The 121,896-nt window shown below is 44.0% G+C and overlaps 3 protein-coding genes, 1 long non-coding RNA gene and 1 pseudogene across 4 annotated transcripts; 2 read left to right on the top strand and 3 right to left on the bottom strand.

The window, feature by feature from the left end:
- Positions 1–3,292: 3,292 nt before the first annotated feature.
- On the top strand, positions 3,293–5,932 carry TMCO2 (transmembrane and coiled-coil domains 2). Its single transcript, NM_001077077.2, is given in 2 exon segments — positions 3,293–3,596; positions 5,535–5,932. Coding segments are annotated over 2 exon segments (549 nt in total). The 5' UTR covers positions 3,293–3,362; the 3' UTR covers positions 5,850–5,932.
- Positions 5,933–9,754: 3,822 nt separating this feature from the next.
- LOC782202 (large ribosomal subunit protein eL19-like) lies at positions 9,755–11,023 on the bottom strand (annotated as a pseudogene).
- A 12,472-nt stretch (positions 11,024–23,495) lies between these two features.
- On the top strand, positions 23,496–65,850 carry ZMPSTE24 (zinc metallopeptidase STE24). The gene is made up of 10 exons (NM_001192928.2): positions 23,496–23,618; positions 25,540–25,686; positions 33,880–33,966; positions 39,292–39,408; positions 40,125–40,277; positions 41,604–41,745; positions 46,260–46,444; positions 60,542–60,646; positions 62,251–62,394; positions 65,242–65,850. Exons 1-10 carry the CDS (start codon positions 23,496–23,498, stop codon positions 65,464–65,466), a joined length of 1,428 nt encoding a protein of 475 aa, NP_001179857.1. The 3' UTR covers positions 65,467–65,850.
- Positions 58,349–65,242, bottom strand: LOC132344936 (uncharacterized). The gene is made up of 2 exons (XR_009494025.1): positions 64,102–65,242; positions 58,349–60,978 (listed from the first exon to the last, which is right to left on the bottom strand). It is a non-coding gene; the product is annotated as an uncharacterized lncRNA (long non-coding RNA).
- Positions 65,851–80,413: 14,563 nt separating the features above from the next.
- Positions 80,414–95,642, bottom strand: COL9A2 (collagen type IX alpha 2 chain). The gene is made up of 32 exons (XM_024990221.2): positions 95,443–95,642; positions 94,116–94,190; positions 92,880–92,915; positions 92,734–92,796; positions 91,637–91,690; positions 91,477–91,512; positions 91,361–91,384; positions 90,978–91,031; positions 90,633–90,686; positions 90,465–90,512; positions 90,181–90,237; positions 90,044–90,097; positions 89,657–89,710; positions 89,237–89,290; positions 89,075–89,128; positions 88,901–88,954; positions 87,660–87,713; positions 87,211–87,264; positions 86,923–86,976; positions 85,920–85,964; positions 85,505–85,558; positions 84,712–84,765; positions 84,396–84,449; positions 84,239–84,310; positions 83,979–84,014; positions 83,768–83,812; positions 83,646–83,678; positions 83,293–83,439; positions 82,967–83,021; positions 82,463–82,651; positions 81,635–81,712; positions 80,414–81,189 (listed from the first exon to the last, which is right to left on the bottom strand). Exons 1-32 carry the CDS (start codon positions 95,512–95,514, stop codon positions 80,990–80,992), a joined length of 2,067 nt encoding a protein of 688 aa, XP_024845989.1. The 5' UTR covers positions 95,515–95,642; the 3' UTR covers positions 80,414–80,989.
- Between the last annotated feature and the right edge of the window lie 26,254 nt (positions 95,643–121,896).

Raw genomic sequence — 121,896 nt, 5'->3', positions numbered from 1 at the left:
GAAATGACTGAAAGATGGCTGGATGGATGATACTAAAGCGGGGCTGAGATACACCTTCCATTGTGATCAATTCTTCCTCAGTGTTTAGGCGTCCAAGAGGAGTTAAACAATAAATGGGTTTTTCAGACTAGATTCTCTTTGAGGAGCTCTATATGGTTTTTCCAGTAGTCATGTATGGATGTGAGAGTTGTACTGTGAAGAAAGCTGAGCGCCAAAGAATTGATGCTTTTGAACTGTGGTGCTGGAGAAGACTCTTGGGAGTCCCTTGGACTGCAAGGAGATCCAACCAGTCCATCCTAAAGGAGACCAGTCCTGGGTGTTCATTGGAAGGACTAGTACTGAGCTGAAACTCCAATACTTTGGCCACCTCATGCGAAGAATTGACTCATTGGAAAAGACCCTGATGCTGGGAGGGATTGGGGGCAGGAGGAGAAGGGGACGACAGAGGATGAGATGGCTGGATGGCATCATCGACTCGATGCACATGAGTTTGGGTGAACTCTGGGAGTTGGTGATGGACAGGGAGGCCTGGTGTGCTGCAATTCATGGGGTCGCAAAGAGTTGTACACGACTGAGTGACTGAACTGAACTGATACTATTGAAGTCTACAATACCTAGCATTTGATCATAAACATCACTATAAATGATAGTTGCCTTTACCTTCTACACAAATTACCGAATTCTCATTACAGTAGTCCTATAAGGTGGGAATTACTCTTGCTTTACCAATGAAGATACTGAGCCTCAAGTAACCTGCCCAAGGTAACAAAGTTCGTGAATAGTACAGCCAAAATTTGAAGCCAGATCCAGTAGACTCCCAAGCGCCTATCCTCTTTTAACAGCTACTCTGTAAAACTTCTATAGAAACAAGTACACCAATGGAATAGGCACTTGATGATTAAACAGTTTAGGCTATAAGGATATTTGGAATTCTTCTAGGGGACTTTGTATTTACTTAGAAATACTCAAATGCCTGCTGTGTGCCAAGCAGTGAATACAATGAACATACGGTAGTGAATCAGATGAACATGGTCCCTGTCTTCCTTCAGTTCACAGTAGTCATGGGAGACATATCAAACCCCAAATTGCACAAATAACCTTAATCGTGTCAAGTGTTTTGAAAGTAAAATGTAAGGTGCCATGTAACGGGAATCTAGTGTAGGATATCTTGGGTAATGATTCTGTTGTCACAACTATATTTTTCTCCAAAAAATTTCTGGTTAACATTCTTTAATGGTTTCTGGCCTATGTTTAACTTGTTATGGTAAAACAATTACCTGAGTAATTTTTATTCCTTTCTAGAAAAGATTCTAGTTGTGATCAGTCACAAGCAGACTATAGGTTTAACACCATTAACAGTCACGCCTAAATCAGTATGTCATTTTGACCTGACATGGTTTTAATACTATATATCCAACACTATTCTAGACTCCATGTTCTAGATGTGTCCCTGACACCCTGGTAGCTCAGTCAGTAAAGAGTCTGCCTGCAATGCAGGAGACCCAGGTTCAATTCCTGAGTTGAGAAGATCCCCTGGAGAAGGAAATGGCAACCCACTCCAGTATTCTTGCCTGGAGAATCCCATGGACAGAGAAGCCTGGCAGGCTACAGTGTGTGGGTTTGCAAGAGTCGGACACGACTGAGCAACTAAGCACACAGCACACATTGACACCTTGAGCAACTTGCTGTACCTCCCCTTCCTGTAAGAACAAGACAGTTAGGACTTCCCTGATGGCCTAGTGGTTAAGAATCTGCCTGCCAATGCAAGGGACCCAGGTTCGATCCCTGGTCCGGGAAGATCCCACATGCCACAGGGCAACTAAGCCCATGCATCACAACTGCTGAGCACAGAGCTGCAGCTACCCAGCCCGCACACCTAGAGCCTGTGCTCCTGAACGAGAGAAGCCACCCAGTGAGAAGCCCACACCCTCAACAGAGCAGTCCCCGCTCACCAAAACTAGAGGAAAGCCCAAGAAGCAACAAAGACCTAACACAGCCAAAAATAAACAATTTTTTTAAAAGAACAAAATAGTTATATTTTCCAGGCATCCCTATCTATGTTCTTTCTTTGAGTCAACCAGATGAACAAACCAGAAAAGCATCAGACAATATTTTTCCAGAAGTTTTCATAATTCCCCCTTTCTCTCCCTCCTTACCATGCCCCTCCTCTCCTCTTGGTACAAGCCCTCTGTTGGATTCTTGGTGTCTTCATAACTGATCTCACAATTTATATGATACACTTGTGTGTGAACTACCTTTTTTATGTAAGACTCTTGGGAACAGACCTTGTATTTTATCTTCATACCTCCTTGACAAGTGCATAGGTACTAGTCAGTAAATAATGGATTTGATAACATGGCATGCAGGTTATGGGACAGCATGCTACTCTTTACAAAGTGCTCAGGCAATTATACCATTTGTTCCTATATAAATCTTACGAAGGCGTAAATAGATGAGCACAGTGAGGCTCAAATATGTCAAAAGCTTTCCCAAAGATACAATTTCTAAGCAGTAGTGACATACAAAAAAGGAAATGCTACAAAATGATCCAGTAATAACCTCCCTGCACATTCACCAAGTACACTATTAGCTTGGATGTGTGTGTGTGTGTGTGTGTGTGTGTGTGTGTAGTCGTGTTGGACTCTTAGCAACCCTGTAGACTATAACCTGCCAGGCTCCTCTGCCCATGGGATCTTCCCAGGCAAGAATACTGGAGTGGGTTGCCATTTCCTTCTCCAGGGGATCTTTCCAGCCCAGAGATCAAACTGTGTCTCCTGTATTGGCAGGCAGATTCTTTTCCGCTGAGCTACCAGGGAAACCCAGCTCTTTAGAAAGTCCCTCTTCAAATCCTGTCTCCTCAAATCTCCACTTAACCTCACTTTTCTTATTTGAAATGTGAAAATAACTGCTCTCCATCCCGTGGATTGTTGGAAATGCACTATACACGAAGAAGGTAACCACATGTGTCTACTTTAATTTAATTAAAATTAAATGAAAAGTAAAATTCACTCCCTCAGCCACTCTCTCCACATTTCAAGTGACCGGTGGCTTCCACATTGGAAAGACCTGATACATCATTGCCGAAAGTTCTATTGAACAGTGCTGTGTCAGCGCTGGGACTGGTCAAAGATCAGAGAAAGTGATATGATTGAACTGAAAACTCAGGCCATGGCCTGGCTGGTTTTGAGTGAGAAGGTTCAGTGGGTGGGTGGGAAGCAAGCTGGCCTCCAGAACAGTGACATCACAAAGAACAGCTCACAGTGGCTCCAGAACACCGGGACTCCCAGACCACTCTTCCCAACTCATATCTAGGTTCCTGAAGCCTCTGCACATGTAGTTCCTGGAGCTGCTGGTATATTAAAATGTCATCTTCATCTTCTATCTGGGACATCATCATAGATTATCTCTCTTTGAGCTCGATATGGAATTATCTACAAGCAACTCTTCTGGGAGAGACTAGTGTGCCTCAGCAAACAAATTTGGGGCCACTAGATAACCTTGCTCCGGCTGTGCAAGTTATCCTGGGAATTTCCTTTTTGATTTTGTTGGGAGTGGGAATGTATGCCTTATGGAAACGAAGTGTTCAGTCAATTCAGGTTATACTCTTTTGTTATGGAGAAATTTAAATACTTACGCATTGTGAAATTTGGTCAGTTCTCTCCCATATTGCTGCCACCCAGTTTTAAGACCATGCAGATGAGCGAGAGTGCACCTTTTGTCTCTGTAGTTGGTTGAAATTAGGTTATCCCTAAAATTTTTCCTTCAATTAGCTTTTTGACATAAAAATGCTTTCTCACAATGATCTTTGGCTTGCTTATAATAAACAGATTAAAGAAGCTTATAACATGAGAAGGCAGCCTTATCTCCAGATTTCTTTGATCATGTATTCGTATTCATCTTTGAGTGTCTAACCATGTGCCCGACACCATGTAGAGTACTTCTTATAGAACAGCACCACAAGTATAACTGGCATCTTGGGTTTTGCCTTTCTGTTCCTACTGTGCCTTTGCTTTGTAACTGGTGAGGAAGCATGTATATATATGTCTATTTAGTCACTGCAATGAATGCACAGGGGCTCCTTAAATTACAAGAAACATTTCGGATTTTATATACTTCTGTTTAATTACCAATAATAACAGCTATATTTATAATATAGTTAAAATCTTTTGAGAATTTCAACAATTCCATGAAATGGATAGTTTCTTTTCATGTGACAAACAAGGAAACAGGAGCATTGACGTTCAGCCTAAATTGAAGAAGATGGGGTTTAAAGAGGGCTTTGTTACGGAGTGACTGGTTTACTTGGTAAATGCTGAAAGAAGTTATTATTGGATTATTTTGTAGCATTCACTTATTTTCATGTCACTCCTCTTGAGAAATCACTCACCTGCATTTCTCCCAACCTTTGAAAACTTTGCATGGTAGGCAGGGCAGGGATTATTGACTCCATTTTGTAGGTGAGGGAATTTGGTTATCACCTACCCAAGGTGACATAGATTGTAAATGCTGGCCAAGCTGAGATTCGAACCCAATTTTTAGCATTCCAAATTACATTCTCCAAAATCTCATTTAATATAGTCCAACTGATCGAAATCCCTAACAGGGATTTGTGTATCTACATATGCATATTCTGCATTTCAGTTAACTAGTAGAAGAGAAGGCAAAACACCAAACTCTCATCTGTGTTACTTGGTTCTGCTCTTGTTTGGTTATTGCTTAATTCAATCAGATGGATTCGCAGCCCTCCAGGCACTTCATCCAAGGAAAAGAGGTGTATAACAGAGTGGTAATAAACTCTGGAGTCAGACTGCAGGGGTTTCTGAGTGAGCTGAGAGCAATCCCTTAGGCTCTAAACCCCCGTTTCCTTATCTGTGAAATGGGTTTGATAACAGTGCCCCCTTGGGGTTTTTTGTGAGAATTAAAGGAGGTATTGTATGTATAAAACTTAGCACATTAACAGTGCTCAATAAGCAATGCTAGTTATTATAAGGGAAAAACGTGATTTTTTTTTTCTTTTCCTAGTTAGACTCTGTCCTAGCACCTTTTAAAAAAAATTTCCATGACCAAGAAATCCAGTGTTTCAGACTGCCATGTCCTAAGAGAATATACATGGAAATCAGAATTCCTGGATTCCAGTCGTGGCTTTACCATTTCCAAGTATGTGACCTTGGACAATGACAGGGTCCCAACTGGAAGATATCTAAATAATTATCTGATTCTTTTTTTTTTTCTACATAAATAGGTCCTGCACAGGCAAGGCAACTTCTAGCACAGAGCCTTGCATGAAGCAAACTTTCAGCAAACATTATTTACTAATATAATCTTTATTAATTAGATGCAAATAATAATCCCTGCCCTGCCTACCTCTCTACTTTGTGGTAAGTAAAGATCAAAAGACAAAATAGGTGTGAGGATGTTTTGTTAGGAATGAGGGATTATTATTACTATTAGAGTTTTGTTTTCGCATCTACAGTAGACTGTGGCATTTCATGTGAATAAACAAGTAACATTCAACTTCTGTTGTTTTATTTTAGAAAATACTGTTGTTTGCAATCACACTCTACAAACTTTACAAGAAAGGCTCAGATTTTTTTCAGGCTTTGCTGGTCAACCCAGAAGGGAGTGATCTCACACTTCAAGACAATAATATTTTCCTGTCTTTGGGTCTGCAAGAGAAGATTCTGAAAAAGCTTCAGACAGTGGAAAACAAAGTGAAGGACTTGGAAGGGATGATCATTTCCCAAAAACCTACCACAAAGAGGGAGTACTCCTCTGACCACTACTGCAGCTGCTCTGACTGCCAGAGTCCCTTGCCTACATCAGGGTTTACATCCACATCTGAAATGTGATGGACTCCAACCTTTTCTAGAAAAGCACTGTTTTCCTTGTGTGTGCGGTGGTGTATCAATAAAGATAGAGAACTATATTGAAATTACCTGGCCAGGACTGGTTCTCTATTCAGCAGGGCCGTTTCCACTTGTGTATGTTTGGTGGGGTCATGTGGGGAATCATGGTGGTTAAAAATGTCTGAGTTTGTGGGGCCTGCTTGGCAGGCTGGAGACCATAAGCAGCCATATAGAAAAGGAACCATGGGGAGGGAATAGAAGGGAGAATGGTCAGGGATGTGACCTTGAGTTCCATGCTGAAGAGGTTGGATTAGATGCAATAAAAACAGGAGAGTGCTGTCACGGGCGATGCTGTGGACTGTCCTATAGAGAGGAGGCTGACCTTTTTGTTTGTTTTTGGTCTAAAATACGTGGCCTGGAATCTCCTTGCATTGATTGTTCAGCGGTGGGCAAGGATGGGGCTGGACATAAAGGAGACTGATTTTATCCAACTTTTACTAATTCTTACTCTGTGCTAAGAGTAAGAGCATTATGGTAATTCTTGGGAATCTGTCCTGAATACTTCTGGGGCACTGTTTTGGTGGTTGGATGGGTAATTTCAGAACAAAGAATTACAAAAACAATACAGGGAATTCCCTAGAGGCCCAGTGGTTAGGAGCCTACACTTTCACTGCCAAGGGCATGGATTCAGTTTGATATTGTGCAGGGTCCCATAGGGCTCCTAGGCACAAACTCTTTCTGTATCCCCCATTTCTTTGATTATAGGAAACGGCCTTCATTCAGCCTCCGTGACCTTCCCTGAGTTCCAGTGGGTAGATTCAAGCTGCTGTTAATTAGGGAAGGGTGGTGCGTGCCTGCATTCATGAGTGCTTGGTCTTGTCCAATGACTCTTTGCAACTCCAAGAACCGTAGCCTGCCAGGCTCCTCTGCCCATGGGACTTCCATGGCAATATTACCAGAGTGGGTTGCCATTTCCTACTCCAGGGTATCTTCCTGACCCAGAGATGGAACCCATGTCTCCTGCATTGGCAGGCAGGTTCTTTATCAGCTGGGCCACCAGGGAAGCCCATAATTAAGGATAGAGGAGATAGAAGACTAGGGAGAAACACTCAAGAGCAGCCTTGGGGCAAGGTCCTGTTTCCCCATCAACAGCACAAGATCTTTGAGCTGTTTTGCAGGTATTGAAACCCCTCTCAGTGGGACAAGTTATTGATTAATGATGGTGCGCTGCCCATAGCATGGAGACCCCACACCAGTCGGACCTGAAGGTTGTTGTTGCTGACTCCAACTTACTCACCACCAACCCATCAGAAGAATGTCCAGGAATTGATCATGCCATCTTTGAACAATACTATAAAACTTCTTGCTATCTTCCCCAAGTGGGACACATGATTTTGAGGGCATTAGCCTACTGTGTCCCTCTTCGTCTGGCAAAGCAATAAAGCTATCCTTTTCTGCTTCACCCAAATCTCTGTTTTCCAGATTCAATTAGGCACCAGTGTACAGAGAGGCTGAGGTTTCGGCATCAGATCCCTGGTTGAGGTACTAAGATCCTGCAAGCCGTGTGGTCAAAAAAAAAAAAAAAAAAGATAATACTGAACAAGGTCATATCATGTCGACTTATGTGAATTTTCCACATGTGAATCTTGGCTTAGCAGGGAGGGAAGAAGGGAAGGAGGCACCTACCTGCTGTTCCACTCAATGAGTGTGTCCCCCTGATTAGACAGATAGCTTCCTGGAGAGATGGTGGCAGGTGGTCCTCACAGTGAGTCTCAGATTCCACAAACTTTGTTTTTTGTTCAGTCACTTAGATGTGTCCAACTCTTGGAGACCCCATGTACACTAATCTTTGAGACCCCATGGATCGCAGCATGCCAGGCTTCCCTGTCCTTCACTATCTCCTGGAGTTTGTTCAAACTCATGTCCATTGAATCAATGATGCCATCCAACCATCTCATCCTCTGTCTCCTCCTTCTTATCCTGCCCTCAATCTTTCCCAGCATTAGGATTTTTCACATCAGGCAACCAGAGTATTGGCGCTTCCGCATCAGTCCTTCCAAAGAATATTCAGGCTTGATTTCCTTTAGGATTAACTAGTTTGATCTCCTTGATGTCCAAGGGACTCTCAAGAGTCTTCTCTAGGACCATAATTCAAAAGTATCGATTCTTGGGCACTCAGCCTTCTTTCTGGACCAACTCTCACATCTGTACGCGACTACTGGAAAAACCACAGCTTTGACTGTGTACCTTTGTCGGCAAGGTGATGTCTCTGTCTATGTTTGTCATAGCTTTTGTGTGTGCTTTTTGCCACAAGTGTGATTACAGTCATTGAAACACTTTGACACCTAAATGAAATATTTTATGTGCAAATAAACAGTGATTTGTTGCCATACTCGAGAAAAACTGGCTGCCTTGTTCCACAGGAGACAATATAGCAGTCTCCCAAGTGGCATCTTCCTAAGGAATTTCTGCAGGTAATTCTGATCATAACTTTTGTCTAGTGCACAGGAATTAAAATGTAACTGCTGAATAAAGATGAGACCATGCAAAAGTTGGCTAGTGAATACAGGGTGGGGGCCAGGAAAGGCTTTGCAGAGAAAGCAACATTGAGCTATCCCATAAAGGGTTACATAGGCAGACAATGACATGGAAAGTATTCCTACTGGTGGGGTTATCACACAGCCATAGACGAAAGAGGGTGGCTGACCTGGAGGACAAAGAGAATTTCAGGATGACTGAGAACTGGCTATTTCCAGAGCTACCATGAAGGATTTTGGCTTCAGGCAAGGACACACTAACCTCATCCTCAAATCAGCTTTAATTCGTGAACAGAACAGATGGGGGTTATCAATAACGTACATTATCTGACAGTGTAGGTGGGAAGGTTTTTAATTGTGCTGCTGAAGGAGTGCCAATCAATCTTTTAAAGTCAGTGTCTCAATTTTTGTGCTAATTTTCAGCACCTTACTGCAAAATCCGTTTTCCTGGTTACAGCTCTGGGCTAGATCAAAAGAAGGACCCAGAAGAGCAGAGTGATGTTGAAACAGGGCACAAACTTTAAAAGAATGTCCCGAGGACATGACATAAACTGATTAGACCCAAATAGGTCCAAGATGATAGACAAGTCGACTTGCGCTAGACCTGGTGCCTCAGTATACACTCATTTTAACACATCAGAAAGCTACATGAACACCCACAGGCATCATGAGAGGTCTGAGACTGACCATCAAAGATCACAAAGTGGGTATTGGCCCAATTCCTGGAACTCCCCACCCCTTTCCCCAAATAATTGGAATAATTCTCCCACTCATGAGCCTATGAAATTACCCAGCCCATAAAAAATAACCATGTCATATTTCAGGGTCTCTTGCTTTCTGAGATGGCCCAATCACTGTCTGTGGGGCATGCTTCTCTCTAAACAAATCCATTTCTTACCTATCACTTTGCCTTTCACTGAATTCTTTCTGCTCTGAGACACAAAGAACCTGATCCTCAGTAAGTCCAGACACCAGGTGAGTGATTCTAATGAAAAGACCATGGATTCAAGTTCCAATCAGAGGTGTACCATTTCAATGTCAGGTAATGAAGGGCCTTAAATTTCATACCATTACTCTTGGAAATGGCCCAGTATAGGTTTTTAAACAGGGGAGTAACATACATTTGGTAGTCTGTGCGGGAGACAGAGGATACAATGAGCTAGATGCAAAAGAAACTGATGGGGGTCACCTTGTTCCTGGCTCTCAGTTCCCGAAAAGATAGGTGATTCACACCACAATCATAAGAGATTGATACCAAATACTCATTCCTAGTGGGGGAGGGTCATTCTTTTCTTGAGATCAAATCACTTATGTCAAATACATCAATCAAGACATCTTGGATGCTTGGCAAGCAGAGAATCAAGACAAAAATAGAGAAAAGGTTTGAGAGCTACTTTACCATTCAGGTTAGATGGGGTACATGAACTGCCTTATACTGGTGGCCACCACTCTAAGGAGGAGAATCCTTACTCACCAAATTCAGTCTCTCTTCTTTGGCAAAACCCAGACAACAGCCTGTTTTGAGGCTTCCATGTCAGTCTCCACACAGGCCAGCCCATCTATTTTTTTTTTTGGTAGATGAAGGCTTGTTTTTTATTGATTGAGTGATCTATGCAGTTGCTGAGGCCACTGTACAGAGAAGAAGGGGAGAACTTTATTTCTTGGTCTCTTCCTTCTTGGACAGAGTCTTGATGACCTCCTCCTTTTTGGTCTGGAGATGCTCTTCATGGTGCTTGCGGGCTTCCTTGGTCTTAGACCTGCAGGCCTCAGCCTGGTTCACCAGAAGTTTCTTTTGAGTCTTGTCTGCCTTCAGCTTGTGGATATGTTCCATGGGGATCTGCTTGTTTATGAACACGTTATCCTTCACCTTCAGGTACAGGCTGTGATATATGTGGTGGTTAATCTTCTTGGATTCATGGTATCAGCTGAGCAGCTGGCACAGAATTATCATCCTCCTCATCCAGGTTAGCTTCTCGGGCATTTGAGCATTCTTCCCATTCTGGCGCAGAGGGTAAAGTGTCTGCCTACAATGCGGGAGACCGGGGTTTGATCCCTGGGTCAGGAAGATCCCCGGAGAAGGAAATGACAACCCACTCAAGTACTCTTGCCTGGAAAATCCCATGGATGGAGGAGCCTGGTGGGCTACAGTCCATGGGGTTGCAGAGTTGGATACAACTGAGCGACTTCACTTTCAGCACCCTTTTGCTTACCTATGCCTATATGCCTGCCCTTCCGGCAAGCCAAGGTGTTTTTCCGGCATCAACCCCAGGAATGGACAGTCACAGGCTTCCCCATGATCAGCCCGTCTTTGATCAGCTTCCACATCTGCTGATGGGAGTTGGCATTGGCGATTTCATTAGTCTCACTGGGGTCCAGGCCAGACCTTCTTTTTGCCACAAAAGAGGACTCTGGAGGCAAGCCTCTCCTGAAGTCTAAGCATACTCATGGCTGCAGCTGCAGCGGCCAAAAAAAAAATGTATTTTTTTTCACTGATGAATTGACATTTATGGAGCCCCTTTCTTGTGCCAGGTCAGGGCTAAAGTTACAAAGGATGAATAGGGGCTGCCTCATGGAGCTCTCCAGCCCATCTATCAATACTATTTTTCTGCAAAGAGGAACAAGTTATTACTCACTTTCCATGATTCACTTCTCTAGAGCTACACCCCTACCAACCAAGTCCCAGGCACAAACATTTCTTACCTGGATCTTCTATGCATTGAGCTCCTAACTGGACTCCCTACTTTCATCTTTGTCCCCTTTCAATTTATTCTTTACAGAGTAGCTGAAAACATCATATTACTCCTTTTATCAAAACTTTTTAATGGCTTATTATTTCCTTCTGCGTAAAGGTCAAATTCTTAAGTAAAAGCCTATGCATTATGGCATGACCGCACACTCCCCGCTCCTTCTTACTTTTCCCTTACTTTTCTCTTGCTGTTCACTGTGCATGGCACACTTATCCCAGCCCCACAGTTTTTCTCTTACTTTCTTTGGGTCTGTCTGTACTCAAATGTCAGCTAATCTTGTAAACAGATAACATATGGGGCCCTCAGAGAAAAAGAACCAGGCATGGCTTTCTTGACATAAGAGAATCCATTTTTGGCCTAAGCCATTTTGTGATCTAAGCCTGGCCAAAATGGTTGCCCTTGAACAGGTCTTGGTAATTAATGAGCTTAAATCATGTTCCGATGTCAGATCTGGACCATAAAGAAGGCAAAACGCCAATTAATAATGCTTTTGAACTGTGGAGAGTCCCTTGAATTTGAGAGTCCCTTGGACAGCAAGGAGATGAAACTAGTCTATCCTAAAGCAAATCAACCCTGAATATTCACTGGAAGGACTGATGCTGAAGCTGAAGCTCCAATACTTTGGCCACCTGATGCAAAGAGTCAACTCAGTGGAAAAGACCCTGATGATGGGAAAGATTGAGGGCAAGAGAAGGGGGTGACAGAGGATTAGATGGTTGGGTGGCATCACTGACTCAATGGACATGAGTTTGAACAAACTCTGGGAAATAGTGAAGGACAGGGAAGCCTGACATGCTGCAGTTCATGGGGTCACAAAGAGTGGGACAGGACTTAGCGACTGAACAGCAACAACAAGGGAACAAAAGAAGGCAGGAACAAAGGAAAAGCAGCCAAGAAACAGTGCTGCTGCTGCTGCTGCTAAGTCGCTTCAGTCGTGTCCGACTCTGTGCGATCCCATAAACGGCAGCCCACCCGGCTCCCCCGTCCCTGGGATTCTCCAGGCAAGAACACTGGAGTGGGTTGACATTTCCTTCTCCAGTGCATGAAAGTGAAAAGTGAAAGTGAAGTTGCTCATTCATGTCTGACCCTAGCGACCCCATGGACTACAGCCTACCAGGCTCCTCCGCCCATGGGATTTTCCAGGCAAGAGTACTGGAGTGGGGTGCCATCGCCTTCTCCACAAGAAACAATTGTTGAGTGCTAAAACAGAGCCTTTTAACAATCTGATCTATATCTTTGAGCTGTTCTTCAGGCACTGAGGTCTCCACCTTAGTGGCTTCCCTTGTGGATCAGATGGTAAAGAATCTGCCTGCAATGCAGGAGAGCTGGGTTTGATCCCTGAGCTGATAAGATCCCCTGGACAAGGTTATGGCTACCCACTCCTGTATTCTTGCCTGGAGAAGTTCATGGATAGAGGAGCCTGGTGGGCTATAGTCTATGGGATGGCAAAGAGTTGGACACAATTGAGCAACTCACACACAAGGTTTCCACCCAGGTGGAGGATGGTAACTGTCAATACATGCAAAGATCCCAAACTGGTTGGAAACTAAGGAATGATAATGTTGACCTGTTTTGACCCTCAATCAACTAAAGCTTGGGTTCTGGCAAGCTTTGCCCCAATTCTATGCTGAATTCTCTTTAGCTTGAGCCCCTTCATGAATATTCATGTTCCCACAGTTCAGAACTTCCCCAGTTTTGCTGTTTGGGGAGATACTGCTGTAGGGAAAAATCCATGGTGTCCTCCTTACTTGCTGTAAGAAATAAATCATACTTTCTCCCACTCTTTGGCTTGCTTGTGTCTTTTTTGTTGTTTTTGTTTTTGGCTGCACCATATGGCTTGCAAGATCTTAGTTCTCTGACTAGGGACTGAACCTGGGTCCTCAGCAGTGAAAGCAAAGTGTCCTAACCACTGTGATAGGAATGTGTGTGATAAGTCACTTCAGTCGTGTCTGCCTCTTTTCAAACTTATACAGTGAAGCCCGCTAGGCTCCTCTATCCATTGGATTTTCCAGGCAAGACTCATTTCAGTTCAGTTCAGTCAGTCAGTCATGTCCGACTCTTTGCGACCCCATGATTCACAGCACGCCAGGCCTCCCTGTCCATCACCAACTCCCAGAGTTCACTCAGACTCACGTCCATCGAGTCAGTGATGCCATCCAGCCATCTCATCCTCTGTCATCCCCTTCTCCTCCTGCCCCCAATCCCTCCCAGCATCAGAGTCTTTTCCAATGAGTCAACTCTTCACATGAGGTGGCCAAAGTATTGGAGTTTCAGCTTTAGCATCATTCCTTCCAAAGAAATCCCAGGGCTGATCTCCTTCAGAATGGACTGGTTGGATCTCCTTGCAGTCCAAGGGACTCTCAAGAGTCTTCTCCAACACCACAGTACAAAAGCATCAATTCTTCAGCACTCAGCCTTCTTCACAGTCCAACTCTCACATCCATACATGACCACTGGAAAAACCATAACCTTGACTAGACGAACATTTGTTGGCAATGTAATGTCTCTGCTTTTGAATATGCTATCTAGGTTGGTCATAACTTTTCTTCCAAGGAGTAAGCGTCTTTTAATTTCATGGCTGCAGTCACCATCTGTAGTGATTTTGGAGCCCCCAAAAATCAAGTCTGACACTGTTTCCACTGTTTACTCATCTATTTCCCATGAAGTGATGGGACCAGATGCCATGATCTTCATTTTCTGAATGTTGAGCTTTAAGCCAACTTTTTCACTCCACTTTCACTTTCATCAAGAGGCTTTTGAGTTCCTCTTCACTTTCTGCCATAAGGGTGGTGTCATCTGCATATCTGAGGTTATTGATATTTCTCCCGGCAATCTTGATTCCAGGTTGTGCTTCTTCCAGCCCAGCGTTTCTCATGATATACTCTGCATAGAAGTTAAATAAGTACGGTGACAATATACAGCCTTGACGTACTCCTTTTCCTATTTGGAACCAGTCTGTTGTTCCATGTCCAGTTCTAACTTTTGCTTCCTGACCTGCATATAGGTTTATCAAGAGGCAGGTCAGGAGGTCTGGTATTCCCATCTCTTTCAGAATTTTCCACAGTTTATTGTGATCCACACAGTCAAAGGCTTTGGCATAGTCAATAAAGCAGAAATAGATGTTTTTCTGAAACTCTTTTGCTTTTTCCATGATCCAGCAGATGTTGGCAATTTGATCTCTGGTTCCTCTGCCTTTTCTAAAATCAGCTTGAACATCTGGAAGTTCACGGTTCACGTACTGCTGAAGCCTGGCTTGGAGAATTTTGAGCATTACTTTACTAGCGTGTGAGATGAGTGCAACTGTGCGGTAGTTTGAACATTGCCTTTGGCATTGCCTTTCTTTGGGATTGGAAAGAAAACTGACCTTTTCCAGTCCTGTGGCCACTGCTGAGTTTTCCAAATTTGCTGGCATCTTGAGTGCAGCACTTTCACAGCATCATCTTTCAGGATTTGGAATAGCTCAACTGGAATTCCATCACCTCCACTAGCTTTGTTTGTAGTGATGCTTTCTAAGGCCCACTTGACTTCACATTCCAGGATGTCTGGTAAAAACAAACAAATAAAAGAATACTGGAGTGGGTTGCCATGTCCTCCACTAGGGGATCTTTCTCACCCAGGGATTGAACCTGCGTCTCTTATGGCTCCTGCACTGGCAGATGGATTCTTTACCACTAGTGCCACCTGGGAATAGGAATAGAATAGTTATACAGGTAGCTGTGAAAGTTCCAGTTTCTAAGTCATATCCAACTCTTTGTGACCCCCATGGATTGCAGCACACCAGGCTTCCTTGTCCTTCACTCTCTCCTACAGTTTGCCCAAATTCATGTCCAGTGAGTTGGTGATGCTATCTAACCATCTCATCCTCTGTAACCGCCTTCTCCCTCTGCCTTCAATATTTCCCAGCACTGTTACCCAAAGGTGTGTGTGGGGGGGTCCAGCTGCTCAGTGCTCAAAAGCCAATAAGCAGACCAGGTTGGTGGAAAGTTAAGTTTGCTTTATTTCAGATGCCGGCAACCGTGTGTGGGGGGGGTGGGGGTAGGGTGGCAGACATCTGTCCAAAGGCCAATTCCCCCCAGCTTCCTGCCAATAAGGAAGTGGTGAGAGTTTTTATAAATAGAGTGCGTTGGGGGGCAGTGGGTTACATGCAGAAATAGCACAGTCATCTCTAACAGTCATGTTCAATTGGTCACCAGTGGTCTGACCAGCATCATCTTGGTTGTTTTAGGAATAGTTAAATCTTCAATTTTAGGGTGCATTTGTTCCCATTTCTTTGAGGTCAATTCTCAGAACTGTGGCAGCTCAAGTCCTGGGTACAGTCTGGTCAGCATGTAGTTAACTTCTCCACCTGGTGTTTTGGTATCTGTAAGACAGCTCACAGGATATGGCTCAGAACATTATCTATAGCTCTTGAGAAAGAACTAAAGGTCCTTGACTATGCTTAATGACTACATTATTGTTAGTCTCCTTTGTTTTCCTGTTTCCACATTTCTCACTTCTCTGATTACACTTATTTTTTGACTAAAGTTTTCCACAGGCAAAAGGCAGGCAGAGGACATGGTGTGGGGTCAAGGACCATATGGTCCTGCTCCATTTCAACATCAGGGTCTTTTCCAATGAGTTGGCTCTTTGCATCAAGGGGTCAAAGTATTGAAGCCACGTCCAGTGAATATCCAGGGTTGATTTCCTTTAGGACTTTGGGAGAACACTGTATGTCAGTGATCACTCAAGAAAGCTATCAGAACAAGGTCACGAAACTAAGTAGTCTTGCTTAACTATAAAGCCAATAAGAGCACAAGATATGCCTCCAGGTTATTAGGTAAAAGAAAAATGTCACTACCCTTCTACTGATTTGAGTAAGCACTATGACAACCCTAGTTTGACCTCATAGGGTCAGACGCTGTCTTCCCAATATGAAGGAGGAGCTAATGATGTAAACCTGATGTCTACTCAAACAAGGGGGTCTTTCCTACTCCAAAACTTTCCTTTGATTATGAAATTGTAGCCCACTTAATCCTTGGGGCAGAGCTCCCTCGCCTGCCCACTTTCATCTCTTTCAACCTTCCTATATTAATAAATCTACTTCTTGCCTATCAGTTTGTCTCTCAAGGAATTCTTTCTGTGATGAGACATCAAGAACTTGAGCTTCACTAAGTCCTGAAATCAGGTGTGTGATCTTAGTTGGAAGACCATGGGTTTTGCCAGGGTTCAAGTCTCAATCTGACATGAACAGTTTCAACTGGACTGCCAGGGGATTCCCATTGGTTGTGTTCTTTGGCTCGATACCCACCATAAAGACTGGTGACCCAGTCTTTTACATAAGAACCTGAGAGGTTTTCCTTGACCATCTAATATGAAATAGTGCCCATCCCAACACTGCACCCTTCTTTCCCTACTTTTTATTCATAGAACTTATCACATCCTCAGCTTTTACTGCTGTATACGTGCTTCTTAGCTATCAACTGGTCATCCACTTCAGCCCACTAAGAAAGTTAAGTTTCAGGAGAGGAAGGGGCTTTGTTTGGTTCACTGTAGTATCCTCAGCACCTAGAACACTGTCTAGTACTTAGTAGACATATATTTGTTAAATAAATGATTAAATTCCAGTTTGACTTTTAGAAACCTCATACCAGCTTTCTGATCCTCTGTCTCCTCAGACTAATGGTGACAGATCAACTAAGGTGTGATTCTCCCAAGTATGGTGAGCTAGTAGTTAGTCTTTATTGGGCACTAACTCAGGGCCAGACACATGACTAAAAGCTTTACATGATTTTCTTCATTTAATCCTCACAAAATGAGGGGGTAAATACCATTATTCTCATTTTACTGGTAAGGAAATGATGCACAGAGGTTTACGTTATTAATATGTGGTATAGCTGTGAAGTCCTAGCATGCAAGCAGTGACCCTACGTCTGTACCCTTAGCCACACAGTCTGGGTGGCAGGGGCTTCTGTGAGGCTCTGAACTGAATGCAGCAGGCTGGATGGACCCAGAGAGGAGACAAGATTGAAGAGGACACAGCAATGAAAGTCCAAGAGAGCATTTTGAGAAAAATGTTTATCTCCTTTCATTTTTAAGTTGAGATCTAATTTGTCTTCTAAAAGAAGGCCGACGACCAAACAATTGATGCTTTCCAACTGTGGTGCTGGAGAATACTCTTGAAAGTCCCTTGGACTGAAAGGAGATAAAATCAGTCAATCCTAAAGGAAATCAACCCTGAATATTCATTGGAAGGACTGATGCTGAAGCTGAAGTTCTAACACTTTGGCTACCTAACCTTGAAGAGCAGACTCGTTAGAAAAGACCCTGATGCTGGGAAAGATTGAAGGCAAAAGAGAGCGGCAGAGGATAAGATGGTTAGATAGCATCACTGACTCAGTGGTCATGAATTTGAGCAAGCTATGGGAGATAGTGAAGAACAGGAAAGGACAGCACACCAGGGGGTGCGGTCGATGGGGATGCAAAGAATCAGACACGACTTAGTGACTGAACAACATCTAACAGTTTTCATCATAAATTGAAATAGTTGCAATGTATGTAAATCCTGGAAAACTGTCAGTCAGTTCAGTTGCTCAGTTGTGTCCAACTCTGCAATCCCACGGACTGCAGCACTACAGGCTTCGCTGTCCATCACCAACTACCGGAGCTTACTCAAACTCATGTCCATCGAGTTGGTGATGCCATCCTACCATCTCATCCTCTGTCGTCCCCTTCTCCTCCTGCCTTCAATCTTTCCCACATCAGGGTCTTTTCCAGTGAGTCATTTCTTTGCATCAGGGGGCCAAAGAATTGGAGTTTCAGCTTCAGCATCAGTCCTTCCAATGAATATTCAGGACTGATTTGCTTTAGGATGGACTGGTTGGATCTCCTTGTAGTCCAAGGGACTCTCAAGAGTCTTCTCCAACACCACAGTTCAAAAGCATCAATTCTTTGGCGCTCAGTCTTCTTCATGGTCCAACTTTCACATCCATACGTGACTACTGGAAAAACCATAGCTTTGACTAGATGGACCTTTGTTGGCAAAGTAATGTCTCTGCTTTTTAATATGCTATCTAGGTTGGTCATAATGTTTCTTCCAAGGAACAAGCGTCTTTTAATGGCTGCAGTCACCACCTGCAGTGATTTTGGAGCCCCCCAAAATGAAGTCTGTCACTGTTTCCATTGTTTACCCATCTATTTGCCTTGAAGTGATGGGATCACTGACTTGATGGACATGAGTTTGGGTAAATTCTGGGAGTTGGTGATGGACAGGGAGGCCTGGCGTGCTGCAGTCCATGGGGTCACAGTCAGACACAACTGAGCAACTGAACTGAACTGATGGGACCAGATGTCATGATCTTAGTTTTCTGAATATTGAGTTTTAAGCCAACTTTTTCCACCCTCCTCTCTCACTTTCATCAAGAGGCTTTTAGTTCTATACTTTCTGCCATTAGGGTGCTGTCATCTGCATATCTGAGGTTATTGATATTTCTCCTGGAAATCTTGATTCCGGCTTGTGCTTCATCCAGCCCAGCATTTCTCATGATGTACTCTACATAAAATTTAAATAAGCAGGGTGACAATATACAGCCTTGACGTACTCCTTCCCCGATTTAGAACCAGTCTGTTGTTCCCTGTCCGGTTCCTAACTGTTGCTTCTTGACCTACATACAGATTTCTCAGGAGGCAGCTCAGGTGGTCTGGTATTTCCATCGCTTTAAGAATTTTTCAGTTTGCTGTGATCCACACAGTCAAAGGTTTTGGCATAGTCAATGAAGCAGAAGTAGATGTTTTTTCTGGAACTCTCTTGCTTTTTCGATGTAATTGTAAATTGTAAATAATGACGATTTAAGATAAAATCTAAATCATTAGTCATAATATATCCAACAGGATCTACATAACAACCGAATAACCATCATCCAGTTAAAATTACATAAATGAGGTCTTCAACATTCTGTAATTCTACTGTTTTTACATTCTGTAATTCTACTGTTTTTCTACAACTTATATTTATGTTCTACTTCCCCATAGAATGGTATCCAAATGTAATACGTTTTATGTTTGAAAAACATTTTACTGATCACGTCTTTGCAATAAAAATATGTATATAGGTAAAATTTTAAAATATTCTCTGTAATCGTTTGACTGTATTAGAAAGAATTCTTCTGAACTAATTATTATAGTCATCCTTAACATGTAACTGCTCAAAATGACACGATTACAAATTTGATAATACATAAACATAAAAGGTAAAATTCTACTGGAAATGCAACTCTCGGTGAGATAGATGGGGTTTCTCTATCAATTAATTCATGTATCTAAATGACTACTTCTTACTGTTAGATAAAAGGGTTCCCTTTCAATTTTATTTCTTCTTTTAGTTGATACAGTGCTGAGGAATATTACTCACAAAAATATATGATAATGCTGGTAGTTTTGTTAGAAGAATATTAATCAGTTCTTTGGTTTTATGGACAAAAAATGCTGCCTGCTATTTCAGTAAACAAAGAATGTTACCTATAAGAATTCCCTGCTGCCCCAGTGGTTAGGAATTTGTGCTTTCACTACAGTGGTGCTGGATTCAAATCCTGGTCAGGGAACTAAGATCCTGCAAGCTGCACATGGTCAAAAAACAAGAAAACATCAACAGCAAAAACAGAGAATGTTGCCTGTCATCACATCATCAGCTACTGCAGCTGCCCCAACATTGTGCCCTGAGAGGAATTTAGGATGGAGAAAATGAGCATACTGGCCCTGGATAGTAAAACATACATCAAAAGGAATAATTACAATGAGCCCAGAGTCTTACATATTCCCATTCATGGAGAATTGATGCTTTTGAACTGTGGTGTTGGAGAAGACTCTTGAGAGTCCCTTGGACTGCAAGAAGATCCAACCAGTCCATCCTAAAGGAAATCAGTCCTGAATATTCATTGGAAGGACTGATGCCGAAGCTGAAACTCCAATACTTTGGCCACTTGATGCAAAGAACTGTAGTGCTACAGTCCATGGGGTCGCAGAGCTGGACATGACTGAGTGATTGAACCGAACTGATTCACAGAGAAGCACTGAAACTATTAACTTGAGATGCCTGTTTTTTGTGCTTAGCAGTAATCTTTTCGTGTTTGACTACATGTTGTTTTTTCCCCAGCAAAAACTCACTTATCCTGGTTATCCCTTAGTTCTTTGAAACAGTCCCTCAGAGTTCTGAAAGGCCTTCCCAGGTTATAGTCTTCAGCAATGTCCTCAAAAAAAACATAATTCTCAGCTTTTAGGTTTTGCATTTTTTTTCACCGGACAGTTTCCTTCTGACTTTGTCAAAAATCCAATAGTGTTCCTTCATCAGCTGACAGTTCAATTAGCTCCACCGCTAATTTTGTTGAAACGAAGAACTTATAACCATCTGACTTGCAAAAAAAATTGTTATGCTGTCATTAGATTCCTTAACTTTCTCAAGGGACCTTTAATTATACTGATCACTCTCACTGAGAGGCATTTAGGAAGAGATGAGAAATTCGAGATACTGTTAATTGCAACACATCTTTAGCATTAAAATATCACTTTAAATATATCTTAGCTGCAGCTGCAGCTCAATTTATTGTAAATAAGAATCATGCAAATTAGCAAGGCCAGTCTCTTTGTCAAACTAGCTAAATCAGACTTCATTTAGAAAAATTTTCAAGTCAAATCAATGTGCTAACAGGTGTTATTGTGACCACAAGTCATTTGTAAATTTCAAGACACACATGGCACTGAGTTTTGATAGAAATCTGTTCTTAGATAAGGAGTAAAGCTCTTTCACTTGAGGTATTTTTTTAACTTTTCATTTTATATTGGAGTATAACTGATACAATGTTATTGACACTTCCAGGTGCACAGCAAAGCCACTCAGCTGTATATATGCATATATTCTCCCCCTCCCCTGTAACCAATCATCAGTTTGTTCTCTGTGAGTCTGTTTTGCAAATAAGTTCATTTGTATCATTTCTTTTCAGGTTTTGCATATAAGCAATATCATATTAGGATACTCCTCTTTCTGTGGCTTCACTCAGTATGATCTCTTGTTCATGCATGTTGCTGCAAATGACATTATTCCTAATGGATGTGTAATATTCCATTATATAAATAAATACACACACACACACACACACACACACACCATGTCTTCTTTATCCATTCCTCTGTTGGTTGATATTTAGGTTGCTTCCCTGCACTGGCTATTGTAAACAGTACTCCAGTGAACTTTGGTTGTATGTATCCTTTCAGATCGTGTTTTTCTCTGGATATATGCCCAGGAATGGGACTGCAGGATATGGTAGCTGTTTTTAAAGGAAACTCCATACTGTTCTCCGGAGAAGGCAATGGCACCCCACTCCAGTACTCTTGCCTGGAAAATCCCATGGATGAAGGAGTCTGATAGGCTGCAGTCCATGGGGTTGCTAAGAGTTGGACATGACTGAGCAACTTCACTTTCACTTTTCACTTTCATGCATTGGAGAAGGAAGTGGCAACCCACTCCAGTGTTCTTGCCTGGAGAATCCCAGGGACGGGGGAGCCTGGTAGGCTGCCGTCTCTGGGGTCGCACAGAGTCAGACACAACTGAAGCGACTTAGCAGCAGCAGCAGCACCACACTGTTCTCCATAGTGGCTGTATCAATTTAAATTCCCAATTTAAATTTAAACAGTGTAGGAGAGTTCCCCAGAGAAGGCAATGGCACCCCACTCCAGTACTCTTGCCTGGAAAATCCCATGGACGGAGGAGCCTGGTAGGCTGCAGTCCATGGGGTCGCTAGGAGTCAGACACGACTGAGCGACTTCCCTTTCACTTTTCACTTTCATGCATTGGAGAAGGAAATGGCAACCCACTCCAGTGTTCTTGCCTGGAGAATCTCAGGAACGGGGGAGCCTGCTGTGCTGCCGTCTCTGGGGTCGCACAGAGTCGGACACAACTGAAGCGACTTAGCAGCAGCAGCAGCAGCAGGAGAGCTCCTTCACTTCAGGTATGTCTAACCTAGCTCTTTGCTTTAATCCAGGTCACACTCTCTTTGGCAAAATGCCACCTCTGACTTCACTTGGGATGGGAGCGCTGAGATTTTTAAGTGAAAATTCCCGCATGCTGCAACTACTGAGCCAGCCTGCTGCAACTAGCAAAACCCCCAGTTAGGTCTTAAGACTTTCACTGCTGTTGCCTGGGTTCAATTCCTGGTGAGGAACTAAGAGCCTCTAAGAGGTTGTTGTTTAGTCGCTAAGTGTTGTCCAACTCTTTTGAGACCCCATGGACTGTAGCGCCCGCCCCTACCCGTCCCCCCTCCCCCGCCTCCCCCCCAGACTCCTCGGTCCATGGAATTTCCCTGGTAAGCATACTGGAATGGGTTGCCATTTCCTCCTCCAAAGGGGTCTTCCAGACCCAGCGATTGAGCCTGCAACTCCTGTGTCTCCTATATTGGCAGGTGGATTCTTTACCACTAAGCCACCCGGTAGCCCATACCTTGCCTTACCGCTTCCATTTGGCTGTTCCTCAGTTGTATTCTTACAACAAACCTGTAATGTAAGTGAGGTGTTTTCCTTAGTTCTGTGGGACGTTCTAGAAATTTTTGAACCTAACCGGTACAAAGTGGCAAAAGAAAACAAATTTCTTACTACGGCCCACTCTCTAACATGCCTAAATTCAGAACAGCTCAATAAAGTAAAAATATTACACTTACAATGTCTACTCCCACTCTTAACTATTGCTTTAGTCTTAAAGTTTCCCCGGGATGCACACCATGGTCTGCGAAGCACCAGTTTAGAGGAATGATTTCTAGAGCCTGGGAAGCCGGCTCGTCTTCCGTTTTTCCTCAGGGCTGGAACAGCGGTCCACTCTGTTCGTTCCCACTTAGCCCCAAATACAATGGACTGGTCCTGGCCGCGGAAAGTACAGCAGAGACTGTAGCCCAACCAGGACAAGACCCGGAACAAGAAGTAATTTCCCCTCTGGAGGCTAGAAAGCGGAGATCCCGCCACACTGCCCCGGATAGACAGGAAACGGGAACCCTTAGCAGGCACCCGGCGTGAAGTGGAGGGGGGAAATGTCGGTGCAACGCAGCAACAGGGACGCTGGGGCTGGCGGAGGCCGGAAATCAGCGTCAGAATCTTCCTCAGGCCGGAAGTGAGAAAGGTGGGGCTTGTCTTGCTCCTGCAGACACTAGGCGGCCCTAGGGGGCGTCAGCATGGGGAAGAGTGTCTGTGTAACACTGCGGGCTGAGAGGAGGGAATTGGATGGGCGGGGTGTCGGTATAGGGGCGTTCGGGAGGGACGCGTATTGCTGTGACACTGCGGGGACTCTCTGAGGGGACGGGTGTCGGTGTGGCACCAGTACACGCTGAAGGAGCCGGCGGAACCGGGTGGCCATGGGGATGTGGGCATTGCTGGACGCGATATGGGAGATGCCGGCCGAGAAGCGTATCTTCGGGGCCGTGCTGCTCTTCTCCTGGACAGTGTATCTCTGGGAGACCTTCCTAGCACAGCGGCAGGTGAGCCTAGACAGGGCCCACCTGACCCCGACACCCGGCCTGCCTAGGCCAGCCTCGTTCTCCACTCCAAGTCCCTGGATGATTGCTGCGGCCACAGCAGCAGCCTTGACGTGATGGGTCCCTGTGAGCCTCCTATCTTGGCCCGATGGCGGGGTAGGCCTTGAGGGAATCTGGTGCTTCAGGATGTTTTTCCGCAACGTGGTCATGGGCCCCAGGCTGATTAGGGCCTGGTGAAAGGGGAATCAGGGCTTCCGCCTTGTCAGGCCTGAGCTCTTGTACCTACCCCACAACTTCTTGAAGATTCTCGGACCCAGACTTACCTCCTTTATGTTTGGCAGCAACCCATAAGCCTTCAGAAGGAAGGTGCTAAAAGTTAGAATCACAGCTTCCCCATGACATTTGTGTCTCGCTTAACCATAGGACGAGGAAGCCGTTTTCTGAAAATAAAGATTTCTCAGTCCTTCCAAGACCCTGAACTCTTTTCCCTTAAAAAAAGAAACACATATGTTGGTTTTTGCCCAAAGAACAGTATTTTCTTAAAAGCATATTTATTGTTTTTGTTCAAACAGTAAAGTAGAAAGTTACCTAGTAACAGTTCCCTGGAGATAATCAGAATTAACAGTTTGATGGATTACAGATCAGAACTTTTTTTTTTTTCTGGCAGCACGGTACTATTTGAGGGATCTTAGATTCTCCACTCGCCCTGGCAGTGGAAGGGCAGAAGTCCCAACCACTTAACCATCAGGGAATTCCTGAAATGTGAACTTTTAAATGAGATAGATTTTTAAGTGTAATTGACCAGTCTTTCACTGCTGGTTTTCTTCTATGTTGGCACTGAATTGTCAACTGTGATGGTTAGGAAAACCTTTCCTTTTTTAATTGCTGGAAACTTTTTCTTGAGCATTACATTTTTTTCTCCTCTGCAAATTTTTCCTCTCAGATTGCATTCTGTATGAATCTTTAAATCGAAAATTTTAATTTTTCTATGTCTGTCAATGTTTGGATTCTATCTAGATTTCTTTTTTTTAGTCCATGATATCCAAAGAGGTGTTAAGCTGTATAGCAGTAGGTTCTCTGACTAAGCTCTTAGGATACCTTCATTAGTACAAAATCTTTAGGCCTAGAGGAATACCTTTGCAGAAAGTAAGCACACAGAATGTAGTGTCTAAATTGAAGATGGGTTATTGAACATCTACCTATCTTTAATAATAAGCCTAGTTATAGTAACTACTTTTTGGTAGTCTTCTTTATTCAATTATGCTTTAATGTAACACCAACTACCAAGGGGTTTGTTAAGGTATCCAATAATAAATAGAAAAGCCATTTGTTATAAAACCATTGTAGAAAATGCTGTCCATTATATTATGTGGAATCTGTTCCCTCTATTATGTACCATGGGCTGAAATTACTTTTTAGAGTTTGGTATAATAAGAGTTTCTCTCTTGAGGACCTGATCTGTTTCTGTCATTTTTCAAATTTCCCTTAATTTGGCTTCTAGAATCAAATTTAATGACTAGTCCCTGTAGCTGTTAATACCCATGGTTAGCATATTTACTTTCTTCTATCCAGGAATTTGTTTTCTGTGTGATAGGATATATATTATTCCTGGAATGATTGGTAGCCTTTGTAATGTTACAATTTTGGTTTACCTGTGCAAACTTAAGTGTGATGACAGCTTTGATTTTATTTTCACCTGGTCACCTGGTTTCAGGTTTTCTCCTTTTACTTTCTTCACCAGTTGTTTTTAACGGTCAGTGTATTTGATCAATGCAGTATTTGTGCACGTATAGAGCAAATTCATCAGGCTTAAGTGGCAAGTTAATGTTATAAGCCAGTCAATGTTTGATTGTAAACAACTATTATAATAAGTAACAAGTTGGCTTGACTGTTTCCTTAAGGTGTTTTCTTCAAAATATTTCAGAGACGGGTATATAAAACTACAACTCATGTACCGCTGGAGTTAGGACAGATCATGGATTCAGAAACATTTGAGAAATCTCGACTGTATCAGCTGGATAAAAGTACTTTCAGCTTCTGGTCAGGACTCTATTCAGAGGTTGAAGGCACTGTGAGTACCTTACTTCTTGGAGAGACAATCTCTCAAATTATTTAATACCTTGTAACGTTTATTTTCATTTTTGTGTTCTGTGACACAAAAGAGGGTAGGTACCACACCTACAAGTCCCAGAATACTTTCTTAACCTTTACTGTTGATAGTAATGAGTGGGAGCAAAAGAGGCAGAAACATAACTGTCTATAGACAGTTGAAAATTGTGGAATATGGTAACTGTTACCCTGAGGCCACACAGGAAAAAGGAACCTTACATTGTTAAGTTATTTTTGTAGCAGTTTCAGCTTATCTTCTTGCCTCATTCATGACTCTAACCCATCTTCCACATTGCAGCCCAAGGAATCCTGAAGCACAATTCTGATCATGTTATTCTACGTAAAACCTTTTGCTGGCTCACTGGGGCCACTCACTCATATGTTTCCTTCAGAGTAAAGTCTAAATTTCCTGGCATGATTTAAGGGGTCCTTTTGACTGGGGCATTGCTTACTTGAGCCTCATCTTTTTATTCCTTCCCCCAAATTCTTCCCACTTCTTTATTGTCCATCTCACACCCAGATTGGTTTCTTATGACCTTGAGTCTTTTCACATGCTGGTATCTCTGTCTGGGCTGGCCTTCCTGTCCCCCTTCATCTCCAGTCTTACACTGGGGCCTGATTCCTACTCTTCCACTAGGATCTGAGACATCATATCTTCTAAGAAACTCTTTGAAATTTCCCCATCCCTCAAGTCTGGGTTAGGCAGCATCCCATCATTATTCCCATCAGAGTACTTACTTAGCACATTGTATTGAATTTGCCTGTTTGGATGACAGACTGGTAGTTCCTTAAAGACAGGGTACTTTAAAGTCTTGTTTATCATTTTATACCAAGTATCTGGCATATAATAAGCATATAATTCATATTTACTGAATGAAGTAATGAGTGACAGATAGTTTTTACTTAGTAAAACAGGGCCGGTCTTTCCCCATGCTAAAAGAAGAGAGGCTGTACAGTACCAAGCTGTTTCTCTGTTTTCTTCTTGTGATCTTTCCTGGCCCCTGACCCTGGTACTTTTTTAGCCAATTTTCCTAACTGCCCCTCCACAGATATCTGTATGTCTGTTTCTGTACTGTCTGTGTATATAAAACTGTGCTTTACACATAAAATGAGTAAGATTTCTTCACACCCGCACCCATAAGACTGATTCTTGGTTTTCCACCCCTGAGAACCATGGACCCTGGAGAAGGAAATGGCAGCCCACTCCAGTATTCTTGCCTGGAAAATCCCATGGACAGAGGAGCCTGACAAGCTATGTCCATGGGATCACAAAGAGTTGGACATGACTGAGCAAGTAAACAGCAGGAACAATGGAAAGTGCGTACTGTTGAGGTTTAGAGCTGACTGAACTGCAGTGGCTTGAGTTTGAATTTAAGCTCAATCATACTAGCTTTGTGACCTCAAGCAAGTCATTCAACATTTCTGTGCCTAAAATTTTCCATTAAAATTGTGTGGTAATAATAGTTTCTCATTGATGTGTTGTTGAGAGGATTGAAATTAGTTAATATACATAGGATGCTGAGAACAAGGTCAGATCCACTGTAAATGCTCCGTGAGTGTTGTCTATTGTGTTTTTTATCATCATAGTCATGGTTGTCACTAACCCCCAGAAGTCTTTTATTTATTTACGTTTTTATTATTTTTATTTATTTATTTTTTAAAGACAGATCTGCTACTCTTTATCCATTTATAAAACTTAGTTTAAAACTCAGCACCATTCTGTTATTCTGAAATGTGACTCATTCTATGTATCTATCATATATCTAACTGAGCCAAGACACCATACTCTACTTATTTCATTAGGCACAAAATTAAGTTATATAAGTTAAATTTTGTTGAAGTTTTTAAGAGCTACTATTGATAAATAGTACAATATAGAGTGATATATACATGAATAGAATCCATAAGTTTATATTAATGAAAAATGGGTATATATTCTTTTTTTAAAAAAGACTAGACTGTTTTTTAGAGCAGTTTTAGGTTGACAGCAAAACTGAGTAAAAAGTGCAGACATCCCCGTACACCCTGAGCCCCCACATATGTGCAGAACTCTCCCACTGTCAACATCCTGAGTCACAGTGACACATTCGTTTCAATGGATTAACCTACACTGACACATCGCTATCACTCAGAGTCCATAATTACATTGCCTTGGTGTTTCCCATTCTGTAGGTTTGGACAAAAGTATAATGACAAATATCCGCCATTACTGTACCATACAGAACAGTCTCACTGGCCTGTGCTCTGCCTGTTCGTCCCTGCCTGCCCGCTCATCCTTGGCAACAGCTGATCTTTTTATTATTCCCACAGTTTTGCCTTTTCCAGAATGTCATGTAATTGGAATCTTATAGCTTATAACCTTTTTAGATTGGCTTCTTTCACTTAGTAATAGGCACTCAAGTCTCCTGTGTCTTTTCATGGCTTGATTTTATACTCTTTTTAAGAGAATATTCTGTCGTAATTTCTCCAGAACTCTTTTAGATCCCTCAATATCACTAAGAGAAAGATTCCTAAATTGAAAATAAGGTTTTAGGTACTTTGACTGTAAGCATCTTTGCTGCAAACATTTTCTTCACATAACCAATTGACTGTAAGGCATTTTTGCCATAAAAGATAAAATAATGAAAAATAAAAGAGGGACATTAAAAAAGACATAATGAAGCATGTAAAATTGATACCAAAATTAAGACATTATTGCAAAATGTAGAACTTTGAATGCATTTAAAATGTGTGTGAATTCATGTCAATACTGTGTAATAACTAATATTATTTTGTAAATTGTACATAAGCATTTTTGTCTTCCAAGTCTTTTGTTCATAGTATTGTATACATTTTTTTCTTGTTGATTTGTCTCATTGTTTAGTATTGCACTTTTTCACTAAAACTTATTCCTTTGTTAAGAGAAGTACTGGTTTACAAATTCTAGGATGCATATTTGTAACTGAGCCCTGTATTGCTTTGTTAAAGCCTCTCTACTGTATTTTTTTCTGGTGTATTGTAATATGTCCACTGATAGATGTTCCAAAATTCTATGGGAAATATGGGTTCAACTGTGCACCTTTGAGACCCTCAGTGCCTCTTTCTCCTGTGAAGTAGTGTGTTTCAAAGTAAGAAGCCAATTCAGTAAAGCCATCAATAACATCACTAACTGAAGGTTATGCTAACTAATTTTAGGCAGTTGAAACCAAATTGTCAACCCCCAAACTGTCAACCAGTTGTTTTATCTTTCACAAGAAATTTCTTTACAGCCAGTTGGTTATGCAGTGAAAATGTTTGCAGCAACATATTTAAGGCAAAGAAGCTTATGGCAAAAATACAGACACGTGAAAGTAATTGAGGTTGACTACCATAACTGTTTCATCAGTAAAAGAAACCAGCTGTTTGTAGCTTTGTTAAATGATTATAGAATTGTCTATTAAGTCACAAAATTTGCATTGACAAATATGTATTATTAAGACTAGTGTGGTTAGAACCAAGTTGTTAGGAAGCTCTCTAATTTCCTTAAGATTATGGAAAGTGGCAAAGATTCTGGAAGAGGCATTTTAGAAAAATTAATAAATGGTCTGAAAAATAAAATTATATTGCCTTTTGGGGTACACAGTGATTGCTAGTAATTAGTCTTTTCGGAATTGACTTTTTATTATTTTTACTAGTCCAAGCCAAGTTTATTTACTGCGATATTGAAGATTAATATTAAAACTCAGTGCCTTCCAGCCAAACCAGGAAAAATATACATGTGTGATATATGTGAATTGTATCTGGTTTTGGCCTAATTTATCTGAAGCATTTCTTCTATTAGAGACATGGTCCAAGTAGGAAATCAGCCTTCAGATGCAAGTAGAGGGGTAGAATTAGACACTGTCCTTTCCCCTCATTGATGTCTGATTCTTTGAAATTCATTCACTTAACCCCTACAAGGCCATTATACAATGACAGGGAAAATATTTTCAGTCTCCTTGGCTGTCACATAAACCATTCTAGGAAAGATGGGTGGTAGCTTGTTTATTGTGCTTAGTGTCCATGGGAATGGCTCAGTTTGTTCTAGGAGATGACAGAGGTTAGGAGAATCCGTATATAGAATGAGAGACCTTTGTAATGTGCTATGGCTCAAACTAGAAGCTGTACTGATGGGCTAAAGCTGGAACAGTAACAGTCATCTTCATAATAATTGTGTGAGTTGTGATTTTCACTTCATATATTGCTTTTATATTTATGGTTTTGTTTGATGTTTACAACAATGCTCTGAGGTTCTAGAAGGGCTTCCCAGGTGGCACTAGTAAAGAACTGGCCTGTTATCGCAGCAGATGTAAGAGACACGGGTTCAATCCCTTGGTCAGGAAGATCCTCTGGAGGAGGGCATGGAGCAAGAATACTCCAGTATTCTTGCCTGGAGAATCCCATGGACAGAGGAGCCTGGGAGTACAGTCCATAGGGTCACACAGAGTTGGACATGACTGAAGCGACTTAGCCACACACACACTGAGGTAGAAAGTATATAGGCATTATTATTCTCTTTTTATGGATGAGAAAGCAAAGGCTCAGAGAAATTAAACAGCTTGGCCATATAATGGCCAGGTGACCCTCACTGCCAAATGAGAGAACGGAGTTTCAGACTCTGTTCTTCTGAATCTAAAAAAGAAACCATTCTTGAAACTCTCGGACTGGCAACATGGATATAGTAAATTTATCCTTGGGGAATTAGTAAACTATATTTGCCATTAGATAAGAAGCGTTTTGTGTTACTTTGAAATCCTGTTCTGTTTGAAAGCAAGTTCATTAGTTCCCATTGTGTTGATTAAAATTAATTGGTTTGTAAGCTTTGGTCACAAAGAAAAAGTACAAAAACTAAATTAGACTTTCTTGCTGTGCTACTTTCTACCCAAGGGAACATAAGAGGCCCATGTGACCAATTATAGATGCCACTGTTCACACAAACGTGACAAAGCACCCGGATATAAAATGTCCCCCCTCTCTGAGACGAGCTTTCCCGCTATCTCATAGTGATAGTGAAGTCGCTTAGTCGTGTCCCACTCTTTGCGACCCCATGGACAGTAGCCAACCAAGCTCCTCCATCCATGGGATTTTCCAGGCAAGAATACTGGAGTGGGTTGCCATTTCCTTTTCCAGGGGATCTTCCTGACCCAGGGATTGAACCTGGGTCTCCCGCATTGTAGGCAGACGCTTTACCATCTGAGCCACCAGGGAGGGCCTGCTATCTCATAGTTGTCACTAAAGAGCCCTCTCAAGAAATGGAATGGTTGGGGAGTAGAGTAGGGCAGAGTGGAAAAATTTCAAACTAGCTTCTCTAATTTCTGATCAGTTCTGAGTGAGCAGTTCATCCTCTTTGAGTCTCATTTTTTCTCCTCTTTTAAGATGAGAAGCAGATAGATTAGTATTGTATTTCATATGATTTGTGACAAGGACTGAGTAAGATAATATAAATGAAGCAATTAGTACAGTACTCAACACAAAGCAATGACTTAGTCTTTGGGTTTCTCTGGGCAAGTTACTTTAACATTTCTGAGTGTCAGTCGCCTTATCTATAAGATAGAGATTACTGTGCTCCCTAGCCTGGCTGCTTTTCAAGACTTTAGTGAAATAATATATGTGAAAGCAGGTGACTTGTTTTTCTTGGCATCATTAGTTCTTTTTAAAGGACACCTGTCTATACAGAGAAACTTTATGGTTGGCTGTGTTTTGTTTTTTGTTCCCCAAAGCATGCCAAACAACATTAGCATTAGCTGTTTCCAGATTCATTCAGAGTTCATATTAAAGCTACCCTTGACACTTACTTAAAAGCTGGACTTTTAATCATAGGTGTTCCAGCCTTTTCCCCAAAGCATTATAAATCCTTAATTCTGCATTATTTATTAGTATTGAGAATAGGATGAAGGAAATGCCATTCCAAGTCAATTAGTTCAACAAGTGGAGCATATACCACACAGAGTGGTGCCAAAGCATGTCCTCTGGGAAAATAGTTTATATCCAAGATTGAGTTAGTTAAAATGGAAACGATGGATATAGAGTTAAGGGGGCCTTACTTTTAAAAAGCAGTTTATTAAAATAGTGATTTTCAGACCTTGGTTGTACACCGCATATAACTGGAGACTGACTCTTGGGCCCCTCTCCCAGTTTCTGATTCTGGTTCTAAGGTGGAGCCGGAGACGTATTTCTAGCAGATTCCCAGGCAATGCTGATGCTGTTCCAGAGACCATATTTGAAACCTGTGGTATTATATCAATCCCCTGCATACTGGTAAAACTCCCAAAGATGGGGACTTCTCTCGTGGTCCAGTGGTTAAGAATCTGCCTTGCAGTGCAGGGAATGTGAGTTCGACCCCTGGTTGGGGAACTAAGATCTCACATGCCGCTGGGCAGCTAAGCCCATACAACATAACTACTGAGCCTGCGTGCCGCAACAAAAGATCCCACGTGCTGCAACTAAGACCTGAGGTAGCCAAATAAATATTTTCAAAAATCTGAAAGATGAATAGATCAAGTATGAGTGAGATAGTGGAAAACAGGAATGCTCTAATGGGAGTATAATTTGGTATAAACACTTTAGAGAACAGGCTGATAATGCCAAATAAAGTTAAAACTCACCACATATGGATCTAAAAAGATGTAGAGTGTAAAAAGCAAGTTGTAGAATGATAAATACAATATGATCTCATTTATATATATTCTTAAAAAGCATAGGTAAACCACTATATTAGGCTTCCCTGGTGGCTCCAGTGGTAAAGAATCCTCCTGCCAGGCAGGAGAGGCAGGTTTGATCTCTGGGTTGAGAAGATCCCCTGGCAAAGGAAATGGCAGCCCACCCCAGTATTCTTGCCCAGGAAATCCCATGGACAGAGTAGCCTGGCAGACTACAGTCTATGGGGTCAGACAGAGTCAGACATGACTTAGCAATTAAACAATACCACTAGCACCAAACCACTCTGTTATTTATGGATACATATATAAAAATGGAAAGTGGATTGGAAGGACACCTGTGCAATATATGATAATGCCCCAAATTCTCAAAGCCACAAGGAACCATGTCTGAATGGATGGGAATATTGTGCTTCTGACCAAGGAGTGTGATCATTGTGTTTCCAAGGTTTCATGGTGAAAAAACAAGATATTGACTCCTCTTGGACAAAATGCTTCCACAAACTTGGTATCTGTTGTGAGAAGTCATGTTTTGTAAGCATATATTCTTTTCACATTTTTGAAAACTGCTCCCTCATTCATATGTCTTGTTGGTTTGGTGAATATCTCTGTTCACTTTATCTGCTCAAGACAAAGGGTGGTGCTGAGAAAGGGGCCTACTCCTGTGAAACCCTGATTCCCACCTCAGGATTCTCTTTTTCCTTATCCAGAGATGGCTCTGATAGCCTATTCTGTCCCCCAGTTTGGTAGGTGGACATGTTTAGTTACACCAATACTAATACTTTGTTCTAACCAAGAGAGCTGTTTCCTTTCAAGGAGAAGCCAGTTATGGAGCCATAGAGCCTGGCCTAAATCCCATTTCTGTCACTCGTAGGAGTTTTGATAAGTTGACTCAGTCATTCTAAGCTTAGTTCCTGATTCTTAAGGTCTTTTGTGGTCTTTTGACAAAAGTTTTTTTTTTTTTTTCTCTCTCTCTCTCTCTAAACAGCTTTATTGAGATAAAATAACGTATACAATTCATCCATATAAAATGTATAGGCGAAAAACTTTTGCTTAACAGTCTAACCTTAGTATCTCAGTTGGTTTCTATTTGTCTAAATGTGTGTTTTATCCTAAATAAGATAGGTCTCTCTCTCTCTTTTTTTTTTTAACATACTCTCATATGGTAGTTTCTGCTGCTGCTGCTAAGTCGCTTCAGTCGTGTCTGACTCTGTGCGACCCCATAGACGGCAGCCCACCAGGCTCCCCGGTCCCTGGGATTCTCCAGGCAAGAACACTGGAGTGGGTTGCCATTTCCTTCTCCAGTGCATGAAAGTGAAAAGTGAAAGTGAAGTCGCTCAGTCGTGTCCGACTCTTCGCGACCTCATGGACTGCAGCCTCTACCAGGCTCCTCCGTCCATGGGATTTTCCAGGCAAGAGTACTGGAGTGGGGTGCCATCGCCTTCTCCAATGGTAGTTTCTAGTACTGCTTAAATGTGACCAACATATGCTTTGTTTTACAGCTTATTCTTCTCTTTGGAGGAATTCCGTACCTTTGGAGAGTCTCTGGGCGCTTCTGTGGTTATGCTGGCTTTGGACCAGAATATGAGGTATGTCATTCATTAGCATATATTTGTCAGTCTTTTCTTCTTCCTTGGCCAGCTTTCTACTCAAGTTAATTTTTTGGCTTCTACCTAATGAAGGGTTCTCTGTGTAGTTCTCATCCACTTACGTTAAGATAATATACATTACTGTAGTAAACTCCAGAATTTCAATGGCTTATCACAGTAGTTTATTTCTCAATGACATAATAGTCCAGTGTGAGTATTTTGGGAGTCAACAGGTGACATCCTTTTATGTGGTAAGCCAGAGGCCCAGTCTCTTCTTATATGGCTCTGCCACTCCCTAAGTGCCCCTATGTTCTCTTCATCCAACAGGCAGAAGGAATGGAGGGTGGAGAAAGTGCATCCCCTTCTTAACCTCCTTGTCTCCGAAGTGATACCTGTCCTTGGCATTCACATTTCTTTGGTGAACCAGTCATTTAGTCTCAGTTGCAAGGGAGCTAGGTAATGTAGCCTCTGGGTAGGCAGCTGATTCTTAGAAACTTCTTTCTGCAATCAGTGAAAAGTAAAGCATGAATTTTGTTGAACTTATGCTAAGTCAGATCCCTGTGCTACACATGTATAGCAGATACTTTCAACAGAGACAGAATGTATCTCCTAGTATCTCCACTGAGCTCCTTGAGTTGGCGGCCCACTTCTGGGAATTCTAGGTACAGTGTTGGAATCAAAGCCTTAGACCTGAGACTTTGCCTATAATGGATGCTGGGACACTGTTTTTGACTTTTTCTTGGTAATTGGTCTGTTCTCTCCTTCCTGTTTATATGAAATGATGCATTTCTTCAACATGACATGTATAGGTACCTTGGGCTTTAATTCAGCTCATCCTGTGTCCCTTTTTGTATACCATTTTCTAAGGAAGCCAAACTCTTTTAAGACCTCCTCTTCCTGTGATATCTCTGTATTTTTGTAGACATGTCCTGACCTGCCATTGCACTATTGCTGTTTACTTGCTTGTTCTCTGCATTGTTTTGTAAACAGTTTAAGGTGGTTTTCTGTAAACATGGCTGGTTCCTAAGAGGCCTTCTTTGACCACTTTCAGCTACAATGTCATCCTTCTGGCACTCTTCAGTGAAGCACATCGCCTTATTTTATTTTCTTTACAAATGCATTTACCACTGTCTGCATTTATCATTACTGTCTGAGCCACCAGGGAAGCCCTCCATTTATCTTATTGTTTATTTGTTTACTTTTGATCTATCACCCTGACAAAACTTTTAGGTTATAAGGGGACAGAGACCTTACATATTTTCTTCACTGCTGTGACTTGTGCCTAGAACAATGCTAGTCACAGAGTAGGTACTTCATAAATATTTGTTGAATTAATGAACCCAATCTATATACATACATATAAAAATATTCCTTACCTTAACAGGAAGTTTTTTATATAATGTTCTTAGACATTATCTTTGCATTTAACAATGTTTTAGAGCTCTCTTTCTGTCTGTGTATATAAATCTTCATTTTCTTTGATGGGTGCCTGGTACTGGCAGCAGTCCTCACTCAGCACCATTCTGATATACACACATTTCCGTTTCCTTGGTTTAGTTAATAACACCAGCCCCTCAGCAGTTTCGAATTTCACTTACCACAATATGTTATGTGCATAACTGCATAAAGTACGAGTTCCCTGCTAGCTCTTCAGTTCACAAATCACTGTGCAAATAACAGATGCTCATACAGTGACTGATCACATCACTCTTCAAATTCTGCCAGTGGCTGGTCACTGCCCAACTGCTGTTCAGTGATTCAGAGTGTGCAGTTGTGTTGTCTCCTGTCTCCCAGCTATAAACCCACATGACATTTCACAAAGATGGATCACTGAAAGAGGGAATTGGCCAACAAAGATGAAAGTATAGGGACTTCCCTGGTGGCCCAGTGGTTAAGAGTCTGCCTTCCAATGCAGGGGACTTGGGTTCCTGCTCTGGGAAGATCTCACATGTCACGAAGCAACTAAGCCTGTGTGTGACACGACTGGAGAGCCCATCTGCTCTGAAGCCCATGTGCTGCAACTGGAGAGAAGCCTGCAGGCTGCAACAAAGAGCCTGTGTACCACAGCTAAGACCTGATGCAGCCAAATGAATAAATACTTAAAAAAAAAAAAGAAAGTAAAGAAAGATTGGTATTGAAATTCACATCTAATGTACATGGTATAGAAGAAAGAGCTGATCAAATTCTTACCTAAAACAGCTCTTCTTGGTTTATGTTTTTTCACAGTGTATAAAGTATTAAAATACCTCTTTCTTGGATCCCAATAGTCCTTATTATATACATGATATTCTTATTTTTGCCAGTTGGACAGGGAGAAAACAATATTGTACTATTATTTCATATAACTTATTGTTGAATGGAAAAGTCAGTAATGAAGCAGCATATGAAAGTAAAAGTATGTGAATATCCATACAGATTTTTCATATAACTAGTGTCCTAGTGATGAATATTTAAGTTGGTTCAGTTTTTCTTGATTGCGTATAGAGGTGTCCATTGTTGCAGACAGGTTTCACATCTCTAAGAAACCTGAACTAGTGCATACCAAAATTTGAAAAGTAGTTTCCTCTGGAGAGAATTTTGGCAATTTTTATTTCCTTATTTTTGCTTATCTCTTAAAATTCAGTAGTAAGCATGTACTTCTTATATAATGAAGACCAATTTCTTCACTAAAAAAAGAAGAAGAGGACTAAGTGGACCTCAACATATCCTTAGGCATAGGTAGTGTGTTTTTCGACAGGACTTTCTGCTTTCCGGGATTCCCTGATAGCTCAGTTGGTAAAGAATCTGCCTGCATTGTGGGAGACCTGGGTTCGATCCCTGGGATGGGAAGATCCCCTGGAGAAGGGAAGGGTTATCCACTCTAGTTAACTGGCCTAGAGAATTCCATGGACTGTATGGTCCAGGGGGTTGCGAAGAGTCAGACACGACTGAGTGACTTGCACTCACTTTTCTGCTTTCAAGAATACCAACAAGTGGTCTCATAATTAGTGTCCTTACTTTTTGACAGTGAGATTTGGCCCAACCTTTTCCAGCAAGTGCTCAACTTAAAGACTCAGAATGCTCTAGAGTTCTGTTGCCACGTTATGAATATGAGCTGGAATGAGTAGGTTCATCTCAGACAAGAGGTGAAGTGTGCCATCAGGCCATTTTGGTCTGGATCACTCTACCCTCATGGCACAGGACTTTATAATATTCTGTGTCCTGGAACCTTAAGTTATTCACTTATGGCGCTAGAGCCCAGATCATGTTGCCTTTGAGAAGCTATAAGTCAAAACCCTTTCCCCTCACTGCCCAGTAGATCTTGTTTCTAAGATATTTTCTCCTTTCTGAGTTAGAATTAGGGTTCTTCTGAGAAAAGTCCTGGGTGTTTCTGTATACTCCAGTTTTCCCAGTGTGACTGTCACACCTCCTTTTTTCAACTAAAGTATTAATATCTTCCTCAACTCAATCATTTTTCTAAATGCTAGCTTACAGTTATCTGTTAGGAGTAGAAGGGTCTTAGAAAAGAGTAGTGAAAAGTAGCATTTTGGGATTGGATTATGAAAATCGTTAAAAGCATAATGAGTTTGCAGTCTTTTAGAGCCCTTACAAATTTTTTAAGTAGAGAAGTGGCATTTTAGATTCATCTGAGGTGTGTGTAGGATGGATTGGAAGGGGAGGGATTGATAATAGGCAGGGAATGGTGCCGGCTATTTTAGTGTTTAAGGCAAAATCATTTAAAACACCCTTGGAATCTTAGTGTTTAAGGGGGAAATAAGCCCAGTGATTAGGGAATTAGACCTATATTAATTAATTATTTGGCTACATCACACGCAGGATCTTTTTTGTGGCACCCAGACTCTCTAGTTGTGGCACATGGGCTCTGGAGCTTGTGGCCTTCTGAAGTTGCAGCAAGCATATCCTGTACCAAGATTACATTATGCTCTGTTATTTAATATGGTTATATTTTTTGAAGATGGAATTCTGACTCAGTAGTTTTGAAGAAGGTCCTGGAATCTGTTTTGTTTGTTTTTAAAAAATATCTCATTTCCCATTTGGGGACAAATGCTGAAATAAATCACCTGCATGTTGTAGCCAAATCTCCTTTCTTCCTCTTCCCTTCTCCCTTTTTCTATGTTTAGAAACACAGTGGCTGCATCTTTACTAACAAATCACATATGCTTTGGTGGTATACTCCCATTTAAAAGAATTCCGTTTTAAGGGCTACCCTGGTGGCACATTGGATAAGAATCTGCCTGCCAGTGTAGGAGACACAGGTTTGATCCTAGTCCAGGAAGATCTCACATGCCTTGGGGCAACTAAGCCCAAGTACCGCAACTATTGAGCCTGTACTCTCGAGCCAGTGAGCTGCAACTACTGAGCTACCTGCAGCTGCTGAAGCCTGCAAGCCCTATAGCCTGTGCTCCATAAGAGAGGCCACTGCACTGAGAAGCCCACACACTGCAACTGGAGAGTAGCCCCTGGTCACGGCAACTAGAGAAAAACCCACGTGTCAGTGAAGACCCAGCACAGCAAAGAATTAATTAATTTTTTTTAAAAGAAAGAATTCAGTTGTCCACTGGGGAGTAAGAGGGAAAGTGCTAATGTGGTGGGAGGGAAAGAGAGGGTTCTGTTTGCTTCATTGCCCTTTCCCCTTCCCCACAAGTCCCTTTATGCTAATTAGTCCTTGTCCGCCACTATCATAGGAAAACATTTGTGAAGAGAAATGAGGCAGTTCTTAGCTTTTGATTTCCTAAGGATCTGTTGTAAAGGCAATGAAAGGAATCCTTGAGAACAATTGTCTCTCTTGGATTCGGGCTCTGTGAAAATTCAGCACATTCTGCCCCACCTGCCCTGGCCCAGCTTTTCAGATGCTCCATTATGTTTCTCCAGGCCCATCATCTTGTCATCTTTCACTTTCAGGATGCTCTTTTCTTTCTCCTTGCTTTTACAAATTCTGTGGAATTCCTCTTTGTCTCTTCTGTTCCACTAATTTATCTCTTTCTTCAGAGTAGCACTCCCAGTCTCATCAGCTTTGTAGCCTCTTGAATTCATCAGCATATGTGGCTGTCTCTCACTTTTAAGTTCTTTTAACCATTTTGTCTGTGTGACTTCAAGTTAACTTTCATATGCTGCCTGTGTAATTAAAGAAGTATTTTATTGCCCTCCTATCTTACAAATAAGCCCTGAGGGTGGAGGTGATGTTTTAGACCTTGTGTTACCCATAGAATCAAGCACATTGAGTTATAGTAAGTACTTAGTGTATACTCATTGATTTGTTCCCTAGTAATTTGTTTGAGGAATGAATTAATATTAAAAAACTGCCTTTTTTCCTCTTGTGTTTAGATCACTCAGTCCTTGGTGTTTCTGCTGTTGGCTACACTTTTCAGTGCATTGACTGGTTTGCCTTGGAGTCTTTATAATACTTTTGTGATAGAAGAAAAGCATGGTTTCAATCAACAGGTAAAATAGAGAATACAATGTTCTCTTTTCAGTGTGAAGCTCATTTGTACTTCTGTCCTCTGCTGGTAGTAATTAAAACATAATTTTCTGTTTTGGAGAAGGAAATGGCAACCCACTCCAGTATTCTTGCCTGGACAATCCCATGGACAGAAGAACCCTGCCAGTCCATGGGGTCACAAAGAGTCGGACACGACTGAGTGACTAACAACAACAACAATTTGCTATTTTACAGCATGAATTAATCTAGAAAAAGGGAACTGCAGATATGGTAAAGATCATAGTTTAAGGTCTTGCCATAAACTCTTCTATTACTAACATCTAGTGTTTTTCAGCTGCTGCTGCTGCTGCTGCTAAGTCGCTTCATTCGTGTCCAACTCTGTGCGACCCTAGAGACGGCAGCCCACCAGGCTCTGCCATCCCTGGAATTCTCCAGGCAAGAACACTGGAGTGGGTTGCCATTTCCTTCTCCAATGCATGAAAGTGAAAAGTGAAAGTGAAGTCGCTCAGTCATGTCCGACTAATAACATTTAAATAAGTTCATTTTAAACTGTAAAATGCAGGGCATTGACTTATTCTCTTAGGCCACCTGTTGTCATATAGTCTTTATATGACTGCCTTTTCATTTTTAAAATTGCTTTAATAATCTATCCGTTTTATTCACTCATTATTTTAAAAGCAGTTTCTCAGTTTCTTGTGATGACTTTTTATTTTTTCAGACTTTGGGGTTCTTCATGAAAGATGCGATCAAGAAATTTGTTGTGACTCAGTGCATTTTATTACCTGTATCTTCACTTCTACTTTACATTATTAAAATTGGGGGAGACTATTTTTTTATTTATGCCTGGCTGTTCACGCTAGTTGTGTCTCTGGTGAGTGAAATCTTTGTTTCGATTTTCTTTTACAAAGTGTACCTTGGTGAGATAACTGTGATTTAATCTTTGTTAGCATCTATATGGTTCTTAAGAAGCAGAAGAAATATAAATAGGTGCTCATATAAATTCCCTTTTTGTTTTCTGCTTTTAGCTATAGAAATAGGAGAGCTGACTCTGACCATAGATTTTCCTCTCCTTATACTGACTCTTACAGATTCTAGAAGCTAGTTGTTAGTTACTTTTAATTATCCAGTTGTCAGGCAGTTTGGGGCTGTGCATTTGTGAGTTGCCACCAGAGTGATGACTGACAATTTTGATGACCCTTGACTGAGCTCCAGTGTCTAAAAACCGTGGATATTTTGAAGAGAGAATAGATGTAAGTGGGATAAGAAGAAGAAAGCATAACCATATTTGCTTTCTTCTGCCCTCCTTCCCCGCATTTCCCTTCCTCCTTCTTCCCTTTTCCCTCTACGTCTTCTTCTCCGTCCCCTGTGCCCCTCCCTTTTCCCTGTCTCCTCCCTTTTCTTTCCCCAGCTCCCTCTTCTTCCTTCTCAGCCTCCTCCCTCTCCTTCTTCCTTTCCTCTCCCCCATTATCCCTGCCTCCCGTGTTCTTTTCCTCTTCTCTTTCCCAAATTCTAAACTGCTTCATGGCGCAAACACTATGTACAACCCAATCAAAATGCTCTAGTAACAGCCCCCAGAAAATACACCTATCAGCTCTTCAGCTGCACTCGTGATGAGGTTACCGTGATGCTCACCGTTTTACCGTGATGCTCACCGTTTCACTTCCAGCCAGTGGATTATAACTGCAAAACGGGTGCTAGTTGGACTTACAAATATATGTTGTATGGCTAATTGAAACGAGAGGGGAGAGAGCACAAGAAATGCTCCCAAAATGCTTAAAGAAGTGCTGTTTCAGCCAGTGTGTACAATTGTGAACTGCAAGTCATTAGTGTTAGCAGGCAGATTAAGCTCTAGTAGTTCTTTTTTTAGCAAACACTTCAAGTCTATTATGATTACCCTGAAAGAATTCCAAGTTATGATGGGCTTATGAAGTGTCAGAAATACCCAAGATAGTTTTGAACAGACCATTTGGCTTCTTAATTATTATCATCTAGGGACTACTCATTTTGATTTATTTCATCAAACGCATATTAAGTGCTTACTGTCTGGTACCGTTTGGGGCTGGGGATACCAGAACAAATAAGATAAGGTCCCTATTTTCAGGGCTGGGAATTACATAATTGTTTTTGTATTGAATTTGTATAGTGAGTCGTTTCTCTTTAAGGACATAATCAGGTTGTTCTAACATTTGCTTTTCAGGTGCTTGTCACCATCTATGCTGATTACATTGCCCCTTTATTTGACAAATTCACCCCTCTTCCCGAGGGAAAGCTGAAACAAGAAATCGAAGTCATGGCGAAGAGTATTGACTTCCCTTTGACTAAGGTGTATGTTGTTGAAGGTAAGGCTCCCTGGGGTAAGAAGGTTTTATTTGAGTAATTTGTTTTAGTTGAATACTTTATTCTTAAAACTTTAATAAAAGAGCATGTCAGTTGGTTTTGGAGGGGGTTGTTTGTTTTTGTTATTTAAAGATTAGGATTTTCCATTTTGGCTTTTGAAGATTTATAAGAATTGATAACATAGTCCAGGGATAGAAACTGGTGGCCTGTTGCCAAATCCTGCTCTTGCCTCTAGCTGTGTTTGTTTGGCTTTACAGTATTGTTCATTCGGGGCCAAGGCCTTTTTCACTCCTTGTTATGTCATGATACTAGACTGATTTATTCACTTCTGCTGCCTACCTGGCTTCTTTAGGTAATGGAATTGGACTCTGGCTTTGGACTCAAATCCCATTGGCACTGGTTTGGGGGCTTGGAAACAAAACCAGTGTTATTGGCTTTATCTCCTCCAAGACTTCCAGTGTTCACCTGCAAATTACCCAAGGCTGGTACCACTGAGTACTTTATATTAGCTATATTCTGCTTTTCTGATGACTGCTTTTGAGAGTTAAGCCATCTACGTTAGCTTGTGTAAGACTACTAAAGTCTCAAGGAGTCTTTCATCAAGGAAAGATGAATTAACAGTAACCAGAAGAGTAAAGAAATCTTAGACATTTGGTGGCCAACTGAAGGCACAGTTGGAACATGTCTATGGGGAAATGGTAGAAAAATAAACCAATGCATACTACTTCTTTAGCCTCTGAGATTATTATTCTTTTAATTAATATTAAACTAGTAGCACAATGAGGAGTATATTAGAACAATCTCTGAGGCACTTTTACTGAGGGAGCAACCTAAGTTGCCGACCACTTAAGTTATAATCAGAAAATGTGAATGCTAATGCTATGGCAATAGAGGTAATTGAGAAGATATGTGAAATATACTATCAGTACTATATGATTTTAGCTGAAATAGAGAAGGCTTTATGGAGGGTTATATGGGACTTTACGGGAAAATCAAGATTTGAGTAGTGGGGGTAGCATTTCAGAGGTCAGGTTGTGGAGCCAACAGGCTTGGGTTTAAATTCTAGTTCTATGACACAGTCCCTTTTTGACTTTAGGGCACTTACCTCTGCTAAACAGAAGTTACTCATCTGTAATGCATATTTTTGTTGTTGTTAATAATGGTAACAATCCTCAAAAATATTTTGAGTGAATGAATGTTGTCACTAACAGTAGCAACACATATTATGGATTTGTAAACTGAAAGGAAAAACCAAGTGAAAAACCAGTAGTCTTGCTCTCAGAAAACATCAGAGAGCAGGTACTGCACAGAGAATTAAACTGGTGTGAAGTGACGAAGAATGGCTGAGTAGATGCTTTAGATTAGGTCATTAGACAAGACTTCTCCAAGCAAATGAGTTTAAACTGAGATCTGAAGGAAGGAGCCATCCATGGGGAGACTGTCCAGAGCTTGATATTTTCAAGAAAAAAGTCCAGTGTGGCTGCCGCATGGCAGGAAAGTGTTTTGACATAAAATCTGAGACATAGGCAAGAGTCAGACCACATAGGCCTTTGTAAATCAGGGTAAGAATCTTGAATTTTCAGTCCACAGATAAAGCTATGGAAGGTTTTAGGCACGAAAGTGACATGGCCTTGGTTTTTACTTTTTAACCTATCTTAGGTTGCTATATAGAGAAGTTGGTAGGGAGGCTAGAGTAGAAGCAGTGTGAGCAGTCAGAAGGCTGGTGCCGTTCAGGAGGAGAGAATGGTTATTAGACTAGAGTAGTCTATCCTGATGGCTCAGTGGTAAAGAATCCACCTGCCAGTGTAGGAGACCTGGGTTTGATTCCTGGATCAGAAAGATTCCCTGGAGGAAGAAATAGCAGCCCACTCCAGTATGCTTGCCTGGGAAATCCCATGGACAGAGGAGCCTGGTGGGCTACAGTCCATGGGGTTGCAAGGAATTGGACACAATTTAGCGACTGAACCTCAACAACAGTAGTAATTGATGGAGAGAAGTGGGTGTATCAGGGATGTGTTTTAGAGGTAGGGTTGATGGAGCTTGATAATAGATGACATGTAAAGGAATAAGGGAGCAAGAGATCTCAAAGATAATGACTTAGATTTTTGGCCTAAATGATTGGATAAATGATAGGCTACTGAGATGGGAAAAAACTGGGAGAAGAACAAGTATGTGAGAGTTGAAGTTCTGCTAGGTGTGTTATAATTTGAGATACCTATTGAATATTGTACCAGAGTTCTACAAGCAATAATTAGTTGCAAGTCAGCCATAGAAACCAACTATGGTTAATTTAACGTAAAAAATTCCTTATTGAAACAATATTTGATAAGTCACAAGATCACAGGAAAGTTAAATTTGCCAAACTTGGGAAATGGGCTCTTCACTGGGAGACTAGGAACTCAGAATCACCCTGAAGAACCAGTCTGGTGAGGACACTGCTGTTGGAGTTTAGCAGTTTGCATCTCTAACACCCTCCCACTAGCACCTGCAGAATTAATTTCTCACTGCCCTGCTTCCTCGTGTAATTAGCTACTATTCAGAGTCCCCAGTGGGTGCATCTGATGGACTGAGCCAGGGCACTGGGCTAGCTGTCAGGAGTGCTGGGGAAGCAGATATCCAGCTTTTTTGGATTTCTTAAATGAGAAGCAATCTCTCACAAGGCTTGCATGATGCCAAATTCCCTAAATTCTGCAAGGGGATTCTAATACTGGTCAGGGAGAAAATGACACATGAGAATATAAACAACAAAGATGCACTATAGACATCCTTGTGGAGATGTAGGCTTGTCAAATAGGCAGCTGGATATGAGTCCAGAGTTCTAGGGAGAGGCCAGGGCTGGACATAATGGTCTGGAAAGTATCTGGCATGTAGATACTTCCATGGATGAGGGCATTCAGAGAAGAGAAGGGGGCTCAGGTCAGGGTCAGCTGAGGGGGAAGAGTGGGCAAAGGAGGCTGAGGAGGAGAGACCACTGAGGTAGGAAGAAAATGAGGAGAAGATGGTGTTTCTATTGGGATAAGAGAAGAAAGTGTTTCAAGGAGGGAATGCTCAACTGTATCAGATGCTGCTGAGAGGTTGATTAAGATAAGACATCATAAACAAAAGATAAAGAGACAGCTGGCAGTGCCGTACAATCACATAGGACATTTTGGTGTTCAGAATTCTCAGATATGTTACTTCATACCTCAAATGGTACGATAAATGTATTCAGTAAACAAGCATTATTGAATAAATGCTACATGCAAGGCACAGTGATACAAGAGCTTATGGTCTTAAACTTCAGTGAGTATAAGAATTCCCTGGAGAATCTGTTAAAAGATTCCTTGGCCCCATTCCCAGACATTTTGACTTATTGGATATTTCTACTGTTTATGTCTAACAAGTACCTGTAGGTGATTTTGGTGTAGGCATTCTTTGGGCCATACTTTGAGATCCTTGGGCCAGTGGGAGATACTAAGACATTAATTTTGTTTTGCTTATCTGCCTGTTTCCATAGATAACTTCAGGTAACTTCTAAGAAATATTTTTAAATTAATTAAAAAATTAGGAAAGATAGAAATGAGATAGAAATATAAGATGCAGATACACAACTTTCCAGATGCTAAGATCCTATATCATTGATAAAATTGGACCACATGTTTGGCTCTTAACTTCCAGGCAATCAAACCAAAAAGTCCTAGCCTCATATCATAAACAGGAAAATAAAGCTTAAAGAAATTAAGAAAGTTTCTTGCATTTATACAAATAATACATGGCAGAGCCAAGATTGGAACTTAAAGTTTATTGTTAACCAATAAATTCACTGCACATGACAGAACATAAAATATAATGAAAATAAAGAAAAATATAAAGAAGAAAATAAATATCAACCATAGTTTAGCTACTGTTAGCCACTGCTAAAAATTTAGGGCTTTTTTTCTAGTTGATTTTAAGATAGTTTTAATTTTTTCTGATTAAATAAGTATACTTACTTTAAAAGCTTTGGAAGAGAAGAAAGTGTAAAGGAGGGAACAAAAATCCATGTTTCTATAAGCCAGTGATAAACAGTATTTTAATATATTTCTTAATAGGCTTGTGTTAGGCTTTTCTATTTACATGTACATTTTTTCACAACAGTAATGGAATTTTGTATACACGAAGTTTTATATCCTTTTCAGTATGTTGGTGAGCTTTTCCTATCTTGTTAAAATATTTTAAAAGTATAGTTTTTTTCTGGCTGCTTAAAATTCCAACTCATAGCTTTATCATAATTGAATCATTCCACGACCATTGGATATTTAGGCTTTATTTATTTATTGTTAGAAAGCTGCAACGAGCATAAATATTTGTTATTATGACTGAAGAGAAACAGACACTCTCCACTGCTGGTAGTGATTTATGTTGATATAATATTCTTCAGGTATTAAACAATTTGAAAATGTTAACGTCCTTTCCAGTAATTCAGTTTCTAGGCATCTCTCCAAAAGACCCCAGACTTTTTAATTATTTTCCATGCTTTGAACTGTCTTTTCCTTAGGATCTAAACGCTCTTCCCACAGCAATGCTTATTTTTATGGCTTCTTCAAGAACAAGCGAATAGTTTTGTTTGACACTCTACTAGAAGAGTATTCTGTACTAAACAAAGACATCCAGGAGGAGTCTGGCATGGAACCCCGCAATGATGGAGAAGGGGACAGTGAAGAAATAAAAGCTAAAGTTAAAGTGAGTTCTTCTTTTCCTAAGAGACCCTGGCTTAGTTTTTATAAACAGTTTCTGTGACAGCTCAAAATAACCTTAATTTCTATGTAGTGAGTGTTGAACTCAGGGAGACTATCAAATAAAAATATAACTGCCCCTTTATAATTGTGGTATTTGGGAAAGAATATCACTGTTGTTACATGTTAACTATCTTTCAAGCTTTCACAGAATGTTCACAAGTATAAGATAGGAAAATTTGTATGATTATAAACTGTTTTTAAAACAGGGACTTTATATATAATTCCTGATATGTTTATGATTGAAGAATTCCCACAGACAAGATAAAGAGGAGATAATAATCATCTCATTTTTAACTTCACTGAGAATGTAGTAATTATAGGCTTTGGTGATGGAGAGACTTAAATCTGAATCCTGTTGTCATTTAGTAGCTGTGCATTTTGGAGTATACTGTGTAACTTGGTCAGTTTTCTTTTGTTTGCTTAACAAACATTTATGAATTGTAAACTCTGCTGAGATACTTTCTTTGGAATTCAGAAACGAAGAGGGAAACCTTGCTGTCAAGGAGCTTATAGTCTAAAGGGGAGAAAGTCATACAAGCACAGCTCCATATGGTAGCAGCAGCAGCAAAGCTATATATACTGGATGCAGTGATAGCATAAGAGAAGAGATTTCTTTAATCTGACCTTATAGTCTGAGAAAGCTTCTTCTGAATCTTCTAGATGAGGTCAACTGATGGTAATTAGCAAAATCTAATGGCACCCCACTCCAGTACTCTTGCTTGGAAAATCCCATGGACGGAGGAGCCTGGTAGGCTGCAATCCATGGGGTCGCTAAGAGTCGGACACGACTGAGCGACTGCACTTTCATTTTCATGCATTGGAGAAGGCAATGGCAACCCACTCCAGTGTTCTTGCCTGGAGAATCCCAGGGACGGGGGAGCCTGGTGGGCTGCCGTCTATGTGGTCGCACAGGGTCGGACACGACTGAAGTGACTTAGCAAAGTATACCAAGACTAAATGGGGAAGGGGAGACAGTGATAAGAAAACAATATATGTTTAATCAGAAACAGTCTCTAGTAGTTGCATATGTGATGGGACACGTCATCAGCTTTGATGGCATTCAGAGATGATTTGAGATCTGTGTAACTGTGCAAATAAGTTAAGCTCTCTAAATCTTTGATTTCTTAACTGATAGACAATGCCAGCAGGGGCTCTCATCTTGAAACTATTGACATCTTGGACCAGATAGTTTTTCACTGTGGGAGGCTGTCTTGTGCCTCATGAGATGTTTAGCAGCATCCTTGGCCTCTCCCTACCAGGTGCCAGTATCAGTCCCTCCTTTCCCAGCAATTGTGACAATGGAAAATGTCACTAGATATTCCCAGATGTCCCCAGGGTTGGGAGAAAGGAGGCAAGATCACTGCTAGTTGAAAAACACTGAGATAAAGATGCCTACCTTTTAGGGTTGTGAAGATTAAATGAAATAATACATGAGAAAAACCTGTGTACTCTGAGTACCAGTAGAAAAAACTGTTATCATTGAGCATCTGTTTTGATTTTAAAGAGATGGTCTAATAGAGTGCCTGGACTGCTATAAATATCTAGATGGAACAAAATGTGAAGGGGTTAAATAGTATAGGATGAGGGTTAACTCTTTGGATTGTATTTTTTTTTTAAATAGATTTATTTTATCAGGCTATTGGGATAAAAGTCATTTTGGTCTGACCAAGGATCATAGGATTTTAAGCTAGTAAGAGCTCTTAAGGTCATCTTATAGATAGGAAAACTGAAGTCCAGAAAGAGTAACCAGGTAAGAACACTGGGGAATCATGCACGTTCAGCAGGTCAACTTGCTGAAGTGGTATCTACATACAGGGTAGATGACGATAGCCAGACCTGCGTGTTAGATAGTGGTCTGCTGGTTTCAAGCAATCTAATGAACTTACTGACCTTTAGTATCTATGAGGGAGAAGGCAATGGCAACCCACTCCAGTACTCTTGCCTGGAAAATCCCATGGATGGAGGGGCCTGGCGGGCTGCCATCTATGGGGTCACACAGAGTCGGACACAACTGAAGCGACTTAGCAGCAGCAGTATCTATGAGACCCTGGAGGAGGAAATGACAGCCCACTTACTATTCTTGCCTGGAGAATCCCATGGGCAGAGGAGCCTGGTGGGCTACAGTCCATGGGGTCACAAAGAGTCAGACATGACTGAAGTGACTTAACACATCTAACACAGTATCCATGAGAACAGTATTCTTTGGTTTAGCAATCTTAGAAAAGGTTTGGTTTAGATCTTAGAAAAGGTTAGTCTTTTGAACTATGTTGAATGGAGTTTGAGTTATTTTGCTAGCTTCTTAAAGAGCCTGATTTATTTCATTGATAGCTGCAAAAATTTAATTTTTTAAAATTAAAAAAAATTATTTTGTTTGTGGTTGTGCCAGGTCTTCATTGCTGCATGCAGGCTTTCTCTGGTTGTGGTGAGTGGAGGCTACTCTTTGTTGTGGCGTGCAGCCTTTCCATTGCTTCTCTTGTTGTGGAGCACAGGCTTCAGTAGATGTGACACGTGGGTTCAGTAGTTATGGCATACAGGCTTAATTGCTCCTCAGTATGTGGAATCTTCCCAGACCAGGGATTGAACCAGTGTCCCCTGCTTTGGCAGGCAGATTCTTATCCACTGTACCACGAGGAAGTCCAGATGCAAATATTTTAGCATGTATGTATAAATTACATAGTCTTGCCCTAGAGAACCTGTAGTAGAGGAGACTAGATGTGGCTCATAGTTTAAGGCAGGGGGTGGTAAATAAGTGGCTGAAATAGTGTGACTTTTAGAAATTAAGAAATGAATGCAGATTCTAATGGTTAGACAGATTTCTTAAAAGAGAGGAAATATTTGAACTAGGCAGAATTTTGACTTGGGGCTGGAGCTTTTCAGGATGAAGATATGTAATGAATAAAGCTATAAAAACAACTGCACAATGGCTATTCTAAGACTAATGAATAAATGGATTCTTGCAGAAGGGGATAGAAAGGTAGGCCGGGACCAGTTTGTAAAGTACTTCTTCCTGAAGACATTCTAGTGGTTGTTTTCAGTGACCTGAAAAGTTTTGATTGATTTGGGTAGAGGCCAAGGGGCTTCCCTGGTGTTTCAGATGATAAAGAATCTGCCTGCAATGCAGGAGACCCAGGTTCAATCCCTGGGTCAGGAAGATCCCTTGGGAGAAAGAGGCCAAAGCTTGTTTTAGGAAGTTTAAGATTTGATGGCAACATATATGATAGAGCAAAGATTAGAGGCAAAGGGGACTACTAGGGACTTACTGCATCAGGATCACCAAGATAGGCATGAAATAAGGGCCTACACTAGAGTGAGAGGTCAGAATAAGTGTGGAGTCATAATAAAAGATGGATTTAAAGGACTTATGGTGATTGCTATTGTGGAGACTGAAGGAGAAAGTCAAAGATTGACCCAAATCTCATGTATTGCTTTTTAGTGCATGTATACAGGTGAGGTGATTTTGGTAGGATATCAATATTTGAAATTTGAATGGCTATATGTGTATTAATGAATATTAGGAAAAGATCAAACTAGTGTATCATGATTTCATGAAAATTGTCATTTGGGATAAGGCTAAGTTAAAAAGTGAATTTATTTTTAAAAAGATATTAAATAATCACAGCGGATACACAAGTGTGGCAGAAGTTTAGGATATAGTGGTTTATTCAGCACCTGCTACTTATACCTACTACACATATTAATACAACACAGTGGGGAATGCAGAAATGACTTTAAGTCTGGAGAGTGTAGAGAGGATGAAGTGTTTCAATTTGAGCAGATGTTTAAAGAAGAAAACTAAATCCCTCTTCTTAGAGATAAATATTATTAACATTTCGATGAGTATCTCTATACTGGCTATTCACATTTTAAAAGAAGTCTAGGAGACTTTCTCCCTGCAGTTTATCCTTCAGAAGACAAATTCAGTAATTAGAACAACCTGTCTCAAAAGCATTTTAAGTGAAAGGAAAAATTTAAATATATAAAAACTGTCCCTTTATAGAAGAAAACAAGTATTTCCCCAGCAAGAGCTAGGGTCATGTGAATGTCTTCCCAGTTGATAAGTATAATAGAAAGAGGACAAGATCCATAGGTGTGAATTTGGGTTTTACCCACTGCTTATTAGCATGATAATCTTAAGACATTTTAACTTTCTGCCGTCTCTAAAATGAAGATAGTACTTCCCGTCTTGCCCAGCTTGCTGTTGTGAGGATCCAATGAATCAGCTTGTGAATTTTATTTTATGAAAAGGAAAGTGCTATAGAAAAGAGAAAGATACTTATTTTTTTTCTTATATGTAAAATTAGCATGGGAAGAAAAGAAAATCCAATTTTATCTTAAGAATCTATTACAAATAAACAAGTTTCATTTTTGCAAAAATTACCCTTATTTAAGCTCTTGTCATTCCATATCTTTGAACATGACTCCGTGGAGTTCTGAATAGCTTCCTAAACGCAGACATCAAACCAAGATACAAGAGCCTATGTTTTCTAATAGAGACCTGCTTGTTTTATAAAAGGATTAATTCATAGTTCAGATTAAGAAGCAATGAGGCTGATGATAGCTGCCTTGTAGTAGTGGAGATTAACAAACTGTTTGTAAAATATCTAATAATACAATGTCTGGTTCATAGGTCATTTAATGAATGGAAATTGTTATCATTATTATTAAACATAGCAGCCTATTTTGCTTATTACTAAAGTAATAGATAAATTAGAAAACATGAGTAATCCAACTAACCATAAACATCTTACTATATCTATTTCTGTGTGTTTTTTTTTTTATTAAAAATCATTTTTCCTCTTATTGGGTATATGGGTTTCCAGTTTTTTACTGTTAAAAATATTCTTGCAATGAATATTTTTGTATGGAAATCTTCAGTTACATCTCTTAATTTCCCCCTTAGAATAGATGTCTATTAATTAGTGCTTTGTTCTTCCCTCTTGATGGCCATTCCCTGAAGGCACAGGTACACGTGTTTCTTAGCCATTTAAGAAACTAGGCTAGTTAGCTCTTTCTTTACTTTCTCTACCAAGTGTATTCTGACCTAGATTCTGATCTTTAAAAGGAAAAGAGATAGTAAATGTAAAAGCTGTCTTGCCAATCACTTTTAATCTATCCCTCTTTTTCATGCATCTACCCAGCCTTGTTTTTAAGTGGTCATTTTCCTTAAAGATGAGGAATTGGTGAAGAAATGGAAAACTGGTAGAATAGCTGGATTCCAGTATTTTGCTGCCTGTGTTCCCATTAGGTTGTGTTTTTCTAAGGTGTAGAAAACAAAATCAGTTCCATGTTCATCTGTTTGTACTTCACTCTTTTAAGTAGCTGGAGTTTATTTCAAAACTGTTAGCCTTCACTTTCTAGAATATATATTCTCTCATTGCTTGCTGCAGAACTGATAAGTCTCCCATAGATGAAGCTGTTTTTTTTAAGCTTTTTTATTATTTTGTTTAAATTTTTATATCTTTGTTGACATTTTATTTGCTTGATGTCTTAATTGATATGATGTGTTAACACTCTCTATTATGATACATTTGTCAGATTTTCTTTGTAAGTCTGATAATTTTGAATGAATATATCCTGAGGCGTTAGTATTAGGAACATATACATTTAGAATTATGTGTCCTCCAGGTAAATTGAATCTTTTATCATTCTTTTGTTACTTTCTTTAATAATCCTTTTTGCCTTTAAGTTGATTTCGTCTGGTGGTAATACAGCGACACCATATAACTATTGGTTAATATTTGCTGGATGTCATCCTTTAACTTTTTTAAAATAGTATCGAGATAGAATTTACCATTGTAACCATTTTAAAGTGTACAATTTAGTGTTTTTTAAGTATATTCTTAATGTGCAGCCATCACCATATCACTTTCATCCTTTTACTTTTAACCTTGCCATGTATATTTGTCTCACACATAGATATACTTTGTGGTTATGGTTGCTTTTAAATCCAAACTGACACTAGCTTTTTTTTGACTAGCTTTGTTTGTTCACATATATTGTGATTACAGATATATTTTAAATTGTTTCTGCCATATTATTTTATGCCTTTTTTTCCCCTTTATCCTTTTCATATCCCCCACCCCACCTCCACCCCAAACATACATCTCCTTCTGCTTTATTTTTAGAAATGATGGAAGGTTTTTAAAAAATTACATTTGAGTTTTCATTTAGGTTTGAAGGTTCATATGTGACTGTTCTTTTATGGTTGCTGTTAAAAATAAATCATGCCCACAAAGCCTAAAATCTTAAAATATACAATATCTTCACTGCTTCCTAAACAATCCAGGAACCTTAAATAAACAGTTTGATCTAATGACCCCTTTCATGTTATATTTTAGTTTTATCTTGTCATTTTTCTTTTTTCTTTTTGGCTGCATGCAGCATGTGTGATCTTAGCTCCCCGACCAGGGATCAAACCCACGTCCCTTGCAGTGGAAGAATGGAGTCTTAACCACTGGATCACCAGGGAAGCCCCTCACACATTCCTTTTAGAAATTACTTTGCTTCTTCCAGAAGTATATGCTTTAGAAATTTCTTTTTTTTTTTTTTCATTTTATTTATTTATTTATTTAACTTAACAATAATGTATTGGTTTTGCCATATATCAAAATGAATCCACCACAGGTATACATGTGTTCCCCATCCTGAACCCTCCTCCCTCCTCCCTCCCCGTACCATCCCTCTGGGTCGTCCCAGTGCACCAGCCCCAAGCATCCAGTATCGTGCATCGAACCTGGACTGGCGACTCGTTTCATATGTGATATTATACATGTTTTAATGCCATTCTCCCAAATCATCCCCAGCCTCCCTCTCCCACAGAGTCCAAAAGACTGTTCTATACATCAGTGTCTCTTTTGCTGTCTCGTATACAGGGTTATTGTTACCATCTTTCCAAATTCCATATATATGCGTTAGTATACTGTATTAGTGTTTTTCTTTCTGGCTTACTTCACTCTGTATAATAGGCTCCAGTTTCATCCACCTCATTAGAACTGGTTCAAATGTATTCTTTTTAATGGCTGAGTAATACTCCATTGTATATATGTAGAAATTTCTTTGGAAAATTCTGGTTTTGTTTTTATTTTGCTCTCATTCTTGATGTCAATCCAAGATTGACAGCTGTTTCTCCTAGCACTTTAAAGATACCGTTCTATTTTGTTCTGGTTTCCTTTGTTCCTGTTGAAAAAGTCTGCTCTGAGCTTAGTTGTCTTTTACTTATTTATTTTTTAGTTCTTTCTGGTTATTCTTAAGATTTCTCTTTGATTTTTGTGTTGTGCAAGTATGAACTTTATCCCAGTCCTGCTTGGGATGTATTGTAGCTCCTATAAGGACTCATGTCTTTTCCTGAAGTTTAAAAAATTTTTTCCATTATATCTTTTTTTGTTTTGTTTTATTTATTTATTTATTTTTAAATGTATTTATTTTAATTGGAGGCTTACTTTACAATATTGTATTGGTTTTGCCATACATTGACATGAATCCGCCACGGGTTTTATCTTTGAGTATTGCTTCTTTCCCATTCTCCCCAGTTTATCTTTCTGGAATTCCAGTTAGATGAATGTTATACCATCTCATTCTGTCTCCCACAGATGCTGACACTTTTAAATTTGTCTCTTGGAGCTCCACATTCCAGTTCATAGATTATTTCTTTAGCTATATTTAGTCTGTTCTTTGACCAGTCCATTGTGTTTTAAAGTTCTGTTTGGTTCTTTTTGAAATCAGTCATTTCTGGTAGCCTCTTTTTCCTTTCTCATGTTTTCAGTTCCCTTGTTTGTATGTTTGCTGTGCTAAGTCGCTTCAGTCATGTCTGACTCTTTGCGACCCCAGGGACTATAGCCTTCCAGGCTTCTCTATCCATGGAGTTCTCCAGGCAAGAATACTGGAGTGGGTAGTCATTCCCTTCTCCAGGGGATCTTCCCGACCCAGGGATTGAACCCGCATCTCTTACATCTCCTGCATTAGCAGGCAAGTTCTTTACCACTAGCGCCACCTGGGAAGCCCACCCTTCTTTGTTTATTTCATATTCTGTATCTGATGGTTCCATTATCTGAAGTCTTAAGGAACTACTGCAACCCTGTATTGTTTCTGCTAACTCTTACTTACTGTGGCTTGTTTTCTGAAATGTTTGATAATTTTTACTGTAAATTCATAATAGTTCAGTAATCTTAACCTTCAGGAATCTTGAAGGGTCTGGGTTTAGGGTATATTCCTTAATAGAGCATTTGCATTTGCTTCTATCAGTTGCCCCTAGTGCTAGCAAGCCAGCTTGGCATTTTCTGGTCCATGCAGATAATGTTTTTGACTTTTTTTTCTTTCTTTTTTGCCACGCATGCCATTGGGCATGCAGAATCTTAGTTCCCCAACCAGGAATCAAATCCACACCCCCTGCATTGGAAGTGTGGAGTCTTAACCACTGGACTACCAGGGAAGTCCCATGATTTTAATTTCAATAAGAGACTTTTGTTTTTCTCCACTTTAGGTGAGCTTGACACAATTGGGTTATTTTGCCAGCATTTTTTCCCTCTAGCTCACTCTTTGACTCAGAGTATAGCCGTTCATAGTTTTATACAAGGAATGTTAATTTCAACTCCTCAGCTTTGGCTTTTCCTTACTTTAAAGTAAACTTAACTGTATGTTTAAAAGGATATTTGTTTTACCTTATTAAGCATTTTTTAGATGTTTTTCAGAGTATGTGTGTATTGGTGAGTGAATGTAGGTATGCACATGTGAGTGTGTGTATAAGAAATTGTTCATTGTGTCTTGGCACTATTTAAATTGAACCTGGAAAGTTTATAAACAATGAGAGTTTTATTTGGCTTTGTAAACATTATATTGTGTCATTCATATGACCACCTATCATTTATGTTTATTTTAAAAGCAGTACTATAACAATATACAAATGATTACATATTTGTTAACTAAAAATTATTTATTTGATAAATGTTGAATAATTTATTTTTCTATCTATACTTGTGTAAAAGTTGAAAGCACAGGTCTCTGGCATCAGACTACTTGGCTTCAAATCCCAGGTTTTCTGTTTATTGGCTTGTGGCCATAGGAAAATTAGCTAACCTCTCTGTACCTAGATTTTCTCATCTGTAAAGTGGTAATAAGTATTCTTAATTCATATCATGATTATTATGTATAAATAATACAGTATATAGCACAGAGGGCCTGGTACATAGTCAGTGTTTGGTACATGTTAGCAACATTTGTTGTTATTTTTTTTTTTTTTAATCTTTCCTGACCTATTCTTCATGTGTGTTGAAAGAAAAAAAATATATATGCATGTGTGTATGTATATTTTTGTGTGTATATATATATGTATTTACATATATGTATTTTAATGTTGGTTTGAGGAGCTATGATAAAATTAAGGAAGTAGAAGTCCAATAAATTTTAATGTTAAATTTAACTTTATTAAAGTAATACAAACATATTGTTTAAAAGTTAAGAGTACAAAAAAGCATATGATGAAATACAGTAGTTTCCTGTTCCTCCCTTCTCTGTGCCTCTCACCCCGTCAGGCTCCTCTCCCTACGGATTTCAGCTCTGTTAGCTTCTTCTGACATTTATGCACATCATTTATATATACAATGTATGTATACTATTATCTACTGACACTGTCTTGCCTTTTAGTCATGGTAGACGAGGATTTAGCTCTTGGCCTAACATGTGCTCTGCTCCTACCTTCCCCCAATTCTACCAGTATAGTCCAGTTACAGTTCTTGTGTGTGTGTGTTTAATTTATTTAGTTTTAATTGAGGGATAATTGCTTTACAATATTGTGTTGGTTTCTGCCATACATCAACGTAAGTCAGCTGTAGGTGTACATATGTCCCCTTCTTTGAACCTCCCTCCCACCTCCCGCCCCATCCTGTCCCTCTAGGTTGTCACGGAGCCCCAGTTTGAGTTCCCTGAGCCATACAGCACGTTCCCACTGTCTGTCTTCTGTATATGGTAGTGTGCTATTTCCATGCTACTCTCCATTCATCCCACTCTTTCCTTCCACCCCCCAACATGCACCCCACCCCCCACCCCATCTATAAGTCTGTTCTCTATGTCCGTCTCTCAGCCAATATCAAAACACTATTGAAAACATTATTGTTAAACAATATTGTACCTTTTCACTGCTGAGAATATGTTACCTTTTTTTCCCTCTTGCTTAATAACTGCTTAAAAAAAAAAAGTGCTTAGTGTTCCTTTTTCTTTTTGCTAATTCTTCTCACAACTTCTGCCATGTCCCAATATAATTTCCTACAAGGTTAATTGCATCATTAACCTTATTAGTTTTAGTCCCCCTCATCCCTCCTACACCCTGGGAGAGAGCTCTGTTCTCTTTCTTTGGGGTATTTCTCTGAAGTCCTGCTCTCAGCTCTCATAGCAGACCTCCCTGTGGTTATTCTTTTATATTTGGCTGTGCCAGGTCTTAGTTGCGGCGTGTGGGGTGGCATGTGGGATCTAGTTCCCTTACCAGGGGTCAAACCCAGGCCGCCTGCTTTGGGAGCACTGAGTCTTAGCCACAGGACCACCAGGCCATTCTTGTATTCCTTTTCCTTTTCTTTAGGTTGAAATCCGTGTTGATCTACTGTATTCTCTCAATAGTGTGCATCTTCTACACGTTTCTTCAGCTTAAAAGGATGCTATGGTGACTGAAAGAGTGCGATCATGGCAGTCCTCAACAGATTGTCTTTTGCACATTGTTCAAATCCGAATGGGTTTTCCTCTTTTATCTAGTGTACAGTTGTCATTCTGGGGTTGCCCTTTACCATTAGAGATTCCCTTCACTTCTCTCCTTCACTGGGTCTCCTGTGTTCTGTATTCCATGACTTTTTGTTCTTAATTTACTCCTTCATTTTAGTAAAGAACATCCTCCAGCACCTTCCTGAGAAAGGTTGTGTAGTAAAGTAAAGTTTTTGAGTTCTTGCATCAAAATGCCTTCATTTTTCTGTCACATTTTTTTCCTGTCACTTGACTGGGATTTAGATTTCTAGATTGAAAATACTTTTTCCTCAGGATTTTGAAGGCACTGTTCCATCACCATCTTGATTCCAACATTGCTGGCGAGGTGTCTGAAACCATTCAAATTACTGATCCTTAGTATGTTACCTTTGGAGAAGGCAATGGCAGCCCACTCCAGTACTCTTGCCTGGAAAATCCCATGGATGGAGGAGCCTGGTGGGCTATAGTCCATGGGGTCACTAAGAGTCAGACACGTGGAGCGACTTTACTTTCACTTGGAGATACTTTCAATACTTTCATGCATTGGAGAAGGAAATGGCATCCCACTCCAGTGTTCTTGCCTGGAGAATCCCACGGACGGGGGGGCCTGGTGGGCTGCCATTTCTGGGGTCGCACAGAGTCGGACACGACTGAAGCAACTTAGCAGCAGCAGCAGTATGTTACCTTATTTTATTCTTCTGGAAAATTGTTGAATCCTTTCTCTGTGTTCTGAAATTTCACATACCTTGGTGTGTGCCTTTTGTTTTTTAAAATTGAAGTAAAGTTGATATACAATATTACACTAGTTTCCAGTGTACAACCTTGTGAGTCTGTTTTTACCCATTGTATTGGGTATGTATTTGGCCCTTTTAATTTGGAAGTTGAAGTTCATTGGTTCTAGGAGACTTATTGGAATTGTTTTGTTGATGATTTTCTCCTCTCTATTTTTTCTATTCTTTCTTTTCAGAGTTCTATTATTTGAGTGTTGGCTTCCTTATACTGAACTTTCTTACCTTTTCTTCCCTGCTTTTCCATTTGCTTATCTCTTTCTTCTATTTTCTGGGAGATACATCATCTTCCAATCATTCTATTAAGCTTTAATTTCTAAGAATTATTTTTCTCTGTCCCTTTTTTTTTTTTTTTGCTGCTCTAGGTCATCGTTGCTGCATACAGGCTTTCTCTAGTTGCGACCAGCGAGGGCGGCTCTCTAGTTGTGGTGCACCGACTTCTCACTGCAGCGGCTTCTCTTATTGCAGAGCACGAGCTTTAAAGCACAGGCTCGGTAGTTGTGGTGCACAGGCTTAGTTGCCCTGAGATATGTGGCATCTTCCTAGGACCAAACCTATGTCCTCTGCGTTGGCAGTTGGATTCTTAACCACTGGACCACCAGGGAAGTCCTGAATTTCCCATTTTTTAGAGTATCTTCAGTTTTTCCATGAAAGCAGTATCTCTCTAAATTTTCTCCTTAGGTGATTTGTTTCTTCCATATTGCATTTTTTCTGTATCTGGTCTTCCATCTTGACTCTTACCTTGTGTATCTTATAATATATACAATTGCTTGTCTACTCCTTAGTAAGAGAATGGGCTTCCCTAGTGGCTCAGTTGGGAAAGAATCTGCCCGCAATGCAGGAGACCTGGGTTCAGTCCCTGGGTCGGGAAGATTCCCTGGAGAAGGAAGTGGCAACCCACTCCAATACTCTGGCCTGGAAAATTCCATGGACAGGAGAGCCAGGCAGGCTGCGGTCCATGGATCGCAAAGAATCAGACACGACTGTGCAACTTTCACCTTCTTTGAGTTTAGTAAGAGAATGGGACTAAAAGCCTGGTTGGGTTCTCTGCACCTGTACATAAGGTTTATCAACTTTGAGCTTCACTGTGGTATGTCCTAGGGGTGCTTGCAGTTGGGGAATTCCTGTTAGGATCTCCTGGTCTTTCCTGGTAGAGGGATCAGAGTTCCCAGGGAGTACTCTTCCAGGCTTTTGTCTGGAGGGCAGTGTTTTGAAAGCCAGGTATGAGGAGAGGGCTAGCTTGGGAGAGGGAGTGCTCAGTAGTCAGTGTACCATACATACCGTTAGGTAAGCAAATCCACGGTCTGTTGCTGGTGTTCTCAGGCCTTCAACTATGCTGAACTTCCAGCTGAAGTGTCCTTTTCTTTGCCCTATCCAAAACGAGCTTTCAGGCTTTTGCCAGGATGAGGGACGAGCAATTGCCTTTTGCTTGAGTGTGGAGTTGGAGAGGAATCTGTACCATTTCTCAAACAGCTCTCACCCAATTCTTATATTTGCCACAACCTCTTCCTGTTCCTCCCAGTTCAGAAGTACCTGGGTCCTTTGAAGACACTGCAGTGTAAATCAGACTGGTTCTATATATTTTCTCCACTGCTGGCTTATGATTCAACTTTCTTGACCTGCCTAGTCCATTTTTATTTATCTGTCTGCTTTCCTGCTTCCAAAATCTTGTTACTATTGCCAGCTCTCCTGTTTTCCCTATCCTGTTTATGTCTTAAAACAAACAAACAAACTCTTGATTGTAGTTTTACTGGGGTTTTTGGAGGGAATAAAATTAGATGTGAATGTTCCTTCTGCCATTTTAACTTGGAGGTCTCAGTTTTTAAAATGGCAATACATGGTGTTTTTGAAGGTCACAAGTGACATGTACTTATTTGTAGATAATTTGGAAAATAGGAATCATCTGAGGTAGTTAAACATCACTGTATTTCTACCATACAGAAAAAACTGTTAACATTTTGATATGCTTTCAGTCTGTTTTCTTTATTTGGGTATTTTTACATACACATTTGTCTTTTTTCATGATTGGAATCATACTATTTATTTTTAGTTTTGTTTCCTGCTTTCTTCACCTAATGAACCATGTTCCCATGTCAGAACATACTCTTTCAAAACGTTTCTAATGGATGCATAATATGAATGTTGTTTGACACTATCATGAGCAGTTTCCCATGTTATAACATAATCTTTGAAAGCAGAATTTCTAGTGGGATTATAATATGGCTGTTACATGACTTTGTCATGATTTATTTAACTCTTGTCCTATTGATAAAGATTTATATTTTTTCTAACCTAAATTAGACTCATGCAGTCAGAATATGTGTGTCTGGTTCATGATTCTGTGTTTGAGCTTAACCCAGTATCTAATGTGGAGTGGCTGGAGGAATGTTTTGTTCAGTGAATGAACAGTTTTGCACGAAAGTCTGATTGTTTCCTTAAGTTAGACTCTAAAAAGGACTCTTACTTGGTTAAAAGGGATAAACTTTTTGAAGTTTCTTGATAGTTTATTTTCAATTTGTTCTTTGATTCAGAATAAGAAACAAGGATGTAAAAACGAGGAGGTGCTTGCTGTACTAGGCCATGAGCTGGGGCACTGGAAATTGGGACACACAGTCAAAAATATCATTATTAGCCAGGTAAGTCTGGAGTAATTCTCTCTCTACCCCTTTTTTCTTGGCCACACTGCCAGCTTCTCCAACCAGGGATCAAATCCATGCCCCCTGCAGTAGAAGCACAGAATCTTAACCATCGGACAACTAGGGAAGTCCTGACAATTGTCTTTTTATGGCAGGAGAGTCAAACAATAAGCATAGCAGGCATGAGAGTTCACGTAGTAGAGAAGTGAAGACAGACTCTGTAGCCGGGCTTCACGTTACAGCTTGCTGACTTACTGCCTTTGTGACCTCAGGCGAGCTCCTGAGCCTCGCTCTGCCTCCATTCCCTTGTTGAGTGATGATACCTCATAAGACTGAAAGAATTAAATGAGTTAATACATGTAAAGAGTTTGGAGTAGTACCTGAAATGTGGTAAGTACTACATAAATATTTATTGTTGTTAGCAGTTGCTCAGCTGTAGGAGCTGTGAAGATCAAAAGGAGCGAGCCTAGATAAGTTGGACATTAAAATGCTTTTTAAAAAACATTTTTTCTCTTTTAAAAAAGTCATTGTACAAACGTTGAAAAGAAATTGCAAAAAGTAGTAAATATAAAGGAGAAAATACTTTCTGTAACATTCCTCTTTTGGGTATTTATACCACTAAACCAACAGAGTGACCGTTGTTTTCAGGCTCTGAGTGAAATAGCACTCTTGTTTTTTTGACTGGTTCTGAGCATGTATGGTCTCAGATGCGTCTTTAATGGTCTTTGTAGCTTTCTAAAAGGTCAGCTGGTTCTGGGTGATGGATCGCATGGGAAGGCTTGTGTACCTGCTCCTATCGGCACTTTTCTGTTGCCTTACATCTGTAGGTATAAAAATGAGTGCCTTGGCTGGAAGCTATGTTGTATGGATACATGGCAGTGAGTAAGACATTAAGTCCAAATGCACATTTATTTAAGTACTCAGTTTAATAAGGAAAATCACTGCTCCATTCATGAAAGAAGGGGTCCAATAGCCTACTGTGAGGATAGTGGGCTGATCCCGGAGGTGCCTCATCAGGGCTGGAGTTGATTGCCTCTTCTAATAGATTGGGCACTTCAGCTGGAGCCAGTGGGCAATGTCTGCATTGTTGATTAATGCATTGACTCCATCCCTGTCACCATGGCCACTCTGTTCATGAGCAATTGACCAAATCCTAGAGTGGCTGGGCAGAGAAGCTGGCTAACATCCACAGAGCAGGTATCTTCTCCACCTGAGCATTGACAGAGCCTCCTCTGCTGTGGAATCGTTTCGGTGAAGATTCTCATTAGACCTAAGTATTATCATACTCTGGGCTAGTTTTGGAAGTTTTCCCACATACCTTTTTTCCACATCTCCTTGTTAGCCGTCCTCTAGTTTGCTCCAAGGCCCTAATCACCCAGCTAAACCAATATTTGCTCACTAATAACGAATTAGTATATATATACCCTCAACTCAGGCCCTCTCTACTTTTAGAATAAAAGTAAAACTATAAAACCACCTAAGTAACTTTTCCTGTGGTCACGTTAACATCGTTCTTAAAAATCACAGCATGATGTCTTGTTCTACTGATCCCACAATGAAATTCGGTTAGTAATAACTTAGAAATTTTGTATCCTTCTTTCTAGATGAATTCTTTCCTGTGTTTTTTCTTGTTTGCTGTATTAATTGGTCGAAAGGAGCTTTTTGTTGCATTTGGTTTTAATGACAGCCAGCCCACTCTGATTGGACTATTGATCATCTTCCAGTTTATTTTTTCACCTTATAATGAGGTAATGTATAATCTTTAAAATTATCACACATATGCTCTTGTCTATTGCAAATCTAGAACCTTGAGAGTAGTGAAAAAAGAAACAAACAAAACTATAGTTTTACCAAGCAAGTTTAGTCCCTTGATTTATTGGCCAGTATAAGAATGTAGCAGAAAAACCCAGACCCAAATAAAAGGTGCTTCTATATTGTTAGGGGAAAAAAAGTGGAGAATTAGACTTTAGTGGTGAAAACCTCCATGTAGCATGTACCTCAGAGACTTGGTAGATGGAAATTAACTATTGGAACACTATGTCCTAGACCACATTTTGTCAAGTACTGGCAAAAATCTGTATGTGAGGGGACAAAACAACTGATAATTGAGTGTGTGTATGACTGGATAAGACAGATTGTATGACAGTGTTCCTCTGGTTGCATTTCCTGACCACCTGCTTCATAATAGACTTAGCATCTGACTCCAGATCCTCTGAAGAAAAGTTGGATGTTTTATGGTAAGCAAAGTTTGAGAACCACTGCTCCATGACTGCTCAGTAGGGGAACGCCATATATGTGATAAGACATGGATTAATGAGACTGTATATGAATAAATCCAGTGATGGCAGCATACTAATTGATTAAGCTTCCAGAGTAAGCCAAGAGATCAGGGATCTTGAGATATCTCCATTCAGAAGAATTCTTTCTTTGGGACAAGTTGTAGAGTTAAGGTTTTAACTTTCTCCTTAAAAGGGGGGGTGGGGTGAGGTATAAGGCACCAGGAAAGAAAAACAGGGAGGAAGAGATCATGTTTGTATAGCATTGTCCACAGAATGTGCATTTATTTTCCAGAGAAGTAAGATTTATTATCATTAAACTCTAAATGTTTTAATTTTTTAACTTTTGTTGAGAATACTTATAAAGTGCTGTATGCTGATTGTTACTTCTTAAAGAGGTTATAGAACCGCTTGTAATGATACTGTGGAGAAGGAAATGGCAACCCGTTCCAGTATTCTTGCTTGGAGAATCCCATGAACAGAGGAACCTGACAGGCTACAGTCCATGGGACATAACTTAGCGACTAAACTACCACCATAATGATATTGTCATTTCTGTCTTCAGTCACAATTCAGGAATGCCTTAAAGACACTGAGCTATGTGTATGAAATGTCCCAGAATCTTCTGCTCTTTATGCAGTCATGCTATTTATATAACTAATTTTCTTATAATCTCTTCGCTGACTGTCAAGCTGATAATCCTTGCTAATGTCAGTGTACCTTTCTGATGTGGTCATTATTTGTTTCTAATTTTCTTCTTCAACCAACTATAGACTGGGAAATCAGATAATCAAACTCATTAGGTAAAAGTTACTGGATTCTGACTGAGTGTCTAAGTGTCCTCTGGTAAGTAAGGCACCAGTAATGTTAATCTGCTTTGGGCATCTAATTTGGCCTCTCAGTTTTTGGTTTTATCTCCTTTATTTTGAGTAGTTGAGTTCACATCAAAAAATAGCTAAGTAAATGTGGGATATTAGAGTGATTTGGAATATAATTAATTTAGAGATATTAGCAACTGTTTTAAAAACCTCAATGAGCCCAGGGTATTCATTTCAAAAAGACTAAGTATTTAAACAGAAAAACATACATTTATGTCCACATTTAAGAGGTCATAAGAAGAAAGTGATATTTTCTTGGGAAATGGGAAACATGCCTTGTCAAAAGGATTTGAAAACCTACCGTGGGGAGCAGGTGGGCGCGGGCTAGTGTCTGCTCAGGGTTTATTTGTGTCACAGTGAGGTTCAAGGGACAGCTGCCCTGGGACCCTTGAAATCAGGAGACACGTAGACAGACAGATTAGTTAATGATTATAACCCAAAAAGTACATTCAAGATCTGGAAAGAAATTTCAGGTAGGAGCCAGGTATTAGCTTTGAACGTGTCTAAGAAGATATCAGGAGCTCCCAGACTTTATGCTGAAGCTCTGGATCTGCTGATGGCAATATGAGGTACAGTTGAGAGACTTTAAACTTTCTTTTTGCTTTATTGCCTGATGTATCTTAAGGTAAGAAATAGACATCATGTCATCCAACTTATAATATTAATACTTCAGTATGCAAATAAATAATTTTTCCCTCAGAAATTTCTATTTTCAAATGAAACTTGTCCCCTTCCTAGTAGTCACCCTCAGAGACTGAATATTTATTCTAATGAAGCTACCATAGCTCAGAACACTCTAGAAAATTCTATTTTGAGGCCATCATTAGAGGCTATAGTGTGTGTATATATATATATACATGTATATATATCTATACGTGTATACTTGGAATATTCTCAGTGAAGACTGTTGTTAACATCTAAAGATGGATAAGTGAGCAAGAATATTTTTTTTAATGGAAAAAAGAGTCTGAATATAAATCACCACATCTTACCTCTGAGAAAGATGGTGTCATGGGCTTTGGAGTCATCAAGAATGTCAGCACTGTCACCTTCTGTTGTGTGACCACAAATAAGTTGTCTCACTGCTGAGACACCCCTTCTTCATCTGTAAACAGGAGTAAGAGTAATCACCTTGTAGGATGCTGGAGAATGTAAAATGCCGACTCAGTGCTTGGCCCATGGCAGGTTCTCAGAAGTCAGTATCTCTTAAGATTGACATGTCTTTGGATATATGTCTGTTTCTGATCTATCTGCTTAAAGAGGGAAAGGCTCAATTTCTAATAATTCCCCCACCCTAGGGTCTCCAGAACACAAGTGAGGTTTCTTTTGGCTTGTTGTTTCTCTTGTCCTGAGCTGAACTTCCTCTGCAGTATTGGCTCATGAAAGCTTTAGTAACAACAAAGAGGGGAAGTGGTTAAAATGCTTTTATTTCCTTTTTCAGGTTCTTTCTTTTTGCCTAACAGTCCTCAGCCGCAGATTTGAGTTTCAAGCTGATGCATTTGCCAAGAAACTTGGGAAGGCCAAAGACTTATATTCTGCTTTAATCAAACTAAACAAAGACAACTTGGGATTCCCTGTTTCTGACTGGTTGTTTTCCATGTGGCATTATTCTCATCCTCCACTACTAGAGAGACTTCAAGCTCTGAAAAATTCAAAACAAGACTGAGTTGCCCAGGGTCTGCAACTGAAGACATTTCTGATTATTTTCTGTCCTGGCAGCATGTTCTGGCTCTTGATGTTTTTAACTTTTTTTTTTTTTTTTAAGGAAAAATGATTAAGTACAGAAAAGCCAAGCTTTAAATACATTTAATATCTCATTTCAAAAATGATTTTAATAATCCATTTCTTAAAGAAAACACTGGATGAAATTTTGAGGCTTAATGTTTTTAAAGGCATAGTTTTATCTTTAAAATCTAGTTTACCATCAACTTGTAAAATTATTTGAGAAAATACAGAACTTGTTTTATTTACATGTTTATATGGAACCTGCATATAAGGTATTTGGGGGCATATGTTTAAAAGGGAACACCACCTCTGAATTCTCTCTCTAAGGCAGAAACAGTGGTCCCGAATCACTGTGCTCATACCTAAGTTGAAACTTATTTCTACTTTTATGCTGATATGATTTAAGCTGGCCAATCAGTGTTTTAAATAAGGAAGAAAGATAATTCGTAAGGCTGATGTTATACAACTGAAAGTAGTTAGAAATATGCTCTCTACTATTCTACCAAATTTCTGTTCCCTCTCTCGTTATACACTGATCAGGAATTTCTGATATTTTAAAATTAGAAATTATGTACAGAGTATTTTAAATCATTGGGTTTTCTTTTTGTTTTTTAGAAAATTTCAGTCTTTATCTTTCTTTCCACCTGGTGGGTATGATCCCATTAGGGATAATATAGTATTATCCCAAACATTCAGCTTTTTTCATTCATACTCTTAAGTATTCAATAAATTGTGCATCCTTTTACTTAGCAGAAATTGCCATATCAAACAGGTTTTGCTGTTAAAAGTGGGAGAATTGTGGAAAGAAGAAATGCCATTTTAAGAGACATAAGGGTGAAATACTGATGATTCTCTTATGATGTTACAGGAAAAAATATAATTTTCTATCTCTTTGGACAGAAAAGTTTCTGTTTTTATTTTTCTAATTTTTACCAGTAAGTCATGAGTACTATTTTATTTAATCAAGCCTAATTCCATTTTAGAAAATTATAGTTCTTGATATGCAGGCAATTTTTATTTTCAAGACAAACATTATGAAAGATTTCCAGTTTCTGAAGCTGCATGTTTGACTCAAATCTCTGTTCACTTTCTGAATGAGACCCAACTTTGTGCCCAGAGTCCCACCCACTGGTGATGTATATACTTTCTGGGCATTTATTCCAAAGTGGGATCAACTGTGTGCACTTGGCCTCTGGCCAGAAAGTCTTTTGCTTAGCTGATATTTGGATGATGTCTCTACATGGAAACAATAAAAATAAGCCTCTAGTTTAGTATCGCATTATTTATTTTCCTAAGGAACAGTCCTATGATTTTATCCAGCATCTTTTACATATGAATTCATGCTGTGATAACTGCCTTTCCTTCCTTTCTTGCCTTTAAATACAAATTTCAGTTCTACACCAGTGAAACATTAAAAATTGCCAATGCAGATTGATGTACTCTGTCTTTGATTTGACAAAATCTGTCTGTCATTTGTTACCTAGGATGTATGCTTATTACCCTAGAGGAGCTGAGTGCTAGTAGTGAAGAGTAGAAGGAACAGCCATAGTGCTGCGCGGTGGCAGGACCATTGCTCTACCTCACTCAGAGCCCTCTTAACTGCCTTCCTCCTGCTCCACTCCAGAGCGTTACCAGTTCTTGCTGAAGTCTCCTCGGAAGCGTCATTCAGAACCATCCTTCTCCATTCCCGTAACTTCTCATTGTCTTGGTCTGTTTGGTCTACTCCAGCTGCCTCTTCAGTCTTCCTTTTGTCACACGAGTGTATGTTCCTCGGTTCTTTGTCTCGTCACAACAAAGATTTGGAGCGACGGACATTAAAGCCCTCGGCGCGTCACAGCTCTTAGGTCTTGGACAAACTGTGCTACAGCTCTTAAAATCAGCATTACAGCTCTATTTTATTTAGAAGATAGCAGGAGAATCCAAGACTTGAAGAGAAGAGAGTGGAGGAGTGTGTGGGGAGGGAGGGAGGGAGAGAGAGAGAGAACGCATGCATGCGGGAGAGAGAGTCCGTGAGAAAATGCTTTGGCTCCTCCTTTTGTATGTTTTTTTTCTCCACCTGGGCCTGCCCTATGCAAATTTGGCTTAGCCAGGAGTGCTGTTTGTTCTGCCTGAAGTTTTCACTCTGGTCCTCGGACCTTCCTTGTCTTAGCCACCGCCATTTTGGACTCCTTTTCCCTATTCTACCTACCTAACATTCCCCCCTCAAGAGATGGGACGCCCAATTCTTTGGGAATAGGGGCGTCGAGGTCTTTCTGGCTACTTCCTGCTGAACTGGGGTGGCGAGGGGTATTGGGCTTCCCCCTCTTGCTAGTCTCAAGCCTCGGAGTCCTTATAGCAGTGTCCAAGGGTGTGTGATATTTTCCGTGGTCAGCTGTAGTTTTATATCTTTGTTGAACTGGCACTGCATGTTGTAGCTGGTTGACAGGTGTATTGAGTGTCCTCTTCTGTTTTCTTCCACAGCTTGACTTGTGAGTAGTGAATCCAGGAGTCATGTCCTGGTACCTTGACTGCTGTGGGGGTAGAAAGTATTACAGGGTAGGGGCCCTTACATATGGGCTGGAGTTGAGCCTTTGGGGACCCATCTTTCCAGACTTTAATTAGGACTTGAGTTCTTGGAGCATATAGTGGTGACTCTTTAGAATCTTTTGGGTCCTGGTTCATACCCCACAAGTGTATATCCTGTTGGAATTGCCCAGTGGCTATGGTATAAGACTGGAGGGTCTGAACCTCTGGATCTAGGAAGAGGTCATTGACGTAAACAAAAGGTCTCCCATATAGCATCTCATGAGGACTAAGACCAACCTGTTCCTTAGGGGCAATGCAGGTGTGGAGGAGAGCTATTGGTAAAGCCTCCTTCCATCCCAGGGAGGTCTCCTGGGTTATCTCTTTTATCGCTGATTTTAAGAATTGATTGGCTCTTTCTACTTTTCCTGAAGATTGAGGCCTCCAGGCACAATGGAGATAATAAGTAATGCCCAATTCTTTCGAGACTCCTTGGGAGACCTTAGAAGTAAATGATGTCCCATTGTCACTTTGTAATGACCTGGGCAGACCAAATCTTGGAATGATTTCATGGAGCAGTTTTTTAACTACCTCCTCAGCCTTCTTGGTCCGGGTGGGAATGCCTTCAATCCATCCTGTGAATGTATCTATAATAAGTAATAGGTATTTATAACCTTGAGAAACTGGCATCTGGGTGAAGTCCATCTGCCAGTCCTCTCCTGGGTAGGCCCCACGTCATTGGACGGGCTGGGCCAGCTGGGGTCTTCGAGCTCCTTGGAGGTTGTTTAATTGGCAAGTGGGACAAGAGGAGACCACCTGTCTTATAGTTGTTTGGAGGCCTGTTCCTCTGAAGGACCTTTCTAGTAATATTTGGAGGGCCTTTTCTCCTAAATGAGTAGTGGCATGTAAGGAGTTAACCAACTTCCATTGGAGGTTTCCAGGCAGAAAAAGGAGTCCCTCCTTTTGGAACCACCCCATATGATCTTCTGGAAAGCCCTCACTCTTAGCTTTAAGAGTCTCACCTTCAGTATATGAAGGAGTTTCTGGCAAATTAGTCTGTGGAACTAAGGTGGCAATCCCTATTAGGTCATGGTTCTGTAATGCTGCTCTCCTAGCTGCCTGATCAGCTGCTTGGTTCCCTTGTGCCACTTCTGTGCTCTCTTTTTGGTGTCCTTTACAGTGGGAGACTGAAACCTCAGTAGGCAGATGGACTGCTTCCAAGAGTCGAAGAATCTGATCACCATATTTGATTGGGGACCCTCGGGTGGTCAAGTGGCCCCTTTCTTTCCAAATAGCCGCATGTGCATGTAGCACCAGAAAGGCATACTTGGAGTCAGTGTAAATGGCTATTCTTTTTCCTTTTCCCAGCTCTAAAGCTCGAGTCAGGGCTATGAGCTCAGCTCATTGGGCTGAAGTACCTGGTGGCAGAGGCTTAGCCTCTATGGTCTCAAAATTGGAGACTACTGCATACCCGGCTCTTCTTTTTCCATCCAAGACAAAGCTGCTTCCATCAGTGTGCCAGATTTCCTCAGGATTGGTCAGAAGATCTGACAATCCCTCTCGGGGTTTTGTCCAGTGGTCCAAGGTTTCTAGACAAGAGTGAAACGGGAGAGAGCCCTTGGGGGTAGGTAGGAGGGTGGCTGGGTTAAGAACCTCACAAGGGGATATAATGAGGCCTGGATTTTCCATCAGCATTACTTGATATCTGAGGATTCTTTGATCAGACATCCATAAATGGCCTCTCCCATTTATGAGTTGTTTTACTTGGTGGCTGGTAAAAATAGTTTGCCCCCAAAGGAGATTTTTAAAGCATCTTCTATCATGATTGTAATAGCTACAAGATTTCGAAGGCAGGGGGGCCAACCTTGGGTAGTTGGATCGAGCCTCTTGGATAAGTAAGCTACAGGCTGGGGCTCAGATCCCAACCTTTGAGTTAACACTTCCAAGGCTATTCCCTCTCTTTCATGGACATAAAGTTGGAATGCTTTTTCTGGGTCTGGCAACCTCAAGGCAGCTGCCTGTTTTTTTGTAGCCTCTGCCTCCTTTTGAGGAGTTCCCCACATCAGTGGGATTGAATCATCTCATCCCTTTAAGCTTTCATATAAGGGCTGGGCAATTAGACCATAGTTGGATATCCAGATTCTACAATAACCAGTTAGCCCCAGGAAAGCTCACAATTGTTTTCCAGTCGTGGGAGAGGGCAACTGGAGGATTCCTTGTACCCGATCAGAGGACAGCCTCCTGGACCCATGTGTAATCTGAACTCCCAGATAAGTGACCTTTGTCTCGACCATCTGTGCCTTAGCATGGGAGACTTTATATCCCCTTTCTGCCAAGAAGTTTAGAACCTGAATTGCATGTTGTTGGGCACTTTTCTCATCTGGAGAGCAGATTAGTAGGTCATCTACGTATTGTAATATTTTCCCATTAGGTCCCAGGTCTAGATCTAGGAGATCCTGGCTAAGGGCCTGTTCAAACAGGTGGGGGCTATCTCTGAACCCCTGAGGTAATACTGTCCAAGTCATCTGTTGGTGTTTTTCTCCTGGAGCTTCCCACTCAAAGGCAAAAAGGTATTGGGATTCTTTAGCCAGTGGTATGCAAAAAAATGCATCTTTTGAGATCCAAGACTAAACCACTTGGCACTGGGTGGGATTTCTCCCAAGATTACATAGGGATTGGGTACTGTGGGATGGAGGGGGACTACAGCTTCATTTATGATCTGGAGACCTTGAACCATTCACCAGGTTCCGTCTTTTTTCTTTACTGAGAGGATTGGGGTGTTACATGGCGAACTGGTGGGGACCAATAGCCCACAAGCAAGAAATTTATTTATTAAAGGCTGTAGTCCCTCCCGAGCCTCTCTTTTGAGAGGATATTGTTTCCAGTTAGGAAACCGAGTAGGATCTGGGAGGACAGTGATGACCGGTTCAGCTTGGTGGGCTCGTCCAGGAATCCCCTGGTCCCACACCTGGGGGTTAATTTTGTCTTCCCATAGTTTTTGGTCCCTCTCTATTGAAGGTATAATGGGTTCTTCAGTAGTAACCAGGAGCTGTAGAGCTCTAGGGGCTGAAAAACTTCCCATCACAAGGGTGGTCCCCAGTTTAGTGAGTATATCTCTTCCCAATAAGGGGGTAGGACACTCAGGGACCACCAGAAACTGGTGGGAAAATATTTGTCCATCCCAGCAACAATGAAGTGCTCAGGTGAATCTTTTAGTAGTTGCTTTTCCTGTAGCACCCAAAATGGTACAGGTTTGGGAAGAGAAGGCTCCGGAGTAGGAGATCAAGAAGAGTAGGTAGCCCCTGTGTCAACCAAGAAATTCTCGGACCTACCTGCCACATCCAGTTGCACCCTTGGCTCCAGCCCCGTGATGGTTATCTGTGACAGGCGGCTGGCTGGAGTGGGCTGCTTCAGTCCTCTTGAACCATCGTGAGGGTAGGCTTGGCGCTTGACCTTGAGGCTCTTGGCACTTGACCTTGAGGGTCCCGAGGGCAGAGTGCCGCCCAATGTCCCAGTTGATGGCATTTGTGGCAAGCCGTTCTAGGAGACTTGTCACAGTTTGGACACTCTTTGGCCCAATGCCCTGCCTGTCTACAGATCAGGCATCTGTCTTGTGCCTTGTCCTTCAAGGACTCGGGGTTTGCCATAGGGCTTCTCTGGAGGGCGGCCAGCATCTGGGCATGCCTTGTCTCTTTCTTTCTCTCCTTCTCCTGGGCCTTGGCCTCCTTCTCCTGTTGTCTGTTATAAAAGGTATTGGTGGCTGTCTGGACCATCTCATCTAAAGAGGCAGCAGGGTCCTGCTGTTGTAACTGCTGTAACTTAATTCTGATATCTGATGCACATTGGGACAGGAATTTGTCCTTTAAAATCACCCATCCCTCGTAAGAGTCTAAGTCCAGGTTGGTAAACTTCTGGAGTGCCTCTTTTAGCCTTTCCAGAAAGGCAATGGGGTTCTCATTGGGCTCCTGAGTTATTGCTGAGACTGGGCACAGTCCCACAAGTAATAGACTTCTTTATGTTTCCATGGGTGGACTTCCTTAGGAGCTTTCTTTCACCTCCTTAGGGGTGAGTCTTTCTGAAGCTTATCCTACATAGAACTGTTGAAACCTGAGAGCCAGGCGTCCCCGGGTCAGGGTGCAGATCTCCAGGCAGGCTGAGGCGTGACAGCCTCCTGGGACCCCTGGGACTAGAGGATCCCCGAATAGATTGAGGCGTGACAGCCTTTCGAAGACCGATCCCTAGGCAGGTCAAGGCGTGATGACCTCCTGGGACCACCCCCCGGACTGGAGTTTGGGCATCCCCAAGATCTCCAGTGTGACCAGTATTGGGTAGGATTAGGGGGTTGGATATTACAGAGTATTTCCCTCCCAAGGCCAGCTATTTTCTGGTTGTCTCTCCAGAAGATTGTAGAGGCAACCTTGTGGGTCTGGATGGGGCTCAGAAAAAGAGCATGAAACAGAAGGGAAGGGGGCAGAGCACAAACTTTGAAAGAATGACATAGCACAAGGGTATAATGTAAGCCAATTAAAATCAATTGGGTCCAAGATGACAAGTCAAATTCAAGTAAACCTTAATCCCCAATCTATAAACCAAGAGACACACCCAGAGGTGGCAGGACAGCTCCAAGGCACAAGGTCATAAGAGGGAGGAGTGGGTGGTTCCCCAATGGCTGGGATGATCCTCTCATTAGCATATGAATTCCATCCCCTCACAAAACCTAGCCAGGCCTAATACCATGGCCTCAGCCCTTGCCTTCGGCAATGGTTCACACCCTAAAGGGTGGATTCTTTCTGGATCCTAACAAATCTACCTCTTATGCTTTGTCTTTCAGTGAATTTTTGCAATGAGACATCAGAGTCTGAGTTTGATTAGTTTTGGCCGGGCTTGAGTCCCGGGAGAGAGCTGAAGGACAGGAGGAAAAAGCAGTGGGAAAAACATGCCAAGGAATCCCCTTCATAGCCTGCCGGAAAATTTGCTAAATATCTGACCGGTGCTCACAGTTTCATTGGTCTGATCTTTGGCACAGAGAAGGACAGAAGAACCCCCACCGGCTTGTGTAACAGCTACTGGGGCTCAGCAGATAGCGCCTTTGGGACATGCTGAGGAGTAGCCTCTCCAGAGTCCCTCAATTGTGCCCCTGTGGCCCGCCTGTTCGAGGGAGGTTCGAGGAAACAAGAAACGAGAGACTGTGAAGGTCCCTCCAGCCATAGGAGCGAGGACCTCTTACCTTAACTGGAAGTCTTCTGGAATCTGAGACTGGGCCACGTGAGCTTTCTGCTGAGTTCGGTTTTCGTTGTCCCGGTTTCCAGCACGATGGGCCTTCCTCTGCGCTGGGTTTCTTCACCTTCTGCTTCTAGTGCGGGAGCGTCGCTGAGTTGGGCTCCTGCTGTGCTTGGCCTCTTCCACGTAGAGGTTGTTTCAGCCAGGTTATATCCGAGTCATGGCACCATAGATGTCACGCGAGTGTATGTTCCTTGGTTCTTTGTCTCGTCACAGCAAAGATTTGGAGCAACGGACATTAAAGCCCTCGGCGCGTCACAGCTCTTAGGTCTTGGACAAACCGTGCTACAGCTCTTAAGCAAATCAGTGTTACAGCTCTATTTTATTTAGAAGATAGCAGGAGAATCCAAGACTTGAAGAGAAGAGAGTGGAGGAGTGCGTGGGGAGGGAGGGAGAGAGAGTGAGAGAGATAGAGTGCATGCACGCGGGAGAGAGAGTCCGTGAGAAAACACTTTGGCTCCTCCTTTTGTATGTTTTTTTCCAACCCCCAGGGCCTGCCCTATGCAAATTGGGCTTAGCCAGGAGTGCTGTTTGTTCTGCCTGAAGTTTTCACTCTGGTCCTCAGACATTCCTTTGACCTTCCTTGTCTTTTAGCCACCGCCATTTTGGACTCCTTTTCCCTATTCTACCTACCTAACACTTTCATGTGGCAGCAATAACTAGCTTTTTAATACGTGATTGTTTTGACCTGGTCCCCTAGAGTTTATGGTGGAGAAGGCAATAGCATCCCAGTCCAGTACTCTTGCCTGGAAAATCCCATGGATGGAGGAGCCTGGTAGGCTGCAGTCCATGGGGTCGCACAGAGTCGGACATGACTGAGCAACTTCACTTTCACTTTTCACTTTCATGCATTGGAGAAGGAAATGGCAACCCACTCCAGTGTTCCTGCCTGGAGAACCCCAGGGACGGCGGAGCCTGGTGGGCTGCCGTCTATGGGGTCGCACAGAGTCGGACACAACTGAAGTGACTTAGCAGCAGCAGCAGCTACAGTTTATGGGAGGCCTACGGATGGCCAGAGGCTACTACTGGTAGGTTCCTGAGGTATTGGCCATTCAAGGGAGGGAGAAAGGCCAGCCAAGGAGGGAAGGAGGTTGTACTCTGTACCCTAATAGTTGGTGGACAGAATGAAGTAGATCAATGCCTCAGATAAAATGGCATGGCCTCAGCGGGGTTGATTTCTGAATCTAAGGCAGAGTCCTTGCTGTGTGTATATACTGCCTTTGTCTGCCTTGGTCCTCTGCTAAAGTCTGTGAGCTACTAGTAAGTGATAACCTCTGTTTAGGAGAGGAGCTGGGATCAAGTCAGTGATTTTAATACCAATGATGGTCCCAGCTTGCCGTTTAACCTGTATATCCTCATGGTCACCCCTAATCCTTTGTGTGGTAACTCCCCTCCCTGAGGTCTCCTTCTTCCACTCGGTCTTTGTCATCCATCTTTTGGTTCCTTTTGTGCATATGTACTTCATGTAGTTTTGATTGTTTTGAGAGTTCTACCGTCATTTGCAGAAAAGTTTTCCCATAGGAGAAAGCTTACCTTGAGGGCCTTAAGTTCTGTCTTAGATGCCATACAAAGAAAAAGTACAGAGAACCCCTTTCCAAAAACTCCTGATTCAGGATCATGATGATGTGAGCAAGTAACTTCTGTGCCAGGCTATGTACAGTCTGGTGGATGAGCAGGAACAATCCACAGTGGGATGGCATAGCCCTGTTCAGATAATATGGATAGGGAGACCTCTGCTCTTCTCTTATTATCCAGGATGGTTTCCAGGGAGGAGGATTTCCCAAACAATTTGAACGGATAGGAAGATACCTCCATGTGTCCTAAAACCCTGTGAAGCCAGGACTGTTCCCACCCAGCGAGGAGGATGAAACCTGCACCTTCAGGAGAGAGCTCCCCTCTGGCTGTCTGCCTGATGAACGACAAACAGGGAAGCTCCACTTAGGCTGAGGACCCAGGGCAGGGCTCTAGAATGTAATGCACGACTTACTAGGGAGCCCTTGGGTAAGAAGCTGACTGAGCTTTTATGTCTCTCATCTGTTATTTAGTCAGCACATATGGTGCCCCACACAGTACCAAGCTCTGCTCTAGGTGCTGCAGGATGCTGAGCAAATAAACCATAGAAAGAGCCCCACCTCATGGAGTTTACATTCTAGGGTGGAGAAACAGACAATCAAAATAGAAATTCGATAGTAATACATGTCTTAGAGAAAAAGGAATGCCTGAGGTGTTTGTGGGGTAGGAGGGAAGTTGTGGAAGTTGTAATTTTAAACAGGATGGTTGTAAAAAGGTATCACTGAAGGTGATGTTTGAACAAGGCCCTGAAGGAAGGGAGTGAGTGATCCCTACAGGTGTTTGGGGGAAGAGCATTCCAGGAAGAGTGAACATGAACAGCAAGTGTAAAAGCCTTGATCTGGGAGTAAGCTTGGTGTTTTAGAGACACCATGAGGCCAGAGAGGCTGGAATGGGGTGTTCTAAGGAGATACGGCAGGAGACAGTCTGAGGGGCAGACATGCAGCAGACTTAGAGGGCCTTGTAGGCCACTGGAGGGACTCAGGCTTTGGTAGACTGCAGAGGGGAAGCCATTGGAGGGCTCCGGGCCAGGGAGTGGCATGATCTAAGTGTTAACAGGATCGCTGGTTACTAGGGTGAGGAGCAAAGGTACAAGCTGGGGACTAGTTGGGAAGCTCTTGCAATACTTCCAGCAAAAAAGTAAAAATGGATACTAGGGTAGTAGGGAAGTGATGAGAAGTGGTTGGATTCTGGAATTTTGAAGGCTGAGCCAACAGGATTTGCTGATGGATCAGACCGAGGTACAAGAAAGAGTGGAGTAGAGAATGTCTCCAGCATATTTAGCTTAAGTCACAGAGAGGATGGCGTTGCCAGTAACCGAGATGGCGAGCAGGGGGATTTGGAGGGGCAGAGCATCTTAACATTTTTCTCATGTTAAAATTGAGATATCTACAGACATCTAACGGGGGATGTTGAGTGAGCAGTCTGATAAATGAATTAAGGGGAGAGATTCAAGCCAGGGAGTTATAGGAGGAATTTAAAGCCACTAAACTGAATGAGACCACAAGAGGAGTGAGAGAAAAAGATGTGTCCCAGTCATGTGGTCCTCTAACTTTCGCATGCTGGGGAGATGAGAGACCCAGCAAAGGAATCTGAGTAGGACACGGTGGTGAGCTAGAAGCCAAAGTTTGTTTTAAATTTTTTAAAACAACTTTTTATTCCCATAAAAAGGAGGCAAAATATGGGATGGTAGCTGTAAGGAGACATGGGATTGAGAGAGACTCATTTTTTAACATGACAAATGGGGATAATACCTGGTTTTTTGAGCTATCTTAAGGGTTGAACGAGATCACGTTTGCAGGGCGTTTAACACAACAGATAATAAGAGCTCGATAACTGATTAATAACAATGATAATGATATTAATAATTCATCATAATTGCTATGGTGTAAATAAGCACAAAAACAGAAGTGCCTAACGCAGCTGGCAGTTGGGGTGAGGAGAGGGTTACTAGAGGACATGATTAACTTTTCAAAGAGAAGGAATCAGTTAGACAAGGGCAAGGGGGTGCAAAACTCTGAGAACATGGGGTACTTGGGGGACTATGAGATGTTAGCGTGAGAAGTGAGGCTGGAGAGGAAGAGGGCCACGTGTAAAGGCCTGTGTGCCATAATAGAGCAAATGGATATTATCCTGAATAATACAATCAGGCATTTAGCAGATATGTATTAAATCCCTGCTAAATGCCATACATTGTTGTAGGCTCTGAGGGTACAGCAGGGAATAGGACAAGATCCCCTGCTTCGTGGAGCTTATATTCTTGTTGAAGAGACAAAGAACAGCACTCAAAGAATGAATGAATAAATATTTGCTAAACAAATGAGTGAAAAGGTGGTCAACAGGTTGGAGATGAATTTGCAAGACAAGGTGAAGGCAGATAGAGTTACAGATGATGCAGGTTTCACAGTCCTGGGTACTAGGTGGATGGTAGAACTAGATTCTAAGATAAGGGACCCTGAGGAGCAGGTTAGGGGCAGGGGGCAACCAGTTTTGGATGAGTTGAGTTTGAGGTGCTTAGTAGAAAGGTATTCAAAGGGGCAGAGGACACATTTCTCCTCATCCACTATAATTGGTTGTAACCTCATGAATAGCATGAGAGTGGCGGCTCCAAAATCACTGCAGATGGTGACTGCAGCCATGAAATTAAAAGACGCTTACTCCTTGGAAGGAAAGTTATGACAACCTAGACAACATATTAAAAAGCAGAGACATTACTTTGCCAACAAAAGTCCGTCTAGTCAAGGCTATGGTTTTTCCTGTAGTCATGTATGGATGTGAGAGTTGGACTATAAAGAAAGCTGAGTGTCGAAGAATTGATGCTTTGGAACTGTGGTACTGGAGAAGTCTCCTAGGACTGCAAGGAGATCCAACCAGTCCATCCTAAAGATCAGTCCTGGGTGTTCATTGGAAGGACTGACATTGAAGCTGAAACTCCAATACTTTGGCCACCTGAAGCGAAGAGCTGACTCATTTGAAAAGACCCTGATGCTGGGAAAGATTGAGGGCAGGAGGAGAAGGGGATGACAGAGGATGAGATGGTTGGATGGCATCACTGACTCAATGGACATGGATTTAGGGAGACTCCGGGAATTGGTGATGGACAGGGAGGCCTGGCGTGCTGCGGTTCATGGGGTCACAAAGAGTCAGACACAACTGACTATAAACACAACCTCATCTCTCACATTACTGCCTGAGCTCCGTCTCCTGTCAGATCCGCAGTGGTATTATATTCTCACAGGAGCATGAACCCTTCTGTGAACTGCACATGCAAAGGATCTAGATTGCTCGCTCCTTATGAGAATCATCTCAAAACCATCCCCTCTAATCCCCCGTCTGTGGAAAAATTGTCTTCCAAGAAACCAGTCCCTGGTGCCAGAAAGGCTGGGGACTGCTGCTCTGGACCATCTTAAGAAATGCCTCAGCCACACACAAGCTGAGACCAAATCCCTTCCTGGTTTGATGATTGGTGAGGTCCTCTCTGAGCACCCTGAACATAGTTATACATTCACTGAATCACTATTTTATTGAGTACCTGCTATGTGCCAGGCACTGTTTTGTTTTTGTCTTTGAAAGTCTTTTATTTTTCTCTTTACACATGATTTTTTCCCTACGTATAGAGTATGTATGCATATATGTATCTTTGGTGAAACGTTTAAATTCTACTCAGCACATTTTGATTATATAGTCTTATCAACTATATAGTCACTTATGTTTTACATAAGCTCCCTACCAGGCACTGTTCTATGTGGTGGGGAATGGAGTGGCCTATGAGACCAGAGTTTCTGCCCTTATGTGTTATTTCTTATATATGTTGAATAGGGACAAGTGCTAAGGAAAAATAGTAAAACCCAAGATGAATATCAATACTGGGGTAGGGATGAGAAGGTCACTTTTGAGTAAAGACCTGACCTGAGATCACGGACTATATTTTGGCAAAGAGCTTTCCAGGTTCAGAGCATAAATAGCATGCATGTGGCACAGCATGTTTGAGGAGCAGCGCAGGGGCTCGAGCAGCTGGAAGGAAACAAACCAGGGTCCAAGCATGGACATGAGATCAGAGAGGCTTGTAGATCACAGTAAGGATGTGGGTTTTTCCTGAGTGAATCACCTCCAGAAAGTATCAGAAAGGCTACCTGTCACTAGTCCCTGGGAGTCAGCCCCCTTTTGGCTCCTTCAAATGCCTCTGAGTCATAAGGAATGAAGTGTAACCCTGCTTAAGATCTGTGAATCATGTAATTCAAATCCTCCAGTAGACCTACTCAGAGAAAGTCACAGAAAGGGACAAGAAAGGAGGCCAGGAAACCTCAAGGACTAAGTAGACTGGCTCTTTAAGCCCAAAGACTCAGGCACCAGGACAAGTAAAGAGCCATGGCTTTGGAAAGGAGAATGCTTCCATCAGGTGTGATGACCTGGGAGCCGGCTCGGGCCGGTCTTCACTGCCCTCTGCAGCCCTCATCCACTTCCCCTGCGCTGAACGCTCGATTCTTTCTGCGTTCCAAGTGTCCCCCCAGCGGCCTACGGCAGCAGCAGGGCCTTCTGAGGGGCCTGGGATGCTGTGATTCAGAGTTTGCGAAAGCACTGGGGGTGAAGTCAGCTCTGTGGGCCCCAGGGCTACCTAAGAGTAGCCCTCTGTCCCTGGAGGGGTAAAGGAGCTGAGAAGTCACCCATGGTGTGTGTGTGTATGGAGGCAGGGGAGGCTGTTGAGGGGAGTCCCAGCCTCTGCTGGTCAGGGGAAGAGAAGGCTGCTTCAGTACAAATGGGGACATGCAGCCAAGTTTGGGGTGAGGTGTAGGAGGGCCCAGACTTTATCAGATGCTGGGACCTCAGGCTGGAGTTCTTATGTCTCCTGGAGGGAGCCAGCAGAACTCTTCAATAATGGAGCCAAGGGGTTGGTCACTCACTGAATTTCAACAGCTCCCACCATCATGGGTCGGAGGCACCTGCCACACCCTTTTCTGCTCCTGCTGCTTGGAGTAGCCTTGCTGGCCTACACAGTTAGTGAGGCTGGGAGCCCCCAGCCGGTCACATCCGAGCCAGTCTCCCCTGGATGTCCTCAGTGAGAGTGGCGAGACCGAATGTCACTTCTGCTCTCATCATCCAGGTTCAGGCCTGTTTTTCTCATGGACCTGGTAACCCCTCGAAGAGCCAGGTCCTCCCATCTTTGGCTGCCAGCTCCTGCCCCAAGACCAGCACACGCTGAGTGCCAGAACTCACAGAGGACCTCCTGTGGGCCAGGCTCTGGCGAGACACTGGGTACTCTCTACAGGATAAACGAGGCAACCTGGGTCCTTGCCCAGCTGTACAAAGGCTGGGAAGGGATCTGCCCACAGCGAGATAGCAGGTCACCATCCTGACTCTACCTGCAGTGTTTCCCACAGGTGTTCCTAAAATAGGCCAGGCCACCCTCTCAGTTCAGGATGTGCCCACAGGAAAGCACCCCACCTTCCACCCTCCCCCTTCTAGAACCCCTGACCATCCTGCTCAGGTCGTGGGGGCCCACCCCTAACCTACGAAAAATTAAGCTCAGCACTCACATCTTGGCTTGTACCCAAGTTGAGGGTTTTTATTTACAGAAAGGCCTGGGTGGATCTAGGGTTTGGTGGGAAAGGGTGATGCCAGGAAGGGAAGGGAGATGGGTGTTTAAATACTCAGATGGGAGGAAGGCAGGTAGGAAGCAGAGGACTGGCTTAGGGATGGTCCCCTCCGGGCAGTCACCCAGTAAGCCTGGGGGCGAAAACGGGATCAGGAACTAGCAAAGGCCTCGGTCCACTTGCCCCAAGGACAAGATGGCCAGTGGAGGATGATGCAGATTAAGGACACATTTGTTTTGATGACATCCGAGCAGTGCTCCAGGAACGAAGGCCACCCCATCCTCTCTGGACCGTGGACTCTCCAGTGCCATGTGCCCTGTTGGCCTCACCTTTTCATCTGATGCCCTCCCTTCCCTTCCCCCATGTTTTAGAATTTCCTTTTCCTCAGGACTCCTGGATCCCAGATGGAAGGTCCTGGAAAAGCTAGTTTCCTGGACTGAGGCATGGGGTGCATGTCCACCCAGAGGGGCCTGAGTCCTTTCTCCCCCAGGATGCCCACTGGGTTCTGTCTTGGCCTGATGCTCATGGCCCCTTGATGGATCCAGGCTCCGTGAGGCGTCCAGAGGCATAGGCTGAGGCTCCAAGGCAGGCCGCAGGTTCACAGAAGCCTGGCAGCCCAATGGGGCCTGGCAGGCCAGGTCGACCTGCCTCTCCTGGGGCCCCTGGAGCCCCTCGATCTCCATCTTTGCCGTTGATTGCCTGACCAGGCCGGCCAGGCAGTCCTATGGAAGGGAAAAGGTCAAGACATCAAGGCCTCCTCCTATCTCGGCCTTCGAATTCCTCAGTCTCTCAGGGAAACTGAAGTCAAGGACACCATAGAAAGAAGGGACTCTGCCTCAGACACGGTTCTAAAAGAGTCATGTCTCATGGTGCGTTACTCCCAGTCAGTGAGTCGGGGGAATAAAGGCCCCTTCCCTTCCCTCCGTGAAGCAGATTTTTGTGTAACCCAGGAAGTCCTCAGAATCCCAGCTGTCCAGTTCCCAGCCAGACCTGACCCAGAGGCTCCCAGCTGCTCCAAAGGGATGCAAAAATGGGATGCGTGGAACTGAGTTGGCCTCATGTTGTGAGAGCATGAGGGAGGCCTCCATGGAAGAGATCCAGTTGTCTCAGGTCATTAATCCCAGGACTGAGGGACAGGACTGCTACTGGGCAGGGCCAGGGTCTTACCTGGGATCCCCGGGGGCCCAGGCATCCCGGGGTGCCCACGGCCAACTTCTCCCTGATCACCCTTCTCTCCACGTTTTCCTGCAGAGAAAGAACCGAGCCTTAATTTTTCAGAATAGGAAAAATTTTTTTTCTTCTTTGCTTGCTATTTAATTTCTATTTCACACACAACAATTATTTCAGACAGTTGGAAATGACTGCAGAACTGATTAAACAAAGGCAAGTCCAAAGAATGGAAGACTATAAAGCTGATAAAGTTCATTACAGGAAAGTGTCTGATAATGTCAACAGTCGGCATTTAGTATATACCAACTCCATGTAAATTACCTCTAAACGTAATCCTCCTGGCAACTATGAGATTGTTGCTATAAATATCTCCATTTCACAGATGATAAATCTAAGACCCAGGAATATTAATGGGTAACTTGTCCAAGAGCCACAATGAGAAAGTGAGAGAGTCTGGACTCACACCTGCTCTGACTCGAGCTTGCCTTCTTTACTGTTTTGTTCATCTGCCTCCCTACTTCTAGAGACATGGAGGGATGTTTATGGAGTATCACTAAGTCAATTTAAAATCGAAACAACATCCCCCCCCAAAAAAAAACCCAGGCTATAAATTAGTACATTTGTTTCTATCAATTTGCTACTGAGAAAGCAAGCCCAGGAGTGACATGGGAGAGCCATAGGTGAGAACTGTATACCTCATCCTAGAAAGGGGAATGATGAAAGATAGAAAACAGGAGGCTGAGCCATCAGCCGGCATAACTGAGACCCCAGGTGGCTGGTCTTGGCCAAATCGCCATCTCTTGGCCACCATAGAATAGCACTTACCCTTGGGCCCAGTGTTGCCAATCTGACCCACGGCTCCCACGATGCCAGGAACACCCCGAGGGCCAGGGTGCCCATGGGGTCCCTGTTTGCCTGGGTACCCAGGAGGCCCAGGGGGTCCTGGGGGACCCATCATCCCAGTCGCACCCAGGGCCTCCCGCTTGGCACTCACAGCCATTTCTGCCAATTGCTCTGGAGAGAGGGATGAGACAGAGAAGTCTGTAAGATGGGTGTGGCTCAGAAAAACTGGGAAGGCAGAGCATCCTGGCCTCTGGCCATGAGGTGTGCAGACAGAACAGCCAGGGGTCAACCTCCCCCTTCCTCAGGCTGTTCTGCAGACATCAAAGGTCCTGAGTGGGTGAGGACATAGGTAGGGTCCCCAACCCCTTGGAGGCAGAGCTGGAATGGCCACCCACGGCTCGTGACTCTCCCACAAGGCCACATGGAGAGTCTTCTGAAGGGTGGCGATGCCCTGGAGGTGAGAAGGAGGAGTTGGTGCCCCCTCACCTTGCAGCATCTTCAGCACCACGTCCTCTATGTGCTGGTCACTAGCATCTCGGCCCTGAAAGCAGAGGAGGTCTTTCAGGAAGAAGCCCCCGGCTGCCAGGTCTGACTGCTCTGGTGCTATGACCCCTTCCTGTTCCCATTTTCTTACCCGAGGTATTTTCAGCATCTGACTGAAATCCCTCCAGCACCCACTCCCATCCTCTCTGATCTCGGGGCTTGGTACCAGCCTCAGGGAAGGAACTCCCAGCCTTTGAGGGGATAAGCAGCAAGCAACCCAAAGAGGCTCGTTCCCTAAGAGACTCCTCCTCCCCTGGAGGCCAACTCACCGCCACGCCCTGCCTCCCGGGCTGTCCGGGCAAGCCTCGGTCTCCAACCAGTCCTCGAGGGCCCGGAGGCCCCGGGTAGCCCTGCACCCCCGGGGCGCCCGCATCTCCGCTGGGGCCGGGGTAGCCAGGTTCTCCGCGGACTCCTTGCTGCGGGGCGGGTTGGGTTCCCAGCGGGAATCAGGAGACAAACGCGCAGGGGTGGGGGTTGGGGGTTATGCAGGAGTAGGGGAAGGATGGGGTTGGGGGCAGGGAAGCTGGGGGAGTCACGGTCCTAGTCCCCAGCGGCGCTGAGGCAATGGGGGGGGGGGGGCGGCAGAAGCGGGGAAAGGTGGCGTCACAGCTACAGGACTCACCTGTCCCTTGGGGCCTGGCTCGCCTGACTCGCCCTGTAGGCACAAGGAGATGCTGTGCCGAGGCGGTGGGGTACCCGGGCCCGCCCGCTGCTCCCCTCCTCCACCTCGCGCAGCCCGCTCACCTTCTCGCCTTTCTCTCCTGGGAGGCCAGCCACCCCCGGGTCGCCCTGCAGATTGAGACAGGGTCAGATCGCGGTGGCCCCGCATGGCGTAGATGCGGGGGCTGCACTGGCCTGTGACACTCCCGCTCCCCCATCCCGATGCGATGCGAGGGATGCCCTGATTGGTGGGGGTGAGGGGATTTGGGGGGGAAGGCGGGTTTCTGGCACTCACCACTCCACCGCGGGGCCCGGTCTTCCCTGGGGAACCCTGTTGAAATTGGGGAGTCCAGAGCCTGGTGAGCTCCGATCTAGGGCAGGCTGGGCCCACAGGTCCCCCCAATCTAGGCTCCCAGCCACAGCCCCCTCTGAAGCTCCACCTCGCTCCCCAGGGCTCCTGGGGACCGGCAGGGGGTCATTTTTCCAGGTGGATTTGACCCCTCCCTCAGAATCTGAAGGCCTCTTTCCCTTGTATTTTTCAGTCCCAGTTAGTACCTTGTCTCCCTTGATGCCTGGCAAGCCTTGGGGCCCTGGAATTCCGGGAGGACCCTGTTCCCCTTTGGGGCCCTGAGGAGAAAAGAAACCAGAGGAATAAGTCAGACAAGGTGCCCAGACATACTCCCAGAGCCCATCTCAGCTGCTCTGTACTTACCTGCCGACCTTGAGGGCCTGGCTGCCCCACTGGCCCCCTCTCACCGTGGTCACCCTGAAATGGAAAGTGAAGGTCACATCCCAGCCATCAGCGGGGCAGCCTCTCCCTGCCAGATCCCAGACCCTGCATGGTCAGAGCGCCCTCTATTCCTGCTGTCACCACCATGGAGGTCCTTGGCTCCACTTCACAGACCAGCAAACTGAGGTCCTGGCTGGGAGGCCTCACGATGGAGCCTTGAGAGGACCAAGATCCTGCGTCCAGCAGTGCCAGCTGCTGCAGAGGCCCCCAGGGAGGGACCACTGTGCCAGGCACTTACCTTCTGCCCCATGATGCCCTGGGGACCGATTTCTCCTCGAGGCCCTGGCTCTCCCTGGAGAACAGAGAAATTCGGAGGTGAGCAGTAGCCTGGAGGATCCCTTCTTTCCACACCTGACCAACTCCTACCCACTCCTGGGGCTCAGCTAATTTGCTTCATCAGGGAAGACTTCCTTCACCTTCTTTCTTTGGGTCCCTGTCCTTTTCCTTCATAAGACCCAATACATTCGGAGTCTTTATTTAATTCAATGTCTTTCTCACAAATCCGTAAGCTCTATGTAAATAGGAGACTGTCTATCTCAGTGTCTAGTGGGTTTCAGATATTTGGTGAATGTTTGTGCAATGAGTGATGGAGAAGGAAATGGCAACCCACTCCAGTACTCTTGCCTGGAAAATCTCATGGACGGAGAGCGTGGTAGGCTACAGTCCATGGGGTCGCAAAGAGTTGGACATGACTGAGTGACTTCACTTTCCTTCTTTTCTTTCTTTTATGCAATGAGTAAATGACTATGCCTGCTGGATTGTCAGCCCCAGTCATCTGGAGAGGTCATACCCCAGGACAGAAGCACCCCATCCTCTCTGCACTGTAGGGAAACAGGGGCGGAGAGAGAGGAGAGCTTTCCTGGGTCAGCGGCAGAGTCCTGACTGGCCCCGAGGGCACTCTGAAGCTAGGGCTCCACCACAGAGTCTCACTCTGGCCCCACATGCTAAAAGCAGAGTCCTCAGGCCTGGAGGGAGGGTTGGGGAGGAAGCAAAGCAAGAAGAGCCCTTGAGTCAGAGGAGTGGGCACTTACCTCCTTCCCGGGGGGACCAGAGACTCCAGGGAAGCCCTGCCGGCCCGGCTCACCCTGTAGGAAAAGAGTTCTAAGGTCAGTCTGTGTAGCCTAGTCAGGCCCTTGGCCTTGGAGAAGCCGGGTGAACCCTAAACAGACTCTGGAACCAAATGAGTTGGAAGCGGAGCGGGTTCTTAGGTCCTCTGGACCCCACTGACTTGCAGCCATGCCATCCTGTTCTCTAGCCAGGATGAGAGGTGGGAGGGAAGCAACAGGAGGGAGGTGATCAGCCCCAGTGAACCTGTGTTTAGGCCCGGTCTCTGAGCCTGAGAAGGCCTGGGCCTTGCAGTCTTTAAGCCCTGCCCCTGGCCCCTGCCCTCAGGCTCCCTTGCTCAGATGAAGCCTACTCTCTGCCCCCAGGCTAGGGTCTCCTTACCTTGTCTCCAGGGCCTCCTTTTGTCCCAGGCATACCAGGCACACCCTGTAGAAGGAAGCTGATGTCAGTTTCTCCCCTGGCAGCAGGGAGCCCTGAGCATCTGCTATTTTGTCTCCCAGATTCCTCTCTCGCCTTGTGGGAGCTGAAGAGCAGAAGGCCCAGCCGTGAACTTGACTGTGCTAGCCCCGAATCCCTGGTGAGACAGGAGATAGGGACAGAAGGACCTGCTTTCCAAGGCCTGTGGTCCACGGGGAGAAGAGGAGCACACGCGAGTGCACACAGGAAGTCTGCACGTGGATGTGTTAGCAGTCCTCAACTTAAGTATCCCTGGCAGGGAAGGATAGGGGTTCCCAGAAGGTGGGGGCGGAGGTGGGCCTGAATTGTGAGAAGACTCAGAGATGGGAAGGGCATTCCAATAAGAGGGACCGGTAAAGGCCTGAAGGTGTGGCGGTAGAAAAGCTAAAGCTCTGTTGAGAAGGCAGAGGGTGAAGAGGGGCAGTGGCTGACGGGTCAGATTATGGTGGTCCTAGGATGCTAAGATGAGCTGTGAGGATGAGGAGTGTAGCTATCCTGGTCATAACTGTTCCCCTGCCACTTCCTGCACCTCAGTGACTCTGCTGAATAACTGGACAGAATGACATTTTCCTGGAGGCAGTGGTGGGGGCGGGTTGGGGGAGTTGGGGAACAGGGAGGGTGGAGCACCATGGAAGGTATTTAGCAGGGAAACCGGTCAGATTCCACTTAGCCAACATGGAGGGTTGGTATAATCTAAGAGAAGGCTAGGGCAGCTGTCCAAATGATGAGGCCTAACCCAGGCCAGCGTTGGTGAGAAGGCCTGAGCTGAGCAGGGACAAGGTCTAGAGCACAAGTCCTGGGTATGTGACTTCCACCTCATCAGCCACTCACGCCACTTTGGGGCAGTGGGCCACAGAGTGCCTGGCCTCTTGGTGGAGGAGAAGCGACTTGCCCTGTGGCGGCCCCCACGGCTCCACCCTGTACTCACCGCTAGGCCCTGGTGGCCTGGGTTTCCCGGCCGCCCTGCCTGTCCTGCACTGCCCTGCAAGAGACAGAACCAGAGGCATAAATGAGAGCTCCAGCCAGGGGGGGTCCATGGCCCCCACCCGAGTGCAGGCTGGGAAGCTGAGGCCCCGAAGCGAGAAGGAATGTGTTGGTGACACATCTGAGGCTCCCAGGCTGCGAGGCCTCCAGCCTCAGTGCAGTGAAGCTCAGAGCCTCAGCTGGGAGGACCCCAGACCCTCACCCCCATCCCAGGGGCCGTCCCCACTCGTACCTTCACTCCAGGCGTGCCTGGGGTCCCATCCTTGCCGTCGATGCCTGGGGGTCCCTGCTCAGCAGGAAAGTTGAAGGGAGAGTCACAATGGGGGGATGCCTGGGGTCAGGGCCCCCATCCATGTCCCTCTGTGGGGGGCAGTGTGCAGGTGGGAAGTGGGCCTGGTTGGCTTGGGAAGCCCCAGCAGCTAACTGGGGGAGCGGAATGGAAGTGGGAAGGGATTTCAGGGGATGGGTGACAGTCCTTCGCTTGTGTGGGTGATGAGTGTCTCAAGACCCCTCCTACATCACCACTCTATTTACAGGTGAAAAAAATTGAGGCGCAGAAAGAGGGCATTTCCCGAGGTGACAGAGCCAGCCCCCTGGCAACAGAGTTCAGTCTAGAACCCCAGGCTCCTCCTCCTCTGGGGGCTTGGAGACCCGCCTGGACCCTGCCCTCTGTCTACTTACGGTTGCTCCCTTTGGGCCTGTTATTCCCTGGGGTCCTCGAACTCCTTGGCTCCCCTGCAAAGTAGACAGAGAGCAGACCACCTTCAGGACCACCTTCAGATTCAGCCTTCAGGAGGCTGAATCCCAGTCTGGCTATTCAGAGAACTGCTGAGAACAGTGACCTCCGAGTCCCAGGGCCCCTATGGCACAGGCCATGCTGGGTAGGGGCTGGTGGAGAGGGTCCTAGTTGTGTGACTTTGCCCTGGACCCAGCTGGAGGGAGCAGAGGTGGGCATCAAGCAGGCTGCGCAGGAGTAGCGGCAGGACAGGGGAGGAGCCAGTGTGACCCACCAAGGCCCTGAGTGACACCGATGTGAAGAAACCCAGCAACCAAAGACAATGTGTGGACTTGGTTTGGGTCTTGATTTGAACAAGAACCCTGAAAAGACATTGTTGAAATCATTGTGAAAAATTGAGCACAAGCTGATGATTAGATGCTGTTCAGGAATAACTGGATAATTTTGCTTGTGTGATTGATAGTGATATTGTGGTTATGTGCGGAACCTTATTTTTAAGAGATACATTGAGAAGTGAAATGGGTAATACGACATAATGTTAAGAATTTGCTTGAAAATATCAGAGCAAAGGAAAGAAAGAGAGAAGGGAATGGATAAAGTGAGTGTGGCAAAAGATTAGTTTGGGGAGAGAGGGACATAAGGGCTCACTATATTATTCTCCCTACTTTTGCATATGTTTAAAGACTTGCATAAATAAAAAAAATACAACTAACAATAACAAAAAAAACCCTAACTTTACTTTCTGCTCAATTTTTCTGTAAACTCAAAATTGCTCAGAAGAAATACTCTTATTAATTTTAAAAAGGAGAGCGTTAAGAGAACTGGGATCTGGGCCAAATCTCATTAGCCCCATGACTGATTTGCTGGAATTTCATTGTCTGGCCTGGTAACTATGGGACTGGATCCTACAGCTTCTCCCTGAGCATGAAGTTGACCAGCAGTAGGTGGGGCTTGGAGGAAGGAGCTGCTGGGCTAGCTGGGCTACGGGCACAGATGTTCCCCCCTCACATCAGCCACCCACATATACAGACAGACAGAATAACACATGGGCACGGGCGTCTACATGTGCACACACGCAGACACACATGTGCACCTCAGTGTATCCACTTGAGCCTTGGGTGGAGCTGAGTCCACCCAGTTCTCCCCCGCAGGGCCCTGACTGCAACAGGGGTGACTGAGGACTCACCACATCACCCTTCTCTCCAGCTCGGCCCGGTGGTCCCCGTGGACCTTCCTCACCCTGGTAGGAAGGACAGAGAGAAATCCAAGTTACATGGGCTCAGGGAACTCACATCCTTTGCAGCCCCAGAAGCTGCGTCCAGGGGAGGAAAGTAGGGGCAGGGAGTAGGAGCAGACTCACAGGTGACCCGGCTGCGCCGACGGAGCCCACCATGCCTTTGTACCCCTGAGGGCCCTGGGGAGAGGAGAGACTGTGGGTCAGTCTTGGCTGGACCCCAGAGGCCAGAGGGCTAGCCCCGGCAGCTCTTTCTTGCAGGACACCCCCCCCTCCAGACCCACTCACCGTCTCTCCTTTGGGTCCTGCCATGCCTGGGTAGCCCCTGACACCCTGGGGACCCTGTCAAGACAGAAGAATAACAGTGATGACAACTAGAAGGCCCACGTTGTGACACCTTCCCTAAACCCCAGCCCAGTCTTCGAGACGTCTCCCTAAGGCAGGCACAGAGTCCCTGTCACAGATGGTCAGTGAGACTCGGAGATGCTAGGGACTCGCCAGGAACAGTGGCAGAACCAGGGCCTCAGCTGAGCCTTTTGGCTGACAGCAGCCTTGGTTCCAGTCCCCCAGTGTCTCACAGCCAGCCTCATCCAGAGCCTCACCAGCTGGACACAGGCATCTCTTCCGCCAGTTAGAGGCCAGAGCAAGGGAATGACTCCACTAAGGTCTCCTGGGGGGATGAGGTGGGGCGGGGAAAGTGTTCCTTACCGGTGGTCCAGGGATGCCTTGCTCTCCAGAGGCACCCACATCTCCCTTGGGACCCTAAGGGCCAGGAAAGAGAGATCAGATAGGCAGGCAGATCGACAGACAAATATTCAGACAACCAAAGACAACATCCTCTTCTCAGCAAGAGCAGACAGGAAGGCGTCCTGGAAAGCATAGGGTCCCAGGGATGACAGATAGGGAAATGGGGGCACAGCAAGGGAAGGAGCTTGCCCAGGGACATACTGACTTAGCGCCTTGGCCTCCTGCCTCCCAGTTCAAGGCTTCATCCCCGAAGCCCCACATTTGAAGGGAAGGGAGAAGGATGCGAGGAGGCTCCAATAGGGCCCTCTCCAAACACACTCTCCCACGGCCCTCTGCCCTCGCACTCACCGGCTTCCCCTGGCGGCCGGAATCTCCCAGAAGCCCGCGTCTGCCTGGATGCCCCTGTGGGGAAGGAGAGAGCTTAGAGTAACGTCCCGTCCCCCCCTCCCCTGCTCCACCCTCCGAGACTTGGGCCAGAAGCTCACCTTCACGCCCTGCAGCCCTGGGGGCCCTTTCACGCCCGCTGGACAGTTGGTTGGACACTGGAAGAGAAATTCCGCAGGGTTCTGTGTCACTGGCCTGCCCCAGGCCAACAGGGCAGTGCTTCCCAAGACCTCTCCTCCGCCCGCACCTGGCTGCACCTCTCCGGCGCAGTCTCTCCGGGACTCCAGGGACCCTACCGTCGGAAGGAACCTGTCTCCTTGCCCGCCCCTCTCAAGATGACCCGCCCCTTCCCCGGACTAGCCCCGCCCCAGGCCCCGCCTCTCACCAGGAAATCCGCGCTGCCTTCCAGACCCTGAATGGTTCCAGGGCGGCCCTGAGAAAAGATGTGTGGAGATGGAACCTGACTCGAACCCTCCTCTCCCCAGTCTTGTGCCGAAGACCTTTGTCCTTCCCCAGCCCCACCCTGCCATGTGGGAGGCCTGAGGACACTTACCGGTTTCCCAGGGGGTCCCGGAGGCCCTGATGGTCCCTCTGGTCCAGGATCCCCCTGGAAGCAAGAAAGGCCCAAATCATACCCTTGTCCAGCCTTGGCTAGGTCACCTCTGACCCCTGCTCCAGTTCCCGCTACTGCCCTGTCCATCCTGCCCTCCAGGTCCCCTCCTGAGATCTGGGGAGATCAAAGCCTGATCTGCAGAGGACGCCCCGCCATTGGCTGCCCCAGACCTGGAGGAGATTCCTGGTGGCCAGAAGCAGGCCCAGGAACTCCTGGAGAGGTTCTCAGCTTGCGCTTGAACGCAGAGGGCAAGACAGAGTGAGCAGAGGAGTGGCTGGGGCTCACCTTGGGGCCTGTGAGTCCAATCTCACCAGGGAGGCCAACAGGTCCAGGTGGTCCCTACGAACAGAGACATCAGTGGCTAGAATGCCTCAGAGGGTTAGCCCAGCCCTGCCACAAAGATAGAAACAGGTGCCCAGAGCCCCTTTCCCCACTTTCACTTTGCAACCAGCCCCAAAGAAGCAGACAAATTAGGACAAATTAGGGCTTTAAGGACCAGAGAATTTCAGAGTCAGTGGATAGGCCCAGGGTTCTCTGACAAGTCGGCCCATTTCTGACACCATCACAGTATGCTGGCCCCTCCCCATGCTGGCCAGTCCCCTGGAAGCCCTTCTCAACTCTCCCCCTCTGAAAGTCCCAGGGACCCTGCCCCATCCCTGAGGACTTACAGGAGGTCCGGCGAAGCCAGGGCCCTGAAACAGAAGGAAAGATTAGGTTCATGGCTCCTTTTACAAATCCCCCTACCTACAAAGGGTCCCTTAAAGCCACTGCAGGTTATACTCACCGGCAGGCCGGGGGGACCTGGGAGCCCAGGCTGGCCCTGCAAAAGCAATAGGAGAGGCTCAGAGGCTGGGGTCTCCTGCATTTCTGCTCCTCTCTGCCACAGCCCCTCCTAAACTCTGGTACCTAGATTGCCCATGCTGAACCCCTAACAGGCCACTTGCCTTGACTCCAGGGATCCCTGCAGGACCGGGCTCCCCCTTGGCTCCAGTTAGACCCTGGAGAAGAAAAAGAAGATACATCTGTGAGGGGCAAACCTGCTCCCTGACCAATGGGAGGACAGGGTGGGTCCAGAGGTCTCTCCTGGTTGGGCCCAGGCTGCCTTTCGTCACACTGCATGAAGGCCTATGGGCATCAACACCTCACTTTCCTTTCTTCCAGTTCCCACACTAGCCCTTGATGATTATCCTCTTTTGAAAGGTAAGAACCCAAGACCCAAAGATTTGTTAGCCCAGACCTCACATCTCCAGTCTAGGAATCTAGAAAACCTAGATAGATATGGGTCTGGATTAGCCATTTTCTTAATGTCTGCCCTTGACAGCTTATTCTGAGCCTTAGTATTCTCATCTGCAAAATGGGTTAATAATCAATGCTTGCTTCTCTGGGTGGTTATGAATATCGATGTGTAAGGCAATATGCTTTGTAATCTTTGCAGGGTATGGATGAGCTGGAGCGACCCTGTGGCTGCTCACAGCCCTAATGGGCACTTCTTGAGCCAGCAGGCCATTCATGGGGGGCCACTTTTTCCTCCCATCTTTTAGTGACTGACTCAAGTGTCTCCCCAACCAGATGACTTCCCAATAACCGTGTCCAGGAGCCAGTGACCTTGGAGCCTGTGTCCAGGAGCCTGTGACCTTGAGCCCATGAACCCCTGGAACTGCATGCTCTCAACCAAATGATGTTCTTCTCTTGAGTAGTGCCTGGGGCTGTAAGGGGGTGGGGTGGGGAAGGGTAAAGGGGAGGAAAGGAGAGGATGCAAAAGGGCAGCTCTGCCCAGAGAATTAAGTGTAATACTTGGAGGCCAGAAATGTGAGGCTAAATTCTGACTGCTGCTAAGTCCTCTGGATGCCCATCTGCCCTTGATTCAGTGCTCCTGGTGTGGGTGTGAGGTCAGAAGCCACATGAGGGTAAGGGGAACTCACAGCTGTAGAGTCTCCATTATGCTCTGCACAGCAGATCAGGGAAGATGCCAGAACTGGGTTTTGGAAGTCAGGGGGTGGAGCCCTAGCCTACTCTACCTGACGCTCAGGTAGGTACTCACATCTATCCCGGGCTTCCCGTCTGGCCCATCTGTTCCTGCTTTGCCAGGCTCTCCCTTAGGTCCCTTGAAAACAGAGGTGGAGCAAATATTAGCCACAGGCAGGAAAGACCTGGAAGCATCAAAGGTCAAAGGGAAAAAACACTCACCGGAGGGCCAGCTTTCCCAGGGGGCCCTTTGTCACCCTGCAAGATATAAGTTGTTGAGAAAGCTTACCGTGGCTTGTGCAACCCCAGATGGGCACACACAAGCCCTGGTTGACCTGCCCACATGCTCCTCTCCTTTTCTGTCCTGGGTCCTCTCAAACCTCGTGCTTTTTAGGAAAATAGCTCCCTTTCTTTCAAGAAAACCATAGGTGGATTGAGACCAACCCCATGCAGGCTGGAGAGAGTGATATCAACATGCAAGTGAGTTCTGGACATGCCAGTGTTGGGACGGTGCCAGTCATGAGATCTGTGAATGGGTTGCCTCGGAGAGCGGTGCCTCTTGGATTTGAGCAAGTGTGAGAAGAAACTTTGGGGCTTTTAGGAAAACACGAAGAGAAGGTGAGCGAAGGGGGCAGTGGTAGACTGGGGTCAGGAGAATGAGATGCGGCAGGGGCAGGGACCAAGGGGGCAGCTTCAATCTGTCCCCAAGGCAGGAAGGACCTCCTTCCCCTGTGACAAAGGATCCTCAATGGAGAACAGACGTGGCCTGTGGAATCACATTCAGCCCCAGAGAGACCTCCAGGCATTTCAGGGCCTCTGGCGGCCAGAGAGCCTGGCAGGGGCCCAGCGCCCGTGTTTGGAGGGTGGGGGCACCAAGTTGAATAGAAAGCTGTGGAGATGGGTAAATATGGGTCTGACCTCGTGGGGGAGCATCCAGAATGAGGTATTTAACTCTCACCACGGTGGGGAGAGCAGGGAAGGAGCCCAGCTGCTTCTAAATCGGGAAGAAAAATGTAAAGGGAAGAGACTGGAGTCTGGCCCCCGCTGGACAGCGGTCTGGCCAAGCCTCCCAAGCTACCCTGAAGAGGCACCCAGACGTGCCAGGGGGCAGCGCGCGGAGTTAAGGCGTCTCCCACCCCCAAACGGGAGGAGGGGGCGGGGGATGAGGAATCGCTGTGAGCTGTGGCAGGTAGACCGAACAGCAGCTCCTTGTCCACCAGCAGCTATAACGGGCTCTGCCACTCCAGGCTGGTTTGAGGTTTTTGTAGAACAAACGGGCTCCTTGTGGGGCAGGCCGGCGCTGCCTACTGGCAACTGGGGGCACTGCACCTCCAGGCACCGACCTCACCGCCGCCACCCCCTGCCTCCACTCCCAGAGCACACAAAATTCCCCTTTGTCCGCAGCCTCTCGCCCCCCGCCCCCCCTCTCCCGGTCCCGGTCCCGGGTTAGAGACTTACGTCGATTCCGTCGGATCCAGGCACTCCCGGTGGCCCTGGGGGCCCCGGAGGCCCCGGCTCTCCTGGCAGACCTCTCTGAAAACACAAAGCGGGCAGCCCTCAGACACTGCAGGGAACTGGGCGTCCAGGGGCGCACCTCCCCCCTGAGGAGCCGTGAACTCCCCTTCACTGAGAACACACTGTGGACCTTTACATATATTATCTTATTGACTGGTTCAGAACTCTGAGCCGAGACTAACGAGCCCCAGTTTGCAGGTGAGGAAACAGGCTCCGAAAGATCACAGGAGGTAAACTGTGGAGCTAGAATTCCGCCCTAGGTTTGCCCAGCTCCTTCCACTGTACCGCGCTGCCCCTGCGCCGTCGTGGGTGGAGAACAGAAGGAGCTGCTGATGACTCAAATAACGGATGGTTAAGGAAGACGGTACCTAGAGATGCTTGATCCTCAATGAACGGTTGCTTGGATTATTTTTAGATGGACGACAGATATTGAAGATGGATAGGTACCCCTCTACCTCTCCCCCTGGTGAGGATAAAGCCCGACAGGAAAGTTGGGGAGGTGCAGAAAGATGGGGCCGTTGAGGGTGTCTAGGGAGGGCAAGCCTGTTCTCTCCTCCTTCCGAGAGCATCCGTCTCCCAGCACCGCTCCTCCGTCCTCAGTTGGATGGCGCTCTTAACGCGATCCATCCTAGACCCAGGCAGGGGTCCGGCGTTTGCCAGGTGCCCGCGCTCCCATCCCCACCCCCAGACCGAGAAGTGCCAGGTTGGCGCCCCACGGTCGAGCTGCGAACCGCCCAAGGCCCCAGACGGCGCCCCGGCCCGGCCCCTCCGCGCCCGCGTCGCGTGAGGCCCCCCTGCCCCCAGCCGGCCCTCGGAAGTGAGACGCGGGAGCGCTAGCCGGGCGGATAGCGTCAGCCGAGCGGGAGCGGCGTCTGGCTGGAGCCGGCGCCCCCTGGGAGGCGGCGGGGGCGGAGGATCCCGAGCTCCGTGAATGGGCACCATTGTCTCCCCCGCCACCTGGGCTCTCCAGGCTGCCAGGACGCGGCGCCAGCTCCTGCTCCACGCCGCCGGGCCCGGGCAGGGCCGAGCATCTCCGGACAGGGTCCCTCTGGCTCCCCGGCTCGTCCACCTCTTTTCACGGTGCCGAGATCTCCACCCCCGACCCCATTTGTGCCCCTACTGAAGGAACGTGAGCGGCTGCCCCTCGGGCGAGGGGGTGTCAATAGAGGGTGGGGGTCAAGCCGAACACTCCACCAGACCCCAGGATCCGGAACCCCGGACCCAGATCCCGCATTCCGGAGCCCGGAGCGGGAGTGGCTGCAGGACTTACGATCTGCGCCAGGGCGAGCCCCAGCACCTGCAGGAGAACCAGGAGGCTACGGGGGTCGGCCGCGGGGGCCATGGCGGGCGTCGGGCTCGAGGTGGACTGATGCGGGCACCACGCACGCACCGACGGCTGAAGCTCCTGGCGCGACGGCTCCGGCTGCTCTCGGACCCAGCGGGCCGGGCCTCCTGAATATGCGGCTGGGCGGGGCGGGGGGCCCGCGGGGTCTGTCACCTGAGAGGACCCGGGGAGGGAGGCTGGCGTTCCCGGCCCAGCTCCGCCCCGCTCTGTCCAGCCGCCAGCGCCCACCCTCCATCCTCTCGCCCGGCTTCCCGGAGGCCTCGGCCGGGTGATCCGAAGAGCGGCCAGGGTGCGGGACCGGGACCATGGCTCCGTTCCTCTATAAAGAGGAAGAGGGCCGTCCGAGTTGCCTGTCCAGCCCGATCTCCGGGACCCAGCCCGTTTCCCCGACCCGCAGTCTGCCTCCCATCACTTTGCGCCTTGTCCTCAGCCACTTCAGCCTGCGAGCCCGGGCCTGGGTGCCCTGGTCCAGGGCCCAGGCCGAGGACACCGCAGGTTCTGCCGACCTTGTAGCAGGCTTTGCCCAGCTCTCCATCCACCTCGTTCCTCTCCACCTACGATCAATCAGGCCTCGTCCCTATTAAAACATACCGCAGAGGATGAGATGTTTGGATGGCATCATCCACTTGATGGCCGTGAGTCTGGGCAAACTCTGGGAAGTAGTGAAGGACAGGGAAGCCGGGTGTGCTGTAGTCCCTGGGGTCGGTCAGCAAAGAGCTGGACAAGACTGAGCGACTGAGCAGCAACAACAACGGCCCTTCCTGGGTCAGCCATGCTATGAACACCCCTTCACCTTCTCCCCCTGGCTTCACTGCTAATACTAGCCAAGCTGTCTGCACCCCATTTCTAAACTTCCTCATCTCCCTCTCGTCTCTGTGTTTCCACCCCAGCTGGGAGACCAGTGAGGCTCTTTAGTCCTCCAGTCATGACGCTGTTGGCACCTGGGTCTGCCTTGGCCATTCTATCCTTGAAGTCTTCACTGCCCAGGTGTCCACCATTCAACCCTCCTCCTCCTCCTTCCACTTACTCATCCTTCTTAAAAAAAATTTTTTTTTTTGTTTGGCTGCTCTGGGTCTTAGTTGCAATACTCCAGATCTTTGATCTTTGCTGGAGCATGTGGAATCTTTAGTTGAATCATGTGGAATCTAGTTCCCTGAACAGGTATTGAACCAAGGTCCCCTGAATTGGGAGTGCTGAGTCTTAGCCACTGGAACACCAGGCAAATCCCAAGCACTTCTCCTTCTATTGCTTTTTCTTCTCTGCAGCTCCCTTAAGCACCAGGGTCTGTAGGATTGACCATTTCTCTACCTCCAGGTGATCTCCTTCATGTTCAGAAGAAACAACCCGCACCTTATTTACCAGAGTTTCCAAAACCTACTTGTCAAGAGTAGCCTCTCTCCAGTCTCCTGCCTTCTCTTTCATTCACTTAAGCAATGTCGGTTTAGTGCTTTGTTGTCTGACTCTGTCACTAAGTATGACCACAGGCCCTAAAATATGAAGTCTTTGCTGTCATTGTTGTTTAGTTGCTAAGTTGTGTCTGATTCTTTCACAGCCCCATAGACTGTAGCCTGCCAGACCCCTCAGTTCATGGGATTCTCTAGGCAAGAATACTGGAGTGGGTTGCCATTTCCTTCTCCAGGGGATCTTTCTGACCCAGGGATCAAACTTGCGTCTCCTGCATTAGCAGGCATATTCTTTACCACTGAGCCACTTGGTAAGTCTCAGATTGCTCTTCTTTAAAAGGAGATAATAGTAGTCCCTATCTTATGGGGTTTTGTGAAGATTGAATGAGATGATGCATATGAAGTATTTAACCTAACAAGCAGCACATAGTAGGTGCTTGCTACATTTCTGCTTTCATTATGATTTATTGAGGACTCTCTGTATCAGTCCTGTTGTGTGGGGAAGACAACCACAAGCAGGTCAGCTAAAATAGTGAAGGAGAGTACTCTCTGGAACCTGGGAAAGTTCAACTCCATTAGGCATGTTGGCAAAGGGCCCTGCGCTTTGAAAACTGTCCCTGAGTTTGGGAGAAAGGGTTTGAGAGAACTGAATTGCTCTACCCTACAGAGTGAAGGAGAATTAGGAGTTTGCAGGAAGTAAGATGAGAGGAGGAGAGAGAGAGCTGGTGGGCACTGCCTGGGTGCGTGGAATTATATGTAAAGGATTTCTAAGTAACAAGATGTCCAAAGTTGTTGGTTTCATGTTGTTCATTTCTTCCTCTCTTTGTGGGCTGAACACACGAAAGTCTCTGGGGAGTAAGTATGGTTTTTTTTCCTGTATGTGGAAAGATGGAAAGGGGATGAGCTTCATCTTTGAACAGGACACATGAGTGTATTCATTGTCTATTGCAGCATAGCAAACCATCTGAAAACTGAGTGGCTTAAAACAACCACTGCTCAGCTTGGAAATTCAGGAATGGCTCTGTTGGTTGGTTTTTCACTTGAGGTCTGTTATGAGGTTGCAGTCAGATGGTGGCTGGAGTTGAAGTTACCAGAAGGCTTTTTCACTCACGTGTCTGGTGTCTGTACTGGGAATCCTTCAATAACGGGCTGGAATAAGTGGAATTTCTTGGGTGTCTCTCTCCTTGATTCCTTTGTGGGCTTGCCACACAAAGGTCTCTCCCACGTGGCAGCTTCAGTGTATCTGAACTTCTTACACAGCAGCTCAGAGATAGTGGGACCAGACTATAGCAGAACTGCCACCCAGGAGCTAGTTTTGGAAGTCACACTGAGTTAACTTCACTGAATTCTTTTGGTCCAGGCAATTACAAAGATTTGCCCAGTTTCAAGGGGAAAGAACAGGGACTCCCACACTTGATGGAGTGTCACTGACACATTTCAAGAGCATGGGGGCCCAAGCAAGATCTTATGGTGAGTACTCCTGGGTATGCTTGCCACCAGCTTTTATGTCTCAAGAGAGAGCCGCAGCCTCCCCAGGAGACCCTCCAAGACCAGCAGGAAGAAGCAGAGACATGAGGAATGCACATGCGCAAAAGACCACGAGAAGACACAGTGACGAGGCAGCCATTGCAACACGAGAAGGGAGAGGTCTCAAGAGAAACCAATCCTGCCAGCACCTTGACCTTGAATTACCAACCTCCAGAACTGTGAGAAAATAAACTTCTGTTGTTTAAGCAAAAAAACCAACAAAACAAAAAACAGCATGGGAGATGGAACATATATTGGTGCAGCTATTTTTGGAAAATGCAATCTACCATACTTGGGCTTATAAAATGAACCAATTCAGTGGAAGCCTAAGCTCCAAGTAGGAGCTGATCAAGAGAAATCTTAGACACAAGTCATGAACCAGAGGTTCCGGCCAATCTCATATAGCTATTAAGGAGCAGGGAATAAATGGAGAGTCATATATTGACATTCCTGAATGGGAAGACTCAACGTTGCAAAGATGTCAGCTTAGTGTATGAATTCCACGCAAACCCAATCAAAATTGGAATGCAGTTTTTAAACACTAATTTTATTCACTTATTTTTGGCTGTGTGGGCTCTTCTCCAGTTGCAGTGAGCTGCAGCTTCTCTTCGTTGTGGTGCAGGGGCTTCTCATTGCTGTGGCTCCTCCTGTTGCAGAGCACAGGCTCTCCAGCGCGCAGGCCTCGGGAGCGGCAGCACATGGCCTCAGTAGCTGTGGTTTCCAGGCTTAGTTGCTCTGTGGCATGTGGCGTCTTCCCAGATCAGGGTGCAAATCCGTGCCTCCTGCATTGGCAGGTAGATTCTTTACCACTGAATCACCAGGGAAATCACATTTAATCTATGATAAAGACATATATATTTAGTTTATGATAAATGTTAAATTTAAGGTCACTGAGGAAAGGGTAGATTAGTCAGAAATTTTTGAAGTAATTGGATAGTCAGAAAAAAAAGTCAGTTTTATAGTAAGGAAAACTTTTCTGAGCAATAAACAAAACCATGAAAAGATGTCTAAATTTGACTTCGTAACACTTTTAAAATGTCTTTATATTAAACATGTTTAGATAAAATTAAAAACAAAAAAGGAAATATTCATCATGTACATTATCAAAGACTTAATCTGAATAACATACAAAAGATTCTTACAAGTCAATAAAACAAGCTCTGACAAACACTTCAAAGGATTATCTAATTCGAATCTTCTACAAGCTTTTTAGAGAATGGAAAAATAAGTAACACTCTCAAGCTCATTTTATGTGTCTAATAAAACCCTGATATCCAAAGCAGTGATGGAGCATAACAGAAAGGAATATTGGAGGCCGATCTGTCCTATGAACACAGATGGAAAAATCCTATTTAAAATATTAGCACATTGAGTATAGCAATCTATTAAAGGAAACATCATGACCAAGTTGATTTTATACTGGGTTTAAAATTAGAAAACCTATTAATGTGATTCACCACATTATTAAAGAAGCTTAAGATCATTTCAAAATGCCAAAAAAAGAAACTCAAATGTCTGCTCTTGTCTTTCCACCTGCCATAGACATTACCTTTATTCTCTTCAAGAATAACCTGGAAATGGGGGCCCAAGAAGCCAGATAGTAGACCAGAAGGAAATGTTGACATCACACCCTTTCACCCTCATCTCTCCCAATGGATTCACAAAGCCTGGACACAACATCATTAGTCATTCAGATCAGATCAGATCAGTCACTCAGTCGTGTCCGACTCTTTGCGACCCCATGAATCGCAGCACGCCAGGCCTCCCTGTCCATCACCAACTCCCGGAGTTCACTCAGACTCACGTCCATCGAGTCAGTGATGCCATCCAGCCATCTCATCCTCTGGCGTCCCCTTCTCCTCCTGCCCCCAATCCCTCCCAGCATCAGTCTTTTCCAATGAGTCAACTCTTCACATGAGGTGGCCAAAGTACTGGAGTTTCAGCTTTAGCATCATTCCTTCCAAAGAAATCCCAGGGCTGATCTCCTTCAGAATGGACCAGTTGGATCTCTTTGCAGTCCAAGGGACTCTCAAGAGTCTTCTCCAACACCACAGTTCAAAAGCATCAATTCTTCAGCACTCAGCTTTCTTTATAGTTCAACTCTCACATCCATACATGACCACTGGAAAAACCATAGCCTTGACTAGACGGACCTTTGTTGGCAAAGTAATGTCTCTGCTTTTGAATATGCTATCTAGGTTGGTCATAGCTTTCCTTCCAAGGAGTAAGCGTCTTTTAATTTCATGGCTGCAGTCACCATCTGCAGTGATTTTGGAGCCCAGAAAAATAAAGTCTGACACTGTTTCCACTGTTTCCCCATCTGTTTCCCATGAAGTGATGGGACCAGATGCCATGATCTTCATTTTCTGAATGTTGAGCTTTAAGCCAACTTTTTCACTCTCCACTTTCACTTTCATCAAGAGGCTTTTTAGTTCCTCTTCACTTTCTGCCATAATGGTGGTGTCATCTGCATATCTGAGGTTATTGATATTTCTCCTGGCAATCTTGATTCCAGCTTGTGTTTCTTCCAGTCCAGCGTTTCTCATGATGTACTCTGCATAGAAGTTAAATAAACAGGGTGACAATATACAGCCTTGACGAACTCCTTTTCCTATTTGGAATCAGTCTGTTGTTCCATGTCCAGTTCTAACTGTTGCTTCCTGACCTGCATACAGATTTCTCAAGAGGCAGATCAGGTGGTCTGGTATTCCCATCTCTTTCAGAATTTTCCACAGTTTATTGTGATCCACACAGTCAAAGGCTTTGGCATAGTCAATAAAGCAGAAATAGATGTTTTTTTGGAACTCTCTTGCTTTTTCGATGATCCAGCGGATGTTGGCAATTTGATCTCTGGTTCCTCTGCCTTTTCTAAAACCAGCTTGAACATCAGGAAGTTCACGGTTCACATATTGCTGAAGCCTGGCTTGGAGAATTTTGAGCATTACTTTACTAGCGTGTGAGATGAGTGCAATTGTGCGGTATTTTGAGCATTCTTTGGCATTGCCTTTCTTTGGGATTGGAATGAAAACCGACCTTTTCCAGTCCTGTGGCCACTGCTGAGTTTTCCAAATTTGCTGGCATCTTGAATGCAGCACTTTCACAGCATCATCTTTCAGGATTTGGAATAGCTTAACTGGAATTCCATCACCTCCACTAGCTTTGTTCGTAGTGATGCTTTCTAAGGCCCACTTGACTTCACATTCCAGGATGTCTGGCTCTAGGTCAGTGATCACACCATCGTGATTATCTGAGTCGTGAAGATCTTTTTTGTACAGTTCTTCTGTGTATTCTTGCCATCTCTTCTTAATATCTTCTGCTTCTTTTAGGTCCATACCATTTCTGTCCTTTATCGAGCTCATCTTTGCATGAAATGTTCCTTTGGTATCTCTGACTTTCTTGAAGAGATCCCTAGTCTTTCCCGTTCTGTTGTTTCCCTCTATTTCTTTGCATTGATCGCTGAAGAAGGCTTTCTTATCTCTTCTTGCTATTCTTCGGAACTCTGCATTCAGATGTTTATATCTTTCCTTTTCTCCTTTGCTTTTCACTTCTCTTCTTTTCACAGCTATTTGTAAAGCCTCCCCAGACAGCCATTTTGCTTTTTTGCATTTCTTTTCTGTGGGAATGGTCTTGATCCCTGTCTCCTGTACAATGTCACGAACCTCATTCCATAGTTCATCAGCCACTCTATCTATCAGATCTAGTCCCTTAAATCTATTTCTCACTTCCACTGTATAATCATAAGGGACTTGATTTAGGTCATACCTGAATGGTCTAGTGGTTTTCCCTACTTTCTTCAATTTAAGTCTGAATTTGGCAATAAGGAGTTCATGGTCTGAGCCACATCTGTCTCTAATCTTTCTGAAACTCCAATTATACACATATTAGAGCTTTTAATAGTGTCCCATAGGTCATGAAGTTTGTGATTACTTTTCCGCAATCTTTTATTTTCCTTTGTGATTCAGGTTGTTTGATTCCTGTTATTTTGTCTTATAGTTATGGATTATTTCTTTGTGTCAAATCTGCTATTAATATAGCCAATACATTTTTAAATTTTAGATGTTATATTTTTCATTTCTAGGCTTTCCACGTCATTCTTTTTTATTGTTTCCAAGTCTCCCCTGAGCTTCCTCATTTTTTAACCTAATGTAAGTAATCATCCTTTCTTGTGGACTCTTAAACATATTTTTCATGGTTATTTTAAAGTCCTTGGCTGCTAATTCCAGTATATGAGTTGCCTATGGCTCTGTTCCTATTGATTTATTTTTCTATTTGACTATGAGTCACATTTCTTGATTTTGTTGTATATGTACATATAGTGAACATGAGTGATGTGTTATAGAGACTCTGAATTTCATAACATTCCTCCAAAGAATGTCAAATATTCTTAAGCCAACAATTAAATTACTGGAGGATCATCTTGAATTTGTGGATTTTTAGTTTTACTCTTTGTTAAAATAAGTCTACGTTTGCTTTTGGTCCTAGTTCTGGGGTCTAACTCTTAGTTATAGGATATATAGCTTTTTCCTAAGGTGTGGTCCTTTTGAGACCTTAATAGAATGTCCTGGCTATTTACTGAGAATTTCCAACCTGGAATAATTTAACTCCAAACTGTCTTCTTACAGTGGGAAGTAGCTAAAATCTTTGCTCAGTTCTCTCATCCTTCATTACCGACTTCCCTGTGGGGTACTTGTAGTCTTGTTCATGCATGTGCTGTTCAAGGTTAGCCAAGGATTAGAACTCAACATTCAAAAGGCTAAGATCATGGCATCTGGTTCTAATCACTTCATAGAAAGTAGATGGAGAAACAATGAAAACAGTGACACTTTTATTTTCTTGGGCTCTAAAATCACTGCAGACGGTGACTGCAGCCATGAAATTAAAAGATGCTTGCTCCTTGGAAGAAAAGCTATGAGAAACCTACACAGCATATTAAAAAACAGAGACATCACTTTGCTGACAAAAGTCTGTATAGTCAAAGCTATGGTTTTTCTAGTAGTCACGTACGGATATGAGAGTTTGATCTTAATGCTGAACGCCAAAGAATTGATGCTTTTGAACTGTGGTGTTGGAGAAGACTCTTGAGAGTTCCTTGGACTGCAAGGAGATCAAACCAGTCAATCCTAAAGGAAATCAACCCTGAATATTCATTGGAAGGACTGATGCTGAAGCTGAAGCTCCAATACTTTGGCCACATGATGTGAAGAGCCAACTCATTGGAAAAGACCCTGATGCTGGGAAAGATTGAGGGCAGAAGGAGAAGGGGATGACAGAGGATAAGATGGCTGGATGACCTCATCAACTTAATGGACATGAGTTTGCGCGAGCTCTGGGAGATGGTGAAAGACATGGAGACCTGGTGTGCTGCGGTCCATGGAGTTGGAAAGAGTCGGACAAGACTGACAGACTGAGCAACAGCAAAGGATTAGAGGGCAGCTTATGCATAGAGTTTTGGCCGTCTCTCCTTTTGGCTCTTTCGTTTCTGGAGCTTTCCCCTCAATTTTAGACACTGTGATAATCCTGAACCTTGCCCTCTGATTTATCAAACAATAGGGTTCTGGATTTCTGCCTGAGTTTCAGCTTCCCTGTGCTGTGAAGATTGGGGAATACCCTCAGCAGAAAATCCACATTCAGTGTAGCTCCTTTATTTTAAAATGTATTTATTTGTTTTACTTTTGCTTGTGTTGGGTCTTCATTGCTGCTCCTGGGCTTTCTCTAGTCGCCAAGAGCAGGAAGTACTCTGTAGCTGCGGCGCATGGCTTCTCACTGCAGTGGTCTCTCCTGTGAAGCGCAGGCTCCAGGTGCGCGAGCTTCAGTAGTTGAGACATGTGGGCTCAGTAGTTGAGATTTGCAGGCTTAGTTACTCCTCAGCAAGTAGGATCTTCCTGAACCAGGGCTCGAACCCATGTCCCCTGCATTGGCAGGCAGACTCTTATCCATTGTACCACCCGGAAGTCCCTCCCTTGTTTTAAATGCTGAACTCTTCCTTCAGTTTATGCCTGCTTCTGGTCACTTTCCTGTTCCATAGTTCAGTTTTTATGTTAAATATTTTGACATCCACTGTTACCAGAACTGGAACTCAGCCCAGTTTAGGAATTTAACAACTATTTAGTGAACACCTGCTTTATACTGGGTAGGTATAACTTTCAGACAAGGCAATGGCACCCTACTCCAGTACTCTTGCCTGGAAAATCCCATGGACAGAGGAGCCTGGAAGGCTGTAGTCCACGGGGTTGCTGAGGGTCGGGCACGACTGAGCGACTTCACTTTCACTTTTCACTTTCCTGCATTGGAGAAGGAAATGGCAACCCGCTCCAGTGTTCTTGCCTGGAGAATCCCAGGGATTGGGGGAGCCTGATGGGCTGCCATCTATGGGGTCGCACAGAGTCGGACACGACTGAAGCGACTTAGCAGCAGCAGGTATAACTTTGAACAAGGTAGACACTTCACAGAGCTCACACCTGGGGCTGGGAGTTCAGATAAAAAGGAAGCCTACTGTGTGAGGGAAACTTGGAGGAGAAACAAAATGTTGTCTCTGTACACAGACACTGTTCTGTACACTACAGAGGATGTGCTTATCTTTAGCTGGTCCTTAAAGACTCCACCCCCAGAAACTAAGCCTCTACAACCTGGATTAGCCCAGAGAATATGAACATTGTTTTAAAAAATGTTCATTTCACTAATATTTCCCAAGGACCTACTTACTATGTGTTGGGCCTGAAGCGTGAAGAATTAATTAAATGACAAAAATCATAAAAATGGTAGCTAGAAATGACTACTAAGAAAAGCATTCATCATGATATATTTGTATTGTAATAATATAATTATGTATTTATAAGAATATACAAAGCACTTGCTATCAGACAGACATTGCACTCCTGTGTTATGTGCATTTGATTAAGTCTCAGAACCCCTCAATGAGATAGGTCCCTTGATTACTCCCATTTCATGAAAAGAAGACTGAGGCTTGGAGAAATGATTTGCCCAAGAATGCTCAGCCGGGGTTCCACAGTTTCTGCCTTATGGTAGGTACCAGGAATGTGCATTTTCTCCCTTTTCCACTGAGATCACAGAGTATGGCTGTGCAATTTGAGCTCCGCACAAAAGTGGACGACAGAGCGAGGTGTGGAATGAAATCCGTCCCTGCCACAAGCCCGCCATTGCGTCCACTGATGCTCCTGGTCCTTGTGGCGCTGGTGGTAAAGAACCCACCTGCCAACGCAGGAGACGCAAGAGACGTGGGTTCAATTCCTGGGTTGGGGAGATCCCCGGGAGAAGGGAATGGCAACCCACTCCAGTGTTCTTGTCTGGAGAATCCCACGGACAGAGGAGCCTGGCGGGCTACAGTCCTTGGGGGTCCCAAAGAGTCAGACATGACTGAGCAACTGAGTGTGAGCACAGCTCTCCTTACAGGCAAATTCTTAAGTCTTCTTTTTGACTTAAGGCCTGGAGCACTCAAGTTTACAATCCTCAGGCCTCTTATCTCTAAACTTCCAATCTCCTGATCCTTTCTCTGCATTTTTATGGGAAGGAAGTCAGGAAGAAAAGGCAGGCTCCCTTCCCCACCCATTCCTCCCTCCCTGGGAGAGCCCAACTCCTTTGCTGTTGTTCAGTCGCTCAGTCTTGTCTGACTCTTTGCGACCCCATGGACTGGAGCAGGCCAGGCTTCCCTGTCCTTCACCATCTCCCGAAGCTTGCTCAAACTCATGTCCATTCACTCAGTGATGCCATCCAACCATCTCATCCTCTGTCATCCCTTTGTCCTCTTGCCCTCAATCTTTCCCAGCATCAGGGTCTTTTCCTGAGTCAGCTCTTCGCATCAGGTGGCCAAAGTATTGGAGCTTCAGCCTCAGCATCAGTCCTTCCAATGAATATTCAGGATTGATTTCCTTTAGGGTTGACTGGTTTGATCTCCTTGCAGTCCAAGGAACTGTCAAGAGAAGCATCACTTCTTCAGCGCTCCTGGCCTGCCGGAATCAGGCTTCTGGTACTCTGCCGCCACCTAGTGGTTATTGGCCGCATCACACCATGCTGAAAACAAGGTGAATGGAAAGCCCCCTTTTCTCAGGCAGAAGAATCTTAGAGAGATGGAAAGGAGAGAGAAGATAAAACACGGTGGGAACTCAGTGAGCGAAAAGACCACGACTTCTGGGGAACTGCGACTTAGAATTTGTATTCAGCTAGACTTGGGTCGTGATTCTACCACAAACTGTGTGACCTCGGGCAAGTCATGTCACCTCTTTGAGCCTGTTTCCTCATTTGTAAATGGAGCGAACACTCATGCCTCTTGATGGCCATGAAGTGCTTAGCATAGTGCCCAGCAAGCTTTGGATAGTTATTTTAGATAGAAGGAACTTTGTAAGCAAAGGCAGGGAACAGGATGAATGTTCAGAACACCAGGTAGATGACATGATCCCTCTTCCCTGCTGGCGTGGGGTGAGGGTGGGAGGCACAGGTCTCTTAGCCATAGCAAAGTGGGGGGAGCTGGAAGCCCTTCCTGGAATCAGCTGCGTGTTCTAAGCTGAGCCTCCGTCTTAAGCAGGTTTGCTCCCCTGAACTCCGGCAGTCCTCATATAAACCTGGACAGAAAATGCCAACTGTCATACTTCCTTCTCAAGCGTCAACGAAGCTCCTCCAAATTCCTGTGACCTGCCAGATCCTGGTTCTGGTTCCATTTCTCCCCGTGTTTTTTTTCCATCTGAGTCCTTCTCAGTTCTGGTATGACGCTGATAAACCACAGTGCTGGATTTCCCTGAGCTATGAAGTGAAGTGAAAGTCGCTCAGTCGTGTCCGACTCTTTGCGACCCCATGGACTACATGTTTACCAGTCCATCCCCGCTGCAACCCTGGACTCCATTCTCTTTTGCTTGAATTTGAGTTTTTTGTTTGAATTTGTCTGAATTGGACTCTTTGCCTAGGTTTGGCCCCTTGTTTGTTTCCTGTGTTCTCTTCTGGGAGGTCCAGGGCACCTTCTTGAGGCTTTCCCGATTCTTTGACTCATAACCCCTTTCCTCCATCTTCAAGACCAGAAGAATTACATCTCTCAGACCATTCTTTCATAGATTCCTCTCTTCTGTTTTCTTCTTCCACTTTTTTTTCTTTAAAAAAATCACATTTTCTTGTGATTGCGTTGGACCCACTGGTGTAATCTAGGGTAGTCTCTCCATCTCAAGATCCTTAACTTCATGCTATCTACAAAGACTCTCTCGCCATGTAGTTTAACAGATTCACAGACTCTGGGGATTAGGATGTGGACATCTTTCAGTTCAGTTCAGTCACTCAGTCGTGTCCGACTCTTTGCGACCCCATGAAATGCAGCACGCCAGGCCTCCCTGTCCATCACCAACTCCCGGAGTCTACCCAAACCCATGTCCATTGAGTCGTTGATGCCATGCAACCATCTCATCCTCTGTCGTCCCCTTCTCCTCCTGCCCTCAACCTTTCCCAGCATCAGGGTCTTTTCAAATGAGTCAGCTCTTCACATCAGGTGGCCAAAGTATTGGAGTTTCAACTTCAACATCAGTCCTTCCAATGGACATCTCTGGAGGGCTATTATTCTACCTACCATAGTCTTCTCTCTGCTCTCGAAACATTGGTGTCTGTCCTACATGAAAAATACATTCACCTATTCAAAGTTCCCTCAAAGTCTCAGCCTTTCACATTATCAACTCAAAGTCCAAAAATTTCATCCAAATCTCTCAAGCTCAAAAGTCCCAAATCTCATCATTGAAATTATCTGTGTTAGAAATTGGATGACACTCAGTATAATCTATCCTGAGGCGAAGTTTCTCTCCATCTGTGGACTTGTGAAACTAGAAAACAAGTTTTCTGCTCCCAAAATAGAATGGTGGTGCTGGCATAAGGCACAGTTATAGACATTTGCATGCAAAAAGAGAGAAAAAGAAAAGATAAAGGAATCGCCAGTCCCAAGCAATTTCAAAATTAAGTTGAACAAACTCCGTTAGATTTCAAGGCTTAGGAATAATACTCTGAAGCTCAAGGTTCAGCCCTCTGGGCCTACAGCTTTGCCTTCTGAGCCATTTTTCCTTTTTCTTTAAAGATAGCACCTGTTTCAGATTTCCCTGGTGGCTCAGATAGTAAAAGCATCTGCCTACAACTCAGGAGACCCGGGTTTGATCCCTGGGTTGGAAGATCCCTTGGAGAAGGAAATGGCAACCCACTTCAGTACTCTTCCCTTGAAAATCCCATGGACAGAGGAGCCTGGTAGGCTACAGTCCATGGGGTCGCAAAGAGTTGGACACGACTTCACTTTCACTTTTCAGGCTAGATTTTTTTTTAAGATTTTATTATACATAGATACATTTTAATATTTATTTTTGTATTTTCATTTTGTTCATGGGGTTCTCAAGGCAAGAATGCTGAAGTGGTTTGCCATTCCCTTCTCCAGTGGACCACGTTTTGTCAAGAAAGGAGTACAATAAGGCTATATATGGTCACCCTGCTTATTTAACTTATATGTAGAGTACATCATGCAAAATGCTGGGTTGGATGAAGCACAAGCTGGAATCAAGATTGCTGGGAGAAATACCAATAACCTCAGATACACAGATGACACCACCACAGATGACAGAAAGCGAAGAAGAACTAAAGAGCGTCTTGATGAAAGTGAAAGAGGAGAGTGAAAAAATAGGCTTAAAACTCAGCATTCAGAAAACTAAGATCATGGCATCCGGTCCCATCACTTCACAGCAAATAGATGGGGAAACAATGGAAACAGTGAGATATTTTATTTTTTTTTTGGCTCCAAAATCTCTGCAGATGGTGACTGCAGCCATGAAATTAAAAGGCGCTTGCTCCTTGGAAGAAAAGCTATGACCAGCATATTAAAGCTAGACAGCATATTAAAAAGCTAGACAGCATATTAAAAAGCAGAGACATTACTTTGCCAACAAAGGTCCGTCTAGTCAAAGCTATGGCTTTTCCAGTAGTCATGTATGGATGTGAGAGTTGGATCATGAACAAAGCTGAGCGCTGAAGAATTGATGCTTTTGAACTGTGGTGTTGGAGGAGACTCTTGAGAGTCCCTTGGACTGCAAGGAGATCCAACCAGTCCATCCTAAAGAAAATCAGTCCTGAATATTCACTGGAAGGACTGATGCTGAAGCTGAAACTCCAATACTTTGGCCACCTGATGCAAAGAGCTGACTCAGTTGAAAAGATCCTGATGCTGGGAAAGACTGAAGGCGGGAGGAGAAGGGGACAACAGAGCATGAGATGGTTGGATGGCATCACCAACTCGATGGACATGAGTTTGAGTAAGCTCTGGGAGTTGGTGATGGACAGGGAAGCTTGGCGTGCGGCAGCCCATGGGGTCTCAGAGTCGGACACGACTGAGCAACTGAACTGAACTGAATATTTATTTATTTATTATGTTTGGTTGCTGTGTGTAGGCTTTCTCGAGTTGCAGTGAGCAGAGACTACTCTTCATTGGGGTGCATAGGCTTCTGATTGCGGTTGTGTCTCTTGCGGAGCACAGCCTCGAGGTGCACGGGCTCCAGTAGTTGCAACACCAAGGTTCAGTGGTTGTGGCACATGGCCTTAGCTGCTCCACAGCATGTGAAATCTTCCCAGACCAGAGACTGAAGCCAGGTACCTCGTATTGGCAGATAGATTCTTATCCAGTGGGCCACCAGGAAAGTCCCTCAAGGCTAGTTTTATCAGCCTGTTTCTTGCCTATAGAATTTTGGGAGTTGTGTAGTCTTTTATTTCATTCTCTCTGTCCCTTTCAGCCCAAGTTCCACTGTTTCTCCTGGTGTAAAGTTCTCAAGAACTTTGTAGGTCTCTCATGTATGTCCCAAGAATGCACTCCATTAGACAAGAAGATCCATAGATATTCCCTAGATAATTTCATTTCTATTTTTGGCTTCTGTTGAGATACTTGAGGGGAATCTGTGGGTTACATACTTAATCTCTCCAAAAAACCTTGTGTGACTGAATACTCCAGTCTTTTGATCTTTCAGAGAAATTAATAAAGATTGTCAAATACATCCTAAGCTTTTTCCCTCCAGGAGCTTTCCTGGCAGTGAATCTTTTCATGTTAATATCATATGCAATTTAGATAGGCTGCTGCTGCTGCTGCTGCTGCCAAGTCGCTTCAGTCGTGTCCGACTCTGTGCGACCCCATAGACGGCAGCCACCAGGCTCCCCCGTCCCTGGGATTCTCCAGGCAAGAACACTGGAGTGGGTTGCCATTTCCTTCTCCAATGCAGGGAAGTGAAAAGCGAAAGTGAAGTCGCTCAGTGGTGTCTGACTCTTAGCGACCCCATGGACTGCAGCCCACCAGGCTCCTCCGTCCACAGGATTTTCTAGGCAACAGTACTAGAGTGGGTTGCCATTGCCTTAGGCTGAGAACTCCCCAAATCAAGTCCTGGTTCTTATTTGTTGGTGGGTTCTTCCCTCAGTTTATCTGTTTTCCCTCTCATTTTACCAAAAGTGACAAGAAACCAGGCCACACCCTTCAACTCTTTGCTTGGAAATCTCCTCAGCTAAATATCTGAGTTCATTGTTGATTAAGTTCTGCTTTCCACAGAACTGCAGGGCACACAGTTCTAATTTGGGCGGGGGTGGGGAGTTTCTGAGTATCGCCCTTTCCTCCAGTTTCCAATGACACGTCCCTCGTCTCCTCCGAGCGGAGCTCTCACAGGCAGCGCCTCTAGCACCCATACTGCTACAGGTTTATTCATGTGCTTCAGGTATTCTTCAAGTTGTGTTGTTTTCTTGGCCGTGCTTTTTTCTGAGTCCCCGCCGGCAGTCCACTCATATTTCTCTTAAGGTCTGTCCAAGGTGATCCGGGGTGTTTTGGTTCATATCCCTGAGTTTTTCTTGCCTCTTCTCACTGTCCAACTCCAAAGTCACTTCCACTTGTTTAGGCATCTGCTAGAGCAGATGTTATTAGTTCTTATGGCTGTTGTAAAAAATTACCACAAACTTAGTGACCGAAAACAGCAGAAGTTTGTTATGTCAAAATTCTCTGGGTCAGAAGTCCAACACTGGGCTAAGATCAAGAGGTGAGCACAGCTGCTTTCCTTTCTGGAGACCCTAGTGGAGAGTCTATTTCCTTTCCTTTTCTGCCTTCTTTTTCTCTCTTTCTCTTTTTTTAATTTTGGCCACACCATGTGGCATGTGAGATCCTAGTTCCCTGACCAGGGATCAAACCTGTGCTCCCTGCATTGGGTGCAGAATCTTAACCACTGGACTGCCAGAGAAGTCTCCTTTTTCTACCTTCTAAGGGCTTCCACATTCCTTGGCTCACAGTCTCTCCCTTCCATTTCTCACAGCCAGTGATGTAACATCTTTCTTACCATTCTTCCATAGCAAAAGCTCCTCTGCCTCTCTCTTCTGTTCCTCACCCCACACTTTCACTTTTAAGAATGTTTGTGATTAAACTGAACTCATCTGCTTAATCTAGGATCGTTTCCTCATCTCAGGAGCATTAATTTAATCATGCCTGCAAAATCCCTTTGGTCACAGAATGTAACATATTCATAAATTCCAGAGATTAGGATGTAAACATCTTTGGGAGGTCATTATTCTGTCTACCACCGTACCCTTGCAAATCTTCGCCAGCATGGCCTCCCCAAACAAATTCAATCATGTTAGTCTCCTGCTTAAAATTCTTAAAATGAGTTTTGCCTTGGGGGCATGATGCTGAGTGAAAGAAGCCAGATTCAGAAAGAAAACAACCATATGATCTCACTTATATGTGGAACCAAAAAAAGAAAAACAAAAAACTTCATGGATACAGACAACAGATTGGTGGTGGCCAGAGGCAGGGACTGGTGATGGTGGGGTGGGTGAAATAGGCGAAGGGGGTCAAAGGTATAAACTTCCAGTTGTAAAATAAGTAATCCTTGGAAACGTAGTGCCCAGCATGATGGCGATAGTTAATAATACTGTATTACACAAGTGAAAGTTGCTAAGAGACTAAATCTTACATGTTGTTTATCACACACACACAAAATTGAAACTATGTGTGGTGATGGATGCTAAGTAGACTTATTTCGGTGATCATTCCATGATATATATAAATATCAAAATATGCTGTACACCTGAAACTAATATGTTATATGTCAATTATACCTCAGTTAAAAAACCCAAAACCAACAATAGAAAAAAACCTCCTAAGTGGCTCCCTGTAGACCTTGGGATGGACTTCCCAAGTGGTGCTAGTGGTAAAGAACCTGCCTGCAAGGCAGGAGACGTGGGTTCGATCCGTGGATCAGGAAGATGCTCTGGAGGAGGCAGTGGCAACTCACTCCAGTATTCTTGGCTGGAGGATCTCATGGACAGAGGAGCCTGGCAGGTTATTGTCCAGAGGGTCACAAGGAGTCAGACACGAATGAGTGACTGAGCACAGACTTCAGGTTACCAATCAGATTCCTACTGTAGCTGTTATAAAGCAACTTTTGTGATCTGTTCATCCCTGTCTACTGGACACTCTCACCTTCCCCGTCTGTCCAGCCTCAAGCACCCTACTATACAGCTACACTGAACTGCTGCAGCTGTAGAGTTCCATGACCAAGGTCACTGTTCATCGAGTTCAGTATCAGGTCTAGTCGAGCATCATCCTCTTCTGGACCTTCCCTGGGTTAGTTGTCCCCCTGCAACTCCCTCCACTTTCCCCAAGGCAGGGTGTGACCCGTGGACTTTTCAGTCCCTCCCGCTAGATTGTAAGTCTGTGAGGCCAGGGACTGTGCCTGCCCAGCTGCTGTGTCCTATCTGTGTGTGGTCCTGCCAGGGTCCACTATGAAGTAGGCTCTTCCTGAGTTTGCTTTGAGAAGTAATGGACACGATTCCTTCCAGCTCACACATTCTGTTCTGTGAACTCTCACTGCAGGGTATGCTGGAGGATTTTGGCAGAGGTGTCCAAGGCAGTCATCGTGCTTGTGGGAGTGATGCGAGCTTTGAATGACAGAGGCAGAAGTGGGAGTGTTGGGTGGCCAGACTCTTGCCTCTTTAATGATTGTGCTGCTGATTCCCAGCTCAGAAGGCAACGCTTCCAGCCCCAACTGTCACACCCTGGGATATTCAAGGAGTTTCCTTTCTGCTGATGGAAAGGAGACTTCTCAACTCTAAAGGTTCACATTTATTTGTTTTAATTTTTTGTGTGTGAAAAACAAAATAATATGTAACATCCAGATTCCCACCTCTTAAAAATGCTTTATTTCTCAAGCTCTGTCTCTCTACCCACACAGATACACACACACACATGTAATCTGCTTTTCTTCAACATATCATGGATTTAATTGATCAGTACATACTCTTTTTTTAATGCCTGCATCTATTGTATACAATCACGTAGTGTTAAAACCATATCCCATAAATGAAGGACTTTGTTGTGGCTTCCAATTATTGGTTTTTGCAGTTGCCAATGTTCTCCAATCTGAACCTTAGGAACAATCCATCCCCAATCAAATTCAAATCTGTTTTTGCTCAGCTTCTCCTCTTACCCTGCCTCTATCTTGCCTTCTACACAAATTTCTGTCCTTTCCCAGGTTTTTTATTCCAAACCAGGTACAGGTAGAGAGAGGAAGCGGAAGAGGCCAGAGGAAAAGGTTGAAGCCTCGAGCCTTTGGAGGTTTGGCCAGGGAGAGGCCTGGAGAATAGAGGGTGAAGTGTGGCTGCGGCTTCCCTTCAACGCCCTTTGGGAAATAAAGCATTGGAATTTCTTTCTACTGGCACTTGATTATTTTTATTTTTTTAATTACAAACCCTTTTTATTTTGTATTGGGGTATAGTCGTTTAACAATGTTGTGGTAGTTTCTGGTGTACAGCGAAGTACCTGGTGTGCATATGCATGTCTGCATTGTCCCCCAATCTCCCCTCCCACTCAGGCTGCCATGTAACATTGAGCAGAGTTCCATGTGCTATAGAGTAGGACCTAGTCAGTTATCCATTTTAAATATAGCAGCATGTACATGTTCATCCCAAACTCCTAATTATCCCTTACCCCCATTCTTCTCCCTGGCAACCATAAGTTTGTTTTCTAAGTCTGTGAGCCTGTTTCTGTTTTAAAAGTAGGTTCATTTGTATCGTTTCTTTTCAGATTCCACATATAAGAAATGTCATGTGATATTCCTCCTTCTCTGTATGATTTACTTTACTCAGTATGACAATCTCTAGGTCTATCCATGGCTGCAAATGGCATTATTTCATTTTTTTTAACAGCTGAGTAATGTTCCATTGTATCTAAGTACCAAATCCTCTTTATCCATTCCTCTGTTGATGGACATTTAGGTTAGGTTACTTCCACGTCTTGGCTGTTGTAAACAGTGTTGCAATGAACATTGAGGTGCATGCATCTTTTCAGATCATGTTTTTCTCTGGATATATGCCCAGGAGTGGGATTGCAGGGTCATATGGTAGCTCTATTTTTGTTTTGTTTTTTTAGGAATTCCATACTGTTCTCCATAGTGGCTGCACCAATCTACATTGCCACCAACAGTGTCACCAACAGTGTAGGTGGCACACTACATCTCCACACCCTCTCCAGCATTCATTGTTCATGGATTGTTTGATAATAGCCATTTTGGCTGGTACAATGGATGAGATCTCATTGTAGTTTTGATTTGCATAATTAGTGATGTTGAACGTCTTTTCATGAACTGGAACTTGATTTTGACCGCTGAACATTTTTTCTGAAATATAGTTGATTTACAATATTCTGTTAGCTTCAGGTGCACAGCAAAGTGATTCTGTTATACACGAGTATTAATAGGTATATATCTATATTCTTTTTCCTAGATTCTTTTCCATTAGAGTTTGTTACAAGATATTGGATATAGTCCTTGTGCTATACAGTAAATCCTTGTTTATCTATTTTATATATAGTAGTGTGCATCTGTTAATCCCATAGTCCTAATTTGTCCCCCACTCCTCTTTCCCTTTAGTAACCATAAATTTGTTTTCTATGTCTGTGAGTCTGTTTCTATTTTGTATATAGATTCATTTGCATCATATTTAGAGTCTGCCTATAAGTGATAGCATATAATATTTGTCTTTGTCTGACTTCATACGTATGATGATCTCTGGGTCCACCCATGATTGCTGAGCATCTTTGAATGTGACTCCATGTAAAGACTGGGCTGCTTGGGTGTTAGGATTACCAAACAATACTGCAGTGGATCCCACTGACTGTGCTTCTTAACGTGTTTTTGCTATTATTTCTGTAGGATCCATCACCAGAGGAGGACTCCCTTGTTTAGTAGTATGTGCATTTAAATATCACTCCAAAAAAGGTATCGAACCACTTTCCAAAAAGCCTGTAGCCCCTTTTATGCTCCCACCATGGTTTGTGAACCTGGACATTTTTCTACACCCTCACCAACACCAGACCTTATCTATCTTTCATGTGTTTGCTACTGTGATAGGAAAAACACGCACTAGCCAAGTAATTGCTTTTCTTTTTATTAGTAGGGAGGTTGTGCCAGACATTTCAATGACACAGTTTTGATGAAGTTGACATTTTCACTCTATGTTTATGAATATGAATGTTTTACTCAGAATTGTACCCAGGATGTTACAGACCTAATACTTTCAATTCCTCCAGAGTTCCAATGAGTTATCCAGAATTGTACCATAAATGGCAACACTAGGCTTAGCAATCAGCTCTCGTAAACTTTAATTCAAAAAAGATACATACACCTCAACGTTCATAGCAGCACTGTTTACAATAACCAAGACATGGAAGCAACCTAAATGTCCGCTAACAGATGAATGGATGAAGTAGGTGTGGTACATATATACAGTGGAATACCGTGTTGTTCAGTCACTCAGACATGTCCAACTCTTTGCAACCCCATGGATGGCAGCACGCCAGGCTCCCCTCTCCTTCACAGTATCCTGGAGTTTGCTCAAACTCATGTCCCATTGATGCCATCCAACCATCTCATCCTCTGCCATCCCCTTCTCCTCCTGCTTTCAGTCTTTCCCAGCATCAGGGTGTTTTCCAATGAGTTCGCCCTTGGCATCAGGTGGCCAAAGTATTGGAGCTGCAGCTTCAGCATCAGTCCTTCCAGTGAATAGTCAGGACTGATTTCCTTTAGGATTGACTAGTTTGATCTCCTTGCTGTCCAAGTGACTCTCAAGAATCTTCTCCAGCACCACAGTTTGAAGGCATCAATTCTTTGGTAGTCAGACTATTTTATAGTCCAGTTCTCACATCTGTACATGATTACTGGAAAAACCATAACTTTGAATATATGGATCTTTGTAGACAAAGTAATGTCTCTGCTTTTTAATATGCTGTCTAAGTTTGTCATTGCTCCTCTTCCAAGGAGCAAGTGTTTTTTAATTCCACAGCTACAGTCACTGTCCACAGTGATTTTGGAGCACCTTGTTTCCCCATCTATTTCCCATGAAGTGATGGGACCAGATGCCATGATCTTAGTTTTCTGAATGTTGAGCTTTAAGCCAACTTTTTCACTTTCCTCTTTCATTTTCATCAGGAGGATCTTTAGTTCTTCTTCACTTTCTGTCATAAGGGTGGTGTCATCTGCATATCTGAGGTTATTGATATTTCTCACAGCAATCTTGATTCCAGCTTGTGCTTCATCCAGCCCAGCATTTCTCATAATGTCCTCTGCATATAAGTTAAATAAGCAGGGTAACAATATACAGCCTTGACATACTCCCTTTTCCAATTTGGAACCAGTCTGTTGTTCCATGTCCAGTTCTAACTGTTGCTTCCTGACCTGCATACAGGTTTCTCAAGAGGCAGATCAGGTGGTCTGGTATTCCCATCTCTTTCAGAATTTTCCACAGTTTATTGTGATCCACACAGTCAAAGGCTTTGGCATAGTTAAGCAGAAATAGATGTTTTTCTGGAACTCTCTTGCTTTTTCCATGATCCAGCAGATGTTGGCAATTTGATCTCTGGTTCCTCTGCCTTTTCTAAAACCAGCTTGAACATTTGGAATTTCATGGTTCACATATTGCTGAAGACTGTTGAAGCCTTGGAAAATTTTGAGGATTACTTTACTAGCGTGTGAGATGAGTGCAATTTTGTGGTAGTTTGAGCATTTTTTGGCATTGCCTTTCTTTGGGATTGGAATGAAAACTGACCTTTTCTAGTCCTGTGGCCACTGCTGAGTTTTCCAAATTTGCTGACATATTGAGTGCAGCACTTTCACAGCATCATCTTTCAGGATTTGAAATAGCTCAACTGGAATTCCATCACCTCCACTAGCTTTGTTCATAGTGATGCTTCCTAAGGCCCATTTGACTTCACATTCCAGGATGTCTGACGCTAGGTGAGTGATCACACCATCGTGATTATCTGGGTTGTGAAGATCTTTTTTGTACAGTTCTTCTGTGTATTCTTGCCACCTCTTCTTAATATCTTCTGCTTCTGTTAGGTCCATACCATTTCTGTCCTTTATTGAGCCCATCTTTGCATGAAATGTTCCCTTGGTATCTCTAATTTGGAAACTCCCAGAATCATCCTTTAATCCCATATTAAAGATGAGGATGCCAAGGCACACAGAAGTTAAGTAGGTTGCCTGCAGTCACGCAGAGAGTAAGTGGAAAGCTCTTCATTATTTCTCATCCTCATGACAACACGTGCAGTGTTATTTTCTCTGCAATTCAAACACCCATTTTCCATCCTTTCTAAGGTCACTCACAGGAGCACCTTTCCCAGTATGGCATCTCACAGGCACTTGTTGGAAATAGCAGAGGGTTGGTGAGTCAGATAGACAGCAAGGATTTTCTCCAACCTTTCCAGAGAGTCCAGGTTTGAGGGGTGGACAGTACTCCCTACAGGTCTTCTCAGAGGAAGTGTGGGTAAATTCCCCACCAGTAAGGGGGAGCAGGTGTCTGTTCATGAGATTCCTGTCTCAAGAAGTCAGGTGTCAGTGAGTACTTCAAGAGCAGACCAAAGCTCAACAAAGGGTGATACATCTGTTTACTGGTAAGAGACAAAACCAAGGCGAAGATTGTTTTACTGGCGCAAAACTGAACTTGTGTGGCAATTTGCAAATCTGGGCTACTTCCTGTTTAGGCACTAGTTGCGTAATATACTTGGTAATAGGGCCCCATCTTGCTAGATCAAGGGACATTCCCACCCAGCTCAAGGGTGCTGACAGTTACCTGGAGGTCTGTTGAGTTTACTGGATGAATAATTTAAGGATGTGGTACTTGAAGGGCTGAGAACCCAAAAGCTGTCTTAAACTCAGGAATTGATTGAAAAGAACCAAAAGAACACCATTGTCAAACAGCTTAGTTCTGTGAAGAACGTTTCTGTATAATCTTCTAAAACATTTTTTATAAAGTAATTTCTCTGAGTTAAGAAAAATAAGTAATAATATTCTGTCCTACTATGCTGGTTCATACATACAAAAAAGATCTTCACAACCCAGATAGTCACGATGGTGTGATCACTCACCTAGCGTCAGACATCCTGGAATGTGAAGTCAAATGGGCCTTAGGAAGCATCACTATGAACAAAGCTAGTGGAGGTGATGGAATTCCAGTTGAGCTATTTCAAATCCTGAAAGATGATGCTGTGAAAGTGCTGCACTCAATATGTCAGCACATTTGGAAAACTCAGCAGTGGCCACAGGACTGGAAAAAGTCAGTTTTCATTCCAATCCCAAAGAAAGGCAATGCCAAAGAATGCTCAAACTACCACAAAATTGCACTCATCTCACACACTAGTAAAGTAATCCTCAAAATTCTCCAAGCCAGGCTTCAGCAATACATGAACCGTGAACTTCCAGATGTTCAAGCTGGTTTTAGAAAAGGCAGAGGAACCAGAGATCAAATTGCCAACATCTGCTGGATCATGGAAAAAGCAAGAGAGTTCCAGAAAAACATCTATTTTTGCTTTATTAACTATGCCAAAGCCTTTGACTGTGTGGATCACAATAAACTTGGAAAATTCTGAAAGAGATGGGAATACCAGACCACCTGATCTGCCTCTTGAGAAACCTGTATGCAGGTCAGGAAGCAACAGTTAGAACTGGACATGGACAACAGACCGGTTCCAAATAGGAAAAGGAGTATGTCAAGGCTGTATATTGTCACCCCGCTTATTTAACTTATATGAAGAGTACATCATGAGAAACACTGGGCTGGAGGAAGCACAAGCTGGAATCAAGATTGCCAGGAAAAATATCAATAACGTCAGACATGCAGATGACATCACCCTTATGGCAGAAAGTGAAGAAGAACTAAAGATCCTCTTGATGAAAATGAAAGAGGAAAGTGAAAAAGTTGGCTTGAAGCTCAACATTCAGAAAACTAAGATCATGGCATCTGGTCCCATCACTTCGTGGCAAATAGATGGGGAAACAGTGGCTGACTTTATTTTTCTGGGCTCTTAAATCACTGCAGATGGTGATTGCAGCCATGAAATTGAAAGATGCTTACTCCTTGGAAGGAAAGCTATGACCAACCTTTTCAATATACTGAAAAGCAGAGACGTTACTTTGCCAACAAAGGTCCATCTAGTCAAGGCTATGGTTTTTCCAGTGGTCATGTATGGATGTGAGAGTTGAACTATAAAGAAAGCTGAGCGCTGAAGAATTGATGCTTTTGAACTGTGGTGTTGGAGAAGACTCTTGAGAGTCCCTTGGACTGCAAGGAGATCCAACCAGTCCAACCTAAAGGAATCAGTCCTGAATATTCATTGGAAGGACTGATGCTAAAGCTGAAGCTCCAATACTTTGGTCACCTGATGCGAAGAGCTGACTCATTTGAAAAGACCTTGATGCTGGGTAAGATTGAGGGCAGGAGGAGGAGGGGATGACAGAGGATGAGATGGTTGGATGGCATCAACGACTCAATGGACATGGGTTTGGGTAGACTCCAGCAGTTGGTGATGAACCGTGTGCTGTGGTTCATGGGATTGCAAAGAGTCGGACATGACTGAGTGACTGAACTGAACTGATGCTGGTTCATTCATCATAAGTAGTGGTTGTAAGCTGCCAGAGTTAAAAGACTTCTGAAGACACAAGGGAGGGAAGATCTCACTGATCCTACTCTTAAAAAAAAATATATATATATATAAATATTTATAAATATAAATTAATATAAATATAATAATATTATATAGTAATATATATATATATATATATTTTTTTTTTTTTAAGAGTAGGATCAGTGAAATCTCTTCCCTCCCTTGTGTCTTCAGATATTTATTTGGCCACACCAGGTCTTAGTTGCGCACACAGGACCTTCAATCTTCATTGTAGCATGTGGGAATCTTAGTTCCCTGACCAGGGATGGAACCCGGCACCACATGCATTAGGAGTGTGGAGTCTCAGCACACTGCACCACCACAGAAGTCCCCAGTTAATCCTACTCTTTATGGGGAATCATAGGGACAAGTCACAGGTGACAAGTTCTTTTGCACTTATTCCACTTGCCTTGGAAACATTCACTCCTGTTCCATTTTTCTGGTGACTTCTTGGTGCAAAGTGTGCCATTCTGGAGTGTCCCAGCCTTGATGGATAGCAGTGGCTCTTACATTGTAGATGTTCCATCTCCTCCTTTCTCATCATGTGAAAGAGGCGATAGAGGCCAGGACTGAGAGGTTTGTGGAAAGAACAGGAACTGTAGGGCCTAGCAGGTGTTTCTCACACACTGGAGGAATACCCACCTCTCTGGGCATCTGTTGGAGAGTGCCCACTTCAGAGATTTCACAGAAAAGGACTCTGGACAGGAAAATGGAACTCTGGTGCTAGTCTGAGCTCTGTCCTTCTCTAGTTAACCTGGACCTAGAATCTGGTTGGAGTCTGAATTTATTCTGGTGATAAATACAAAGTCTAATGACTAATTCTTTGACTCCTCAAAGAAGTGATTCTTAACCTCATTTGGGTTGTATATATCTTAGCAAAATTTAGGGCCCACTCCTCAGAAAAGGTAACACATCTGCACGGCCGTGAAGTCTGTGTTCTAATTTCAGAGGACTGACAAGGTTTAAAGTTTACTCTTGCCTGAAAAATCCCATGGACGGAGGAGCCTGGTGGGCTGCAGTTCATGGGGTCACTGAGAGTCGGACACGACTTAGCGACTTCACTTTCACTTCTCACCTTCATGCATTGGAGAAGGAAATGGCAACCCACTCCAGTGTTCTTGCCTGGAGAATCCCAGGGACGGGGGAACCTGGTGGGCTGCCGTCTGTGGGGTCGCACAGAGTCGGACACGACTGAAGCGACTTAGCAGCAGCAGCAGCAAAGTCCATCTGCGGGCCCAGGTTAAGACATCCTCCAAGCTTTAATGATATCAGAAACAGTGTAGAGCTCAGCTGCCGGGAGCCGGCGAGAGACATTCCATTCGTGACAAAGGTCATGAGGAAGGAGGCTCGTCATACGCAAAGGCGGGATCGATCCTCAGGAGTCCCCCCGGATATTCTCGAGCATCTACCCCCAAAAAACCAGAGTCTGCCTACTTTATTGCTTTGTGCTCTCACCTCTGACTTTACTGGGGG

This window comes from Bos taurus, chromosome 3 (genome assembly GCF_002263795.3).
Source record: "Bos taurus isolate L1 Dominette 01449 registration number 42190680 breed Hereford chromosome 3, ARS-UCD2.0, whole genome shotgun sequence".
In the NCBI taxonomy this organism is placed as follows: domain Eukaryota; kingdom Metazoa; phylum Chordata; class Mammalia; order Artiodactyla; family Bovidae; genus Bos; species Bos taurus.
This window is presented reverse-complemented; position numbering and strand designations above follow the sequence as displayed.

Excerpts from the sequence above, each read along its gene's own strand:
- ZMPSTE24 (NM_001192928.2), top strand. The coding sequence starts at position 23,496 with ATGGGGATGTGGGCATTGCTGGACGCGATATGGGAGATGCCGGCCGAG. Across the intron at positions 25,687-33,879 it reads ATTCAGAGGTTGAAGGCACT|CTTATTCTTCTCTTTGGAGG; the intron begins GTGAGTACCTTA and ends TTTGTTTTACAG. Across the intron at positions 60,647-62,250 it reads AAAATATCATTATTAGCCAG|ATGAATTCTTTCCTGTGTTT; the intron begins GTAAGTCTGGAG and ends CCTTCTTTCTAG.
- COL9A2 (XM_024990221.2), bottom strand. The coding sequence starts at position 95,514 with ATGGCCCCCGCGGCCGACCCCCGTAGCCTCCTGGTTCTCCTGCAGGTG. Across the intron at positions 90,098-90,180 it reads CAGGGCTGCAGGGCGTGAAG|GGGCATCCAGGCAGACGCGG; the intron begins GTGAGCTTCTGG and ends CCTTCCCCACAG. Across the intron at positions 82,652-82,966 it reads GGTGCTGAAGATGCTGCAAG|AGCAATTGGCAGAAATGGCT; the intron begins GTGAGGGGGCAC and ends CCCTCTCTCCAG.